The 144,179-nt window shown below is 46.4% G+C and overlaps 1 protein-coding gene and 1 long non-coding RNA gene across 2 annotated transcripts; both read right to left on the minus strand.

Annotated features, from left to right (window-relative positions):
* Positions 1-20,319: 20,319 nt before the first annotated feature.
* Positions 20,320-21,023, minus strand: LOC132836029 (nanos homolog 2-like). Its single transcript, XM_060855231.1, has one exon. The coding sequence runs from the start codon at positions 20,949-20,951 to the stop codon at positions 20,394-20,396; it is 558 nt and encodes a 185-aa protein (XP_060711214.1). The 5' UTR covers positions 20,952-21,023; the 3' UTR covers positions 20,320-20,393.
* Positions 21,024-49,038: 28,015 nt separating this feature from the next.
* Positions 49,039-112,944, minus strand: LOC132835823 (uncharacterized). The gene is made up of 3 exons (XR_009647311.1): positions 112,865-112,944; positions 67,074-67,187; positions 49,039-49,210 (listed from the first exon to the last, which is right to left on the minus strand). It is a non-coding gene; the product is annotated as an uncharacterized LOC132835823 (long non-coding RNA).
* Between the last annotated feature and the right edge of the window lie 31,235 nt (positions 112,945-144,179).

Here is a 144,179-nt window from a genome sequence, read left to right on the forward strand (position 1 = left end):
TTCGGTGGAAATGAAAGATTTCATTGTGCAATTTCAAACGATGTGCATTATCCTGAACAACATTCCATCCCAATCAACATCATGTATGTAAAATACATTTTTGTTGTTTCATTACTGTTTGTAGGGCCTTTTTGTAACAAATGATTGTTGTGTTTACTTTTAAACTATCCTAGTATAATTTGTTGCTCAAGCGTTGTTCTCATTTGCTTTACTGAATGGAGCTTTTAGTCATTGGAACATCCTTAATAAAAGAGACTGTTTTACCTGTCTTCCTTTAATTTATCTGCCCCAGACATTGTTACAAAATAGTTATTGTCAGCATGTACTGCCAAGTATTAACAGTGATCAATAAACATAATACCCCTATCATGTTTTTTGAAATTTCTCTTAACTTTTGGATCTTTTGTTTTAGGTACTAACCAAACTCAGTCCTGACAAGGTACAACCAGGTAATTAAACATGAAATGTATTCAATAACGCAGACAAGGTAGAAAGACTATTATACACCTTTTTTAAATGAAGTAGTATTGTTTTATTTATTTATCTTTTTTAGTTACTTTACTTTCTTTTTATCTTTCCCCTTTGGAATATTCCATCATTCTTGAAAGAACACACAAGGTTGGAGGCTTCTCAAAAGTTGGTGAGGTTAGCCCAGAGTGACCGACTGCCTTCATTTCACATTCTCTTTCAATGGTTAGATCCTGAGCTGCTCCACAGGAGTGAGCCACAGATCAGGAATAGGATTGCAGGAAGAAATCTTGTAGTAGTTGGTACAACACACTGCAACTTCTTTAGCAACTCGCTTTTAAGCTCATTTGTTTCTTTCCTACTTAATAAATCAATCCCTCTGCACTGCTTACACTTTGGGAATCAGCCAACCGGTTTCAAGGCTTCTGTCAGTGATCAGTTGGAATTTGTTGTTGGAGATGTTTAAGAGTATGGCAGGATGTTTCTTCCTGACTTTCCATCTTTTTTTCCTCTAACCTGAAATCATTTCAATACTAGTTGGATTTTTACTCTGACAGTGTTGTCAAGATTGAGGATTTGCTGTAAAGAATTTTAGGCACAAGTTCCACTCACTGTTATGCAACCTGTTGAAGTGTTATCTTAAAAAAAACACAATTTTCCCCAACAATTAAGTCAAAAATCACATGACACCAGGTTATATTCCAACAGGTTTATTTGAAATCAGAAGCTGTCGGAGTGACGGTCCCTTGTCAGGTGCGGTGACAGAGGGCATGCACTGCACCTGACAAAGGAACATCAGTCTGAAGGCTTATGATTTCAAATAAACCTGTTGGACTAAACCTGGTGTTGTGTACTTTTTGACCTTGTCCAGCCCAGTCCAACATCAGCACCTCCACATCATGGTCAACAATTAAAGAAGAGGGAACACTTCCTTCCATGGATTATTCTTGGAACTTGTTTCCATAAAGTCACAGCAACCATTAGAGTGAAGCATCATTCCTGTGTTGGTGTATAAATTTTGGATGTTATTTAACAAATTTGCATGTAACTGGCATCTGCCAACAAAACTAAGATAGATATCCAAAGAGATTACACCATAGAGGTTTAGGCAGATGTACTGTGACACGATTAACACAAGGAGGATTTTAGCATAAGTTCATCCGAGACTTCAACTCAATCATGGGCTCTTTTTCCTGTCTGCTGTGAAGATCATGAAGCTTTGTGAATCAAATATATGTCTTACCATAGTGATACTTATTGTTATTTTGACAGAATGCATGCAGTGATAATTTGATCAAAAATACAATTTTAAGATATCAATTTATCAAGAATTATTCAGTCATATAGAACATGTGTATTGCTAGAAAACGTATTGCATTTGTCAAACTTTTTCATCTTGCTTAGATCAGGATGATTCCAAGAATACCAGGCTAAATGGAAAACCAACATTTATACCACATGAGATGACTATGCCAATTAGTTGGCAAATGGGCTCTAATCAGTCGAGGTGTTATTAAAGGGAATGCACCAGTTAAAGATGATTGTCAACTAACAGTCAGGCTTTTACTTATTTGATAACCAATCAGAACTCTCCTCCTTTAAAGTGTAAGTGTTGGGTTTCCCCTTGATTTGGAATTGGTGTGAATTGACCTGATCAATGCAAGATTGAAAAGCAATGCTCAAGAATCATTGATTATTATTTTTCTGGTATTTCAATGAATTTGTAATCTCAGCTATCCTGTTCGAGGGAAATGTGACCATAATTTATGTGCTTCCTTACAAAGGAGGGGGCGGGGGGAGGTGAGGTGAGAAAGTAACTTAGTAAGAGTTTACTCTGGGCCTTTCGCAATACATAACGGTATAGACAGAAGCCTGAGTAGGAAGGTAGCTGTAGTACTTTATATAACTATCATATTGAAGCAAGGAAAACAGATTTTAATATTGAAAACCTATTTGAAAATCCAAGGGTCATAATCAGGGCATCAGCAAAGCTGACATGGAGAAAGATCAAAATTAATCAAGGAATTGATTGGGTGATATAGATCTTAATTACCTGCAGATTTTATAAAGAAGGGAATGCTGAGAACGGACTCAGTAACTATGTTTGGGAATTTTGACATCCAGTAAGCACACAGTCTCTACTGCATTCAGCTACCTGCCATACAATTTAGTGACCAGTGATTGTGATTTGGTTTCTAAAATGACTTTGAAGGTTTTGATGAATAATATTTAGCCAACACTTGAGAGAAAAAGGACTCCTGTAATAGTGCTGACCTGGAAGGTGCTGGAAAAGGGAGATCCTCACACCATGGTGACAGGAAACCCATGCTTCTTCTGCCCTACACAGGTCGGCATGGACAGGTTGGACCGAAGGGTCTGTTTCCATGCTGTACATCTCTATGGCTCTATGAGAGTGCTGTAAGGTTGAGATTAAAATATGAAGCCTGACACGGGGAAGTGCTATGGATATTGTATATTTGGACTTTCAGAAAGCATTTGTTGTGGCATGCTGGTTAGCAAATTAGAAGTATTTGGGATTGATGTGACCTCAGCAACATGGATTAGAACTTGGCTGAAAGATAAGAAACAGAGGGTACTATAGATGGGCATCTCTCAGATTGGAGACAAGTTGAAAGTGAGAGATCAGTGTTGGGACCTTGCTTTTTCTGAGTTGTATAAATGATTTAGAGGTGGATATTGACATCAAAATCTCTAAATTTGCAGATGATACTAAGCTAGGGAGAGTAATGAATTGTGAGGAATCTGATTAAAGTGATTGGGCTTATTCTCCTTGAGCAGAGAAAATTAAGAGATGACCTTACGGAGGAGTAAAAAAATTATGAACAATTTTGATAGGGTAAAGATGGATATCCTTTCTCCACTACTTGGAATGTCAATAACTAGGGGTCAAAAATTCAAGATTATCAACAAGAGCACTAAGAATGAAATGCGGAGAAATTTCTTCACTCAAAGTTTTGAGAATTTGGACTGCGCTGCCTGGGAGAGTGGTGGATATAGATTCCACAAGAGATTTCAAAGAGAGCTGGATATATGTTTGAAAGCGATAAATTTAGAGGGCTATGGAGGTAGAGCAAAAAAAAACAGGATTAGCTGGGTAGCTCTTTCAGGAGTTGGTACAGACATGATGGGAAGAATGGCCTCCTTCTGTATTATAAATTCTGGAATTCTACAGGTCTGATAGAAAGTCAAAAGGAGGCAAAAATTAATAAGGGATAGTCAACATGGCTTTGCAAGGAAAATCGTGTCTCTCAAACTTGACTGAGTTTTTTTGAGAAAGTCATCAGAAACATTGTTGACGGCAGGGCAACAGATGTTGCTTATTTGGACTTTAGTAAAGCCTTTGACAAGGTTCCACATGGCAGACTAATTAGGAAAGTTAAGTCACATGGGATTCAGGGTGAGCTTGCCAATTGGATACAGAATTGGCTTGACAGCGTGAGACAGAGAGTAATAGTGGAAGGTTGCTTTTCAGACTGGAGGCCTGTGATCAGCGGTGTTCCACAGACATTGGAGGTTCTGGAGTCCTTTTTTGTTTGTCATTTATACAAATGGTTTGGATAGGAATATAGAAGGCATGGTTAGTAAGTTTGCGAATGACACCAAAATTGGTGGCTTAATCGACAGTGATGAAGGTTATCTAAGATTACAAAAGGACTTTGATCAAATAGGTCAATGGGCCGAAAAATGGCAGATGGAGTTCAGTCTGGATAAATGCGAGGTATTGCGCTTCGATATTACAACCAAGAGTAGGGCTTCTGCAATTATTGGTAGGGCCTTGGGTAAAGTTGTAGAACAGAGGGACCTAGCGGCGCAGGTACATAATTTTTTAAAGTTTGCACCACATATAGTGATTAAAAAGAAGTTTGGCACGCTTGCCTTCATTGCTCAGTCCTTTGAGTATAGGAGTTGGGATGTTATGTTGAGGTTGTACAGGACATTGGTGAGACCGCTTCTGGAATACAGTATCCAGTTCTGGTTGCCCAGTTATAGAAAGAATATTATCAAGCTGGAGGGGGTTGAGAAGAGATTTACTAGGATGTTGCCAGGTATGGAAGGTATGAGTTATAAAGAAAGGCTTGATAGACTGGGCCATTTTTCACTGGAGTATAGGAGGTTGAGAGACGACCTGATAGAACGTTATAAAATAATGATGGTAGTTGTGTTTTCCCTAAGATGGGGAATTTCAAGACTAGGGGGACACATTTTTAAGGTGAGAGGGGAGAGATGTAAAAAAGACATAAGAAGCTTTTTTTCTACACAGGGAGGTTCGTGTTTGGAATAAATTTCCTCAGGAAATGGTGGGTGCAGGTACAATTACAATGTTTACAAGACATTTGGATAGATACATGAATAGGAAAGGTTTTGGAGGGACATGGGCAAGGAGCAGGCAAGTGGGACTGGTTTAGTTTGGTCTTATGTTTGGCATGGACTGGTTGAATTGAATGGTCTGTTTCCAGGCTGCATGACTGAATGAAAGGAAAGACAATCATCAGACTTGAGATTTTCTGGACTCATAAGGATCCTTCAAAAATAAATGTTAAGAAGGTCACTGAATTGGCAGAACTTTGTACTACTTACCTATATTAAAACATCCTCAGAATTATACAGTTGTTTCTGACTGCATTCTGTGATAGTTGCTAATGAAACAAAATTAGCAAAGACTTTGAGTCATTGTGATCTATAAAATTGTAAATTGATGGAGAACTATTGTAATCAATGATTTAAACCAAAGAAGTGGTTGTCTCTTTCTTGCAGATGTTCAAGATTACAAATTACCACTCATTGAACCAACATTAGAAAGCAGGGCACTGATGGATCTTTCACAACTTGATGCCCCTCAAGAAGATAATGCTAATTTGTCTGAGCTGGAAGATCTGCACTTAAGGTTAAATACTAACCATCTTTTTTAATGATTAAATGTGATTTGGACATTAGATCCTGGATGAAAAGGGATCATCTTTGATTTGGAAAGAAAGGATCTATTGTCCAATGAGTTTGAGGTGTTTTCAAAACAATTTCTACTTGACGTTAATTCTTACTCAATCTGTGCCTTAATCTAGATTAGTTGGTAGAAACAGAAATACAGAAACTAAGGCCATCCAACCCATTGAGCCTACACTTCTATTCAGTATGATCATGGCTGATCTTCTATCCCCACTTCATACTCCTGTGCTCTCCCTATGTCCCTTGATGTCTTTAATGTTTAGAAATATATTTATTTATTTCTTATGAATACTCAGTAACTTGGCCTTCACCGCCTTTTGTGATGAAGAATTCTATCATCCTCATCCCCATCCTCTGAGTGACGACATTTTTCCTTGTCTCAGTTAAATGACTGGCCCAGTATCCTGAGATCATGCCGGCTTGTTCAAGATCCGTCTCTCCCTCCAAAACAGCCATACACATCATTCCTACATGCAGTCTGTCCAGCCCTGTACAGTTCAATGAGATCTGTTCTCATTCTTCTTAAGACCAGAGAATACAAGGCTAGACGATCAATTCCCTCTTCATCTGATATATTTACATGCATTTGAAAAGACAGGGTTTGATCAGGAGCACTTAGCACGGCTTTGTGCTTGGGAGGTCATGCCTCACAAATTTGTTAGAGTTCTTTGATGAAGTGAACAGGAAGGTTGATGAGGGCAGGACGTAGTCTGTAACAGATTTCAGTAAGGTCTTTGATAAGATTTCAAATGGTCGGTTGTTCTGGAAGTTTAGATCACATGGAATCCAGGGGGAGCTGGCAAACAGGATACACAATTGGCTAGATGGTAGGAACCAGAGGGTAATAATGGAAGGATGCTTGTCGGACTAGTGGCCTGCAACTCATGGAATGTCTTATGTCGGTGCTGGGCCCATTGCTGTTTGTTATCTATGTCAATGATTTGGATGAGAATGTACAAGGCATGATTAGTAAGTTTGCAGATGACACTAAAATATTGTGGACAGTGAGAAAGGTTATCAGAGATTGCAGAAGCAGCATGATCAGCTGGGGAAGTGGACTGAGAAATGGCAAATGGAGTTTAATATACATAAGGGTGAGGTCTTGCACTTTGGAAAGTCAAATCAAGATAGGAGTTTCTTGGTGAATGGTAGGGCCTTAAGGAGTGTAGTAGAACTGAGAGACCTTGGAGTTCAGGTGCATGATTCTCTGAGGGTGGAGTCACAGGTAGACAGGGCAGTGAAGAAGGCTTTTGGCGCACTGGCCGTCATCAGTCGGGGCATTGAGTATAGAAGTTGGGAAGCTATGTTACAATTGTACAGGACGGTGGTGAGGCCGTGCCTGGAGTATTGTGTTCAGTTTTGGTCACCTTCCTATAGGAAGGATATTATTAAACTGGAGAAAATGCAGAAAAAATTTACAAGGATGTTGCCAGGACTCGAGGGAGGGTCTGAGTTATAGGGAGAGGTGGGACAAGCGAGGACTTTTCTCTTTAGAGCATAGTAGACCGAGGGGGAACCATATAGAAGTGTACAAGATCATGACAGACATGGATGGGGGAGAGTGCACTCGGTCTTTTTCCCAGGGAAATCCGGATGGCGGACTAGAGGGCAACCGTTTAAGGTTAGAGGGGAATGAAGAAAAGGGAAACTGAGGGGCAACTTTTTTTTTAACCCAGACGGTGGTACGCATGTGGAGTGAGCTGCCAGTGGAAGTTATTCAGGCGGGTACGTTAACAACATTTAAAAGGCATTTAGACAAATACATGGATAGGAAAGGTTTAGAAGGCCAGGTGCAGGGAAGTGGTGTTAGCGTCTGTGGACATTTTGGTCGGCATGGACCATTTAGGGCAAGTCTCTACGCTGGAGGACTCTATGACTCTGTGACTAATTCTGCTATCCCAGGAATCAATCTGGTACTAACCTGACAAGCTTATCAATTGATCCAACTGGACAGCTGGTGGATGTGGAAACAGGAGAAATGTCATCGTGGAAAAGCACAGCTTTTTGATTTTAGTTTGAGCCTGCCTTAACTGTGACCTGCCTTAACTGTGAGTGCTTAGTGATGATATTGGGGTTAGAGGTAGAAAGCTGCCGTATTACAGATACAAGACACTTATTGAAGAGAACGCGATATTTCCCATTCTTGTATAAACCTCAAACGATCTCAAACTCTGGATTTTTAGAGAATTTGAAGTTATGCCCTGTTTTGATAATACTTAACATCTAAACAAGTGAGGGGGGTAAGGGTCTATGGGTCTTAAAAATCCAAAATTATATCTTTGGCTTCAATCTTAGATGATTCTTGAACTGATCCTGGTTAAAATCTGGATCCACAGATGACGTTCAGACAGGAAATAGACAGTCTGTGTTGAACGTGTAGCCTTGAGAATCCTTCTTAGGTATGGTTTTGTGCTAGCTGTTTGACTGCTTCCATAATGATATAACCTTGACCTTGATCTGTTTACAGTGAATCTGATTGGCAGGCCTTTACACCTTCTGTGGAAGAAGAAGATGCTACACATGTTGTCTGTGGACTCATTAATGAGCTTTCGAAGATCAAGTAAGTAATCTTCAGAAACCCCGAATCATTTGTGCCCTGTTATGATTTCCTGCATTTTTGACATTTTATAAACACTAAAGGAAAAGCAACAATAGAAGTGCTAACGTTAGATTAGTTATTTTGATCTGAATCATTGATTACTGTGTGGATCTGTTGAGTTGTGACATTTAATGCAGTAATTACTGCTGACTACCTCACATGTGATTGACAAGTTATGTTCAGACACATCATTTGCACTAAAATGTGAGTCATTAGAGACCTGTTTGTCGTCATCGTAATCATTTCACAGAAGGTCAATGCTACAGGGAATATTTGGGTATTCAGTCTCAAAGCAGCTAAGTAGTGATAAGTGTGAACCAAGACATTCCATTAAAGAGAGACATCTGTAAACTCAGTATTCATACTGGTAGATATTCTAGAGCGGACTCGAATAGAGCACTAAGACATGGCCAATTGATGTACCAGGTTCATAGGCTCAGAAAATGCCAGGAAAACCATCACCAATGCTCTGTAACAGTCGATCATACCATCTACAAGATGCACTTATGCTCTTTGTACAGTTTGATCTGCCTGTACTGCACACAGAACAAACTTTTCACTGTACCTAGGTAAATGTGACAATAATCAATCAAATCAAATGAAATCATTGCAACAAATCATCAAGGCTTCTTAAACAGCACCTACCAAACTTTAAAACCACTACCATCAAGAAGGATAAGGGCATGTGAAGATACATGGGAGCACCACCAGCTGCAAGTTCTCCTCCAAGCCACTCACCATTTTGTCTCAGAACTATATTGCATTCTCTCAGTGTCACTGGGTCACAATCCTGGGATTGTCTCCCTAAGGGCATATTGGGTCTACCGACAGCATACGGACTGCAGCGGTTCAGGAAGACAGCTCACGCCCACCTTCTCAAAGGGCAAGTTAGGATGAGCAATAAATGCTGCAAAACGCACACCCATGAATGATAAGAAAAAAAATTCAGCTAGACAGGATGCTTTTAGCCAGTACTGTGAGGAAGACTTACAAGGTTTAACTGCAGGAACTAGGCCTTGCACCATTCATACACCAAAGTTAGCAAGGAACAGCAAGCGAAATAGTGAGGTGGGTGGAGAAGGGGCAATGGTGAATGGGGCAGTAACTGAGAGGCTGCAACAATAGGTACATAACTTCAGTACAGGCTGACAATGATAACATCGATGTGGAAGTGCCGGTGTTGGACTGGGGTGGACAAAGTTAACAATCACACAAGACCAGGTTATAGTCCAACAGGTTTATTTGGAAGTACTAGCTCTCAGAGAGCTGCTCCTTCATCAGCAGCTCTGGCTTCCTGTTTCAGTCATCAGCAGGAGGTATAGAATTTGTGGCCATATTTTCTGTCCAAGCAGAATAAGCTCTGCTGTTTCGTGTACAGCCAATTAATTTATTGTTCGCAGGTCTGTCCCCTTTCCACATCAAGGTGGAGAAATAGCTGAAGTTTAGGATTCACATAGCAAGTTTGAGCAAAGAACAAACATTTTAGCATACAGTAAATTATGTGAAAGTGCAGAGACTTCTTAAAAAGCAAACATTCCATGAACAATAAGAGCAATGAGATGGCCAACTGACAACTTTTGTGAAGTGTTTGATCGCTGAGAGGACTACACCCTTTATGAGCAGCTCTGGATCCTTAGTTCACAAATCCCTGCTGACAGTGCAGTACTCCTTCTGTACTGCACTGAAGTATCAGTTTTATCTACACTGACCCTATCATGGGATCTGAGCTGCAGTTGTCTGACTGAGATGAGAACTCTGCAAATTAAGTCAAGCTGGCATAATGAAACACTGATTATGTTAATCTATAGCATACCTGTTCATGCATAATGTCATAATTGTGTCCGTTTGATGATCTTCTTAGTCGTGTCATTATGATCACTCATCGAGAACTGGAGAGCATGAGACGACACAAAAACAGGAGAGTGAGACCGGTCAGCAGACACCCACATGTCTCCAAAGGAATAACAAATGTAACATATTCGATGAAGAGGAAAGATCCATGAGACGAATTACAGCTTGCAACCTGATAAAAAGGTTCATGATTTACATAACGTTACAAAGTATTTACAACTCAGAAATAGGCTATTCAGCCTAACAGGCCCATGTCCATTTTTATGCTATACACAAACCTCACTTTCTTACCATAACTCCATCAACATATCCTTTTTATTCTTTTCTCCCTCGTGTACTTATCTATCTTCTCCTCAAATGCAGCTGCCTCGCCTACTTGCCCTAGCAAGGTTTACCACCCTCTGAGTGACACTTCCTCCTGAATTTCTAATCGGATTTGTTAATGATTGTTTTCCCTTTTTGGTCGTGCCTGCAAGTGGGAACATCTCTTTGCATAATCTATTGGCCAGTTTCATTTTCTTAAATACCGTAAATCCTCGCTTAAAGTTGTTGTACTTTGAAGCGTGTGCCTTTAAACAAAAGCAGTGTTAAGTGAATCAGGTGTTCCCATTAAAATCAGTGTAAAAGCAGTAGTTAGGTTCCACGGGAGTTTTCTCATCAGAAAGATAGAATATCAAACCTTTATGCCCTGTGAGGTGAAATACTTTGTTAAATTCCACTAAAATGTCTGCTAACCTAAAAGACATCTAAAATGTAAAATAAAAATAGTAGCTTTCTACTCAGTTCCATTTACCTCTGACCCTGCTCTTGAGGTCTCTGCTTGCAGTACATCAGAGTCCCTGGCTCTTCTTATTTCTGCCTACCCTCTGAACTCTCACCCTCTGTCCCTTACCCTGACCCTCCCGATGCTGCAGAGTCTCTTGTGAGCCCTGCCACTCCCTGACCTTTGCAATTGTTGTAGAGCCTCAGGTCATGGACTCTGCTGCTCCTTTCCTGTCACCAACCTTTCCCCTTCCCAACTCTCCGGCTCCCTGCCTGTCCTTACCACTTTGCCCTCCTGAGCCCTTGCTTGCCATATGCAGTGAGAGCCAGGAAGAGCAGCAACAACAGGAATCCGGAGGGTCAGGGAGTGACAGAGGCTGCGAGCCAGTGAGAGGGAGGACAAGAAGCAGCAGAGTTTGCTCCAAAATGATGGGTTCATAAGGCCCACTGTTAGATCTGGCTCAAGAATACTTAAATGAAATTTGCCTTGCGGAAATGAGAATAAGGATCTTGTAAACTGATCGACATGAAAGCAAACAACTTTAACAGGGAAACTTTTACCAGGTCACACCTTGTGCCTCCTATTTCCTAGTCAAAGTAGCTGTTCATCCTTTCCTGACAGGTGTGATCTTTCAGTTGTGGTAGTGACTTAGCTACTTTTCTTTTTTGCACCTTCACCAGTGCCTCTATATCTTTTTGTTCAATATCAAGATCATAATTTCTCTGCCTTTCAACTCTTGCCTTCCAGAAATGAATCCTGATATTTTTGTTCTATGACTCTATTAGATTAGATTCCCTAAAGATAGCCTTATCAACGTGTATCACTACTTATAATTATTCATGTATCTCCACCCTCAAAATCTCTCCCTTCTCTAATCCATAGAAATGTTATTTCGAAGGTATGTGGGCTCTTTTATTTCCACAGGATTACATGACCTTGCACTTGACTAAATGCAGTTCATATGAAAATTAAATGCCAATTGTGAGTAGTTTATTATTAATTGCTTCCAGTATTTTGTTGCAATCCTCCTCTGTATTTGCAATAACCCACCTCTGTGGCACCCTCCCCCCACCAAGGTTGGCATCATCTGCAAATTTTGAAATGCACTTTCAATTGCAAAATACAATTGCTCAAGGAAGTGATAAATAAAAATGCTTCCTTTTTCAGTCCTGTGCAATGTCACTTCCCATCTATTACCAGTCTAAGCTACTACCTTTATCTTTTTATGCTCAGTTTAAGGGTATTATTCAAAACAGAAACAATCAGCAAAGCTTGTTGTCTTTGGTTCAGCTATTAGATAGGAGGGGGAGAGAAATACAGGAAGAGCAGCAGAAACTAAAAGGTCACCTTCAGCAAGCTGATTTACATCAGCACATAGCCAAGGATACTGTGAGATGGTTATCTGCAAGATAAGCAAGTGTGGAATGATATCTTCTAGTCAGTATTTTTCTTTAAGTCAGTAAATCCAATGCCTGGAGAAAATTATCCCCTCAGGATTAAAAGAACAATCAGGGTTTGTTAGTTAAATGATGTATGCTGGACTATGCTCCTGCATGAATGACTGTTCAGTCAGTAAGTGTGCCACCAGTTCACATATTAACAAATATCGTTGTTGTTGCACTATGTTCAAGTGTTTGTAAACTATACATGAAATAAAGTTTCCTCAATCATACTTGAACAAGGTTATTGTTCTTGCAGCACATGGTTGTTGAGTCAGAAGCATTTACTGTTTATAAAAATTCATCTGTTTGCTGTTTCTGATTAGTTTAGGCACAGACAGAGCAGAGGAATTCTTGCTCCCAGTAAACATTCTGGGAAAAGAACACAAAGTGATATTTAGTAGTAATTCCATATCTGCAGAGTTAACACATCCACGCCCCTTCACAAAAGTCCCGTGCTTTTCACTGCTCGTAAAATGTCATGACGATTCTCAGATTTATTTTCTTGGATCCCCCTTTAACCTTCCTACTTATTAATAGGATACCCCAATTAAAAAAATAAACAAGATGAACTTTAATTTGTATTATACATTACATGTCTTCCATACCCTCACTCTCATCATTGGTGGCTGTTTGTCTGCAGCTGTATTCTCTTTACAGTTGGAAGGAGTAAAATTATTCTGTTACCTAATCAGAACCTCAAGACAGTTTATTTCCTTTCTCCAATAGCTTTGTAAGAAGTGAACAAAAATATTTGAAAGACATGAAATACAATTTTTAATGCCCCTGTGATTCTCCCTCCTTCCTGATCCCACGATGCTCACGTCAGTGTCCTGGAGATAATTCTTTAATTCATTGGGATTCCAGAATTATCCTGGCCAGCTATAAATTCTAAATGGAGCAATTTACTTAAATGGGGAGGTGGGGGAAAGCAACTGACATCCTGCAACAGTCAAGCTGAAAGTCCACAAGAGAGACTGCTATGGTAGTGGGAACATTCATTACGGCCCTTCTATTGGTGAAGGTCTAAAAGCAAACATGAAGTGAGATAAATATCAATCAAGCCCTGGACTTAGTGGCACCCTTTGTTGAACTTCACAGCATCAGCTATAACTTTACTATGTGTCACCTCTGTCACATCACTGTATCTATCTGAGAAGGGGATTGTTAAATTCTTTCTGTGAAAGACTTTATGTCTCTTTGTTTTTATACACCTAATCTTGGCATATGGAGGATTAACTCTGAAAGTCTACAAAGTGGTTTTAACCACGCTGTCACTGCAGTGATTGATGGAGTGTGTTTTGCTGCAGTCAAACCTCATTCATAGCCAGTGCAGAATGGAAATCCAAGTTGGGTGTCTTGGCTGCATATGAACCCACTCTGGCAGACTAGACTTTGCCGAATCGACCAACACAGTAGTTTACAGTGGGGTAGGCAGAAGTCATATGTTTTGAAAACAGACATTGCTGTCAAATGACAGCAGATCTGGCAGCATCTGCGGGGATAAAGTTAATGTTTTTGAGTCTGGTGACTTTTCATCAGAACTCACCTGACTCGCAATATTAACTCTGCTTTCTCAGCACAGATGCTGCCAGACCAGCTGAGTGATTTCTGTTTCAGATAGAGTCATAGAGGTGTACAGCATGGAAACAGACCCTTCGGTCCAACCCATCCATGCCGACCAGATATCCCAACCCAATCTAGTCCCACCTGCCAGCACCCAGTCCATATCCCTCCAAACCTTTCCTATTCATATACCCATCCAGATGCCTTTTAAATGTTGCAATTGTACCAGCCTCCACCACTTCCTCTGGCAGCTCATTCCATACATGTACCACCCTCTGTGTGAAAATGTTGCCCCTTAGGTCTTCTTTTATGTCTTTCCCCTCTCACCCAAGCCTGTGTCCTCTAGTTCTGGAGTCCCCCACCCCAGGGAAAATACTTTGTCTATTTATCCTATCCATGCCCCTCATGATTTTGTAAACCTCTATAAGGTCACCCTTCAGCCTCCAACGCTCCAGGGAAAACAGCCCCAGCCTGTTCAACGTCCCTGTCTCTGTGAGGCAACAGTGCTAACGGGTGAGTCAACATGTCACACTCCACCCCTCCCCTGACCCCCATCATCCAATGACAGTACCACTACACCATTAGATTCCCTAGAAAAGCATTTTCTTAATATGTTTTATTTTCAAAGTCTCATGGCCAGTATCTTTCCAAGTCTAACCAGCTGGGGCAGAACTGGGACAAGATTTTCACCAACAACTGGGAACTTCTGACTTTGCTGTCAGAATCCATTATCACTCCACTCCTTGCATTAAAGCACTGCATCTCAAAGGCTATCAAAATCGTGGAACCGCAAAGTCTGAATTTCTCTGAAGACAGAGAACCTCACCTTTTTATTAAATTAGTTGTGGAGACCTAGAATCCAAAGTCCTGTACAATGACACCTACCATTTTGTGGGTATGGAGGAATATTCTAAATCGCCCATAGAATCATACAGCGCAGAAACAGTCCCTTCAGTCCATGCTGACCATAATCCCAAACTAAACTAGTCCCACCTGCCTGCTCCTGGCCCATATCCCTGTAAACCTTTCCTATTCATGTACTTAACCAAATGTCTTTTAAATGTTGTAATTGTCCCCATCATCTGTGGGTTACAGAGGTAACTGCTTGGGTTAAAGTGCAGCTGTCTCATTCTAGTCATGCTGATTTTTGCTAGTCAGATATCCACAACATGACTTGTGCACGTTAGAACAGGTAAGAGAAGTTGTAAAGCTTCCAGACACCTCTGGAGAGACGGGATACCCTTTTGGATATATTCCCAAGCCACCTAAAGGTGCTGCCAGAGTTTCCACCAACATTGTCAGACTTGCTGAGTTTCTCCAGTTTATCTTCCAGATCCCCAGTGTCCACAGTACATTGTGTTTTATTTGTACATTCGGAAGAGGTTAGATGCCCTCTGGGAGGGCTAAACAGCCCTTTTGGAAAGGTAAAGTGCTCTTTGGCAGTGTTAAAAATCGACAGGAATATGCCCAAAAGTGCATAGATTCATTAGAACAATCATTCTCATTGGAGCTGGCAAAAAGAGTTGTCAACCTATCAGGACCCTTGCAATAAAAATAATTTGCGTTTAAACAATCAATACTTTCTGATTCACTCTGTTGCCTGTGTGTTTTGTTATAGGAATGGTGCTGCACAACTGATTTTGTAACTTTTCATTTTCAAAGTGGGATGTTGTTTTAGTATAACTGGCAGCTCCAAGTAATTTGAGTAAAAAGTGAGGTCTGCAGATGCTGGAGATCAGAGCTGAAAATGTGTTGCTGGTTAAAGCACACCAGGTTAGGCAGCATCTAAGGAACAGGAAATTCGACGTTTTGGGTCAGAGCCCTTTCCTGATGAAGGGCTCTGGCCCGAAACGTCGAATTTCCTGTTCCTTGGATGCTGCCTAACCTGCTGTGCTTTAACCAGCAACACATTTTCAGCTCCAAGTAATTATAAACTCCAAAGTGAAATATTTGAATTTTTATAAACTTGTTCACTGGGATGGAGGCACGACCAGCATCTTGCCTTTTATAAGATCGTGATATGCTGTCACCTTGAATACTGTGGTGCATGTGGTGCAAATATAGTACACCCACAGAGCTATTGGGGGGGGAACTTACAGGAGTTTGACCCAGCAACTGTGAATGATCAGCAATGTAGTTCCAAGTTAGGGTGGTAATAAAAACAAAATACTGTGGTTGCTCGAAATCTGAAATAAAAATAGAAAATTCTGGAGAAAATCAGTAAGTCTAACAGCAGCTGTGGAGAGAAAAACAGTTAATATTTTGACTGGGCGAAAGTGAGGACTGCCAATGCTGGAGATCAGAGTCAAGATCAGTGTGGTGCTGGAAAAGCACAACAGGTCAGGCAACATCCGAGGAGCAGGAAAATCGGCATTTCGGGCAAAAGCCCTTCATCAGGAATAACATTTTGAGTCCAGTATGACTTCTGAATCGGAAGGAGCAAGAAAGACTTAGGCTGGTTTGTTGCGGAATTGCATGTTATTGCAATATCCATGTTACACAAGTACAGCCAATGAGCATTTCCAACGAGAAGATACAGTAGTGATAGTGCCATTGAATGAGAAGTTGGTTGAATCAAGTAGGCAAGATAAGTTTAAGTCAAAGGATGGTGTGTGGGATGTTGGCATGACTTGGCATTTGGCCCAATGGCTATAGACTTCTCATAAAGAGGAATAACAGAGGGTTGGAGGGGGGAAAGTAGTTTATGTGGTGTACATGGACCTCAAAAAAACAATCAAATACCATACCACAGAACAGATGTGTGAGAAAAACAATAGCACGTGGAATAGAGGAGTAATAGTAATGTGGATACAAAATTGGGAGAAAGAGTGTTAGTTAATGGTACTTTTTGGGCTGGAGGAAAGTTTGTAGCAGACTTCCTCAGGCATGTTTTCCTCAGATTTGTAAATGATCTAGATCTTGGAGTACAAGAGACGATTCCAAATTTTACATGTGTGAATCCAGTGAGAGCTGTATTTGTTGTTTAATTCCCATATCTTTCCCATATTCCATGGTGGTTTAATGGGTAGCACAGCTGCCCCATTGCACTAAGGACCTGGGTTTGATACCACCCTCGGGTAACTGTAGTTTGCACATTTTCCCTATGTCTATATGGGTTTCCTTACAGTTTAAGATGTGCAGGTTAGGTGGATTGGCCATGCTAAATTGTCCAGGGATGCGCAGGCTGGGTGAATTAGCTGTGGGAAATGTTGGGATAGGGTAGAAGTGTGGGTCTGGATGGGATACTCTTCAAAGGATCAGTGTGAACCTGATGGGCTGAATGGCCTGCTTCTGCACTGTAGGGATTCTATGATCTTTGACCAAGTGCCATTGTACAAAGGCTAACTTCCCTTACTGGCCCCACTTTGACACCCAGCAGCCTCTGCACTCATTCAGGAGCCCAGTTTTGGGGGAGGGGCAGAATTCTGGTTCAAAGATAATGGGAGAAGGGAAGAAGGTGGAAAGTGTATTTTCAGTCTGTGTGTCCCCTGTTACAGACCATGGGAGAATGGAGGTGAACCTGAATGATCACATGTAGCACTTCTTTCCATCTGTTCTTAGCTGTGGTCACGCCAACAGATCTGAACTGACTAAATTGCTGCCTACACAAGATAAATACTGGCCAAATCATTGGTGAGAAAACTTTTGAGTTCATTATAAAATAAGACCATAAGACATAGGAGTGGAAGTAAGGCCATTCGGCCCATCGAGTCCACTCCGCCATTCAATCATGGCTGATGGGCATTTCAACTCCACTTACCAGCATTCTCCCCATAGCCCTTAATTCCTCGAGACAACAAGAATCTATCAATCTCTGCCTTGAAGACATTTAGCGTCCCGGCTTCCACTGCACCCTGTGGCAATGAATTCCACAGGCCCACCACTCTGGCTGAAGAAATGTCTCCGCATTTCTGTTCTGGATTGACCACCTCTAATTCTAAGGCTGTGTCCACGGGTCCTAGTCTCCTCGTCTAATGGAAACAATTTACTAGCGTCCACCCTTTCCAAGCCATGTATTATCTTGTACATCTCTATTAAGTCTCCCCTTAATCTTCTAAACTCCAATGAATACAATCCCAGGATCCTCCGCCGTTCCTCATATGTTAGACCTACCATTCCAGGGATCATCCGTGTGAATCTCCGCTGGACACGTTCCAGTGCCAGTATGTCCTTCCTGAGGTGTGGGGACCAAAACTGGACACAGTACTCCAAATGGGGCCTAACCAGAGCTTTATAAAGTCTCAGTAGCACATCGCTGCTTTTATATTCCAACCCTCTTGAGATAAGTGACAACATTGCATTCGCTTTCTTAATCACGGATTCAACCTGCATGTTTACCTTTAGAGAATCCTTGACTAGCACTCCCAGATCCCTTTGTACTTTGGCTTTACGAATTTTCTCACCGTTTAGAAAGTAGTCTATGCTTTTATTCTTTTTGCCAAAGTGCAAGACCTCGCATTTGCTCACGTTGAATTCCACCAGCCATTTCCTGGACCACTCTCCCAAACTGTCTAGATCCTTCTGCAGCCTCCCTACTTGGGTCAAACAAAACGCTGAGGTGACCCTTCATAAAGTGGCAGAAAGGAAATTTGTGAGTGTCAAAGGGAAGCTCCTCAGACAGCACATCCCAAACCTCATGATCACTTCCACCTAGACATACAAGGCAGACACATGGGAACGCCATTTCCTGCAAATTCTCTGAGTCACTCAATCCTGACTTGGAAATATATCGCCGTTCCTTCCTTGTTCGGTCAGAATCCTGGGACTCTCTCCCTAAGGACATTGTGGGGTCTCAACACCAAATGACCTTCAAGAAGGCACCTCACCACCACCTTCTCAGGAGCAACTGGGGACGGCAATAAAAGGCCCCATGTGGTATATAAATTAATTTTTATTGTTTGGTGGCGATTGTTGTTATTTGTCCTGCATTTATAATTGTCGTGTCATTCTGCACATCCTCCAGTCCCTGAGGTTTTGAGATTTATGTTACTTATAGTTTGGAGAAACAGGTTCAGGAACACTGGGATTTGTTAAGCTTGAGAAAATTACCCGTGCAGAAAGGGACAGGATCATGAATAATGATGATTTAAGAAAGAGTTGGGTAGAGCTCTCAACGATAGTGGAATCGAGGGTTATGGAGATAAGGCAGGAAGAGGATACTAATTAGGAATGATCAGCCATGATCATATTGAATGGCGGTGCAGGCTTGAAGGGCTGAATGGCCTACTCCTGCACCTATTGCCTATTGATTGGTTAGACCCTGGGAAGCACTGAGAATCAGGTGAACCGTGGTGTGCAAGTCCACCGATCTGTTAAAGGAGCAGGACAGTTAGGCAAAGTGGTTAACAAGGCAGATGGGATGCTTGCATTTTAAGAGCAGGGAGGTTAAGCTGGACTTGCACAAAGCATTGGTTAGGCCATGTACTCAGTTCTGGAATCTACATAATAGGAGGAATATGATAGTACCGGAAAGGGTGTAGAGGAGATTTACCAGGATGCTGCCTGAAGAGAGATTGGACTGACTGGAATTGTTTTCCTGAGGATAGAGGAGGTTGGGAGCGGACATGATTGAGATATTTAACCGTGGGTGGTACGGTGGTTAGCACTGCTGCCTCACAGGATCTGGGTTCAATTCCTGCCTCGGGGTACCTGTCTGTGTGGAGTTTGCACATTCTCCCTGTGTCTGTGTGGGTTTCCTCCCACAGTCCAAAGGTGTGTAGGTTAGGGTGAATTGGCTGTGCTAAATTGCCCTTAGTGTTAGGTGCATTAGTCAGGGGGGAATACAGGGTAGGGGAATGGGTGCGGGTGGGTTAGTCTGCAGAGGGTCAGTGTGGACTTGTTGGGCTGAAGGGCCTGTTTTCGTACTGTAGGTAGTCTAATCTTAACAGTAAGGCAGACAGAGGTTTAAGGCTTGGGGCGGGAGGTTTCCAGGGGATGTGAGGAAAAAGCTTTTTCACTCAGAGGCTGGTGGGATCTGCAACTCACAGTCTGTAAGGGTGGGAGAGGCAGAAGTACTCATAACATTCAAGAAGTATTGAGATATGGCCAAGGCATACAGGGCTATGGGCTGGGGAATGGGATTAGAATAGTTAGATGATTGTTTCAGACTAGAGTTGTACAACACAGCGCAAAGTCTACAGGTCCTTTGCTGTACTCTTGGATGTAATTGACAAAAAAAAACGGCTGTAGTCACCACGCTGCTCTAATGTTTGTACTTGGAAACGCGAAACCCTTTTGTTTTATTTAACTAAGTTATTCACTCAGGTGCGTTAATTTCAGCCTCAAGTTTCCTTCCATAGGAAGGTCTACCACAGTTGGTTAGTGACATGGCATGTTTGACAGGTGGGATTTGGTGGGACATGCCTTGCCTTGTGGGGAGGGAGTGGATCAGGGATGTTCGCGATCGAGGTGTACTTTCCCCGAGGCTTATTCCGGGAAGTTGCCTGGAATTTGGGGGGGGGGGGGGGGGGAACCAATTGGTGAGTACACGCCCCCTCCCCTCCCCTCCCAGCCCGGACTGGATTTATGCAGGATCAGGGAGATCTCTGCAAATGATGTCTGGATTTCAAACACAACTCTCTATTTCCATGAAGTCTTTTATTCAAAAAACAGTAAACAGAGACCTACAGCATTTATTCAGCGCTGGTAACAGCTGACTTCCCAAATAAACTACCGCCTGTCACAAATATTTACCCACACACCCCAAATCAAAGCTTACTGAATGCCAGATGCATGCAACAGACTATTTCTTAAATAGTTTCTGCATCTTATTGGTGTCCCTTGATGTTTTGTTGTAAGTTGACCTGTAGTTTTCTCGAAGCGACTGACAGAAGCGTTTGGTGTGTGCGCTGTCCCCAGTTGCCCTACACACAGGACAGGTGTACCTGCGCAGGATCGGGCACACTGTCCTGCCATTCTTGTCTTTAAGAACATGCGAGGCGTAGATCTTCCTGGACTCCCCGTTTTGCTTACAGAAGGTGCAGATGGGTAAAGCCTGGCCGGTCACTCCAGGTCTCCTGGTTTCTCCCTGGGCAGGTGGGGAGCTGCCCTCAAGGCCGGGTCCTGTTGGAAACTCGACTCGACTTCCAGGGTCGGCTGGACCAAGAGCTTCCAGCATGCCTGCCTGGGCCAGCCTCCTGGGACTGGGCTGCCTCTCCATGCTTGCAAGGCCAGTGGTGAGAGCAGCTGGGTGCTGAGATTGGACAGGAACAGCTAGCTGTCTGCCTGTTTCACCTCCGCAGGACCTGTCTTCAATGTCTTTGACGTTTATCGTCAAGAAAAGCCCAGTCCCGAGTTCCATGGTTAAGCTGCGATTCCTCAGACCCTCTGGCTTGTGTTGTATCTGAGCCTTCAGACCACCTCCCACCGTCTCCCCGGTTTCCAACCGTCTCTCGTCCGGCTCCAGGCGCCGCGATTGTACGATGCTCTCCATGACCTTACTCAATCCTAGATAGTCACTCCAAATGTCAAAGGCCCTGTCTGCCATTTCTCCAAATTGTGCTTCCCTTTTTTTTTGCTAGTGCCTGCTCTCCAAAACATAACACAAAGCTGCCCTTTATTCATAAAAGTTGTACATTGCGAAATGATGACAAGTTGAATTGTTCAATCGAATTCAACTTCTCCTGTATATGGTGCCTTGGTTTTTAACAAGTGTAAGAAACTATTGGGCTCTTTAAAAGGTCGGGAGGCTGGTTGTTTGCATACTTATCAATTGAAGGACATAGCCTTTGGATTGGTTGAAGATTGTTACCTGCGGGTATGTTGTCAAGGGAGAATAATTGAAGTGAACACGGTTTAAAGTGGTCTGGCCAACTTTGGTCAGATGTATCACAGAAAGTAGAGGCTGTTCGAATCGAAATCAAATGTTTATAAATAGTCAAAACTCTTCGCCTGCAAGGTGAATTTTATCTTGTACTTTCACTGCACCAATCACATTCTGCATGGGGTTGGACAGCATTTTCGGCCAATAAAGCGAGAGCTGAGGGATGAGCAAAATTCCAGGTTTCTGGAATCTGGTGCCAATTCAGAAAGTGAACCCTTCCCCACCCCCATTCTGCCCTCCCAAGGTCTCAGTCCTCAGGTCACCACCGGATTATCTCAGGCTTGCACCACCCAATGTTCCTGCCTGTGGATTATGGCAAACCCACCGACCTCTCCAGTGGTTAGCACTGCTGTCTCACAGCGCCAGAGACCCGGGTTCAATTCCCGACTCAGGCGACTGACTGTGTGGAGTTTGCACGTTCTCCCCGTGACTGCATGGGTTTCCTCCAGGTGCTCCGGTTTCCTCCCACAGTCCAAAGATGTGCGGGTCAGGTGAATTGGCCATGCTAAATTGCCCGTAGTGTTAGGTAAGGGGTAAATGTAGGGGTATGGGTGGGTTGCGCTTCGGCGGGTAGGTGTGGACTTGTTGGGCCGAAGGGCCTGTTTCCACACTGTAACTAATCTAATCTAAAAATTACCAGCAAGTAACACCCTCTACCTTTACCCAAATTGCTGGGTGTTTATCCTTGCCTGATCTTCTATTTAACACCAGATATCTCCTTCATCCCACAACTTGTGCCCTAGAGTATTTAGTCAGCATTTGGAGCGACTCACAATGAGGGGTGGTAATGGGATTGTCCTACTTGACACCATGATGGACTGGATGTTTCATATCATGCATTACATGACAAGGGAGTGATGTTGAATTTGATTTGATCTATTATTGTCACTTCCCTAGGTACAGTGAAAGGTTTTGTTTTGTGCGCTGTACAGGCAGGTCCTACCCTACAAAGTGCAATAGGGTGATAGAACGAAGTGAGGAATGCATTTATACAGCTGCAGAGAAGGTGCACAGAGAGCGAGACCAACATTAGATTTGAAATTTTAGAAGTCCATTCAGAAGTCTAATAACAGTCGGGAAGAAGCTGTTCTTGAATCTGATGTTATGTGTGCTTCAGCTTTTGTATCTTCTGCCTCTGGGAAGAGATTGAAAGAGATTATAACTGGGATGGGAGAGGTCTTGGATTACACTGGCTGCCTTTCCTGAGGCAGTGGGATGTACAGATGGAAAGCTGGTTTGTGTGAGGGACACAACTCTCCGTAGTTTTTTTATGCCGCTGGGCAGAGTAGTTGCTATAACAAGCCGTGATGCGTCCACTTGGAATGTTTTCTATGGTGCATCTAGAAAATTGCTGGGTGTTTATGCACATGCCGAATTTCCTTTGCTTCCTGAGGAAATAGAGGCATTGTGCTTTCTTGACCATCTCATCAACGTGGGTGGACCAGGACAGATTATTGGTGATCATCACCTCAGCACCAGGACTATGCCCTCCACCTCACTTCCTGAAGTCAGTGACTGGCTCTTTCACTTCTAATGACAGGGTGACAAAACAAGGGATGGGTAGATGATTTAGTTTGAATTTGCTGTTCTCCGATGAAACCCCCCTCTCTCCCTTGCCTCCTACAAGATTTTGTTTCTGCCTTCTGAAGGTGCTGTCACTCGCTGAGGTCAAGTTCCAGAATATATGTAGTGAGTGTAAAAATTCTATGGTGGCTTCTTCGCAAACCATTCCCTTGAGACCAACTAATTCTGGCAGCACAGTGGCTCAGTGGTTAGCACTGCTGCCCTCACAGCGCCAGGGAACCGGGATCGATTACAGCCTCAAGCGACTGTGTGGTGTTTGCACATTCTCCCTGTGTCTGCATGAGATTCCTCCCACAATCCAAACATGTGCAGGTTAGGGTGGATTGACCACACTAAATTGCCCATAGTATTCAGGGATGTGTAGGTTAGGGTGGATTGGCCATGCTAAATTGCCCATAGTGTTCAGGAATGTGTAGGTTAGGGTGGATTGACCATGCTAAATTGCCTCATAGTGTTCAGGGATGTGTAGGTTAGGGTGAATTGGCCATGCTAAATTGCCCATAGTGTTCAGGGATGTGTAGGTTAGGGTGGATTGGCCATGCTAAATTGCCCATAGTGTTCAGGGATGTGTAGGTTAGGGTGAATTGACCATGCTAAATTGCCCCATAGTGTTCAGGGATGTGTAGGTTAGGGTGAAGTGGCCATGCTAAATTGCCCATGGTGTTTAGGGATGTGTAGGTTAGGGTGGATTGGCCATGCTAAATTGCCCATAGTGTTCAGGGATGTGCAGGTTAGGGTGGATTGACCATGCTAAATTGCCCCATAGTGTTCAGGGATGTGTAGGTTAGGGTGGATTGACCATGCTAAATTGCCCATAATGTTCAGGGATGTGCAGGTTAGGGTGGATTGACCATGCTAAATTGCCCCATAGTGTTCAGGGATGTGTAGGTTAGGGTGGATTGGCCATGCTAAATTGCCCATAGTGTTCAGGGATGTGCAGGTTAGGGTGGATTGACCATGCTAAATTGCCCCATAGTGTTCAGGGATGTGTAGGTTAGGGTGAATTGGCCATGCTAAATTGCCCAGAGTGTTCAGGGATGTGTAGGTTAGGGTGAATTGGCCATGCTAAATTACCCATAGTGCCCAGGGATGTGTAGGTTAGGGTGGATTGACCATGCTAAATTGCCCATAGTGTTCAGGGATGTGCAGGTTAGGGTGGATTGACCATGCTAAATTGCCCATAGTGTTCAGGGATGTGCAGGTTAGGGTGGATTGACCATGCTAAATTGCCCAGAGTGCTCAGGGATGTGTAGGTTAGGGTGAATTGGCCATGCTAAATTGCCCAGAGTATCCAGGGATGTGTAGATTAGATGCATTAGTCAGGAGAAATGTAAAGTAATAGGGTAGAGGAATGGGTCTGGGTGGGATATTCTTCCAAAGGTCAGTGTAGACTTGTTGGGCCAAAATAGACTGTTTCCACGCTGTAGGGATTCTATGATCCATGACAACAAGTCTAAGAGTTTTTGGTCTTGTACATGTATTTGGTTTAGTCGTGCATTGGGAATGTTTTGCTGGTATAATCCCAAGTATAGGACAAAGCCTTTGGAAGGCAGGTTAAACCGAGACTATGATTTAGGTGGACGGAAAAAAATTCCATAGTAATTGGGAATATTTATCCCTGAATCTAATGATAATGAAGTCAAATCAAATTTGGTTATTCAGTTCTGAGCAATTTGTGAAATCCCATGGATTTATCTTGGCTGCCATGCTTGCCTACAGAACAATGGAGACTGGACTTCAAAGGTCTTTCGTTGGCTGCATTGGTCACCAGGTATCGTGTGCTATCTACTCTGTTGTGTCGATGATGGTGGTTCTGAGTCTCGAATAAGTCAATGAGGAAAGCTCACCAAAGACCCCTTCCACCCCGGTTATAATCTCTTCCAACCTCGTGACTCAGTGGGTAGTGTCCCTCCCTATGAACCAGAAGCACTGTGTTTCAGTCCCACTCAAGGACTTGATGGCTACAGTGGGTGTTTTTATAACAGTTTGAGTATCAATATGTAATGCTCCCAGCATATGCCAATGGGAGGCAGTAAATACAAGAGACCTTCCTTGTCAGCCATGTGATTAAAAAAAAACTGGCTGAGCTTCTGCCATAGCTTCTGACGAGAACAGGCAGGTATAGTGTGATTGTAGGGACTGAAATGCTCTGAGTGAACTGTTAGCACAGCACCACCACTGATGAAACAAGTTCTCATTATGAGCAAGGTAAATGGTAACCTTTTCATAAAACTGACCTTCGGGTTATTGGACCCAGGGCTTTTTTTTGTTGAGATAGCAGAGAAGAGCAGCTAGACAGAAACACTGCATTATTAATTCAGCTCTTCTCCTATTGAGCCAGTCAGATTAGGACAGTCTTAGATTGACATACTAGTCTGTGCTGAGTTCGCTGAACTCACCCATCCTGTAGAAAACAAATCATTTGGGGCTCATGCTCCCAATAACAGTCTAAAATCACACAACACCAGGTTATGGTCCAACAGGTTTATTTGGAAGCACTAGGTTTTAATGCTGCACCTTCGTCAGGTGGTTGTGATGAAGGAGCGCCGCTCCGAAAGCTAGTGCTTCCAAATAAATCTGTTGGACTCTAACCTGGTGTTGTGTGATTTTTAACTAATGGAGAATATAATTGTCAACATCAAAGAGAAAAGGATAAGGTACGTTTGCAGCAATGTTTGTGGCTGGATTTGATTTGATTTATTATTGTTGCCTGTACCTCGGTACAGTGAAAAGTTGCGTGCAGTACAGGCAGATCCTATCACACAAAGTGCATTAGGGTAACAGGACAGAGTGAGGAATACACTGTTGCAGCTACAGAGAAGATGTACAAAGAGCGAGGTTAGATTTGAAATTTGAGAGGTCCATTCAGAAGTTTAGTAACAGCAGGAATGAAGCTGTTCCCGAATCTGTTGGTACATGTGCTTCAGCTTTTGTATCATCTGTCTGATGGAAGAGATTATAACCGGGGTGGAAGGGGTCTTTGATGATGTTGGTTGCCTTCCCAAGCCGTGACGCATTCGGATAGAATGCTTTCTATGGTCCGTCTATCAAAATTGGTCAGAGTCTTTACGGACTTGCCAAATGTCGCTGCCTGTGCTCAAAGAGGAAACGGCCACTACTGGGTCAGAGACAGAATGCTCAGCAGTGAGGGGTCTGTACACCCAGCAAAATGTCAGTGTCCTCAGAAGGGGAAGGACTTATTTTCTTTTATGAATCCTGGGAGGGTGGAGGATGGCACTGGGGGCCCCAGTTATTCCCTAGCCCTTGATGCCCTGATTCTTCAGTCATGCCAGCTCTTGTGCTGATAGCATTCTGGTGGTGAAATTATTCTTGTGAAATTTGTGGAGTCTGACCTAGCACCAATTTTAAAAGTGAAACACTGCAGAAGAATCTTTTAATTATAAGGCAGGAGGAGGAAGTGTAACCTGTGCTGCAGTTGGAGCAAATGAGAAAGCTCACTCGTTGTAAAGTCTTTGGTTTCAAGTCCCTGTCAGTGCCCACTACTGCCATTTAAAGAGACAAACATACAGATTAGGAGTGGGAGTGAGTAGGGCACTTCAATTCTGTTCCAATGCAGTGCGGACCTCATGATTCGATAGCAGCTTTCACAATGGAATTGAATACTTCGGGTAGAGCTGGGGAGTGGGATGAATTCGATAGCTCTTTGAGAGAGTTAGCCCATGCACGATTACCTGAACTGCCCTCTTCTGTACACACTTGCGTCAACATTTTCTGATATCTTCAGAGATGTCCAAAGATGTGCAGGTTTGGTGAATTGGCTGTGCCAAATTGCCCATTGTGGCCAGGCATGTGTAGGTTAGTCATGGGAAATGCAGGATTACAGGGAATAAGTTTAGGAGGTGATAGGTCTGGGTGGGATGCTCTTCAGATGGTAGGGTAGGTGGATTAGTCATGGGAAATGCAGAATTATAGAGAATACGTTTAGGAGGCGATAGGTCTGGCTGGGATGCTCTTCAGAGGGTTGGTGTGGGCTTGGTGGGCTGAATGGCCTGATTCTACAATGTAGGGATTGTATGATTCTGACTTAACTGAGGCACTTCAGAATTAGGAACAGGAGTAGCCCCTCAAACTCGCTCTGCCATTCATTTGCCTCATGTCAACCCTTTCATTTCAGCTTTTACATTCTCCAACTTTGCAGAGTAGCTGGAATTGTTCTCCTCAGAGTGGAGAAAGTTAAGGGGAGATTTAATGGAGAGGTTCAAAGTCATGATGAACATTCAAGAGTAGTCAGGGAGAAATGTCCATGAGCAGGCATGTTGGTACCCACTGGGCACAGATTTAAGGGAATCAGCAAAAATGAAGGAAGATCTTAAGATATTTGATCAGACAATCTGTTATCAAACTGCCTGAAAGGGTCATGGAAGCAAAAGCAATAATAACATATAAAATACAGGTTGGTGAGTGGACATTTTAACAGCTATTCCAACAAGATGGACATGAAGAGGTGACAAAGAAGACTGATGAAGGCAGAGTGGTAGACGTTGTCTTCATGAATTTCAGTAAAGCGTTCTACAAGGTTCTGCTTGGTAGACTGGCTGGTAACGTTAGATCACATGGGATTCGGAGGAGCTAGCTGATTGGATTCAGAATTGGTTTGAAGGTGGGAGATAGAGAATGCTGGTGGCGGGTTGCTTTTTATTCTGGAGGCCTGTGACCAGTGGAGTGCCATGAGATTCAATGCTGGGTCCACTGCTTTTCATCATATATAGAAATGTTTTGGATGTGGATCTAGGAGGTGTGGTTAGTGCATTTGCAGATAACACCAAACTAGGAGATGTAGTAGACAGTGAAGAAGGTTATCTCAGAGCTTAATGACACCTTGATCAGATGGTCCAATGGGCTGAGGAGTGGCAGATGGAGTTTAATTTAAATAAATGTGAAGTGTTGCATTGTGGTCCATAATTTGAGGGCACATGTTTAAGGTGAGAGAGGAAAGATTTAAAAGGGACCTGAGGGTTAACTTTTTCACACAGAGGGTGGTGTGTGTATGGAATGAGCTGCCAGAGGGAGTGGTGGAGGCTGGTACAATTCCAACATTTAAAAGGCATCTGGATGGGAATACGATAGAAATTTATTGTTACGTGTGTTTGTGAAAATACAGTAAAATGTGCATAAATCGCCACCGAAAAAGTACCAGTTAATTACATAAATTATATATTATAAAAGTGAGTTGTAAAGTTCAGCACTGAAAAAGCACAGCAGGTCACCAGCATCCGAGGATCAGGAGAATCGATGTTTCGGACGTAAGCCCTTCATCAGGAATCAGCTTATGCCCAAAACCTCAACTGTCCGGCTCCTTGGATGCTGCCTGACTGGCTGAGCTTTTCCAGCACCACACGTTGTGACTCTGACTCTCCAACATCTGCATCCTCACTTTCTCCCTGTATAAAAGTGAAACAAAGGTAAGACAACTACAATTTTTTATTAATTCCACCAATTCTTGGTTTCACAAACCAGTCACTGCCTGTTCAACTGCTGAGGACTGCGGGTGTCTCGAAACTGCCAAGAACTGGGGGCCCGTTGAAACCACTGAGGACAAAGGTCCATTGAAACTACTGAGGACCAGGGCACACCGAAACCGCTGAGGACCAGGGCACATTGAAACTACTGAGGACCAGGGCACATTGAAACTACTGAGGACCAGGGCACACCGAAACCACTGAGGACCAGGGCACATTGAAACCGCTGAGGACCAGGGCACATTGAAACTACTGAGGACCAGGGCACACCGAAACTACTGAGGACCAGGGCACACCGAAACCGCTGAGGACCAGGGCACATTGAAACTACTGAGGACCAGGGCACACCGAAACTACTCAGAACCAGGGCACATTGAAACCGCTGAGGAGTGGGGACTGTTGAAATTGCCAAGAATTGGGATCATATAATTTATGAATATATATGTATATATGATGAGGAAGGGTTTATAGAAAAGGAGACAGTGAGCACTGGAGATGCTGATCAGAGTTAAAAGGTGTGGTGCTGGAAAAGCACAGCCCGTCAGGCAGCATCCGAGGAGCAGGAGAGTCGATGTTTTGATTGTAAGTTTTTCATCAGGAATGAGGGCATGGCCCAAGGGGGCTGAGAGATAAATGGGAGGGGGTGGGGCTGGGGGAAAGTAGCTGCAAATGTGATAGGTAGATGGATGTGGGGGGAGATGGTGATAGGTTGGAGTGGAGGGTTGAGCGGATAGGTGGGAAGGAAGATGGACACGTAGGACATGTCATGAGGGTGGTGTTGAGTTGGAGGGTTGGATCTGGGATAGGTTCAGGGGAGGGGGGGGAGATCGGGAAACTGGTGAAATCAACATTAATCCGTGTGGCTGGAGGGTCCCGAGGCAGAAGATGAGGCGTTTTTCCTCCAGGCATCAAGTGGCTAGAGTTTGGCAGTGGAGGAGGCCCAAGACTTGCATGTCCTTGGCAGAGTGGGAGGGGGATTTGAAGAGGAATATGGACCGACCAACTGCTGGCAAATGGGGCTAGATCAGATTGGGATGTCTGGTTAGTGCAGATGACTTGGACCAAAGGGTTTATTTCCATGCTGCCTGACTATGACTGGCTGGATAGTATCCTTCCCTCTGTGATTTTAAATACCTCAGAGTCTCCAGAAATTAAATTACAAACCCTTGGCCATTGCTGTGGAGGAACAGCAGTGGTGACATTAAAATAAATGCACTGGACAACAGTGCAGTAATTGGACAGTTTGGGGGAGCAGGGAGAGTTGGGTAGGAGTAGTAATCTGAAACTTGTGGCATTCAGCAATTCTTAGAGGAAATCAAGAGAAGATGGAGGTATTTGAAAACCTCGCCTTTCCCCCTTTCTTTAAACATCATCTGAGATAACCTGTTTGATTAACAGGACTGTACTCTTTGCTGCTACCCACCCACTCTCCTGTAATATTCATTAGGGTGTTCTCCTTTAAACAGTGAAAAGATCACGCTGCTACCTCAACACCCCACCCAGCCCTTCTCAGGATCACTTTCTGCCCCAAGTGTAACAGAGCCTGTGGATCCCACATCAGTCTGTGCAGCCACTCACAGACTGAGTGGGAGAGAGTCATCCTTGTCTACAAGGGACCACCAATGAATGAATGTTCTCCTTTACCCCTCATGAAGTTCCACTCTCCATAAGAATTACTATGATGCCTTGTAAATGATTCTCAAGGGAATAGGGTGCAGAAACCAGTCATTCAGCCCAACTATTGCATGCTGGTGTTTAGGCAGGTATATGGAATTAGACGACAGATCACCCATGATCTCATTGAATGGTGGAATGGGCTCAGAGGGCTGAATGGCCTATGCCCGAGTGAAACATAAACACCAGCACAGTTTGCTTAACAAAAATTAACTTATCGCAGACCTGAAAGTAGCAACTGATCCAGGAGACATGACCATTTGTGGAAGACACCCTTTGTGTACCAGACTGCTTCCTCACACCTCTCTGGAATGGTCCAGCCCTAATTCTCAGACTCTGTCCCAAGATCCCGAATCCCCAACCGGTTGAAATAGTTCATCTTTATCTACCCTGTCGATATCTTGGAGACTTCAGTCAGATCACCCCTTAATGTTGTCTCCCATAGATGTTTTCGGGTGGTGAAAACAATGACTGCAGACGCTGGAAACCAGATTCTGGATCATTGGTGCTGGAAGAGCACAGCAGTTCAGGCAGCATCCAACGAGCAGCGAAATCGACGTTACGAACAGATGTTTTCAGTCAACTTGGGTCTGAATTCCACCACAACAGATGGTGGAATTTGAATTCAATTTTTAAAAATCTGAAGTAAGAGTCTAATGATGACCACGAATCTGCTGTCGATTATTGGAAAAACCCATCGGGTTCATTAATGTCCTTTAGGGAAGGAATCTGCCATCCTTACCTGGTCTGACCTGTACGTCACTCCAGACCCACAGCAATATGATTGATTCTTAACTGCCCTCTGGGCAATTAGGGATGGGCAATAAATGCTGGCCCAGTCAGTGACACCCTCACCCCATGAATGAATTTAAAAAATAACCTGTCCAGACATGTTCTGACAAACCTCTGCAGCACTGGGACTTGAGCTGGGGCCTTCTCTCCCAGACATGGGGACACTGCCTTTGCACTCCATCCTCCCCCTCCCAGTTTTCCCTGAGAGAAATCAAAACTATTCACTCAACACCCCCTGCAGGAGTGAATTCCGGGTCCACTCCCTTCTGAGTAAAGAATTCTTCTGAATCTTTGGTGACTGTCTTAAACGGAGAATAGTTTCAGAAAGTGCGGCAATAATTTTAATGATCTTGCTGTTTTTTGGGGAGGGGGAGAAAAATCAACTCTAACATTCATCAGGTCCTTCCATGATGGTGCTCTCTTTAGCTTTTATGACTTGTATTGTTGAGTGTCTTAGCTCAGCACAATTCTGTTTCACTGTGGTGTTTTTTTAAAAAATAATTTAACCTATTTTTCTAATCAACCTGTTTAATTATGTGTGCTCTGGAGCAGACAGGACTTGAACCCCAACCTCCCACTCCAGGGGTTGGGTCTCTACTTCTGCACCACAAGACAGCCCCTTACTGTGACAAGAAGAGAAACCTTTATTCTTAACAATAAACATCAAAGCATTGTGTCCAATGTTGTGGGCAGTCAGTTAGCGGCATTGACTAAAACCAAATCAGCTGTAAAATGGAGTCATGTTCCAGTGGGTGTGAATGGAATTTGACACGTAGCTGACAGTGATTCTCAGAGATTGAAGGTCCAATCTTAATGAAAAAATAAACACAATAATAGCTTTGATCTTTCCAACAGCTGCTGCTGCTGCTGCACAGGTGATTCTGAGATCTGCCTCACTCTGCTTTTCATTTTCATTCCCTCTCCGGTCTCACACAAACCTCCTCTCCACCAAGGAGAACAATCCAGCCTTTCTTGACATTTACTGATGTAACTGAAGCTGATCATCCACAAACCAGCATCAAACATCCATCCTTTCAAGCCTTTTGTAAAAACCTGCACCCAGATTTGGCCTTGAAACTCCAGATGTTAGCGGACTTTTCAATAACATTCCACGAGAACTTTTTTTTTTGCTTTTGTGCTTTGTCCCTCTGTTTACTAAGTGAGGGATCCCATATTCTCTTCCAACCACTTTTCCAATCTACCCTGTCACCTTCTACAATTTGTGCACATGTACTCACAGATCTCCCTCTGTTCCTGCACCCCTTTTACACATTTTCTAATCAACCTGTTCAGAAATCGTTATGATGCACCTCTGAAGCAGATGTGACTGGAACCTGGCTGTCTTTGCCCTAGACCCTACCACTGTGCCACAGCAACTCCTAATTGGCAATGCCAGTGTTTTTTGTCCATTGCTGAGCACCTTTAAATTAAGTTTCAGTGGTAGGTATAGGACAGATGTTAGGGGTAGATTCTTTACTCAGCGAGTCATGAGTTCATGGAATGGAATGCCCTGCCAGTAGCGGTGGTGGACACTCCCTCTTTATGGGCATTTAAACGGGCATTGGATAGGCATATGGAGGATAGTGGGCTAGTGTAGGTTAGGTAGGCTTGGGTCGGCGCAACATCGAGGGCCGAAGGGCCTGTACTGCGCTGTATTTTTCTATGTTCTGTGTTCTTTAAATGCAAGGTTTCTTGGGCTATTTTAGAGGGTAGTTGCTGTGAGTCACATGTTTGTCTGACCTAGCAAGGACAGCAGAGCATTGGAGAACCAGATAGGGTTTTTTTTTCCCTGATAACTCTCAACTTCACTTTGAAATTTCATTCATTCAATTTAGGTTCCACCAACATCTGGGGTGAGACTTGAACCCACGTCCTGTGTAAATTAACACAAAACACAGAACTGAGGATGTTGAAGATCTGAAACAAAAACTGAAATTGCTGGAGAAACTCACTGAATCTGAAATGTTTACTCCATTTCGCTCTCCACAGATGCTGCCAGACCTGCTGAGTTTCTCCAGTACTTTCTGCTTTTGTTCCCTAGGATATTACTTAGCTTGGGGTACTGGATTACTTGTCCAGGGACGCTCCTGCTACATCACCGACTCTCCCTAGTTCGTAATGCAGGCTAACATTTTCTGAAATAAATCTCTGACTTGCTTTTGAATGAATCAGTAATTGCTCTTGTCTCCTTTACTAGGGTGCCTGTTCAGTATTTTTTAAACAGTTCTCAACTTGGACAGTTACAGAGATTGATAAATTCTTAATCTCGCAAGAAATTAAGGGATGCAGGGAGCGTGTGGCTAAGTGGTGTTGAAATACCCATCAGCCATGATTGAATGGTGGAGTGGACTCGATGGGCTGAATGGCCTTACTTCCACTCCTACGTCTTATGGTCTTAGTACTACTTGCGTCTTCTATAGTGGACAATGCATTAGTGCAGTGAAATATGAGTGTAGATTCAATGATAAATACCTGGATAAAGCCTGAATCTTCTAAGTGCATCCAGTTCTGGTCACCCTGTGATAGGAAGGACATTATTTAAACGGGAGAGGTTTCAGAAAAAACTTCCCAGGATATTGCAGGGAACGGAGGACTTGAGTTATAAAGAAAGGCTGGACAGGTTGGGACGTATTTTACTGGAGGACACCTCATCGTGGTTTATAAAATCAAGAGGGGCTACATTGAATGGCAGGTATCTTTTCTTCCTGACCTCTCCGCCCCCACCCCACTCCGGCCTATCACCCTCACCTTGACCTCCTTCCACCTATCACATCTCCATCGTCCCTCCTCCCTACCTTTTATCTTAGCCTGCCTGGCACACTCTCCTCATTCCTGATGAAGGGCTCTGGCCCGAAATGTCGACTCTCCTGTTCCTTGGATGCTGCCTGACCTGCTGTGCTTTAACCAGCAACACATTTTCAGCTCTGATCTCCAGCATCTGCAGACTTCACTTTTTACTGGCAGGTATCTTTTCCCTATACTGGGGGATTTCAAGACTAGGGAGCATATTTTTTTAGGTGAGAGGAGAAAGATTTAAAGAAGACATGTGAGGCATTTTTTGTTTACACAGACAGCAGTTCACATGTGGATTTAACTTCCAAGGAAGTTAAACAGTTACAATGTTTAAAAGACATTTAGATAAGTAAATGAATAAGAAATGTTTGGAGAAATATGAGCCATGTGCAGGCAGATGGGACTGTTTCAATTTGGGGTTATGGTTGGCATGGACTAGTTGGACCAAGGGGTCCATTTCCATGCCATGTGACTCTTAATTCTGTAACTCAAGAGTGCCAATGATGACACATTACCACACGGTGGTGAAGGGGTGGTGAAGGGGTGGTGAAGGGGTGGTGAGAACTTTGCACTTTTGAAGTGAATTCTAGGAAACAAAAGCAGAAGGTCATTAGGTCCATTATACCTACTCTACCATTCAAACAGACCATCACTGATTTTCAACCTCAACGCTATCTTCCCACAGTACCCCCAAAAGCCTTGATATCTTTAATGTGTGGAATACATGGATAAATATTTGAGACAGGAAGGTATTGGGAGAACATCAAGGTTAGGTTAGGTCTGCCCTGGCGAAGAATCATCAGGAGTCTCTGAACAGATCGTCCGCTTCCTGCTGCGGCGTTTCCTCTTGAGGTGGCGACATTTGGCCGGGTCACATCTGCAGAAACCGGTTGCTTCCTCACGAGTAAGCGACGTTCAATCCGACCGCAGTTCCACTCATTGGTCAGTGAGTTTCCCATAATTCACAACCCACCGACAGCAATGAATGTTGATTGTGGCCTTTACCGAGGCAAGATGGCTGCCTCAACCAGACAACAATTTCCTTTCTTCGACGGGAATGAAAAATACCAGGACCCTTCACATAATGGATAATCACCCAAGGCATTTGATCAAAGTGATAGGTACTAAGCAGCATCCTCAGGGAGAGGGAGGGACGGGGTTAAAGAAGTTGAGGGAAAGAAAACAGAGGTTAGTTCTCAGTAGAATCACCAATAATAATGAAATGAAAATGAGTAAATGGGTTCAGTGCTATTGCACATTATAGCCCTAAGCTATCTGGGGGATAATGATCCCCCTTCCACACACACACACACAGACACATCACTGCCAATATATCTGAGGGCAGATTAAATAAAGCAAGTGACCAATTCACCATCTACCCTCAACCTGCATTCCTCCACCGATATGACAGGGGGCAGTACATTGTCAGACAGCAAGTTCACACTTCGGCCCAATGAATATCTCACTGAGTAATTAGCTGTCACTTATTCCACCCCCCATGTGTGTGATTAGGGAGAGCAGAACAAAGCTACCTGTTCCACAGTTCAGGGTTCAAAGGGTTGGGGGGAAATAGGTAGCTCCTTTAGGGGGCAGGGGTACAATGGTTCCACTGGGGGCACCTCATCCCCAAATATTATATGTCCCTTTTTTGTGCTTCTCCCCGGGTGTCTAAAACCTGACTTTCCCTGCCAACTCTCTTGGTTGGGTCATGAAACGTTGCTGACCTCAAGTCTGATATCCATATTCTTGACACTTCTTGTCGTGGCCGTTGTGGCACTGCTGAGATGATGGAGCCATTGGGCGGCAATTGGCCAATGGGCAGCACTCCCTTTCTCCAAGGGGAGAAGATCCTTCCCTCGGCCTCCCTTTAACTGATTAAGGCCAATCCCAGCATATTATCACCATGGGGCAGCCAAGTTTAAAGCCAGCGAAGTGCCTGCTAACATTTGAGTTGACTCCTCCCCCAAAAATCCACCCTGTAGGATAGAAACCTATATATATGGGCAAGCCATCCCCATGCAGACTACAGCCTAGCAGGGAAATCGTTGCTCTCCTCTCGAATGTTTACCAACCATTTTAATTGGAGTGAACTCTTCGACTTCCTCACTGTCCTTTTCCGATTACCTCCTGCCTACTTTGGTGGCTATTTCCTCCTGCCACATCAGACTCCCACTGTCCTCCCCTGATAAAGGGCCCTTTTGCCTTAAGGCACCTTAACTTTCAGTCACAAAAGGGAAATCCCTTCACTATTTCCCTGGGGGGAATAAAGGCAACTTGTACACAGGGTCTTGTTGATAGGGGTGCAGCCATACTGCAATGCAACTAAACCATTTTCCCGTAATTTTCACTTAACTATTATATCATGCAATCACAGACTCCTGCAGCACAAAGCAGGCCATTCAGCATGTGTGTGTGAGAGAGTGTGTGTGTGTGTTTGTGTGTGTGTGAGAGAGAGAGAGAGTGTGTGTGTGTGTGTGTGTGTGTGTATGTGTGAGTGTGTGTGTGTGTGTGAGTGAGTTAGTGTGTGTGAGTGAGTTAGTGTGTGAGTGAGTTAGTGTGTGTGTGTGTGTGTGAGTGAGTTAGTGTGTGAGTGAGTTAGTGTGTGTGTGTGTGTGTGTGTATGTGTGAGTGTGTGTGTGTGTGTGTGAGTGAGTTAGTGTGTGAGTGAGTTAGTGTGTGTGTGTGTGTGTGAGTGAGTTAGTGTGTGAGTGAGTTAGTGTGTGTGTGTGTGTGTGTGTATGTGTGTGTGTGTGTGTGTGTGTGTGTGTGTGTGTATACACTATCTAAGTGAGTCTTGTTTTTTCCTGCACCTTTTCTCCCACGGCCCTGCAAAATGCTTCTTTCAAGAACTTATTCCATTCCCTGTTGAAAATTGCTATTAAATCTGCTTCCATCAGCCTTCAGGAAGTGTCTTGCAGGTCATAACCCAAAAAGAGCTTCTTCTCCCCATCCCCCTGATCTTTATCCTATCCCAATGTTCTCTTGTCTCTGAACATCCTGCCAGCAGAAGAACATTTGGATTTAACACCAAGAGGAACATGCTTTCTCTCCCCTCCCCCTGGTCTAACTGGGAGCAGTTAGCCCACTGCCATGTAGCCACTTCCCCCACTGCACACTTGAGTCTTTCCCTCTCACGAATGACCTTTAATTGGTATGCGATATTACGTTGTTGGGACCCAGAAGCTTTGGGTAAGTCCATTGTTACCAATTCTTCTTTCTGGTAATAATCTAAGCTGCTAAGACCATGCGGGGAAAGATTCCCACTGGAAGTCTTCGGCAGATGGTGAACAGTTTGAAATATTACTTAATAGATACTTACATCTGAGATACATAATGGTCTCCAGTAAGACATCAGGCTTGACTTTAAGAGTGAGTTCACCTTATTGCTCCTGGAATGCAATGTTCATCACAAACACAGAACTGGTTAGTTTAGGGGTGGGATGAATGGGGGGATTGTTGGGGAGGTGTAATGAGGAATTGTTGGGGGGGTGGGGTGGAGGGGGGGGCAAGTGTAGAATGGGGGGATTGTTGAGGGGTGGAATGGGGCTGTAGGGGGTAGAGTGGGGGGGATTGTGGGGGTGGAGTGGGGGGGGTACTGTTGGGGGGTGGATGAGTGGGAATTGTTGGGGGTTGGATGAGTAGGAATAGTTGGGTGTGGAATGGGAGGAGGTTGGGGGGGTGGAATGAGAGGGGTTGTTGGCAGTGGAATGGGGGCATCAGGGGGATTGTTGAGGCTGGAATGGGGCAATTGTTGGGGAGAATGAGGGGGGACTGTTGAGGGTGGAATGGGGGAACATTGTTGTGGGTGGAATGGGGCAATTGTTGGGGAGAATGAGGGGGGGAATTCTTGGGAGTGAAATGGGGCAGTTGAGGGTGGAATGAGGGACTGTTGGGGGGTTGGATGAGTGAGAATTGTTGGGGGTGGAATTGTTAGGGGTGGAGTGTTGCGGGGCAGGATGGGAGGGTTGGTGCAGGGGCTGAGGGATGTGTTGGTGAGAGTGTGGGTGTTACGAGGTGAGTGGCTATGGGAAGGGCAGAGTTGTGTAGGAAGAGGTCGCTTATGGACGCACAAGTCCTGGAAAGGAGGCAGCAAATCCCAGATGCCAGCTGCCCCTTTATCCCCTGAAGGATCTACGGTCCACAGGGTTGAACTCACCAGCCTACACTGTAGGCCCAGGTCATGCTGCTCGTTACAGCCAGTTAGTGACAGGAAGAAGCCTTCACTTGGCCGTTAGTTATCCAGCTGGGGGCCACAGTCTGGGGAACTACCCAACATCTCCCTAGCCAACAGTAAAATTAAGACCCTGCGCCCATCACCCTGCCTTTGAGTAATCCATGAAATCCCATCTTGGTTTCACATCCATAAATCTCTCATTGTTTTGGAATCTGTGTGAAGTCTCCCTTAACCTTTTCTGCTTCCAGCAGTCTCTTAATGAAGTGAGGAGGGTTGTCAATGAAGTCCAGTCCTCCATGTTCCCTCAGCCTCTCTCTGTGTCACTCCGTGGAGATGGGGCTGGGTTTGTACAGCTGCTTAGCTATTCTGTGCAACAGCCCTGTGCCTCAGCGTACGCTGGATTTTAATATTCATATTGTTGCAGCAAAGATGGCCCGTGTTCATTGTGAAGCACTGTTGCTCCAGGGATAAACAGGTTCAAATCCCACAGGCACCAAGATGGAAGTCAGCTCCATCAGGATACGTTGTCAGGTCATGATGCCTGTCACCTTTCAAGAACGCTCGTGTTTTGGCACACAGAATATACAGCAAAGGAACAGGCCATTCAGCCCCACAGCTCTCCACAAGTATTTGAGCCCCATACTCGCCCTGTCCCACACCTCTTCACCGAACCCTGTCAGGTTCAGTTTCTTCCTCCTTCGTGTGTTTATGGAGCTCCCCACAGCAACGGGCCTAGTACTCCTCTCGACCTCCCCTTGTCGCCGCCCTGCCCAGCAGACAGCGTCCCAGCCACAGGGTACAGTCAACGGTCGATGGTTTATCTCACTTTCCAAACTCACCGACAGCGTTGAATGTTCACTGGAGCTGTCAAGGATCCAGAGCGGAGGTTCCACTGGATAGTTTCTCACTCCCGCTCGACTTCCATCTTGATCCGTCCTTCCGTGGCACACCCTTGTTGTTGTTCTGTTGCATTGACACCCCACTCCCCCCATCCCCGGTCCCCACGACCTCTGCAGCCCTCTCTAACCCTGTGACCCTTTTGGAACTCTGCGTTTCTCCATCTCTGTCCTCTTGGTATCCCACCCTCAGCAGCCATGCCATCAGCAGAGCAGCTCCCAACCTCTGGTAATCATTCCCAAACCTCTCTGCCTTTAAACTCTTCCTTATGGCCACGGCTTGATCCAGTAGAATCATAGAATCCCCACAGTGTGGAAACAGGCCATTCGGCCCAACAAGTCCACACCAACCTCCAAAGAGCAATCCACCCAGTTCCATTCCCCTACCCTATTATTTTACATTTACCCCTGACTAAAGCACCTAACCTACACATCCCTGAACACTGTGGGCAATTTCCCATGGCCAATCCACACTAACCTACACATCCCTGGGCTCTATGGGCAATTTAGCATGGCCAATCCACCCTAACCTGCATATCCCTGGGCTCTATGGGTAACTTAGCATGGCCAATCCACGCTAACCTGCACATCCCTGAACACTATGGGGCAATTTAGCATCGCCAATCTACCCTAACCTGCACATCCCCGGGCACTATGGGCAATTTCCCATGGAAAATCTACCCTAACCTGCACATCCCTGGGCACTACAGGCAATTTCCCATGGCCAATCTACCCTAACCTGCACATCCCTGAGCACTATGGGCAATTTCCCATGGCCATTCCATCCTAACCTGAACATCTTTTAGATAGTGGGAGGAAACTGGACCATCCAGAGGAAACCCACACAGACACAGGGAGAATGTGCAAACTCCACACTGACAGTCACCTGAGGCTGGAATCAAAGCTGGGTCCCTGGCGCTGTGAGGCAGCAGTGCTAACCACTGAGCCACATTTGCCTCTTATTGCTCCTTGGGGTGTATACTTAGATTGAAGGTACTACATAAAGATAAGTTGTTGGTAAGTGATAGCTGATAAAGATAAAGTCACCATAGTCCTACCTCTCCTGTTAGACAGAGAGAGAGAGAAAGAACTGGTGGCTTAATCAGAGGGTCACCACGCCTTAGCAGATGGGTGAGGTGGAGAATGAGAGTCCTTTATGGGGACCTCAGCCGGTGGGGAAATTGAACTCATGCTGATGGCATCATTCTGCATTGCAACCAACCAACTGCAAGATACGACAAGATGCACCACAGAAATTCGCCAAAGATCCTCAGACAGCACCTTCCAAACCCATGACCACTTCCATCTAGAATGACAAGGGCAGCAGCTACATGGGAACACCATCACCGTCAAGTTCCCCTCCAAGCCATTCACCATCCTGATTTGGAAATACATCAGGATGTGGATGAGACGGTGTTGGACTGGGGTTGAAAATCACACAACACCAGGTCATGGTCCAGCAGGTTTATTTGGAAGTACTAGCTTTCGGATCACTGCTCCTTCATCACAACCATCTGATGAAGGAGCAGCGCTCTGAAAGCTAGTGCTTCCAAATAAACCTGCTGGACCATGACCTGGTGTTGTGTAATTTGTAACTGTGGAACTATATCACCATTCCTTTACTGTCGTTGGGTCAAAATCCTGGAATTCCCTCCCTCAGGGCATTGTGAGTCGATCTACAGCACATGGACTGCAACTGTTCAAGAAGGCAGCTCCCCTTCTCAGGGGACAACGAGGGACGGGGCAATAAATACTGGACCCAGCCAGCAACCCCGCACCCCACAAAAATGAATAGAAAAAAAACTGAGCTAACCAACCTCTTTGGCTTTTTATGATAGGGCAGAGTTCAATTAATCTTATTTTTTCCACCATGGCTACCCTCAACTACTGTAGCAGAGGTGTGGGGGTAGGACCCCTTCAATTAGTCTCGTTGTCCTTTAAAAGGGGGAAGGGTGGAAGGACCCAAGGTTGGCCAGGCTTGGACCCCTCCAAGTAATCTCCACCAAGTTTCAAAGTCAGGTGTGCCCGCCTGGCCAATAGGAACTGAGGGAGGGACTAGACTCAACCGAACGCTTGGCTCAAGGACTAAAGTGAAGTATTCACCTGAGATAAATGTGGTTTTAATACATTCATTCATTCACAGATGGAAGTGCTGCTGGCCAGGCCAGCATTTATTACCCACACCGAATTGCCCAGAGGAGAGTTAAGAATCGTAGAATCCCTACAATGTTGAAGCAGACCATTCAGCCCATCAAGTCCACACCTACCCTTTGAAGAGCATCCCACCCCGCTCCCCTAAACCTATCACCATGTATTTCCCATGACTAACCCCTCCTCTCCATAGCCTGCATATTCCTGGACCCTATGGGCAATTTAGCACGGTCAATCCACCCTTAACTGCACATCTTTGGATTGTGGGAGGAAACTGGAGCACTCGGAGGAAACCCACACAGACACGGGGAGAATGTACAAACTCCACACGGACAGATGCCCGAGACTGGAATCGACCCGGGGTCCCTGGACTGTTAATCCAGAGACCCAGGTAACATTCTGGGGACCTGGGTTTGAAACCTGCCATGGCAGAGGGTGGAATTTCAATTCAATAAATATCTGGAATTAAGACTCTAATGATGACCATGAATCCATTGTCAGGAAAAACCCCATCCAGTTCACTTTCGAGAAGGAAACTGCCATCCTTACCTGGTCTGGTCTTTACGTGATTCCAATCCTGCAGCAAGGAGTGACCCAAACGGGGTTTCCCTGACAATTGGCAACCCTCATTTCATGGTCTTAATTTCAGATATTCTGGTTCCTTTGACACCATGAACCCAGCTCGAGTCAGCACCTCAGGCAAAGGGAGGAGACAGCATAGGTGGGGGACAGAAGAGGTCCATCCAGGTTCCTGATGTGAACTAAATAAACTGCTGTGTCATCTGTGCAAGAGCAGACTAGCACTGGCCAAGGGAAACTGATAGACAGAGTCATCATTACAGCCACACAGTATCATTGCAATCGACAAATGAGTTATAGTTCTGACAGGAGGACTTGCTAGCAGTCATTCCAAACAAAAAGATTACTTCCAAAATAAAGATAATTTACAAGAATCACATGCAAAGATGGGGTTGCTGCAGCAACACGATGCTAAATCCCCCCCCACCCAAGAAACCTGAGCCATGGAGGTGTGGGGAGACAGTGAGATATGGGAGCCGAATCAGAAACACTCACATCGACAGACACTCTGTCCCACCCAGCAGCACTGTTGTTCAGACAACTTTCCAAATGTGTTCCTTCAGCACAAGTATCAATGGTCACCTCACCCTAACGTTAAACAGCGGTGTATCTGAACACCAGGAAATCGACCCTCGACCCTTCCAAGGTTGAGATATTTGTCTCTCTGCAAGACTTGAAGGGCTGACATTTGCTGAAGCAACGGCAATATTGGAGGTTGGGGGGGGGGGGGGGGGGGGGCTCCAAACTCTGTCCAGAGATAGCTGGAATCGGCTGTCGCTGTATTGGAAGGACCTGCCCCTGGGGCTTCAGTTTGTTGGGCTCCTCTGACGGCGGGTGAGCAGCATAATCAGTAAAAACATGAAAGTCAAAAGATGAGCAACCTCTTCTCAAGGGAGAAACTACGACAGTAAGGGGTTACTAGATCTAGTACAGTGCATCGACAATACTGCTAAATCACATGTAACTGGAACCCGAGGGAAAAAGGTTCTAATGGGCACAAGAGGCTGGAGAAACTCAGCAAGTCTGGCAGCAGCCTGCCCTGCCATTCACAATCACAGCTGATTGTCCAACTCAATAGCCTAGTCCCGCTTTCTCCCATAACCTTTGACCCCATTTGTCCCAACTGGTATATCCAGCTGCATTCAATGTTTTGGCATCAGCTCCTTCCGGTGGGAACGAATCCCACAGGCTCCCCACTGTTTGGGTGAAGAAATGTCTCCTCATCTCCATCCCAATCTGTCCACCCAAATCCTCAGACTGTGACGCCCCTGGTTCTGGATACACCCACCATCGGGAGCATCCTCCCTGCATCTACCCCGTCTAGTCCCGTTAGAATTTTACAAATCTCTATGAGACCCACCTCCATCTGCCTGAACTCCAGCGAAAACAATCCTGACCTGGTCAATCTCTCCTCAGCCCCACCGTTCCCGAAATCAGCCCGGTAAACTTTTGTTTGATTTTGCTTGTCCAATCAGCATGGAGCATGGATCAAGAGGGCACTTTCACTCGGAGACTGTACTGGCATGATGGGCCGAACGCTCTGCACTTGGTACTATCTGGGGCCTGGGAATTTGAGTAGAATTGGTTGTCCTTTTACTGTACTGCAACAGTACTCTCCACTCACCACCAGGTGGCAGATCTGTAGCACTCTCAGCAACGTTGGCTTTATAAATAAATGTGAAGATACAGAGCAAAATTTTAAAATGTTATAGGTGTAGTAAGCTCGTCCAGAAATATCCTGAATCTCTCTCCTCGCCCCTCTTCCTAAATGGTTACAGAATTTTGTCCTCCATTTCATACGGTGCTCCCATCTTTGTTTCAAAATCCTATACTTCACGACTTGAAATCATTTACCATTTTGTTCTTCTTCATCTGATTTATCCTCGATTATTTTGGATGCCTCTGGAAATTCAACTGCCAGACACCTCTGCTCCAGACGGAGTCTCTTCCTTGTCAGTCGTGCCCCAGACACGAGGAAGCCCCTCATCGTCTCTCCTTTACCTTTCACTGCGATGCATGGATTCCCAATCCCCTCGAGAACAAGGTGACTGCAGCCCTCCCTATCTGGATGGGGCTCAGACGATATACCCCCCCGTACTGTAAATTCCACTTGCTGTTATAAATTTAGCATCACAGTGCTATCACTCAAAGCCACCCAATTCTTCTGCTAATATAGTCACTCAATCTTTTTGTTCAAGGAATATTGCTAACCACTCCCCCCACCTACAGTTAATTGAGAATCCACATGAACAAAGCTCCGTAAATTCCTGGCAGTGCCCGGGAGTATGGTTAAAGAGGGATTTGATTATTCCAGCACTTTAGAATCAGAGAACAATTACAGCACATGCAGGATGGGCACTAGGGCCATTGTGTCCATGTCAGTCCCCTCCCGCAGTGCACTGCCCTTTCCCTGTAACCATGGACAGTTTCTCATTTCAGGTGTTTCTCGAATTCTCTGTTGTAAAGTGATGGAACTGCCCCCTTTGCTACACTGTCGGGCATTACAGTACAGTACACTTCTGAACGTCTGGGTAAATTTAAAAAAAGTTATTCCTTCTTGGTTCTTTTGTTAAACACTAAAACTGGGGTTCTGCACATCCAGATCCCCCTGTCAATGGCAGCCCAGTCTACCTTATCTACATTGACGACCACAAAACCCTCTGCTACACCTTTTGTCCAATCTATCCACCTTATCAAGTCCCACATCCCTGCAACCATTCTCATTAACCTTTGGAGGAATACAGAGCAGAGAGCAGGCCAGTCACTCTCAGACTGCAGAATACAGAGCAGAAAGTAGGCCAGTCACTCTCAGACCGCAGAATACAGAGCAGAAAGTAGGCCAATCACTCTCAGACCGGAGAATACAGAACAGAAAGTAGGCCAGTCACTCTCAGACCACAGAATACAGAGCAGAAAGTAGGCCAGTCACTCTCAGACCACAGAATACAGAGCAGAAAGCAGGCCAGTCACTCTCAGACCACAGAATACAGAACAGAAAGTAGGCCAGCTACTCTCAGACCAGAGAATACAGAGCAGAAAGCAGGCCAGTCACTCTCAGACCAGAGAATACAGAGCAGAAAGTAGGTCAGCCACTCTCAGACCACAGAATACAGAGCAGAAAGCAGGCCAGTCACTCTCAGACCACAGAATACAGAGCAGAAAGCAGGCCAGTCACTCTCAGACCAGAGAATACAGAGCAGAAAGTAAGCCAGCCACTCTCAGACCACAGAATACAGGGCAGAAAGCAGGCCAGTCACTCTCAGACCAGAGAATACAGAGCAGAAAGCAGGCCAGTCACTCTCAGACCGCAGCGTGGGCTGGAACAGGAGTTTTAACAGGAAAATTAAGAAAGGCAATGGTGATGTAAATTAATAAAGTTACAATGTAATGCAATTCAGTGCAATGCTTAGAATCACAGAACTCCTACAGTGTGGAAGCAGCCATTTGGCCCATCAAGTCCACACCACCCCTCCAGACCCATCTCCCTACTCTACCCTTGTCAACCTGTATTTGCCAAGTCTGATCCACCTAGCCTACACATCCCTGGACACTATGGGCAATTTAAACATGGCCCATCCACCCTAACCTGCACATCTTTGGACTGTCGGAGGAAACCCACGCAGAATGTGTGAACTCCACACAGAGGGCAGAATTGAACCCGGGTCCCTGGCGCTGTGAGGCAGCAGTGCTAGCCATTGTGCCACTTCTTAAACTGGTGTCTCTAGGCCGTTGGGGAGATTGTAGACAAGTGTGAAAGTGCTGTCGTGAAGAAGAAACAAATGGCTGGTGGACTCCTGTGTTGCCTCCTCTCCTGTTCTTGCTCAGCGTTGCTTCGTCTCTGTCGTTCACGGGGTATTACTGGTTAGGACAGCATTTAGTACTCATTGCAAAATGCCCTTGAAATGGCAGCGGTGAGCTGGTAGAGAAGGCACATGGCATGTTTGCCTTCATCGATCGAGGCATTGAATATAAAACTTAGCAAGTTGTGTTGTCGCTGTATAAAACTTCAGTCGGGCCTCACGTGGAGTGTTGTGTGAACCACAGTATTCCCTGTGGTGTCCGTACACCCTCAGTGTTACTTGCAAGGGATTCCAGGATTTTGACCCAGTGACAGTGAAAGAACAAAATATATTTCCAAGTCAGGATGGTGTGGGTCTTGGACTGGAATTTACAACAACGAGGTGTTCCCATGTATCTGTGTAGCCCTTGTCCACCTCAATGATAGAGTACACCCTCAAGCATTTGATATTTCCACCCTGGGGGAAATAAAAAAGACTCTGACTATTCATCCTATCCATGCCTTTTATAATTTTATATACTCCTGTCAGGTTGCCTGTCAGTCTATGATGCTTTAGCGAAAACCATCCAAGTTTGTTCAACTTCTCCTTATAGCTCATCCACTCCAATCCAGGCACATCCTAGTAAACCTCTTCTGATCCCTCTCCAAAGCCTGCACATCCCTCCTATAGTGTGGCGATCAGAACTTCACACAACACTCCATGTGAGGCCCGACTGAAGTCTTATACAGCGACAACACAACTTGCTAAGTTTTATATTCAATGCCTCGATCGATGAAGGCAAACATGCCATGTGCCTTCTCTACCACCTCATCCACTTATGATGCCACTTTCAGGGAGCTATGGATTTGCCCCATAGCTGTAGATCGATGCTCCGAAGGGTCCTGCCATTTACTGTATACTTTCCCCTTGCAGTTGACCTCCCAAAATGCATCACCTCACACTTGTCCAGATTAAACTCCATCTGTTATTTCTGTGTCCTTATTCACTCCACCAATTTTTGTGTCATCTGCAAACATTAAATAAGACCACCTACATTTTGATCCAAATCGTTTACTTATATTTCAAACAAGAGATCCAGCACTGAACCTTGTTGAACACCACAGGTCACAGGCCTCCAGTCAGAAAACACCTCCACAACCGCCCTCTGTCTTCAATGACCAAGCCCATTTTGCATCCAACTTACTCACTCACCGTGGATTCCCTGTGACTAAAGCTTCTGGACCAGCCTACCATGAGGGACCTTGTCAAATTGGTTAGTAAAGTCCACATAGACAATACCTAATGCCCTACCCTCAATCACCTTTGTCATTTCATCCAAAAACTCAAACAAGTTTGTGAAACAAGACTTCCCCTGCATTAAGTATACCGACTATCCCAAATAAATCCATACTTTTCCAAATGAGAGTAAATCCTGTCCCTAAGAACCTCTTCCAATAATTTCCCTTCTGTCAAGGTGAATTGGTTTATAATCTCTTGGATTATCCTTGTTTCTCTTCTTAAACAAAGAAGCATTGGTTATTCACCAGATGTCTGGGACCTTGCCTGTGCCTCAGAGATCTCTCCCAAAGCTAAAAGCAATCTCCTCTCTCAGAATCCCAAGATAGGTCACATCAGGCCCTGGGGATTTATTTACCTTGATGTTTTTAAGATACCAAACACTTCCTGTTTCTTAATATTGAGAATGTCAACATACCCCTGCCTAATCTTCTCATCACCCACGTCCCTCTCCTTGGTGAATTCCAATACAAAGTATTCATTAAGGACCTCACTCACTTCCTCATGGAGAAAGGATGTTCTTCGCTAGTTCCCTGTCCATTGGCACCAAACCATCACCATGTCCAACAACAGTAGGGGCTGGGGGGCTGCACATCCCAATTCCATTCCGGTTGGAACGTGGAATCGAATGGTGCTGTTGGCACTAATCTAATCCACACCAGCCGTCCCCGAAAAATCCAAGTTGCTATGGCGACAATTTGTAGGCCTGGAGCTCTGGATAGTGATGGTAGAGCTCCCAATGCCTTTCCACCACACAGCTGAGCAGGAATCTCTCCCGCCCTTTACCACATGCCACCGGCATGTGTCGGAAGAAATTGCAGGTTGACACTCGACCTGTTTGACCCCATGATGAATGTACCTTCCTTGGCCATCAAGGCGTCAAGTGGGCCTTGAATCTGAAGCTTCTGACTCAGGGACAGTGGTGCCTGACATGACCTCCCGCTGAGAAGGTAAACAGATCTGCAAAAAAGGATCTTCTCTGCCCTGGCTCCCATAAAAGCAGGTTATTGACTCATAGAATTTGTTGAAGAGATACTGGTGAGTGTTGGGTAGATTCAACAATCTCGTTAGTTATAGTTAGGGCGATGGGCAGGCTCACCAATTTCAATTTGAATTACGCCTGGAGGTTGATGGCATCGGTGGTTTGCAAATATGCTAATGGCTGCCTTCTCGTTAGATCTTTCACGCTCTCATTCCATGTCAGTGAACTTGCTTTTCCCCACATTCTCAAATGAGAGGATAAATTCAGCACTGAGTGCGATTTCCCTCACTGGATTACATCTCTAACTGGAAAAGCCACAAAAGCAGAGCTCCTTACTCTGCCATCTTTGTCCCTGCAATCGACAGGCTTTTAAAACCTACGTTTGGCAGTAGCAATCCTCAGACCTCCCTCCCCTTCTCTCAAAGATCTGATGGCGTCCTACAGAGTTGTGAACACAGCCCAGTCCCTCACGAAAGCCAAGCCCCCATCCATTGACTCCATCTACGCTACCCAGTGCCCCGGGAAGGCAGCCAGCGTTATCAAAGACCCCTCCCACCCCGGTTATAATCTCTTCCCAACCTCTTCCCTCGGGCAGAAGGTATAAAAGCTGAAACACACGCACCAACAAGTTCAAGAACAGTTTCTTCCAGGCTGAACGGAGTTCTCAAATTTCAAATCTAACACTGATCTCGCTTTTTGTGTACCTTCTCCGTAGCCATAACTTTGTATTTCTCACTCTGTTCTATGTATGGTATGATCAGCATGCAAAACAAAAAATTTCTCACTGGACCTTTCAGGTATACGTGATAATAATAAATCAAATCAAAAACTCTGGGACTTAATCCTCACAAGAAAGATTGTGTGGGTCTCACCCTCACTCTCTCCTAGGGGGAGGTTTCTGTCCTTAGGATATTCCTTTTACAGATTATTGACGAACCCAGTTCTCTATAAGGGTGGTTGTGAATACCTGAACATAATTGTTAAAGCAGAGATAGATGCACCCGGCATGAATTGCATTGGTCTGTTTTATTTCCACTTGTTCCCGTCTCCAAACGCTGCAGTCGAGAGCACATATGTTTAAAGGGGTCTGGAATTGTGGTGAACCGTCATCTCAAAGTACAGAGGTGCCTGGAAGATCGATAAACTCAACTTCCAGTGATGCCCTTCAACTTTTGCAGGGTGCCCTCAATGTGCCAATGCACGACTATGCATTGCGCCTTAATTCCTTGTAGCATCTTTTATAAGAAGGTAGCCTAGAAATGTCCCATCCGTTTCATGCACCAGTTGTCAAGACATCATTTTAATCTTATAAAGATAGACAATTACAGACCTTACAAGTGCACTTGCCTAAGGTGCACTATGTATTTAAATGCAAACAAGCAGCACTTTCAATGAGATTCAAGTGTCCACTGACCTGGAAGGGCACGATCCCAAGGCAGTGCCACGGGCTCAGCTCATCCGATGCTTCTCAACTGGCTCATGAGATTCCCGTCTCCTTGGAAACCGTATGAATCACTGCAGCTCATCTCATCGCTCCCAGAGATGTCTCTCCGGAGTCTGTTAACATCCAACACTCATCGGTCAACAAAGTTCTTCAGCAGTCTGACAAGAATGCCACTTCATCGCAGTCTGCTTCCTCCGAGAGAATCTCTACAGTGTGGCAGCAGGCCATTTGGCCCATTGAGTCCACACCGACCCACCCAAACCCAACTCCCCCCCCCACCCTACCCTATCCCTGTAACCCTGCGCTTCCCGTGGCCAATCCACCCTAACCTGCACTTGGGCTTGTAAGAGGAAACCCGAGCACCCAGAGGAAACCCACGCTGACACGGGGAGGATGTGGAAACTCCACACAGACTGTCACCCGAGGGTGGAATCGAACCCCAGGTCCTTGGTGCTCTAAGGCAGCAGTGCTCATCACTGAGCCGCCATCAAAAGAGAGAGCTTCACCAATTCAGCTGTGTGCTAAGTCAGGAAAAGACAGCACACAGTTGAATTCCAGATCAAGTGTGGCGAGAATGTGATGCAAAGTGAAAGTCTATGCTTGTTATTTACAATCTCAAGTAAATAAGTACTCCAACCACACAGAGGGGAGATGATGGTCTACTGGTATTATTAATCCAGAGACCCTAGTGGTTAGATTACTTACAGTGTGGAAACAGGCCCTTCGGCCCAACAAGTCCACACCGACCCGCCGAAGCGCAACCCACCCATACCCCTACATTTACTCCTGACCTAACACTACGGGCAATTTAGCATGGCCAATTCACCTGACCCGCACATCTTAGGACTGTGGGAGGAAACCGGAGCACCCGGAGGAAACCCACGCAGACACAGGGAGAATGTGCAAACTCCACACAGTCAGTCGCCTGAGGCGGGAATTGAACCCAGGTCTCTGGCGCTGTGAGGCAGCAGTGCTAACCACTGTGCCACCATGCCACCAACCGTGATGTTCTGGGCACCCAGGTTCTAATCCCACCATATCAGATGGTGGACTTTGAATTCAAGGACTATTTGGAATTAAGAGTTGAACAATGGCCATGAAACCATTGGGGGAAGTGTCTTGAACAGTACTTAATGGAACCGACAAGGGAGCAAGCTATCCTAGATCTGGTCCTGTGTAACGAGACAGGAATGATTAATGACTTCATAGTTAGGGATGCTCTTGGGAAGAGTGATCATGGTATGGTTGAATTTAGAACACAAATGGAGAGTGTGAAGATGAAATCCAATACCAGGGTCCTGTGCTTGAACAAGGGGGACTACAATAGAAGGATGGCGGACTTGGCTAAAGCAGACTGGAAATAAAGATTTAATGGTGGGACAGTTGACGAGCAGTGGAGGACTTTCAAAGCAATTTTTCAAAGTACTGAGCAAATGTATATTCCAGTGAAAAGGAAGTGCTGTAAGAAAAGGGGTAGTCTGCAGTGTGTGTCTAAGGAAATAAAGGAGGCTATCAAATTGAAGGAGAAGGCATACAAAGTGGCCAAAAACAGTATGGAACTGGAAAATTGGGAAAACTTTAAAGGTCAACAAAAAGCCACAAAAAGAGCTAGAATTATGACTCTCTGAGAAAAAAATGAGCCCAGAATATACAGACAGATAGCAAAGGTCTCTAAGTATATAAAACAACAAAAAGTGGCTAAAGTAAACGTTGGTTTTTCAGAGGATGAGAAGGGGTATTTAGTAATAGGATATGAGGAAATGGCCAAGGCATTCACCAGGCATTTTGTGTCAGTCTTCACAGTGGAGGACACAAATAACATGCCAGTAGTTGTCAAAGAGACAAAGGTAGGTGAGGACCTGGAATAATCTATCTCAAAAGAGGTAGTGTTGGGCAAGCTATGGAGTTAAGGGTAGGCAGGTCTCCTGGCCCTGATGGAATGCATCCCAGGGGGCTCAAAGAGATGGTGGGAGAAATAACAGGCGCACTGGCAGTAATTTTCCAAACTTCGCTGGACTCTGGAACAGCAGTTTGGAAAATATCAAATGGGACACTTCTGTTTAAAAAGGGAGGTTGACAAAGGATGGGTGATTATAGACCAGTGAGCTTAACCTCTGTAGTGGGGAAGATGCTGGAGTCTATTATCAAGGAAGAAATAGCAAGGCATCTCAATAGAAATTGTCCCGTTGAGCAGACACAGCATGGGGTCATGAAGGGCAGATCATGCTTGACAAATCTTTCAGAATTCTATGAAGACATTACGAAACAGTGGGGATCCAGTAGATATGGTGTCCCTAGATTTCCAAAAGGCCTTTGACAATGTACCGCACAAGACGCTACTACATAAGATAAAGGTGTGTGGTGTTATGGGTAAACTATGAGCATGAATAGAGGACTGGTTGATTAACAGTAAGCAAAGAGTGGGGATAAATGAGTGCTATTCTGGCTGTCAATTAGTAACTAGTGCTGCGCCTCATGGATTGGTGTTGGGACTGCAGTTATTCACAATTTATATAGATGATTTTGAGTTGGGGGCCATGTGTCAAAGTTTGCTGATGACACTAAGATGAGTGGCAGAGCAAAGTGTGCAGAGGACTGTGAGACTTTGCAGAGGAACATGGATACATTGAGTGAGTGGGCAAAGGTCTGGCAGATGGAATACAGTGTTAGTAAACGTGAAGTCATCCATTTTGGTCAAAGTAACAGTAAAAAGGATCATGACTTGAATGGTAAAAAGTTGCAGCATGAGGCTATGCAGAGGGACCTGGGTGTCCTTGTGCATGTGTCACAGAGGGTTGGTCTGTGTACAACAGGTAATTAGGTAGGCAAGTGGAATTGTGTCCTTCATTATAAAGGTGTTGAGTTGAAAAGCAAAGAGGTTATGTTGCAGCTGTACAAGGTGCTGGTGAGGCCACCCCTGGAGTACTGTGGGCAGTTTTGGTCTCCTTACTTGAGAAAGGATGGACTAGCGCCGGAGGGGGTGCACAGGAGGTTCACCAGGTTGATTCCAGAGTTGAAGGGTTTGGGTTAGGAGTAGAGACTGAGTAGACTGGGATTATATTCATTGGAATGTAGAAGAATGAGGGGGGGATCTTATAGAAATATATAAAATTATGAAGGGAATAGATAAGACAGAAGTAGAGAGGATGTTTCCAGTGGCGGGTGAAACCAGGACAAGAGGGTATCACCTCAAGATTAGAAGGAGCAGATTTAGGATGGAATTGAGAAAGAAATTCTTCACCCAGAGGTTTGTAAATCTATGGAACTCCTTGCCTAATGAAGTAGTTGACGCTACTTCAGTAAATGTTTTAAAATCTAAGATAGATTTTTTTTGAACAATAAAGGAATTAAGGGATACAGTGAGAGGGCGGGTAAGTGGTGCTGAGTCTATGAAAAGATCAGCCATGATCTTATTGAATGGGGGAGCAAGTGAAGGGGACAGATAGCCTGCTCCTGCTCCTAGTTCTGATGTTCTAAAACCCATCTGGTTCACTAAGAAATCCTTTAGGGAAACTGCCATCCTACACAGGACTCGAGACCTACAGTAATGTGGTCGATGCTTAACTGCCCCCTGGACAATTAGGGATGGACAATAAGTGTTGGCTTACAATTAAATAAAAAGAAACACGTTTACTACACATCTCCTTACTATAACACAAATTTCCAGTTACAGTCTCATCTGAAACATTGCATGGCACTATATATCAATGAGGATATCTTAGCCTTAGAGGGGGAGTGCACACAGTACACCAGAGCGGTACTGCGCCTATTAAGTTACGGTTAAGTTCTGTGGATGTGTTACATCGACTAGGTTTCGAGTCACCAGTAGCGTGGGTTCAATGCCCGCACCAGCTGAGATTACCATGAGGGATTCTCCTTCTCAACTTCTCCCCTGCCTGAGGCATGGTGACCCTCAGGTTAAACCACCAGCACTCACCTTTCTCTCCATAGAGAGAGCAGCCCCTATAGTCAGGTAGGACTATCATGATTTATAATTGTATTCCCTTGATTTTTGAAGATTGAAGGGCAGTCTACTCAAGGGGCTGAAAACTGGTTGAAGGATTCCATTGAAGGGATAAAGGGAAACTAGCTCCTATAGTTGGTAGGGAAATCTATAACAAGGGTCCATAACCTTCTAAATCCAAATGTTCAGCGGTGATGCCCAGAAGCAGTCCTTAATGCAAAAGGGAGTGGCAACCTCCAACTCTCTCTCCTTCAAACAAAAAACAACATTTTCAGGACGGAGTGGGGATGTGGGCAGAAATCTAATGAAAATTCCGGAACAGAGACCATTGGAATTTTGTCTGGGAAGGAGGTCACCCCACGGGGAAAGGCTCTCTAGGGGCTTATCAAATTTACTATCGTGGTTTGACAGGGCGGAGTGGGCTTGCGGGACTATTTCTGACGGATGGGGGTCACACATAGATATGACAGGAAAGCATCTGTGAACCAGATGGGCCTTTACTGACAGTTCAGTGTTTGTAAGGTTACTGCTAACAAGGTGATTTTTTTTTAAAACTGAATTTAAATGTGCCCAGCTTCCACAGTAGGATTTGAACAGGCTCGAACTCTCTGGCTTCTGAGCCCAGTAACATTATGCTACTGACCCCTTTCGGTCAAATAAGACAGTAAGATAGGATCAGAATTAGGCCATTCAGCCCCTCTGCTGTTCCACCATTCCATCATGGCTGATGTGTTTGTCAACCCCATTCTCCAGCCCTCTCCCAGTAACACTTGCTTCCCTTACTAATCAAGAACCCCCGTCTTTCTTATACACATTCAATGACTTGGCCTCCACAGCTCTCTGCAGTAAATTAATTACACAGATTAACCACCTTTCTGATTGAAGAAATTCTTCCTCATCTCAATTCTAAAGGGTCTCCTGTTTACTCTGAGGCTGTTCCCTCAGGGCCTAGTCTTTCCTACAAGTGGAAACATCCTGTTCCCATCTACTCTATCCAGGCCTTGCGATAGTCTGGAAGTTTCAATCATTGTTTATTGAATCACACAAGTCTGCAAGTTTCTAAACTCCACTTAGTACAGACCCAGCGACCTCACCCATTCCTCAAATGGCAGCCCCTTCATCTCCAGGATCATTCCTGTAGACCTGTTCTGGATGTCCTTCAACACCAGCCCATCCTTCCTTAGGTACGGGGCCCAAACCTATTCATAACATTCCAAATGCAATCTGACCAGAGCCTTATACAGCCTCAGTGGTACATCTCTGCTTTTGTATTCTAACCCTCTGGAAATGGACACTAACTTTGCATCTGCCTTTCTAACCATCAACTGCACGTAAACCTTAGAAGAATCCTGAGCTAGGACTCCTATATCCCTTTGTCCTTCAGATTTCGGAAGCCTTTCCCCCTTTAGAAATTTGTCTATGCTTCTATTCTTCCAACGAAAGTACACAACCTCTCACTTTCTGACGGCGTATTCGATCGGACACTTTTTTGCCCACCCTCCCAGTCTGCCCAAGGCCTTCTGCAACCTCCCTGCCTCATCACCAGGAATGAGCTGGAGGCTGTACAATTACAACATTTAAAGGTCATCTGGATGGCAATATGAGTAGAGGGATATGGGCCAAGCGCTGGCAAATGGGATGCGATTCATTTAGGATAGGTGGTCAACATGGATGTGTTGGACGGAAAGATCTGTTTCCATGTGTACAGCCGTATCATTCTGTGTGTCATGCAAACGTAGCAACAATGGCCTTAGTTCCTTGGTCAGATCGTTAATGTATAGTGAGAGTAGTTGGGGTCGCAACACCAGCTCCTGAGGAACTCCATTGGTCACCAGCTGCCTCCTGAAAAACACCCCTTTATCCCAACTCTCTGCCAGTCAGCTAATCTTCGATCTTTGCCAGTGACCTTACCCCTAACAGCATGGGCTGTTGTTTTATTTAGCAGCCTCCTGTGCAGCACCTTGTCAAAATCTTCTGGAAAACAAAATAGATCATGTCCGCTGGCTCTCCTTTGTCGAGTTTGCTCGTTACCTCCTCAAAGAATTCCAACAGTGTCGTCAGGCAGGACGTCCCACTGCAGTCCCAAAGGTCAGTCTAACGGAGGTTGCCATCTTAAGGTAGTTAAGTGCTCGACGTGGATTTGATTCAGGGCGGGGGGGGGGTTGTCATGAGTTTGTGCGGGCCCTTTCTCCATTTATTATGGCCCACCATCCAGCCCTCGATCTGATTTGACCATGAAGGACGCAGAACAAGATGAGGACGTGAATCCACAGGGAGGGCAGCACAATGCACACATGTCTGAGACAGTGAAGATATCACGGACAAGGTTGGTCCTTCAGCTTGGCATCCAAATCTACCCACTTTCCAAATGGCAGCCGATAGATAGTGGTCAGGTTAACACCACACACGAGCAAAATGAATAGGAGGAGAGACCAGGCAGCACCACAGCTTGCCACGTGGAGGGGGGAGAGCCGAGGAGTGGCAGATGGAGCTCAATTTGAATAAATGGGAGCTATTGCATTTTGATAAAACAAACAAGACTTCTACAATGAAAAGTAGGGCCTTTGAAGAACAGAGAGACCCAGGAGGTCAGGTACGTAATTCTTTGCAGTTTGCGTCACATACAGACAGGGTAGATAAGAAGGTGTTTGCCTCATTGCTCAGACTTTTGAGTGTAGACGTTGGGACGTCATGTTGAGGTTGTCGAGGACGTTGATGAGGCCTCTTCTGGAACACTGGGTCCATGTCTAGTCGCCCTATTACAGGAAAGATGTTATTAAAGCTGGAGAGGGTTCAGAAAAGCTTCACCAGGATGATGCTGGGAATGCAGGGTGTGAGTTACCCCAGGGAGAGGCTGGATAGGTTGGGACTTTTTTTCACTGACGGTTGAGGCATGACCTTATTGAGGGGTATGACATCATGAGGGGTGCATAGCAGGTGAATGGCAGGTATTTTTTCTCCAGGGTGGGGGAATTGCAAGACTTGGGGCCATATTTTTAAGGTGAGTGGAAAATATTTAGAAAAGACACAAGGGGCAATGTTTTCATGTGTGGATTGAATTTCCAGGAAATGTGCTTGATGCAGGTACAATTACAACATTTAAAAGACATTTGGATAAATACATAAGTATGAAATATTTGGAGGGATCTGAGCCAGGAACAGGGAGGTGGGACTAGCTTAGTTTGGGATTATGTTCAGCATGGACCAATGAGTCCGTTTCCATGTTGTGTAACTCTGTGATACTCTACTTGGTGACTTTGGTTCTCATTATATTGTAGCTCAGATAATTTTAGTCTAAACGCAAAAGGGAGTTTAATGCAGATTGATCCTCATGCCATATCACCCTTTCCTGTCTCATACCTGTCTGGACCTTAATATTACAGTGTGTTTTGATTGGTATAACCATGAAGATGTTGTAAAACTTGAGAGGGTTCAGAAAAGGTTTACAAGGATGTTGCCAGGGTTGGAGGATCTGAGCTACAGGGAGAGGCTGAACAGGCTGGGGCTGTTTTCTCTGGAGCGTCAGAGGCTGAGGGGTGACCTTATAGAGGTTTACAAAATTAGGAGGGTCATGGATAGGATAAATAGGCAAAGTCTTTTTTCCCTGCGGTCGGGGAGTCCAGAACTAGAGGGCATAGGTTTAGGGTGAGAGGGGAAAGGTATAAAAGAGACCTAAGGGGCAACGTTTTCACACAGAGGGTGGTGTGTGTATGGAATGAGCTGCCAGAGGAAGTGGTGGAGGCTGGTACAATTGCAACATTTAAGAGGCATTTGGATGGGTATATGAATAGGAAGGGTTTGGCAGGATATGGGCCACGTGCTGGCAGGTGGGACTAGATTGGGTTGGGATATCTGGTCGGCATGGACGGGTTGGACCGAAGGGTCTGTTTCCGTGCTGTACGTCTCTATTACTGTGACTCTATACCAGTGCACAGAGCATGTTAAAATGGATTTCTTAATTATGTTTACATCGCCTGGGTTTCTAGTTCCATGCAAGTATGTTTGGATCAGACAACTTCACCTTTTGTCACAATCTCTCAAGAGCTAAATAGGAGACAACACCCTATGGGGGGAGATGCAAAAGAGCTCACGCCAGGTTGGTCATGGAGTCCAACACGGGGCAAAATCAAAGGAATTCTGCTTCCCTTTCCCATATTTATACTGAACAGTGTTCGGCTTCACTGGCTGATCATATTGTCACTTTTTAAATACAGTAGAGTGACAAGGTTTTGTTCAAGCTAAAGGGATAATTCACCAGAACCCCAAAACCCCCAAATTAAAAGCTGCTGACAGCTAGGGTCCCTTGACTCATCCTTATATAACTACTCCGCCACCCCCCCTCCCAAATGGATGGAGAGTTTGACTACAGGCTGGCCTCATTGTTTCAAATTAAGAAGAGGAGAGATGACCGCAGGCCTGTGCAAAGACACCGTCATCTGTAGTCGAGCTCAAAGTGATGATCAGACTGAACATGACAGCAGGAGAGAACAGAAACTGCACATTCTAACCCAGAGCTCTCATGTATGCAAATCCAGTCAATTCCACTTCAATGCATCCCTGTTAACTCATTCACCGCTGGTCGCTCTTGATCACTGGAAGTTGCAACTCGCATGTTGCCCTGATTCCTTGTAATAACATAGGAAACCTGACTGGGAAGAAATGTCATTCCAGGTTGTAAAAAGAGCCACTAATCGTGGTGTACCAGCCTGGGACTGACAGTTCTGTAGACCCATCTCTGCGTCTATTTTACCTTTTATTTGATGTCTGAGAAACACAATGCTAATTTACCCACAGTTATAGATTTGCTAACTTACCTGTTCAGACGTTATAACACACCTCTGGAGCAAGTGGGATTTGTACTGGGTCTCCTGGTCCAGAGATAGGGACAGTATCACTGCACCTCAAGACTCATCTGGGTCTGCTTTTGTTTTCTATACCCGTATCACAGACAACTGAACAGCTTTCCCACCACCAAATCACCATGTCATTGTTTTTTTCCCTTGTTTGTAACCACCAGTAAATCACCCAATTGGAGGTTTACATATAAAGCCTGTTATGGACAATATGAACCATCAAAAGTGGTAGGGAAATGGGGAGAATGGACTTGGAGGTGGAAATAAAGCACTGTATCCCCCATGGTGCCCACCTCTCTCTCTAAAGGCACTGACAGCATTGATGCTCCCTCTCCAAGGATACCCAGGCATGAGTGTAACTGCAGAAGAGGGATAGACAGTTGGCAGGTATGACCCCTTGCACAGCCCACTGCCCGGACCGGTTTATAGCCACCTCTGATCTGCCCAAAGCACTCCACACTGCCTGGAGGTGCTTTATAAAGGACTCAGGTGATGAGTCCTAGCTGGGTGGCCATTGCCGGTCACCATGGCAACTCAGTCAAGGAGCTCCACAGGGAAATTAATCTGTGATTTCCCATGGCCCTTGGAGGGGTTATCACATCCCTAAACAAACAGCACTGGAACACCCGGTTAGGTCATTGCGGAATGGTTTTCCAACATCCTCCGAGTGTGCTTTCTACGATCCCGACCCAGTCACTGTGTGGGCTGACAGAGCAGCCAACAGTTAAAAAGTAAAGAAAACTACCTCAGCACATCCCAGCACGATTTCCAGCCAATAATACATTTTCAAACTGTAGTCACGACCAAAATTGGAGTGAATATGGCAGCCAATTTACATGGAGAAAGGTCTCACAAACAGCAGTGTGATGGTGACAAGATCATTCCTTTTCACTGATGTTGGTTAGGGGTAAACTTTGGCCAGAATAGAGAAGAGATTGCCCCTGATCTTTGCAGGAGATGATGTGACATTGGGATCGCTTACTTTTACCTGAGAGGGCAGTTGAAAGGACATCTTGTTCAAAATGTTCTTGCCCCTGATAGTGCAGCCCTTCCTCAGTCCTGCACAGGCGTTCCAGGCTTGGATCCTGAGCCTGAGGATCACCTGTGGGCCTTGACCCCCACAACCTCCCGACTCCGGCGAAAGGTCAAACAACCGAGCCCTCTGACAAAATCGCACAGTCGGGTTTCAGCTACCTCTGGAAGCTATGCACTAAAATGAGTCAACATCTTTTGCGAAGGTCTTCAAATCCCACTGCGTGGAACCAGCACAGAGAGTCCTGGAGAAACTCAGCAGCATAGAGTCAGAGTCATAGAGATGTACAGCATGGAAACAGACTCTTAGGTCCAACCTGTCCATGGCAGCTCATTCCATATACGCATCACCCTCTGCTTAAAGAAAATGCCCCTTAAGTTTCTTTTATATCTTTCCCCTCTCACCCTAAACTTATGCCCTCTAGTTCTGGACACCCCCACTCCAGGAAAGGGTCCAATCCACGTCCCTCATGATTTTATAGACCTCCATAAGGACACCCCTCAGCCTCCAACACTCCAGGGACTGTCTGCGGACAGAGAAACAGAATTAGTGTTTCAAATCCGATATGACCCTTCATCAGAACTCGGAGCCGTTCTGAAAGAGACTTGCACTGGACTTGAAACATTAAATCTGCTTCACTCTCCACAGAGGCTGCCGGACGTGCTGGCTTTCTCCGGCATACCGTGTTTGAGTTGGATTTCCAACAACCACGATATTTTGATTTATTCTATTATTCGGAGTCAGATGAAGACTCGCTAATCTGCATTTGGACATTAACACACCAGCAGCGAGCTCCATCTCCCCCACTTCACCACAAGCACATGAGCACTCCCCAAAAATACATAAAAAAGGAGGTTTTCACTAAAGCTGTGCAGGGCTTTCAAGTTTAATCTATTTTAAGTTATTTTAAGAGGAAGAGCTGACGCATTTGAATAAATAGTTAAAAATAACGCGGCTCGTGAATATTTTACAACAGAATAAAAATAACAACCTAAAAAGTTGTGTCCTGGGAGATAATCTACGCACAGATGAACAACTGTTTCAAATGCGTGGTGACCCAGTTCTGCTGGAGGGAGAAGCTGCCAGCTGGAAAATGCACAGAACCTCATGCACGCACGTTTGCTCTAATCCGCCTCGGATCAGCAATGTGCACACTCGGAAAGGGGGGAGACCATCAATTCGACTTATTAAGTCACTCACCGCAATCTAAGCGCATCTGTTCTGTCCAGTTTCCATCCCGTCTCCTGATTTCTTCCCCGCACCCCCCCACTTTGAAAAATGCCAACACAGACTCAACCTCACACCTGTCCCGGTTGAAGGGAAACCGCATTAATTTCTTTTGGAGAAGCTGAGGTTGCGGGGCGGGGGGGGGGGGCAGAATGTCAAAGTGAACTCTTTGGAAATATTTTAAAGGGAAGGGGCAGAGCTGCTCGATGCCAATGGCGTGCTGCAGTCAGGGGTTTGAATGCCGGGGGCCAACATTGAGAGAATTTGGGAGCACCCGTTTTCATGGACAGGGTAATAAAGTTGAAACATCCCAAACCACTTCGACAGTTGCTGGCTGTCAGAATCCAAGAGCGATCGTTGTAAATCACAGAGACATAGAGACATGCAGCACGGAAACAAACCCTTCGGTCCAACTCGTCCATGCCGACCAGTTATCCTAAATTAATCTCGTCCCATTTGCCAGCATTTGGCCCATATCTCTCTACACCCTTCCAAATAATGTACCCATCCAGATGGCTTTTAAATGTTGTAACTGTACCAGCCTCCACCACTTCCTCTGGCAGCTCATTCCATACACGTACCACCCTCTGCGTGAAAAAGTTGCCTCTCGGGTTCCTTATAAATCTTAAACCTACACCCTCTAGGTTTGGACTCTGCTACCCTGGGGAAAAGACTGTGAGTATTCACCCTCATGATTTTATAAATCTCTATAACATCACCCCTCAGCCTGCAACGCTCCAGGGAAAATAGCCCCAGCCTATTCAGCCTCTCCCTATAGCTCAAACCAACAATATTCTTGTAATTCTTTCCTGTACCCTTTCAAGTTTAACAACATCTTTCCTATAAGAGGGAGATTATATCAATTGACTATAACTGTATGCAATTGGATGGAATTAATTGAGGTTTCACTTGAGCACATATAGAGGCAACACAGCTATTGAGTTAGGAGGTGCGTGCTTATGTTGTATCACTCTGTAACTAAATGTGAGATTGGGTAAAGATTGTGACCAGTACTACTCCCCACCGACTGGCTTTCCAGACGGGAACAAGGGGATTGGAATGGGGGTGGTTCAGCTTCTCCTCTGTCCATGCTTGTTACAGTGAGCTACAAATGTGTGTCTTTGCACAAGCCCAGCAGAGGACAATGTACTTGACCAATGTTGAAATGTTCTTATGAAATAACTTTCCTGGCTTTTTCACTGGGGTCGCCAGCCCACCTGGACAGAGTGTGAGGAAAGTCCTGTGTGCATTCGGACTTCTTCAAAAGGGAAGAAGACTTTCTTCGTGCACAATTTAATCAAAACCTTTCTCGGTATTTGTTAAAGTTTTATTTTACCAGAGACTTTTTAATGAATGTGTTTTTTCAGCAAAGTTTATTTGCATTGGAAGCAGTTCTGCCGATACTGACCGTCTCAGCATTTGGACTTAATGCCGATCTCTATCCTTGCACAAGGTAACCCTGCACATGTTCCTGTTTAAGGAATTCTCTAATGCCTCTAGAATGCCTCAATTAAATTTGCTTCCAGCACACTTCCAGGCAGTGCATTCCAGATCCTAACCACTTGCTGAGTGAAAATAGTTTCTCCTCACTTGACATGTACTTCCCCTTGCAGGATGCCCTCCGGTTCCCCAGCCTTTTATAAGCGGCAACAGTTTCTCCATCGCCACGCCATCCAGAGCTCTCTGGTTTCGAGCATGTATAACCGTGAGAGCTGGTTAAGACCAAACTACAAGCTTCTCTCTCTCTCTGAGCCAAGTGGATCTAAAGACAAGACAAGACTTGAGCAGAACAGGGACAGCTGAGCAATATGAGACATGCCTGTGAGCTCTGAGGTGGACAGGAACATAGAGCTTGGGAGTAGGCCATTCGGATCTTGGAGCCAGCTTCCAGCCCATTAGATCTTGGCCAATCTGGCTGTGATCTTAATTTTGCATTCTTGTCTGCCCTTCACCCATGGTACGCCCCCTTCCTTCGAGCCTACAGCACAGTGTTCAGAAATTGGAAAGAAAATGTATTGATGGGGAGTGGTTTTAAAGTAGCCTAAGTGTTGTACTTCATTGACAAAATGGTTTAAAGAAGCCAGGTGAGGAGCAGCAGTCACATCATTCCTAGCTGCCAGCATACCAGCCAGTGTACCACCCAGCATGGCGACATTACAGTGGGAAAACCAGACACCACTTTCTCATTGTAGACCCTACTGCCTGTCCAAACGTTGCCGTGACAACGATCTTGTTTTAAACTGTGGGCAGCACGGTGGCACAGTGGTTAGCACTGCTGCCTCACAGCGCCCGAGACCCGGGTTCAATTCCCGACTCAGGCGACTGACTGTGTGGAGTTTGCACGTTCTCCCCATGTCTGCGTGGGTTTCCTCCGGGTGCTCCGGTTTCCTCCCACAGTCCAAAGATGTGCGGGTCAGGTGAATTGGCCATGCTAAATTGCCCGTAGTGTTAGGTAAGGGGTAAATGTAGGGGTATGGGTGGGTTGCGCTTCGGCGGGTCGGTGTGGACTTGTTGGGCCGAAGGGCCTGTTTCCACACTGTAAGTAATCTAAACTGCTTACAGACTGTCCTCAGCCTCCTCTCAGCCACCCACTGTCAATGCAATCGCTGTGGAACGATCCAAACCAGGGGTCAGGGTGAGCAGACCGTTCCCCAACTAAACCTGGCGGTGGGCTGAAAGTTCTCCAGCCGGCCACTGGATGAGGCGATTGCCCGTCTCTACACACACACCAGGAACTCCTGTGAGCGAGAGGAGCCAGCTCTCAGGTTGACAGGGTCAGCCTCAGTGTCACGCTGCTGTAAGGTCATGTCGAGAGTGCCTGGAAATGGAGCAGATCAAGGAACGTGAGGGATTGGGCAAGAAAGTGAGGTGAAAGGTCAGCGGTGACCGGACTGAACGGTGGTGCATACTCCAGGAGCTGGTTCCCCCTACTCCCAAGGGTCAGTTTGACTGAATGATTGACTTGCAATACAGAGTGACACCAATAGGATGGGTTCAATCCCTCCACCGACTGGAGATGACCATGAGGGACTCTCCTTCTCATCCTTCCCCTCCCCCACCTGAGGTGTGATGACCTTCACGTTAAACCAGCCCCAGCTGTCTCTGTAATGAGAAAGCAGCCCAGTGATCTGGTGTGATGACTCCACCTTGTTTCTATGGATAAGCCTGTCACCACCAGCAGTAGTTCAGGTCTCAGGTAAACTACCCCTTTTGCAGTATTTAGGAAATGGGGGGGCCAGATTTTGATCAAACAGCGAACTGATGCAGTGAACAACAACACAATCTTCACCTCTTTTCCCACTGCACAACAAAAACAATGTAACTGGGTTCCATCTTGTCCACAAACTACAACATTACATCAAATTAGACAGGGTCAGGGTCAAGGGTCAAGGTCAAAAAGTGCTGAAAAAACAGCCAGTCAGGCAGCATCCGAGGAGCAGGAGAGTCAATGTTTCAACATTTTCACATTCCTGATGAAGAGCTTATGCTCAAAACATTGACTCTCCTGCTTCTCAGATGCTGCCTGACCTGCTGTGCTATTTCAATCCCACCTTGATCTCCAGTATCTGCAGTCCTCACTTTCTCCTAGTCAAGGGTCAATGATCAGGCTAACCCTAATGATGCTCAGGATGTCTCAGACTATAACCTACCTGCCTGTGAGTCAGAACAAGTTCCACTCCCAGGACCTGGGTACACACTGAGTTGGCACTCCCGATACAGTGCAATGGATTACCATATTATCAGGGTACTGGCCTTTGAATGTGATGTCAACTGAGACCCTACCTGCTCTCTGAATGTTAAAGAATGCTATTTAACAGACCAATATATATCCATGTTTGGAATTAAGCAGCAAAAGGCTTTTGGAGATTTACAGGGGCTCTGTTATAAATCTGTCATTTAACACAAACACCCAGTTCCACCTTTACCATCTGAACCCTTTCCCAATCCAGAAATCCCGACCCACCACATTTGGGAAGAACCTGGCCTCCTGAAAACCCACGACCAAGATCATAAATTAAACAAATTACAAGCTCCGCCCACCGGGATGGTACAACAGCAACCACAAAACTAAAGGGAAAGACCAAATTAAAATCATGTTGGATGGTGACACAGAGTCATGGAGATGTGCAACGCGGAAACAGACCCTTCAGTCCAACCCGTCCATGCCGACAAGATATCGTAACATAATCTAATCCCACCTGCCAGCACTTGGCCCATAGCCCTTCAAACCCTTCCTATTCATATACCCATCCTGATGCCTTTTAAATGCTGTAATTGTACCAGCCTCCACCACTTCCTCTGGCAGCTCATTCCATACACTCACCACCTCTGTGTGAAAAGTTTACCCCTTCAGTCCCTTTTGCATTTTCCCCTCTCACCCTAAACCTATGCCCTCTAGTTCTGGACTCCCCCAACCCAGAGGAAAGACTTTGTCTATTTACCCTATCCGTGCCCCTCATAATTTTGTAAACTTCTATAAGGTCACCCTTCAGCCCCTGAAGAGGGTGGTGCTGGAAAAGCGCTCCAGGGAAAACAGCCCCAGCCTGTTCAGCCTCTCCCTGTAGCTCAAATCCTCCAACCCTGGCAACATCCTTGTCAATCTTTTCTGAACCCTTACAAGTTTCACAACATCTTTCCGATAGGAAGGAGACCAGAAATGCACGCAATATTCCAACAGTGGCCTAACCAATGTCCTGTACAGCCGCAACATGACCTCCCAACTCCCGTACTCAATACTCTGACCAATAAAGGAAAGCATACCAAGAGCCTTCTTCACTATCCTATCTACCTGGCGACTCCATTTTCAAGGAGCTATGAACCTGCACTCCAAGGTCTCTTTGTTCAGCAACACTCCCCAGCACCTTATTAAAACTTTGGTCAGACCGCACTTGGAATACTGTGTCCAGTTCTGGTTACCCTATTATAGGAAAGATGTGGATTCTTTGGAGAGGGTTCAGAGGAGGTTTACCAGGATGCTGCCTGGACTGGAGGGCTTACCTTATGAAGAGAGGTTGACTGAGCTCGGACTTTTCTCATTGGAGAAAAGGAGGAGGAGAGGGGACCTAATTGAGGTATACAAGATAATGAGAGGCATAGATAGAGTCGATAGCCAGAGACTTTTTCCCAGGGCAGAAATTGTTAACACGAGGGGTCATAGTTTTAAGCTGGTTGGAGGAAAGTATAGAGGGGATGTCAGAGGCAGGTTCTTTACACAGAGAGTTGTGAGAGCATGGAATGCCTTGCCAGCAGCAGTTGTGGGAGCAAGGTCATTGGGGATATTTAAGAGACTGCGGGACATGCATATGGTCACAGAAATTTGAGGGTTCGTACATTAGGTTTACCTCACATGAGGGTCAGTGTTCGGCACAACATCGTGGGCTGAAGGGCCTGTTCTGTGCTGTACTGTTCTATGTTCTATTAAGTGTACAAGTCCTGCCCTGATTTACCTTTCCAAAACGCATCACCTCGCATTTATCTAAATTAAACTCCATCTGCCACACCTCGGCCCTTTGGCCCATTTGATCAAGATCCTGTTGTACTTGGGAGGTAACCTTCATCGCTGCCCACTACACCTCCAATTTTGATGTCATCTGCACACTTCCTAAGTATACCTTCTATGTCTGCACCCGAATCATTCATATAAATGATGTAAAGCAGTGGACCCAGCACTGATCCTTGTGGCACTCTACTGGTCCCAGGCCACATAGCGCACTCCAAGTTCTACATAACCTACCCCTTTAATAGTTTCTAATCAACCTGCTCAGTGGCATTACTGCAAACCTCAGAGGTAGGTAGGGCTTGAACCAGGACACACTGCTCACGGGCAGGAAACTCCCACAGTGCCACAGGCCCAGTAGACAGAACCAGCTCACAATCAACTCTAGAGCGCTGGCTCAGTCTGAAAGAGGCCTACACTTCTCTAACACCAACAATTTAATGAAGAGCTGGAGAGGTCTCCCCTCCAGGCAATCTCAATGGCCAAACCGACATGACTGAAACAGAGTTTCTGGTCACTATCACATTGCCCTTAGCTGTGAAAATTGGTGCTTGAGCTTTCTGAATTGGAAAGGTGACTATTTGGAATTGAATTGAATAGTGTGGCGCTGGAAAAGCGCAGCAGGCCAGGCAGCATCCAAGGAGCAGGAGAATCGATGTTTTGGGCATAAGCCCTTCTTCAGGAATGAGGCTAGTGTGCCAAGTGGGCTGAGATAAAAGGTGGGGGGGGAATTTGGGGGAGGGGGCTGGGAATACGCCCAGGTGGAAGGAGATGAGGGTGAGGGTGATAGGCCAGAGAGGGGGTGGGGCGGAGAGGTAAGGAAGAAGATTGCAGGTCAAGAGGACAGTGCTGAATCTGGGGATTGGGACTGAGATAAGGTGGGGGGAGGGGAAATGAGGAAGCTGGAGAAATCTACATTCATCCCGTGTGGTTGGAGGGTTCCTAGGCGGAAGATGAGGAGCTTTTCCTCCAGGCATCATGTGGCCGGGGTCTGGCAATGGAGGAAGCCAAGGACCTGCATGTCTTTGGCAGAGTTAAAGTGTTCAGCCACGGGGCGGTTGGGTTGGTTGGTGCGGGTGTCCCAGAGGGGTTCCCTGAAACGTTCCGCAAGTAGGTGGCCTGTCTCCCCAAAGTAGAGGAGACCACATCGGGTGCAGCAGATACAGTAAATGTAGCTGCGTGTCAAACTCATTGATCCGGGGGCGTAGGGGGATGAAGATGAAGACTCTGCTGAGGATTCTGTTCATCCTCAGAGAGGGGGAGGGATGGAGGGATGGTGAAAGTATTTGGAATTGAATGCAAGACACACCTGGAGATCCTGAAAGCTCCTAAAGTCCCACCTTTGGAATCAGCTCTGCTCCATCACCTCCCACTTCTCATCTCTCTGTGCTTTCTGACTTACCTTTGTAATTTCTGAAGCTCATTGCTGCTATCCCCCACAATGCAGACATGAGACATCAGTGAGCAGCTGTGATAAGGTCCTGCACTGTTATTGTTGGCATGCTCCTGACCAGACCTATTGTGACAGAAAAATAAGACACTTTTAGTCGGCTGGCTCCAAGGCCCATTGCCAGACAGCCACAAGGGGACCTCAGGTGAGGACAGAATCGTGGTGGTCTTTTATATCTGTCACAAGAGCAGAAAATCTGAAATGCAACAAACCCACATGATGCCCAGTGAGGAATGCTGTTTTCTGGGTGGAAGGGTGAAGTAAAGCGAGGGGTGAATGGAATCCTGTAGCAGGATAGCAAAGTCCTGATTGAAAATAATAGACTTTCCAAAGTCTTTATAAAAATGCTGCATTGATCATGTTATTCTCCAACCTTAACTGAAAACCTTTGTGGAAGATTCATGGTTATGGGCTGGGTTTGAGACATGGTAGGAGGTAGGGATGTGTGTGAGTGAGATTGAGTGAGTGAGTGAGTCTGTGTGTGTGTGTGCGCGAGAGAGAGCGAGAGAGTTTGTGTGAGTGTGTGAGTGAGTGTGTGAGTGTGTGTGTGTGTGAGGTTAGGGTTTGAACCTGATGTGTCTGAGAGCGGGTGCTCACATGTGTTCATGTGCATGTGTATGTGTGTGTGTGTGTGGCTGGGGGGGGGGGGGGGGGGAGAAGGGGAGTACACGTGAGAGTGTGTATAACTCTCTACTCCACCAAGGACAGAAAATCAGAATTAAAATCATGCTCCTTTAAATTAAAATGCTGACTTTGGGACTAACATAAACATTGAACATTGCAGAACGATAAATGCCATTGAATTGGTTGTCTGTTCAATGCCCTGTCCGGTTTGTCTCCTGATCAGCTTTACGGAATAGGAAAATGGACCATTCTGCTGATAGCTAATTTTGTGCCCTCCCCAGATTAAAATTGAACAACATCCATTGTATTGAATATCCTCTCAGATGCAGCCATCTGAACGCTGAGGGCATCACAGCCCAAGGTATGACTCTGTATGACAGAGCTCCACTTTACATTGATCTTTTCCTCATCATGAAAATGTCGTAGCCTTCGATAATGGTCAGCGTTCTGCTCAACGCTCTTAGGTCCTCGATTCGATGTGGCGGGGAATAGTGGGCGAGGGTTCTGTGCTGCAATAGGGCACAGAGTGCTCAAAGGCTTTGTCTCCTGCTCTTCCACCCTGAACTGAAGACAGCTAAGACGCAGCTGTCATGAGTACTGAACTTTACAATCTGCGCTGTGCACAGCCAACTAGCAGCCGGAGGGTTGCCAGTCCTCCAGAAATACCCTGGACGTCTCCAGGAATGAAACAAAACTAACTGCCTGGTCACTGCTGAAAGCAAAAACCTGGAGAAAATTCACAGTGGCATGTCAACAGAGAATTGTGTCAATTTTCCTTTCAATGTTTGTTCGCCAATTAACAAAAGATTTGTGAAAACATCTGTTTGACAAAGCAATCCAAATGGGGAACAATATCTGTACTGGCAAGGCAAGTCTCAAACAGGCTTAGCCAAAGAAATAGGAACAGTAGGCCACTCAGCCCCTCTGTCCTGTCCCACCATTCAATAGGATCATGGCTGATCCAATATTCCTCACCTCCACTTTCCTGTCCTTTCCCTGGAACCCTTGATCCCCTGACTGACCAAGAATCTATCAAAACTCTCTGTGGCAAGGAGTTCCAAATACTCACATCCCTCCGAGAGAAGAGATTCCCCCTCCCCCCCCCCCCAGTTATACCTCTCTATTGTGAGACTATGCTCTCTGGTCCTAGACTCTCCCACTTCCCATTTGGCACTGGGTAATGAGTTGATCAAGCGTGCAGCAGGTTGAGTGAAGATGAGAGGTCAAAGGTGAAACCACCAAGAGGTTGTCCTGAATTGGGGTACCCTACAAAGGCTCTTGCTGCCAACAGACATCTTTCATCATTTGCCCTGGTGTTATGATGCCCCACTGTAAAGTGAATCATGGTGTCAAGCCCCTCACCTTGAGGAGAAAGGAGAGGAGGAACTATCCACCATGGGCTGGCAGGACATTTTGGGGAGAATAGCCTCAGGCGAATCATAGAGTCACACAGCACAGAAACAGACCCTTTGGTCCAACTCGTCCATGCTGACCAGACATCCCAACCCAATCCAGTCCCACATGCCAGCATTTGGCCCATATCCCTCTAAACTTTTCCTATTCATATACCCATTCAGATGCCTTTTAAATGTTTAATTGTACCAGCCTCCACCATTTCCTCTGGCAGTTCATTCCATACACGCACCACCCTCTGTATGAAAACGTTGCCCCTCAGGTCCCTTTTAAATCTTGCCCCTCTCACCTTAAACCTATATCCTCTAGTCCTGGATGCCCCTACCCTTGGAAAAAGGCCATGGCTATCACACTATCCATGCCCCTCATGATTTTATAAGCCTCTATAAGGTCACCCCTCAGCCTCTGACGCTCCAGGGAAAACAGCCCCAGCCTGTTCAGCCTCTCCCTATAGCTCAAACCCTCCAGCCCTGGCAACATCCTTGTCAATCTTTTCTGAACCCTTACAAGTTTCACACTATCCTTCTTACAGGAGGTAGACCAGAATTGCACACAATATTCCAAAAGTGGCCTAACCAATGTCCTGCACAGATGCAACATGCCCTTCCAAACCCTATACAGACAGTTCTGCTAGAAAGTGGTAGTTCCATTCTCATTCCATCCTGTGTTTTAACAAAATCGCTTAATAGCAGCACCATTTAAACTAATGGAGCTGGAATCACATCATAACCAATACACGCTTTCAATGTTTGCCCTACAGAAACAGTGTCCCCCCAATTTGTCAATTGTGTTATAGCGAATTTGCGTTAATGAAACACGCATTACAGCAGAATGTCCTGTACTCAATGCACTGACCAATAAAGTAAGGCATACCAAACGCCTTCTTCACCATCCTGTCCATCTGCGACTCCACTTTCAAGGAATTATGCACCAGCACCCCTAGGTCTCTATGTTCAGCTTCAACCCCCATCTCCCCACTCCTTGGGAGTTACTGGGGGCTGGTGGTCATAGCTAAGACTTGATACACAGGGCACAACATGTCCCTCTTCCCCTGACCAATCTTCTACACCCGTTTTCTGAAATGGCATTGATACAAGGTTGCTTGTATCCATGGGTCCATTGCTGATTTTAGAGCCCGGGTTATGCGGGAGGAAGTACACAGCAACAAGGGCTCTCAAGCCTACTCCACCATTTATTAAGATCATGGTCAATATGAGCGTATCATCAAATTCCTGACCACCTCGAACAAATGCCCTTGCTTTACGTTGCCTTACACATTTTTCAAAGTCTCTGTTCCGAAGCCTTTTCATAACGGGTCGCAAAGATTCAACGACTCAGAGATGGGGGGAGTAATTGCCCCATCTGTTTTAAATGGAGACCCTGGATTTTTAAACAGTCACCCTTCGTTCTAGGCTTTTCCATCATCTCCACATCCACCCTGAAAAGAAGACCCCTTCAGGATCTTAAACTTTTCAGTCAAGCCAAAGATTAACTGCACAGAAGCGCTGCCAATGAGTTGAATTGAATTTATTGTCCCATGTACCGAGGCACAGTGAAAAGCTTTGTTTTGTGAGCAATACAGGCAGATCACAGAGTTAAGTAACATAGATCAGTAAATAATAGGGAAACAGCAGCAAAAACAAAAACACAGGTACAGGTGAATGTTAAGAGTTTGTGAGTCCATTCAGTATCTAACAACAGTAGGGTAGAAACTGTTTTGAAACCGGCTGGTGTGTGTGTTCAGGCTTCTGTACCTTCTCCCCGATGGTAGAGGTTGTAGAAAAACACAGCCAGGGTGGGATGGAGCTTTGAGAATGCTGGCAGCCTTTCCCTGACAGCGGGAATAGTAGAATGTGGCCTAAATGGAGTTTTCTTCAAATGATTTTTCCCAGGCAATAGACAACCAACCCCACACTCTCTCCTGCTTTCATATGCCAGTTGGACAGCCAAAAGACTTCTTAGCAATTGGATACTGCTCGATGGTCAGATAAAACAACACTTCCCCCCCCCCCCATGTTCAATACTTTTATATCCGGTAAAGAGAGTAAGTGACCTATTTTAATGGCCCTGCAATGTTTCTCCAGGGTTACACACAGCAGTGATCCGGAGGTTGGATCGTCGATTGCTGGCAACTCTATTCTGATGGGTTGGCGGGTCTGCAGCAAAAGCCCACAGTACTGTTCACACTAACCACCCATATCGTTCACTGCCTGGCACAGACCACCTAGTTAGCAATAAGGAGCCAGACTTGGAGAAGAAATGGAAGTGAGGCTGTAAGTGCAGAGAAGTAGAACTAATTGGAAAGCTCTTTCAGAGAACAAGCATTTACAGGCTGGAGTGAACGGTCTCCTATATAAATAACAAAGAACTGTGGAAAAAGCAAATCTGAACTCTGATTTCTCTCCACAGACACTGCCAGACCTGCTGAAATTTTCCAACAAATTCTGTTTTTTGTCATGGAGTCACAGTATCATACAGCATGGAAACAGACCCTTCAATCCACCAGCCCATGCCAACCGCAATCCCAAACTAAACTAGTCCCACCTGCCTGCACTTGATCTAGATCCCTTCAAACGTCTCTTATTCATGAACATATCCAAATGTCTGTTAAATGTTGTAACTGTACCCACATCCACCACATCCTTTGGATGTTCATTCCACACATGAACCACTTTCGATGTAAAACAAGATACCCCTCATTTCTTTTTAAAATCTTTCTCCTCTCACCTTAAGAAGTATGTCCCCTAGTCTTAAAGATCCCCCCCCCCCCCCCGCTAGGGAAAGGATACTTGCCATTCACCTCGTCTGTGCCCATCATGCCTTTCAAAATCTCGATCAGGTCACTCCTCAATCTCCTGCACTCCAGTGAAAAGAATCCCAGCCTATCCTTACAACTCAAACCTTCCACACCACAACATACCATCATATCCTTCCGATTGGGCAGCAAGAAGGGGACACAGCAATCCAGAACAGGCCTCACCAACATCCTGTACAACCTCAACATGACATCCCAACTCCAATACTCAGCAGGTCTGAGCAGTGCAGATAAGAGTGCGGAACACCTTCTTAACCACCCCATCTATATGTGACGCAAATTTCAAAGAATGATGGACCTGACTCCCTCAGTCCCTCTGTTCTACAATGCTACCTAAGGCCCTACTTTTAATTGCTTAAACCTTGTCTTTGTTTTACCAAAATGCAATACCCCACATTTATCAAAATTAAACTCCATCTGCCACTCTTCAGCCCATTGACCTGATTGGTCCATCTAGAGTCATAGACATGTACAGCACAGAAACAGACCCTTCGGTTCAATCCGTCCGTGCCAACTAGATATCCCAACCCAATCTAGTCCCACCTGCCAGCACCCGGACCATATCCCTCCAAACCCTTCCTATTCATATACCCATCCAAATGCCTCTTAAATGTTGCAATTGTACCAGCCTCCACCACTTCCTCTGGCAGCTCATTCCATACATGTACCACCCTCTGTGTGAGAAAGTTGCCCCGTAGGTCTCTTTGATATCTTTTCCCTCTCACCCTAAACCCATGCCCTCTAGTTCTGGACTCCCTGACCCCAGGGAAAAGACTTTGCCTATTTATCCTATCCATGCACCTCATAATTTTGTAAACCTCTATAAGGTCACCCCTCAGCCTCCGACGGTCCAGGGAAAACAGCCCCAACCTGTTCAGCCTCTCCCTGTAGCTCAAATCCTCCAACCCTGGCAACATCCTTGTAAATCTTTTCTGAACCCTTTCAAGTTTCACAACATCTTTCCGATAGGAAGGAGACCAGAATTGCATGCAATATTCCAACAGTGGCCTAACCAATGTCCTGTACAGCCGCAACATGACCTCCTGTACTCAATGCTCTGACCAATAAAGGAAAGCATACCAAACACCTTCTTCACTATCCTATCTACCTGCGACTCCATTTTCAAGGAGCTATGAATCTGCACTCCAAGGTCTCTTTGTTCAGCAAATTTGTTATATGATTCTATAATTCTGCAAGCACAGTCCTTTGTCAAGCCCATTCCTTACAAACTTGTATTAATAATTTGGCATTCAGAGAAGCACATATAATGAAAGAGTAGTCAGAATCAGTGTTAAACTTAATTTGCCACGTGACTATTCAGTTGAAGAATTGATTTAAATCCTGTATTAATACCGTGGCCAGTGTAGCTGTACAGCTGTGTAGACCTTCCCCTGTATCCGAAGGATGCGTTCATGGAAAAAAGGAAGTGATCTACAAGCGTGCTTCCTGAAAGCATGTTCAAAACCCTGGCTCATAGCCAAGATGTTCATTGAGTGCCTCTACCACTCTGCTTTCTCAGGGACATGGAGTGTTTGGCTGGTGGTTCACAGCGTTGAGTTCTTCTCAGGAATGTTTGCTTTCACCTACTCAGTTTTTTGGCACCAGTTCCACCCTCGTTGAGAGGCCATGCCTGTGCTCTCTGGGAGGACCATGAAAAGACCCCCCCCCCCCCTCATTGCTCTTTTGGCAGTGGGGGCGAGGGTGGGTGGGTAATGAAGGAGGAGAGCTCTCCCTGTGAGAGGGGAAAGATTCCCAAGGGACCAGAGGGGCAACCTTTTCCACACAGAGGGTGGTTCTTATGCGGAATGAACTGCCAGAGAAAGTGGTAGATGCAGGTACAGTTGCAACATTTAGATAGACACGTGAACAGGGAAGTGGAGAGGGATGTGGGCCAAATGCAGGCAAGTCGGACTAAAATTATTTTGGGAAACTTGCTCAGCATGGACTGATTGGACTGAAGGGTCTGCATCCGTGCAGTACGGCTCACGGAAAGTGATCATTCATCCGGCCATTGTCTCGCTGCTGCTAATGGGAGTTTGCTGTGCGCAAGTTGTTGGCGATTCCAACAAGACAGCCAGTCGTGCAGGCCTTCACGGGTGGGCGGTGGGCGTGCAGGTTTGGCTGGAGGGAGGTCGCACCAGGCGCTATGCGGATGCAACTCTTTCTCCTTGCATTCAAAATCGAACACGGCGCATTGATCTCGGAATTAACCACTGACCACAACCAATTTTCACACAGAGGGTGGTGACTGCATGGACTGAGCTGCCAGAGGAAGTGGTGGAGGCTGGTACAATGACAACATTTAAAATCTGGATGGGTATGTGAATAGGAAGGGTTTGGAGCCGGGTGCTGGCAGGTGGGAATAGATTGGGTTGGGATATCTGATCGGCCTGGACGAAGGGTCTCTTTCCGTGCTGTACATCTCTCTGACTAAACCACACACAGCGAGCGGTGCCCTCCCGGGAGAGGATTAAAGGGGCACAGATCAAAAGAGGTGGTTATGAGACTGTGCCCCTCTGAGCTCATACACAGCTGAGTAACTCCAGCAATGTGGGGGATGTGAGGGGATGTATTTTTTTTGCACAGTTGGCTCACGCACTCACTCGAGTGGGTAGAGATTCGTACATTTCCCCACCCCCACCCCCGCCAGGAGCAGGCACATTACGCTGGCTAGTGGCCAAGTTGGAGATCAAGGTTTGGGAGGTGGGTGTGCTGATGCTCTCCGTGAAATCAATAATGACTCCAGCTCTAAACGCTCTCTGCTTCAAAGCAGCACATTCCCAGGCACCTAGCCGTTACCCTCAGGGAAATACTCAACCATTCATGATGCTGCTGGCACACACACACACACACTCACAGTGGGGTTGTTTTAATTATCCTCGCTGTGTTAATTAGCGTAGACATTAACAGCTCTGAAAAGGACGGAGACCTATTGCCAGTCATAACCTACTTTTCTTTCTCCGCCCGAGTCTTTGCGCTGTTAAGTTAAATCAGAGCTCCTTCAAAACGCTGCTTACATGTAGGGGGTGGGAGGGGTTGGTACAACTTGAAAGGCATGAGTGATTTAACCAGGAGAGAGAGAGACTGAAAGCAACATCCACATCAAAACGCGGTGTTTGTTGGTAAGTCAACATCTATCCTGTTGGGAGCGAATTTGGCAGAGTAAACGTCACGAAGCAAATTCTCTGAAGAAGGGTCATCTGGACTCGAAACGTTAGCTCGCTCTCTCTCCATGGATGCTGCCTGACCTGCTGTGACCTCCAGCATTTGTTGATTTCCGATCGGATTCCAGCATCTGCGGTAATTTGTTCCTACAGTGCAAATTGGAATCCTCTAATGTTCCAATTCCAACATTTGCCAGCTTTGTTTTCCAACCTTTTCGTGGCCTCAGCCACTCCTATCCTCCAGTCAGGCATCACTCAAAGAGGATGAGGGATGACCTTACAGAGGGTTATAACACCAGGAGGGACATGGATAGGGCGAATAGCCACGGTCCTTTCTCCTAGGGTAAGGGAGTCCAAAACTAGAGGGCACAGGTTCAAGGTGAGAGGGGAAAGATTTAAAAGGGACCTAAGGGGCAACGTTTTCACGTAGAGAGTGGTGTGTGTACGGAAGGGCTTATGCTCGAAACGTCGAATTCTCTATTCCTGAGATGCTGCCTAACCTGCTGTGCTTTGACCAGCAACACATTTGCAGCTGTGATCTCCAGCATCTGCAGACCTCATTTTTTACTTAAAGCAAGTGATGGAGGCTGGTACAATTACAACATTTAAAAGGCATTTGGATGGGTACATGAATAGCCAGTGATATCCACATCCTGTGAATGAATTGTTTTTTTAAATGAACTATCAATATTCATTTGACTTTCGAGATGGTTTTCCAAAGGACATTAAAATGGCTGCTGTGATCACCTGACAAGCCCAGGCAACCTACACTCAGTGCTCACTCTCCACCAGGGACAGGGGCATGGATCACCACCAAAACACACATACCTTCTCCTATGAATAGGAAGGGTTGAGAAGGATGTGGGCCAAATACTGGTAAATGGAACTCTATTAATTTAGGATATCTGTTCGGCATGGGCGTGTTAGACTGAAGGGTCTGCTTCCATGCTGTACGACTCTGACTCTAAATGGGACAAGATTAATTTAGGATATCTGGTTGGCATGGATGAGTTGGACCAAAGGGTTGGTTTCCGTGCTGTACATCTCTGTAGCTCTACACTTGTGCACCTCCTGCAATTCTGACACCTGGAGCATTGCCATATTCAAATCAATGCACCACCACTTTCTGGCATCTGATCTCCTACTTTCTTCCTTAACTCTCTTCACTGTATCATCCAGATTTTAATGGTCTCTTTGACCGAGTTTAGAATCTCAAGTCCTTATACGGCATTAAGTGGCTGGGGGTTGGGGGGGGGGGGGGAAAGAGGAGGGGGGGTGGTTACGTTCTGTCTGATAATGCTCGTGCGCAGGGCTTTGGGGTGGCTCAGCAGATAAAGAATGCGATACAAATGCAGTTCGCGTTGTTGACTTCAGTCAATGAAAATTCACAGAGGCAACCAGCTGTAAAACAGACAGTGGATTCACTGTGTTCAAAGGGAAATAGGAAATTCGATCAAGGTCCATCTAGCTGGTCTATGGGCTTAATTAGTACATCATATGACAACGTCAATTAATCGCAGACTTCAGTCTCTAGTCATTAACTCATAGTCAATCCAGATCTTGCCTCTGAGGCAAGGAAAGTGCTTCATTTCAGGGTTCAAATTCAAATTCAATTATATTAGACTGTAATCCTGTTGTCTCCTGGGGAGGTGATGGTATTATTGCTAACCTATTCACCTATGGAACCTGGTAATGTTTGGGGGCCTGGCAGGATTTCAATTAAAAATCTGACAGGACCAGGTTAATGATGACGATGTCAGGGAAAACCCATCTGGTTCACTCATACCCTTCAGAGAAGGAAATCTGCCAACCCTAACTGATCTGGTCTACATATGACTCCAAATGCACAGCTACATGGTTGACCCTTAACTGCCCGCTGGGCAGTAAATACTGGTCTAGCCAGTGATAGCCACATCCTGTGAATGAATTGTTTTTTTAAATGGACTATCAATATTCATTTGACTTTCGAGATGGTTTTCCAAAGGACATTAAAATGGCTGTTGTGATCACCTGACAAGCCCAGGCAACCTACACTCAGTGCCCACTCTCCACCAGGGACAGGGGCACAGACCTTCCATGGATCACCACAAAAACACACATACCTTCCCCTATTTACAACAAAGGGCCACACTATCGATTTACCGAGAACAGGATAGGGACAAAAACAAAAGGGGTCTGGGGCCTCGTGATGACTGTACATTTCTCATGGCTAATCCGCCAAGCTTTCACATCCCTGAACACTATGGGCAATTCACCATGGTCACGCCACCTAAACTTGCACATCTTCAGATTGTGGGAGGATACCCACGCAGACGTGGGACAATGTGCAAACTCCACACCTGAGTCACCTGAGGCTGGAATCGAACCCGGGTCCCTGACGCTGTGAGGTAGCAATGCAAACCGTTTGAGTTTTCAGCGAATGGATCAATCCATGGGGGGCTGAGTGCACCGCATCAGGATTTACCATTTTAATTAAGAAGCAGTAAAACTCAGTGTGGGGTCAATGTGGTACACTTACATAATGATCGCACAGATTGGAGGTGAATGGTTATGTACAACTATCCAGCTTAGAATTAAACAATAATGCATCTGCCAAGAAACAGGATATCGACAGCAACCTTTCAACAGCCAAATAGTGAGTACCCAACATGCACTGATAACAGGAAAGATGATGTTAGCCCTTCTCTCAGTGCTCTTCTCTCATCAGCCTCAGAAGTCTGTTTCCAGTGAAGACGCAACTTGGAACAACCACCATTCACTGAAAACTCAAATGGTTCGCACAGCTGCCTCACAGCTTCAGGGACCTGGGTTCAAGTCCAGCCTCTGATGACTGTCTGCGTGGAGTTTGCTTCGGGTGCTCCGGTTTCCTCCCACAGTCTAAAGATGTGCAGGTTAGGGTGAATGGGACATGCTACATTACCCATAGTGTTAGCTGCAATAATCATGGTCATAATGATGACCCTGACATCGTCATCATTAACCTGGGGGGTCATGTCAGATTTTTAATTGAAATCATGCCATATAGTGTTAGCTGCAAATGTAGGGTTGGGGAATGGGTCTGGGTGGGTTACGCCTCAGAGGGTCGGTGTGGATTTGTTGGGCCGAAGGGCCTGTTTCCATACTGTCGGGAATCTAATCTGATTTAAAATGTGCAGATATAGATGGATTGACCATCGTAAATTAGCCCATAACGTTCAGGGATATGCAAGCTTGGTGGATTAGCGATGAGAAAAGTAGATGTACAGAAGAGGGTCAGGGTGGACTCAGCGGGCTGCTAACACACTGTAGGGATTCTATGATTTGCAAACTTTTCCATGACGCAAGAAACAAAACAACAGTCAGAATTCAGGTAATTCTCATAACGAAGAGACTCCATGACTTTTAAACCTCAATTGCCTGAACCTTGCTGACTGTTCAGGTCACCCCTTCTTTGTAAGCGGTGTTTGTGTGTGTGCACTTGATGTTGCATTTGTTACTGCTGTTCAGAGAACTAAACCATAAAACGCCCCTTCCTTCCAGTAATGAAAACCTTGTAGTTATTTGGTGCCTTTGTCTTGATCTAATTAATTAGAAGTTGAAGTGTGATAGCGGTGCACTAAAGAAAGGAATTTATTGTAATGGACCGAAAGGGGTTTAAAAAAGGGGGAGAGGCCAATCTCCCCTCTTCACCTGGTTCTAAATATCAGGACAAAAGGAGTTGGGAACATCTTAAAAGAAGCAGAACATGGTGAAGGGCTTTGGCGAAGGACGGTCACCGTTCAGGGCCAAGGCACACTCACTCGTGTTGTAACAATAAAAGGTGGACTGAGCAAGGAGACCGGAACTAGAGGAACGCGGAGGTCTCAGAGGGCCCCAGGGCTTGAGGAAGTTACAGAGATAGGGAGGAGGGAGAATATTCTCAATCACCGATCCCAGGAACCCATCCAGGTCAGCGGGTACTGCGGTTAGTCATGTGGCCACTCACTCCGAAGGTGGCCGATCTTTGGAATCCTCTGCTCCAGAAGGCAATGGATGCTTCGTCATCGAGTTTGTTCATTCAATAGATTTCTACATGGCATTCCCACCCAGGGGTAGTGCAGGTGCTGAAGTTAAAAGTCAGCCATTGCCTCAGTGAATGGCGACAGGTCTTGACTGGATTACTCCAATTTCCTCTATTTTCATGTGCATTCTTAACATGATTCCAGGATGAAAGGGCTGTTGTTATGAGGGAGCGGTTTAACAGCTTGGGCTTCTACACAGTGGAGTTCACAAGAATGGGGGTGGGGGGAATCTGATTGAGGGATATAAAATGCTAAAGGGGATTGATAAGGTGGATGTTGGACAGTCTCTAACAAGACGACACAGATATAACGCGAGAGGAGATAGGCTCCATGTGTGCCTGTGGACAGCAGTGTGGACCCCAGAGTGCGGTGCAGGCAGAATCAATTAACACGTTCAAGAAAGAAAGCGATACGTTTCTGATGGGAAGTGGGATGAAGGGAAGAGGCTGGAGATGAGACCAGGAGAAGATTATCCATGATCATGTTAAATGGCAGGAGGGATTTGAAGGGCTGAATTGCCTACTCATGCTCCTAATTCCAATGTTTCAATGACTTGGTGCAAGTTGGGTGTTCTTATAGAGGTGGGAGACCGCTCGGGGTGAGAACACAACAAGGGAGGAACAACTCAACGAAGGCAAGCTGCAGACCAACATACGGCGAAAGACAAATATCTCCAAACTCTCCTGCATAGAATCACATGTTATCCAAACCAGCCTTCTGACAGAACTACCACACACAGCTCAGCGGCATCTCCTCATTCCACAGCCAATGAGGAAACAATTTCAACTTTACCTCACTGCAAAATAATGTTCCCTAACCACTTATTACACACTGTGATGTTCTGTGAATCCTGCTTTCAGTGCTATTTTGGTTAACTCGATGTTGGCAGTCACCAGACTCGCATGTTTTTCTGTGAATTTTGGTTCACATTTGGACCCCAGGACTGATACAGATGGCAGCACAGCAGGAGCCAGCAACATCCCATCCTTTGAGTTGCTCAAAATTGATTTCTCACTGGCTCCCGGTGATGCAGGAGGAGGAATAGAAATGCCGAGTGAGCTATATCTGGTTGCTTATTCAAGAGTCCAGATGCAACCATATCTGAAAATGAAATGGTCCACTTCCTTAAAGTTTACTCAGTCTGATATTCCAGGGCAGGAGTGGAACATCACCAACTGTCTATACACGTGCACAGTTTCCTTCTCGATTAGCATATCAGAAGGGGCTCTTGTGACACAGTGGCAGTGCCCTTTCCTCTGAGCTAGGAGGGCCAGCTACAAGTGTCCACCTGCTCCAGAGGTGCATCACAACATGTCCCTTTTGAAAAGGATTGGAGGCAGAGCAGAGGTGATTCACTGGGACTGATAGGAGGTTAGACTAGTTTTATTTCCATTGCGGTTCAGTAGAGTCTTGGGTTCATGTCACATTACAGGTGACCACCATTGCACTATACACACACACACACACACACCCACACACACACATTCCCACACTCCCACATGCACCCCCTCACAGACTTAAGACCCTCTGCACTCACTATATACACACACACACACACACACTTTCTCACACTCACGACCCCCAACCCAGACAGACACGCACAGACAGACAGACAAAGGCCCACATATATTTTGTTGGGTGAATTTGTACTTGCAGAGTTACATTGCACTTTGCTCAAACACTGCATACATTCATGTCGAACTCTGAGCTCAAAAACTGCATGAATTTATGTAAAACTCTGTTATCTCACTTTTTAGATTAGAATCAATCTAAACATCAGGTCATAGACAGAGAACACAGGGGGCTAACACCTTCAACATATTGTCTAGCTATCACCATTGTTAACAGCTAACCTGAGAATGCAACTTTTTTAAAAAAGGGTTTTGTGATTTACACATGAAAGAAGTGAAACTGTCACCGTATTCTAACAGATGAAAGACTCAACAATCAGTTTTTTTAATGTATAATTTCAGTTACATCACACTGTAAATTTTTGCTATAAATTCTGTGTTACGATCAAGCCCTCCACAACCACCTGATGAAGGAGCGACGTTCCAAAAGCTAGTGTGCTTCCAATTAAACCTGTTGGACTATAACCTGGTGTTGTGTGATTTTCAACTTTGTACACCCCAGTCCAACACCGGCATCTCCAAATCATGATTGAAGTATGTAAGATACTGAATGCGCTTGGCAAGGTGAATTACATTTCATCTTGTGGGCTAAGTCCACAACTGAGGGATGGAGCGGGGGGGTCACTATTCTAACAGTAAGGATCACCCTTCAGACAGGAGCTGGAGAAGGTTTATTCCCTCTCTCAGAGGGTTGAGTTTAAACTCTGTGTTTCATAAGGTAGTGAAGTTGGGGGCGAGGGGGGGTGGGGGAAATCATTGAAGCTGGAGGTGGGTAGATTCTTAAGCTCTGGGATCTGAAAGGTTAACTTACGTTTCTCTCTCCGCCGATGCTGACAGACCTGCTGAGTTTTTCCAGCAAATTTCAGCTTTTGTTTCTGATGTCCACCATCCGCAGTTCTTTGTGTCTGTGTGCGTGTGTGTGTATACGTATATTCTTGTTAGAATTGGGAATCAGAGGTTCCGGGGCGGGTGGGTACGTGGAATTCACACTCACAAACAGAGCTTATTGGAGGGGTGGGGCAGGCCGGAGGGGGCTGAATGGTCTAAGGCAGTGACCATTGCCACATCCCAATCTTTCTCCTGAGATGCCCTCTCAGGGGGAATGGAAAAGGTCTGGTTCAGAGTTGGGTGGGGGCTTAACCAAGATCACGAGAACAGATTAACTAACACAGTGGCTCAGTGGTTAGCACTGCTGCCTCACAACGTCAGGGACCCAGGTTCGATTCCAGCCTTGGGCAGACTGTCTGTGTGGAGTTTGCACATTCTCTGCGTGGGTTTCCTCCGGGTGTTCTGGTTTCCTCCCACAATCACAAAGATGTGCTGGTCAGGTGAATTGGCCATGCGAAATTGCCCATAGTGTTAGCTGCATTAGTCAGAGGGTAAATATAGGGTAGGGTGGGTTACTCCTTGGAGGGTCAGTGTGGACTTGTTGGGCTGAAGGGCCTGTTTCCATACTGTAGGGAATCTAATCTAATAAAGTGCCCATTGTGTCCAGTGATGTGCAGGCCTCAGCGGGTTAGCCATGGGCAATACAAGGTTAGAGGGATAAAGGTAGGGACGTGGTCTGGGTGGGATGCTCTCTGGAAGGGTCGGTGTGTAGCCGATGGGCTGAATGGCCTGTTTCCACATTGCAAGGGGTCTGTGAGCACACGGTCTGGCCTTTCTCCCTACCGCTGCCCGTGGGATCTTGCTGCGCTGCGCTGGAGCCTGTGAAAAGGTGGGCCGGGCCCCTCTCTCTCTCCCCCTTCATGCCTGCAGAGCAGAGCCCCCACATCAGGGGCACAGGGATCTCTCTTACCCCCTCCCCCCAGCTTCCACCCCCAACCTCCAGTCGGTTGGAAAAGAGCTAGATACGGTCGGAATCTGTCTGGAGCTAATCGAACGCGGGGGGAATGAACTGAATTCAAAGCGACCTTGGAGTGGAGGGGGTCATTGTTGAACATTCTCCCCGTGTCTGCGTGGGTTTCCTCCGGGTGCTCTGGTTTCCTCCCGCAATCACAAAGATGTGCGGGTCAGGATGGATTGACTAAAGGGCCCAGGGTCAATTAGTCATTGTTGGGCTGAGGCTGGGGAGGGGGCAAACTTGCAGAGAGAGAGAGAGAGAGAGAGAGAGAGAGAGAGAGAGGAGGGCGGGGGCTGAGCCAGACTATTTGAGGATTTGAAAACAAAAGGTGACAACTCCTAAACAAAAAAAAATTATTTTTAAAAAAATCGCGTTGTCAGATGAGCTGGCAGAATATGCCAGGGGGACACAGATGGGCAAGGCTTGGGTGGGTTGGGACATGGCAAAACAGATCAATTTGTCAACGGTGCCACTAAGTGTTTCATTTTATTGGATGTGGAGACATTGGCGGCAGAGATAAAGCCCAGAGCTCCATCAATAGACTGTTTTTGGAGACTAGACAGATTAATGAGAACTTACTGACTGTAGGATTCTTTTAATATGCAGCATGCAACGTTCTGGACTGTTCCTTCCCCCTCCCCCCACCCCCCCTGCCACTTCTCAGTCTGCTCGCTCACAGGGACTGGGGGAAGAGAGCAGGAGAGAAATCGTCACATTGCGCTGAATGAGCAGAGTATTTAAATCTTCGCCATGGCGGTGACAAAGGGCCCCATTGTGCCAGCGATAGGAGGGAGTGATGTGATTCCCCCTTTTGGTCATCTGGGTCTTCCTGCTGGGTCAAAGCACCAGCAGCACTTGCTGTTGTAGGTGGTGGGGGCTGGAGGAAAGGGGGAGGTTAAAGGTCAATCCTCAGCAACATTACTGGATAATAAGGCATTAAAAATGTCTAGACAGCTCCTTGGGGATTATTTGCCCTGACACCTGTTCATTCTCTCTCTCAGTGCCTCTCCCAATTATTTTTCTTCCTCTTTCTCCCTCTCTCAGCCCCTCTCTTTCCCCTGGTTTGTCAAGCGCTACCTTTTTTCCCCGTTGTGTGGGTTTGACTGCTCCCAGAGTGTTTGCACCCCCACCTCTCTCGCTCTCTCGGCTGTCCCTCGTTTCCCTCCCTGCCTGTCTGTATCTTGCTCCCTATCCATCAACACCAAGTTGAAAAAAAAGCTCCCCCCCACAATTCGCAGGATCGTTGTCTCGCAGACTAACTCTCTCTCTCTCCACTCTCTGCCTTCTGTCATTCTCACTCAGAATCAGAGAGCTCTCACTCTATCTCTCCCTTTGACTTAATGCCTGTCACTCATGATCTCTCACAGCCTCTCTCTCTCTCTCTGTGCTGTCTGAATGCTCATGTGGACATAAAAGCTCCTATAGATCTTTTTTTGACCATCCGACAAAGGAGCAAATGTAGGCCATTCAGCCCATTGAATGTGTTCTGCCATTCTGGCTGATCTAATAATCCTCGACTCCACTTTCCTGTCCTTTCCCCATTACCCTCGATTCCCTTTCAGATTAAAAACCTGTCTTACCTCAGCCAAGGGTGACACAGCGGTTGGCACTGCTGCCTCACAGTGCCAGGGATCGATTCTACCCTCGGGTTACTGTCTGCGTGGAGTTTGCACACTCTCTGAGTGGGTTTCCTCCCACAGTCCACAAAGATGGGCAGGTTGGGGTGGATTGGCCATGGGAAATTGTCCCATTAGTCAGGGGTAAAATGTAGGGGAGTGGGTCTGGGTGGGTTACTCTTCAGAGGGTCAGTGTGGACTTGTTGGGCCGAAGGGCCTGTTTCCACACGGTCGGGAATCTAGTCTGGAAGGTGGTTAAGTATTCGGTCTCGGCAGCCCTCTGCAGTAAAGAATCCCACAGATCCACTCCCCCCAGGAAGAAGAAATGCCTTCTTATCTAAACTCCTCACCATACACGTCGCAAAATCTAAATAAAAACATCTAAATACAGACAAATCACAGGGCAGCAATGAACCAGACTGGGAGATGTGCTCACACTCTGAAGAGAGAGAGAGAGAGAGAGAGAGAGAGAACAGTTTGAGATGTCCAACAGCAATAAAAGGCAATATGCAGATTTTGCTTTTTTCTCTCATTTCCTCAGGAAATTCCAAAGTGCCCAAATCCAATTAAATGCTCTCCAAATGTAGTCATTATCGCAATGTGGACGTCACTGCAACCACTCAACATAGGGGAAGGCAGGGGACCAAAGACTTGCATTCCCATAGCGCCTTTCAGGACTTCAGTCTGTTACCCCAAGTGCTATATTGCCAATTAAGTCCTTTCGGAGTGCAGTCGCTATTGTGGTGCAGGAAATGCAGCAGCCAGTTCCCACACAGCAAGATCCCATGTGTGGCAAAGAGATAATCCCAGGCACAGGCTTTAAGTGTTGACTGAGGGATAAATACTCACCCAGATATTAGGTAGAACTCCCCCCTGCTGATCTTTGAAAATGTGCCAGAGATCGTTTACAGAGTCACAAAACAGCACAGAAAAAGGCCATTTGGCCCGTTGGCTCTGTGCTAGCTCTTAGCAACAGGAACTCACTGGTCACACTCCACCCTTTTCTCAATAACCCTGCAATTTTTACTTAAAATCTAAATGTCCTCAGTCTAATTCCTTCTGGAAACCACGATTGCCGCTGCCTCCACCGTTATCTCAGACACTGCACTCCCGGTCTGAGGGAAAGGCTGTTTAAAATGTTTTCTTACATCGTCTCAGGTTGTTTGACCTGACAGTCCACCTCTCGGTGATGTAGGTTGAAGGATAAAGATTGGCCTGTTGCTAGTTTCCCCAAATCATTGCTCACCAGATCATGCTCCTTCCGGAGAGGGTAGACAACTTACTGCAGTACCACACGCGATGGACGGCATCTTCCCCCTGTTGAGTTGGGTGCTTCGCTGGCATCATTTCAAGATTGAGGTATACACAGCAAAACATGGAATTAAAGGTACTAATCCATCAAAATATATAGGAGCAGAATTAGGCCATTCAATACCATCCTCCTGCCTTCTCTCTGTAACCCTCGAACCCCTCACCAATCAAGGGTCTATCTATCTCGGTCTTAAATACACTGAATGACCTGGCCTCCAGGTGACAGTGAGTTCCACAGAGGTCCCACACTCTGGCTGAAGAAAGTCTTCCTCAACTCAGTTCTAAAGGGTAATCCCTTCACTGAGTCTGGGTCCAGGTCTCTCCTAGTCATGACCCAGACTCTCCACATCCACTCCATTCAGGCCTCACATCATTTTAGATTAGATTCCCTACAATATGGAAACAGGCCCAACAAGTCCACACTGACCCTTCGAAGAGTAACCCACCTAGACCCATTCCCCTATCCCTGACTAACGTCTCCGAACATTCTGGGCAATTTAGCAAGGGCAATTCACCCTAACCTGCACACCTTTGGTCTGGTTTGCTCCCACAATCCACAGACACGGGGAGAATGTGCAAACTCCACGCACACAGTTGCCCGAGGTGGAAATCGAACCCGGGTCACTGGCGCTGTGAGGCAGCAGTGCTAACCATTGCGCTACCATGCCACCCTATTCTGTAAATTGCAATGAGAGTTTCCATGTCCTCATCATTCCAGACTCCAGAGTCCTCCATTGCTCCTCGTATGTCAAGCCCTTTAGTATTTTAAGATGGTGCTGGAAAATGGCGACTTTGTACACTTTTCTCTCGACTCATGTGTTGCTGTACTTGAGTACCTGTGACAATAAAATCTAATTCCAAAATTCCTCCAGGGCAGTACATTCTTTCCTAGATACAGGGCTCACAATATTCATACACCAAGTCTGATTGAAAAATGCAGAAGAGGGGCTGAATGGCCTCCGATGCTCATCAGTTGCCAGGATTGAGGCTCTTTTTTCAAAGTCTGCTTGTGAGGACAGCAGATCTCAGTCTAACGCCTCACCCACAATCGTCGACGCAGCGCTCCCCAAGACTTTCACTGGAATCACAGCCTGAATTGGGCTCAGATTTCTGGAGTGGGACAAACAACGTGCTGACTCTGGGGCGAGAGTGACATTCGCCAAAGCTGGCTTTGCGCCACAAACCCCAGGATTTGTAGCCAAGACCCGCAAGCATAAAGATGTGACCAAAGTGGACTCATGAAGGGGAGTAGGTGAGGCTCCTAGAAGTGGTAACTTGACAAAATTAAATGGTAAGTGGAAGAGGAAAGTAGGATTGGTGTGAAATTGAAGCAAAAACTTCTGTAGACGCTGGGCATCTGAAATAAAGCATTGCACTGGACAGATGCAAAGTTGACATCTCTAGTCTGGTAATGATTCTTTGTTGGAACTGAAACGTTACATCTGTTTCTCTCTCCACAGACCTGCTGAGCTTCTCCAACACTTTGTCTCTATTCAAGATTCACATGGCCCTGTTTAATTGTGTAACACTCTTATGTTGTAAACCATGAGAAATTTTATCCTAGAGAGGGAAGTATTTACAGGGCTACGCATGGCCAAGTGGGACTAACTGGATTGGTTTCTCAAAGAGGTGGAAGTGGGTACCGCAGATGCTGGAGATCCGAGTCTAGATTAGAGTGGCGCTGGAAAAGCACAGCAGGTCAGGCAGCATCCGAGGAGCAGGAAAATCGACGTTTCGGGCAAGAGCCCATCATCAGGAATTGATTCACCCATTCCTGATGAAGGGCTCTTGCCCCGAAATGTCGATTCTCCTGCTCCTCGGATGCTGCCTGGCCTGCTGTGCTTTTCCAGCACCATTCTAATCTTTTCAAAGAGGTGCATACAGGCATCTTAAACTGAGCAGCCCACTCCACTCCTATAAGATTCAATTATTCCATTCTCCCAACTGGTTACATTTGACGGAGAATTCACAGCAGCAAGACAACTCATTCAGAAAACATTTTCTCTGGGATATCCTTTTTGTTCCTACAGTCATATTGGACTTGAAACGTTAACTTTGTTTCTTCCTCCACAGATGTTGCCCAGACCTGCAGAGTTTCTCCAGTACTCTTAGATTTTATTTCAGATTTGGGACTAATTCGATTTGGGAAAAATTGTCGGCATAGACAGGTTGGGCCAAAGGGACTGTTTCCATGCTGTATGATTCTATTTCCAGTATCCACAGTCTTCAACTTTTCAGCTCTAGGATATCTCCTTGTGTCAGTCATCATTTAAAATGCACTGCATCCCAAAATATCCCAGTCAAAACATTCCAACTCGTTTCTGGCTGATGGTTTCAGAACAGCACCTTAAGGTGAGTGGGACACATCACTCAGTGACTGTACAAGGTGGGGGTGATATGGGAGAGGAAGGCACAAGGGAGAGCTGTGAAATTAATCAGGAATACCAAGTGATGAAAGTTGCTGTGCTCTTTTGATGCTGCTGCAAACAATGTGAGCACAATTATGCAGCAGGAAAGTATTGCAGAGCACGAAACCACTCATCCCCGAACCACAAGGAGCTCCGAATTTCCTCTGTAAAAGTGGCTGATCCAAATCTTACAGAATTGGGTTGCGTCACATTCTAAATGAAAGTTTTGATGTCTTGTTCTCAATGTACTCGGAGGTCTACAGAACAGAAAAAGGCCCTTCGAGTCTGTCTCAGTCTCAAACAAATTCTAATCTCGTTTTCTAACACTTGGCCCATAGTTCTGTATGCCATTGCAAGGGCACTTCTAAACTTTCTTCAATGTGATGAGGGTTTCTGCCTCTCCCCCTTTACAGGCAGTGCATTCCAGATTCCCACCAGGTTCTGGGTGAAAACATTTTCCTCAGATCCCTTCCAAACCTCCTGCCTCTTACCTTAAATCTATGTCGCCTAGTCACTGGTTCCTCCACCAAGCTCCCTCCTGTTTACACTGTCACTGCACACATGGTTCCATCCATCTCAATCATGTTCCCTTTCAACCTCCTCAGCTCTAAGGAAAGCAACACCGGTCTGTCCATGTTCTCTCCATTGCTACAAACTCTCCAGCCCAGGCAACATCCTGGCAAATCTCCCTCTGCACCCTCTCCAGTGCTGTCATATCCCTCCTATAATGTGGATTCCAGAACTCCACACAATACTCCAGCTGTGGCCTAACCAGAGTTTGATATAGTTCAGTAAACCAAAGGCTAGGGGCTGCCCATCCCAACAGAAAGTAGACGGGCAGGAGGCTGGAAGAACACAGCAAGGCGGGCAGCATCAGGAGGTGGAGAAGTCAATGTTTCAGGTATAACCTTTCTTCAGGAGAGGTGGCACAAGGCACCCAGGCATGGAGCCCATACATTTACTCAAGTGAGTTAATGGCCTCCGTCAGCAAAGTCAGTGTGAAACAAAATGGCAGCATAAATTAATCTGCACATCAAAAACATTACTTCCTTTGGGAAATAACGTTCCCAACGCAAATTATGAAGAATTTGCTGTAAGAAAGCTGGATAACACTAAGCAGGTCTGACAGCATCAGTGGAGGGATGAATAGAGTTAAGGTTCCTGAGTCTGATATGACCCTTCTTAAAAAGGTCATCAGTTTCTCTCTCCATAAATACTGCCTGACCTGCCAAGTTTCTCCAACATTTTGTTTTTATTTCCCATTTCCAGAATCCATAGTATTTTATCTCAATTTAATTCAACCAACTGTGCAGTGTATGTTATTCTCTCAATAGCCACAATCTGCTTTTTTTTAAGATTAGATTACTTACAGTGTGGAAACAGGCACTTCGGCCCAACAAGTCCACACCGACTCTCGGAAGAGCAACCCACTCAGACCCATTCCCCTACATTTAACCCTTCACCTAACACTACGGGCAATTTAGCATGGCCAATTCACCTGACCTGCACATCTTTGGACTGTGGGAGGAAACAGGAGCACCCGGAGGAAACCCACGCAGACACGGGGAGAATGTGCAAACTCCACACAGTCAGTCGCCTGAGGCGGGAATTGAACCCAGGTCTCTGGCGCTGTGAGGCAGCAGTGCTAACCACTGTGCCACCCTTTTATAGGTGTTCAATTTGTGGAGTTCTCACGGAAAGCCCATTTGTAAAGAAAACCCAAGTCTGGATCAGGATTATATGCAGATTGTGATTTCCACAAGCCCTGAGTGAAACCAATTCAAGTCCAGATTGATCCTGCTGCCTATTTAATCATGCAAAGAAAGCCTTTTTTTACACAGCGAGTTGCTGATGGCCTGAACTCACAGCTTACGGGTGTTGGGAGAGCAATTTGGATGGGCACTTAAGGGACATTAACTTATTGAAAAGGAGTGGAAAATATTGCAAGAGGTGGGAGTGCATAGGAAAGTGCTTGGCTCATTAGGTGCACTGGGTATGAGAAGTGATGGATTTGGTTGACTAGAATTTTTCACACAGCGGGTGGTTTATTATGGAATGAACTGTTAGAGGAAGTGGTGGAGGCTGGGACAATTACAACATTGAAAAGGCTTGAAGAGGAAGGGTTTAGAGGGACATGGACCAAATGCTGGCAAATTGGGCTAGATTAATTCAGGATATCTGGTCAGCGCGAATGACCAAAGGGTTTGTCAATGCTGTATAGACTCAGTGACATGAATAGGAAAGATTTAGAGAGTGGTACGGGTCAAATGCAGGTAAATGAGACGAGTTTGGTTTTGGAAACCTGATTGGCACGGATGAGTTGGACGCAAGGGTCTGTTTCCGTGCTGTGTGACTATGATTGACATAACATCTGACAAAGATGGAGTTTGGTTTAGTGGGATTCTATAATGTATCTGAATGATAAAGAATGTTGGCTATTTCACATTCTGTTTGTTGATCTTGGTCCTGTTGGATGGACATTTGGGTCTATATGGTAGTTGCCAGTAATGCTTTCTTGCGCTCATTGAAGCAACTGGAGTGTTTGGAGAAATTTTTACAATACTTACATTGATTATAGCTCAATCTGGTATCGTACCTTGGTTTTTTAGAGTTGACTTAATATAAACTGAGAGACAGCAATTCCAACGTAAACAGACTTACCCCGGAGAGGTTTTCAAGTCCATCTCAAAGAAAAACTGCCTTTTTCATTTGTTTCCACAGCCACTCACACCATTGTAGCCAAATGTCTGACTTGTTATTCTTAGCTGGTAGCAAAATCTCCTCTGGATCACGATGTTCTAGATCCAAGTCCCAGCTCAATGCTTCAGCGCAAAAGCCTGGGCCCAAACTCCCACAGGGTACTGAGCGAGTGCTGCACTGTCAAAGGTGCCATCTTTCAGATGAGACGTTAAAGATCCCCAGTGCCTGCTCGGGTCCAGGTAAAATCCACTGGGGAGATATTCTGGAGAAGAACAGGGGGGTTCTCCACAGTTTCCTGGTCGGTATTTATCCCTCAATCAACCCAAAATAAAAATCACCTGGACGTGAACACATTGCTGTTCGTTTGACCTTGCTGTGAATAAATTTGTTTCTGCATTCCCGACATGACATCAGTGAGTGTACTTCAGAAAGAATTGCATTGATTGTAAAGTACTTTGAGGTGCCTGGCTGGTAGTAGGAAGTGTAATAGAAATTGTTCAATGTATAAAATGAAACGAAATTTCTTCTTTATGACCTTTAATTCAGGTCGTATCCTCTGTTTTTCCTCATCCGTTACTAATTGCAAATTAGGATGATTTTCTACAAGATTAGTGGGAGGTAGTGATGGGAATTTGTGATTTGGAGATGCCAGTGTTAGACTGGGATGTACAAAGTTAAAAATCACTGCTTCAGCAGCAGTGCTCCGAAAACTAGTGCTCCCAAATAAACCTGGACTATAGCCTGGTGTTGTGTGCTTTTTAACCATGGGATTTTATGATAGTAATGTTAGGACTTTATACATAAAAAGTTTTGATATTATTGGCCCCTTTCAGTTGCAAATGGGAATGTACTGAAAATACCGGAACCCTGGAAGGTTCACAAATAAATGTTGTATTTATTGGCTAAGCAGGCAGTTTTCCCAGATTGGGGTTGGGTTCAAAATATCTATTCTCAGAATGGCATAACATTAGAAACATAGAATCTCTACATGTGGAAGCAGACCATGTGGCCCATCAAGTCCATACACACCCTCTGAACAGCATCCAGCCCAAACCCATCCCACCTTCCCTATTCCTGTAACCCTGAATTTCCCATGGCTAATCCACCTAGCCTGCACATTCCTGGCCACTCGGGGCAATTTCAGCATGGCCAATCTTCCCAACATGCACGTAGAGTCATACAGCACGGAAACAGACCCTTCGGTCCAACTCATCCATGCAGACCAGATATCCCAACCTAACCTAGTCCCATTTGCCAGCATTGACTGATATCCCTCCAACCCCTTCCTATTCATATACCCATCCCGATGCCTTTTAAATGCTGTAATTGTACCAGCCTCCACCACTTCCTCTGGCAGCTCATTCCATACACGTACCACCCTCTGTGTGAAAAAGTTGCCCCTTAGGTCCCTTTCATATCTTTCCCCTCTCACCCTAAACCTATGCCCTCTAGTTCTGGACTCCCCCACCCCAGGGAAAAGACCTTGTCTATTGACCTTACCCATGCCCCCTCATGATTTTGTAAACCTCTATAAGGTTACCCCTCAGCCTCCGACGCTCCAGGGAAAACAGCCCCAGCCTGTTCAGCCTCTCCCTGTAGCTCAAACCCTCCGACCCTGGCAACATCCTTGTAAATCTTTTCTGAACCCTTTCAAGTTTTACAACATCCTACACATCTTTAGACTGTGAGAGGAAACCAGAGCACTCCGAGGAAACACATGCAGAGACGGGGAGAACGTGCGAACTCCACACAGACACAGTCGCCCAAGGGTGGTATCATACCCGGGATCCTTGTGCCGTGAGGCAGTGGTGCTAACCACTGAACCAGCCCACATCATCTGCATGGACCCTTCCAAGCAGAACTGAGGGAGCACTGCACTGCACTGCTGGCGATATTACCCTCCCAGGTCGATGCAAAAGATACTTTTAGGTGCAGCTTTGAGGTAAAGTGGCTAAGCCCCCTCACGGCACCTTGGCAATTACCTCATCATTATTACACTGCTCCCACGTTATAACTGTAACCATCTGTCAAAATGTGCCTCAATGGGCTATAAAATGCTTTGGGGCTTCCCAAGGCCATGAAAGACGCTACGTAAACACAGTTCTGTCTTGAAATCCATCCCCCCGCCCTCGCCCTCCACCTCCTCCTTTCTGCAGCTCCTCTTGTCACAGAGCCCTGTCTTTCCCACTTGTTCTGTGCCAGGGTCAGCGCTCAGCGGAGTCGATTCCAACATGAATAAAGCTCGCCACAAAATGGGACAAGCCCGGGCCACAAAAGGGCTTTACAAACGGAGGTTGGAGCAGTTCTGCAGTGGAACACAGGGTGGAATTGTTATACATGCTGATTGCCTTCATTCGCTCGTTACAATTCCTAACGCTTGTAACGGACAAAGACTCTGGACAAAGGCTGGAGATTGATAGCGGTTGGCTCCTGATGTGATGTCAGCACTTTAACTGGCTCTTATTTGCCATTCTAACCCCCAAACACTCAGATTTTAACCAGACTGAAATAATAAGCAAACTTATGTGGTTGGCAGAGGGTTAGATTTAATTAAAACTAAACAGTTTATGATGCCTTCAATTCTTCCTATGTTATTAAATGTTTAACAGCAACCGTCCTTTAACTTACTTGGTCTCAGGATTGAAAATCTTTGTGCTATTTAAGAGAACCCGCTGATTGTGAACACTGGTTGGTATATTTTTCTCCTTGGTTTCTCCCAAGTTCCTAGCTCATTCAGAGAGAGAGATATGTTTATCCACTACAATGCACACCCTTCATACCATGTTCTCTGGACCTCACACCTTGCACCCTTAATCAAAAGAATAAAGATTAGATTCCCTACAGTGTGGAAACAGGCCCTTCGGCCCAACAAGTCCATTCCGACCCACCAATGAGTAACCCACCCAGACCTATATGCCTACCCTATATTTTACCCCTAACTAATACTCCGAACACTAGGGGTAATTTAACATGGCCAATTCGCCTGACCTGCACATCTTTGGACTGTGGGAGGAAACCGGAGCACACCCACGCAGACACAGGGAGAACGTGCAAACTCCACACAGGCAGAGGCCCAAGGCAGGAATCAAACCCGGGTCCCTGGCACTGTGAGGCTGCAGTATTAACCACTGAGCCATCGTGCCACCCTGACTCGCACCCTCCTATTTACCCAACACCCCCTGAGCTCACTCATCTACTTGCATCCCTCTCCAATACTTGGTATTGGTCCTGTTTTGTTTAACCCCCTTCACCTGTCCCTAATTCTGTAACTGCCTGCAACCTTGTAAAGAGAGGGTCAGACTGATGTACAGCACAGAAACAGACCCTTCGGCCCAACCCATCCATGCCGACCAGATATCCTAACCTAATTGAGTCCCATTTGCCAGCATTTGACCCATCTCCCTTCCTGTTCATGTCCCCATCCAGATGCCTTTTAAATGCTGTAATTGTACCAGCCTCCACCACTTCCTCTGGCAGCTCATTGCACACATGCACCACCCTCTGTGTGAAACATTTACCCCTTTGGTCCCTTTTATATCTTTCCCCTCTCAGCCTAAACCTATGCCCCCTAGTTTTGGAACCTACTCTGGAAAAAGACCTTGTCTATTCACCCTATCCATGATTTATAAACCTCTGTAAGGTCACCCCCTCAGCCTCTGACACTCCAGGGAAAATAGTCCCAGCCTGTTCAGCCTCTCCCTGTAGCTCAAACCCCCCAACCTTGTACATTGTTAAACTTGAAAGGGTTCAGAAACAATGTCCTTCCTATAGCCGGGAGACCAGAATTCAATGCAATAAGTAGCCTCATCAGTGTATAGATCTCAGTAAAACATTTTTTCAAAAATCCTCACGTTACTTGCTATTAAAGATTTACAAAATAAAATCATATTAACGTACAAGTCTTAAATCAGCTCTGCACTCAGAGTTATGGAGGTGACTCCTGCACAGTACAAGGCCCTTCAGCCCATTGAGTCTGTACTAACCAAAGAAAAAGCCACCAAACTCATCCCTCCAGCGCTGCTCCCTGAATCTCACTATTCCTCAATTATCTGTTTCCTTACAGCCTGAAACCTCTCCCAAAACTGTTCTGGCTGACGCCATTGTACATTTCCTACAGTGGGGAAAGGGGCCATTACGCCCATTAAATGTGTGCTGACCCTTCAAAGATCATCCCATCCATAGCCCTGTAATCCCACATTTGCCCTGGCTGATCCAGCTAGCCTGCACGCTATGGCAATTTAGCATGGCCAATCCACCCTAACCAGCACATCCCTGAACACTGCGGGCAATTTAGCACGGCCAATCCACCCTAACCAGCACATCCTTGGACTGTGGGAGGAAATCCAGGCAGACACGGGGAGAACGTACAAACTCCACACAGACAGGCAGTCACCTGAAGGTGGAATCAGACTGGTGCCTGGTATGGTGAGGCAGCAGTGCTAATTACTGTGCTGCCCCTTGAAGGCACTCCTTAAAATCTCATCTCTGCTCACTGTCAGATCATAGGGCTCTGGTGTTTTTCATCTTTGGCACCATGCCAAGGTGCTCAACCACCACTGCTGCCAAAGTGCTGTTTTCTGGTTTAGGTCAATGTCACCAATTCTCCTATCGCTGTGTTGAGTCTAGGACTTGCCTCATTACCAGTGGTCGAGGATAGACCACGAGTGAGTCTAAATGGAAGGGACACTTGCCATTTAGAACAAGGTGGCTTATTGCACCAAAAGCAATAGGTAGAGTTTACACTAATTAATCAGACATCATTACGAAGCACACTCAGAAGCTGCAGAAGTACATCAGCTCCCTTCAGAACACTGGCTACACTCAAAGACTGTGTGGTATCAGCGGGTTGGGGGAAGCTTAATATAATATGACCTTTAATTCCTTCAGAATGCAGCAGAAACTAATCCGAATTACTTTTTATGTGGCTTCGTTTTGGTTTGGTAACAGTCCGGTGAAGAAAGCCCTTTTGACATTTGACTGTGTTAAAGGAATTTCAGAGAAGCAAGTGATAGCTATTATTGGGGAGAAGTGTGAGCGGTTCACATCCTCATGTTAGTTCAGAGCTAATAAACATGAATAATGGAGCAATCTGGGACATTAAGTCAGTAAGGAATAAAAGGTAATCAACAAGTTTCTCCTGACGCAGATGATAGTCATAAAATCCCTACTGTGTGTAAACAGGTCCCTCGGCCCAACCAGTCCACACCGACCCTGCAAAGAGTATCCCACCCAGACCCATTCCACTACCCTACTATTCCACATTTCCCCTGACTAATACACCTAACCTACATATCCCTGAACGCTATGGGCAATTTAGCGTGGCCAATTCACCCTAACCTGCACATGTTTGGACTGTGGGAGGAAACCGGAGCACCTGGAGGAAACCCACACAGAGAGTCACCCGAGGGTGGAATCGAACCTGGATCCCTGAGGCAGCAGTGCTAACCACTGAGCCACTGTGCCATCCTGGTGGTGGATACTCATAGAATTCCTAGAGTGTGGAAGAGGGCCATTCAGCCCATACCGCTGCTCTGAACAGCATCCCACCCAGACCTGTACCCTATATTTCTGATGGCTAATCCGCGGGGCAATTTAACATGGCCAATCCACCGAACCTGTACATCTTTAGACTGAGAGGGGAAACCTGCACAAATGCAGGGAGAATGTGCAATCTCCACACAGTCACCCGAGGGGGGGAAATCAAACCCGGGTCCGTAGTGCTGGGAGGCAGCAGTGCTAACCACTGAAGCACCGTGCTACCCTTTATATCCATCATGCTAATGGGGAACCCTTTAACTTTATTCCTGATGAACCAGCTCAGAGGTGTTTCTACAAACCTCTACAACAAGTGGAGCTTGATATTTCAAACAAGACGGTTCCTGGCAGGTGGTTCCGAGAAACTAGTTGTAGAGTGTTCCATCCAAATGGAAGCCGAATGTCAAGTTCTCTCTTTATTTTAAGCCTTTACAGTGAGCTGGGATGTTTGTTTCTTGGGTGCTCCTGTTAATTCCAGCTGTGATCAGCTGACAAACATCTTTATAATTTTCATAGCTGTCGACTCATGGCTGTTCTATGTTCGAGATGAAATGATTTGGATGAAAATAGAGATAGCATTGTTATCAAGTTTGTGGATGTCACCAAATTGGTGGTACAGAGGACAGTGAAGAAGATTATCTCAGAGTACAACAGGATCTGGATCAACTGGGCCAGTGGGCTGCTGAATGGTAAATGGGAGGCATCGCATCTTGGTAAGGCAAGCCAGGGGAAGGACTTGGGGAGAGCCCTGGGGGAGTGTTGTCGAACAGAGAGACCTAGGGTTGCAGGTACATAGTTCCTTGAAAGTGGCATCGCAGGTAGACAGGGTGGTGAAAGAGGCCTTTGACATGCTTGCCTTCTTCAGTCAGAGCATTGAGTATAGGAGTTGGGATGTCATGTGACAGCTGCACAAGACATTGGTGAGGCCACATTTGGCGTACTGCGTCCAATTCTGGGCGCCCTGCTATAGGAAGGACGTTATTAAACTGGAAAGGGTGCAAAAAAGATTGACAAGGATGTTCCTGAGACTGGAAGGTTTAATTATAAGGAGAGGCTGGGACTTCTTTCTCTGGGGCGTTGGAGGCTGAGGAGTGACCCTAGACAGGTTTTTAAAATCACGAGGGGCATGGGTACGGTGAATAGTCAAGATTTTTTTCCAAGAGTAAGTGAGCCCACAACTAGAAGGCGTAGGTTTAAGGTGACAGGAGAAAGATTTTAAAACCACCTGAGGGTCAACGTTTTCCACACAGAGGGTGGTGTGCATATGGAATGAACTACCAGGGGGAGTGGCAGAGGCAAATACAGTTACAACATTGAAAAGATATTTGGACTGGTACATGGATAGGAATGATTTAAAGGGATATGAGCCCAATGCAGGCCAATGGGCCTAGTTCAGTTTGGGAAGCTGGGTTGGCGTGGACTGGTTTGACTGAAGTGTCTTTGTGTTGGACGACTCTATGGCTGATTGCTCAGTGATGCACTTGCAGCTTTCTTATCAAAGGGAACACAAAGTTACAAATCACACAACACCAGGTTAGAGTCCAACAGGTTTAACTGGAAGCACTAGCTTTCAGAGCGACGCTCCTTCATCAGGTGGCTGTCTGGAGCGTCGCTCCGAAAGCTAGTACTTCCAATTAAACCTGTTGGACTCTAACCTGGTGTTGTGTGATTTTTAACTTTGTCCACCCCAGTCCAACACCGGCATCTCCACATCATGAACACAAAGATATACTTCCAATCGGTGAAACACAGGTTACAACTTCTCAAAGCCTAAAACTGCATGCAGCTGTAACCCAAGACATCAAATGATCATCTTTGAACTTCCATCAGTCTTGAGTGACATATACCACTATCTCAACACTTTGAACTCTTCCCCAGGTCATTAGGGATGAGGGGTTAAAGTGTACAGCAACTGGGACTGTTCTCCTTAGACCACAGAAGGTTAAGGATGTGTTCAAAGAGTTTTGATGGTAGAGATAGGTATTTCTTCGGTGGGAGAGCCAGAGTCAAATAGTGAACCAATCAGGAGTGAGATGGTGAGAATTCATTTACAGCAGGAAGTTGTTCAGACCCGGGGTGGAGCAGACCTGGGACAGCATGAGGGGTGGAGGTGACAGATTCAACTGTCCTTTTCAAAGGGGTGTTAGATAACTCGTTCAAAGAGCTGGCACAGACATGGTGGGCCGAATGACCACCTTCGGTGCTCTATGAAACACATTGACCCTTAGGTGGTTTTTTTTTAAATCGTTCTCCTGTCACCTTAAACCTACACGTTCTAGTTTTGGACTCCCTTACCCTGGGAAAAAAATCTTGACTATTCACCGTACCCATGCCTCTCATGATTTTAAAAACCTGTCTAGGGTCACTCCTCAGCCTCCAACGCCCCAGAGAAAAAACAGTCCCAGCCTCTCCTTACAGAAAGTCCAAAATCAGCTATCCTGACTCGAGTAAGAACTTGGGAACGTAGTAAATATTAGGAAGGGACCATTCAGTCCCTGCTGTGCAAATCATTAAATCATGGCCAACCTTGTATCTCAACATCATTTTCCCATATCAGCCCTCAATATCTGGAAATCTAGCAATCATTATCTTGATCGTATTGAATGTCTGAGCCTCCACAGTTCTCAGGGATAGAGAATTCTAAAGACTCTTCGCTGCAAGAGATAAAAATCCCTCCTTGTCACACAGTCCTCATTGGATTGCCCTTTATTCAGAGTCTGAGTCTCGGGACACATCCTTCCTGCATCTACCCTATCAAATCCTGTAACAATTTCGAATGCTTCAGTGTGTCACCCGTCACTGTTGTTGTATAGAAATATACGACCAGTCCCAAGGAATATGCAGTCAGAGAGATGTACAGCACAGAAACAGTCCTTTCAGTCCAACTCATCCACGCCGATCAGATATCCTCCACTAATCCAGTCCCATTTGCCAGGATGTGGTCCACATCCCTCTAAACCCTTCCTATTCATACACCCATCCAGATCCCTTTTAAACGTTGCAATTGTACCAGCCTCCACCACTTCCTCTGGCAGCTCATTCCATACACGTACCACCCTCTGTGTGAAAAAAGGTTGCCCCTTAGGTTCATTTTAAATCTTTCCTCTCTCTCCTTAAACCTAGCTTTGGACTCCCTTGAAAAAATTTGAATATTCACCCTATGGTGCGGGCAAGGTGTCCCCTCAGACAGAGGGGATTGTTACTGGCAGAGCGTCCCCTCGGACAGAGGGGATTGTTACTGACAGGGTGTCCCTTCGGACAAAGGGGATTGTTACTGGCAGAGGGGATTGTTACTGGCAGAGCGTCCCCTCGGACAGAGGGGATTGTTACTGACAGGGTGTCCCTTCGGACAAAGGGGATTGTTACTGGCAGAGGGGATTGTTACTGGCAGAGCGTCCCCTCGGACAGAGGGGATTGTTACTGACAGAGGGGATTGTTACTGGCAAAGCGTCCCCTCGGACAGAGGGGATTGTTACTGGCAGAGCGTCCCCTCGGACAGAGGGGATTGTTACTGGCAGAGCGTCCCCTCGGACAGAGGGGATTGTTACTGGCAGAGGGGATTGTTACTGGCAGAGCGTCCTCTCGGACAGAGGGTATTGTTACTGACAGAGGGGATTGTTACTGGCAGAGCGTCCCCTCGGACAGAGGGGATTGTTACTGACAGAGCGTCCCCTCGGACAGAGGGGATTGTTACTGGCAGAGCGTCCCCTCGGACAGAGGGGATTGTTACTGACAGAGGGGATTGTTACTGGCAAAGCGTCCCCTCGGACAGAGGGGATTGTTACTGACAGAGGGGATTGTTACTGGCAGAGCGTCCTCTCGGACAGAGGGGATTGTTACTGACAGAGGGGATTGTTACTGGCAGAGCGTCCCCTCGGACAGAGGGGATTGTTACTGGCAGAGCGTCCCCTTGGACAGAGGGGATTGTTACTGACAGAGGGGATTGTTACTGGCAGAGCGTCCCCTCGGACAGAGGGGATTGTTACTGACAGAGGGGATTGTTACTGGCAAAGCGTCCCCTCGGACAGAGGGGATTGTTACTTACAGAGGGGATTGTTACTGGCAGAGCGTCCTCTCGGACAGAGGGGATTGTTACTGACAGAGGGGATTGTTACTGGCAAAGCGTCCCCTCGGACAGAGGGGATTGTTACTTACAGAGGGGATTGTTACTGGCAGAGCGTCCTCTCGGACAGAGGGGATTGTTACTGACAGAGGGGATTGTTACTGACAGAGCGTCCCCTCGGACAGAGGGGATTGTTACTGGCAGAGCGTGCCCTCGGACAGAGGGGATTGTTACTGGCAGAGCGTGCCCTCGGACAGAGGGGATTGTTACTGGCAGAGCGTGCCCTCGGACAGAGGGGATTGTTACTGGCAGGGCGTTCCCTCGGACAGAGGGGATTGTTACTGGCAGAGCGTCCCCTCGGACAGAGGGGATTGTTACTGGCAGGGCGTCCCCTCGGACAGAGGGGATTGTTACTGGCAGGGCGTTCCCTCGGACAGAGGGGATTGTTACTGGCAGGGCGTTCCCTCGGACAGAGGGGATTGTTGTGCAGTTTAGGAGGACAGCTGTGTTCCTGTGGTTTTGGAGTTACACACAGGCCAGACTGCATAAGGATGGGACACATTTCAATACCAAACTTTAAATTAATTTGACTTGGACCATGTACTCAGAGTGCCAGTCTGTGACCCCTGTATTATTAGTTCAGCAACACTACCATGACAAACCTTCTAATACAGATTTATCGGGCAGTTTGAATATAAGTAAGTGAATGGATTAATTGGGGAGTGAATGACTATATTCACTTTGAGGGTGTGTCACTTATTAAGTTGGTTTAATTGGCATTGAAAAGATGGAGTGCACCATGGGTCTCGTTGTCCCATTATGTAAAGTGGCATCGCCATTAGCAATGCTTCCTCACAGCGCCAGGGACCTGGGTTCGATTCCACCGTCGGGCAACTGTCTGCAAACTGGAGTTTGCATATTCTCCCCATGTCTGTGTGGGTTTCCTCTGGGTGCTCTGATGACTGCGCCCCCCCCCCCCCCCGCCACAGTGCAAGATGTGTGGGTTAGGGTGGATTGGCGATGGGAAATTGCCCCGTAGTCAAAGAGATGTACAGCAATGAAACAGACCGTTCAGTCCCACCCGTCCATGCTGACCAGATATCGTAACCTAATCTAGTCCCATTTGCTGTTCAGGGATGTGTAGGCTCGGTGGAATAGCTGTGGTTAATGCGGGGATATGGGATAAGATGGGATGCTGTACAGAGGGCTGGCACAGATCTGATACGCCAAATGTTTTATATCTGCACTGCAGGGATTCTATGACAGTGTTGAGAGGGTGGTGCTGGAAAAGCACAGCAGGTCAGACAGCATCCGAGGAGCAGGAGAATCGATGTTTCGGGCATAAGCCCTTTATCAGGAATTCCTGATGAAGGGCTCATGCCCGAAACGTCGATTCTCCTGCTCTTTGGATGCTGCCTGACCTGCTGCGCTTTTCCAGCACCACACTCTCGACTCTGATCTCCAGCATCTGCAGTCCTCACTTTCTCCTGTCCTGTGACACACCAGTCAGGCAAGGTGGGGAGTGTCTGGGCTTGAAGCTTTTTGGGTTCAATCCCATCTCAGGACATGATTATTGACCGGTCAATTTCTTCCGGTCAGCCTGGGGTGGCCAGGACGAGTGGCAAGCAGGGTCAGGTGACAGCTCAACCGTAACAAACCTCTCCAAGCCGATGGGTATCACTAACCATGAGTTAGCAGCATCACCATTCCCAGGGACTTTTACCACAGGCCAAGACTGTACGATAAAGGATACCGTCTCAATGGGAGGGGGCGGAGGGGCATTTGAACAGAGGGCAGTCATTTCCCATGCCTGTGTGGAAAACAACATCCATCCCACACATGAGGGGGAAGGGAATGCTGATTTGTTTTCCTAAAATGTATTCCTTATTCCCAATTCCAAAGGCAAAAGCAATGAGCTGACCTCCCTTCCGGACACCCCTCATTTGACAGACAATGGCGGTTGAGTCGTCTACCTCAGGCGGTTTTCTTAACACCTTGGGTTCACCCATGCCCCCAGCACAGTGACCCTTCACAGTCTGCAACCTTTGACCCCTCAACTTGGCACCGATCCTGGGCTTTGTTATGAAGGGACGTGTTCCTTCGGGAATACTTTGAGGTATAAATCGGGGTGTGGGTGCAGTTCAACACTGAGCTAAGCAGCAGACGTTAGAGGAAGTTATATGCAACGCTACATCAGTTGAGGGAGAGTGATACCGTGATAGAGGGCCATTAAATTAACATCAAATGAAATGGAAGAGATTTTTCATTTGAATAAGAAGGAAATGATTAAAATGCAAGTTTAATATGAGTGCGCAGAATTCCAGCTCCTATTCCCTCGACATTCCCCATTCTTCACAGTCCATTTAAAGCTCACAGTCCCAGTAATTCCACAGATTCACAAGAGTAGCAGTGCCCTGTGCTGGGAGTTGGAGTTAGGAAATGGTACACTGACACTCAGGAGTACCCTGAGAATGGGACTAATTCAGCCACTGTCTCAATGGGGAAAGAATAATCGGGAAGAGACCAGAACACTGCTTCCCAACACTTTTCCCCAGGAGGGGTCTGCTTTGAGGCTTGTGTGATGTTATTGTGGCCCCTCAGTGAGCACCATTGGGTGTGGGGGAAGAGGGGGGGACGATAACGAGTGGTGAGCTGGGGAGGGAGGGATGGTTTGGCCAGTGATGCCTCAGTGAGTGCCACCCAAAATGCCCCATTTTGGGTAGTCCTAGGGGTTGGAGGTCACTCTGAACATCAATCTAACCTTCCTACTCTGAGTCAGGAACAAAGACAAAGACAAAGGACTTGCATTTATCGAGAAACGAGGAGCAGGAGCTGACCTTTCAGCCCTCTAACCTGCTCACCACGCAATACAATCATGGCTGATCCTGCACCCCAACTCCCCCTTGCCTACCAATACCTTTAAAATCTCAATAAAAATCAATGCCTTGCTTGAATATACTCAGTGACTTGGCCTCCTATGATAGAGAATCCCACAGGTTCACTACCTTTTGAGTGGAGGAATCGTTCCTGATCTGTCCTAGATAGTCTACCCCACATCCCGAGACTGGGTCCCCTGGTTATAGACTTCCCAACCACGGGAAACATCCTCCCTGGAATAGGATTGTATACCATTCTTCTACACCAGAGAACGTACAGTGCCTATCATGACCTTACCCCAAAAGGCTACACTGCCAACCAAATATTGGAACAGTTAGAAAAAAGAAACCAAACCAGCCAGTTTGTACTCACAGCTCCCCACCCCCCCCCCCCACACACAGCACTATGATAGTCACCACACCCTCTCTTACCTAGGGGGTGATGCTGGTTGGAGGACACTGGGGGAGGAGCTCTTATGATTCTTCTTCCAAACAATGCCAGGTCCATCTACTGTCCCCACCAGAGAGGGCAGGATGAATGTTGACCATCCAGGAAACAAAAAGACCACCTCCAACAGCACAACACTGCCTCAGCTCTGCATTTCACTGGTAGCCTAGTCTTCATGTCCCAAGGTATGGGGACTTGAACCCGCCACTTTGAGCGGACATTCAAAAAAAAGGGGAAAGAAAATTGGGGGAATGCAGTTAAAGGTAATGCAAGCTGGGGCTGCTCCCTGCTCATTTCTGTTCAATCGCTCCCCTTCTCCAAAACGAGCTAAATTGGCCTCGACGAGGGCGTGGAGTTACTCATTCAGCAATGTGGCTGTTATCGCCCAATAGTAGTCTGGTGCTGGGAGGAGGGAATAATCAGTCCGTATTCACCTTCGTCAGGGGTGTTAGGGCCAGACTTACATCTCAGGTCAATGACCTTTCACGAGAACCAAGAGCATTGACTTGAGATGTTAACTCTCCAGTCTCTCCACTCACTCTATCCTGCTGTGTTCTCTTCTGGAGAGAGGGGGTGTTTTTATCCAGCCTTTTACTTTTCCTGTTGAAACTTTAGATCAGACTAGGCTCCTGTGCCTCTGACACAGAGAGGCTCTGACCGTCAGTGTTCAGACTGAGAGTTATCTCAGAGACAGGAAACTGAAAGGCATCCAGTCCACACGGCACAAGACTTAGGAAGTGAGAGGATACAAATGGGTTGAAAGAGATAATCTCAAAATTGACTTTTGACGTAAAGGTCTGAAGCAGGATTAAGGAATCTCTCAGTTCTTACTCACTCTGGTCCACTAACCATTTAGGATGGGGTTGGGACCCTCTGGTTAAATCTCGTCACCCAGTCACCCCACAAATGACTGACTTTTCTACACAATTGAAGGAGACTAGAAATTGACAGGTCTGGGATTCAGCAATTGACAGCTGGCCTGGGACTGACATGGAGGCAAAATGTGCATGGACGTAGATTTCAGAACCTTATAACGAATGGTTGTAGGTGGGATATTCAAGGATATGAGGAGTGAGCCTCATAAACAGAATCATTCTTTTCCGGCTCATTCCAATATTTAGTGTAGCATTAATGTCCCTCCTAGGCAGATGTGGGTATTGCAGATGCTGGAGATTAAAGTCAAAATTAGAGTGGTGCTGGAAAAGCGCAGTATCCAAGGGGCAGGAAAATTGACGTTTCAGGCAAAAGCCCTTCATCAAAAGCCCTCACTGTCCCTCCTGTCAATGTGAGACGTACATATAAGATGCAGATCTGTCATTATCTCCACTTCCTTTACTCTCCATTCCAAATCATGTATTATAAACTTTATTAAGATCACTACTCATCAACAACAACTAAACTGTCCAATTTTCAGCTGTGAATATCTAGATCTGTTTAAATTAGTTGGAGATTCAGTGCTATAATTAGTCAGCAACTCAGCCACCGTTGCGTTGTGTAACTACCAGAATGGTGGTTAACTACATAAGTCTTGGGCCTTTTAGCTGTAATAAATATGAATCCACACTCTGCCCCTAGTTTTTTAGTTTTCAGGTGTCAGCAGTGATTCAGCAATAAATGGGTCTGGGTTCGCATCTCATTTGGCTCAGAGTTTGCTTCACGTGTCATTCCAGAACTGAAGGAGTTTCTCGACGGATTCCAGATGACCCACCAAACCACGTGCCTGAACACTGACTGTGAAAGATCCCACGGCTGTGATTCAGAGAAAGACAGCAGGGTTCTCCCCGGTGCCTTGGCCAACATTCACCCCTTAACCAACGGCACAGCACCACATCAGCTCGTCAGGACCACGGTGTTGTGCCTGGCAGATTATGGTGGCTACATTTCCTGGCTCAACAATGACATGACACAACACGCTGTACTGGATGTGGAGTACCGTGAGAGACTCTGAAAGGCACTACACAAATGCAAGTCTTTTTTTTCTTTCAACTCTGGCGTAATTTAAATGTTAGCATCATTACTAAATTGACCACCGGCTGCTTTAATTGTGCATTTACTAAATTGTTTCTTAAGGCCATACACATGGACAACTGATAGGTTGCCTGACTGAGTTGGGGGAGGGGTACAGGGGAACAGAAGAGATATCAGGAGTGGGCGGGGGGGGGGGGGATATAGAGAGAGGGAGGGAAGGGGGAAAGCAGAGATAGAATCCCTACAGTGTGGAAACAGGCCCTTCGGCCCAACCAGTCCACACCGACCCTCCGAAGAGGAACCCACCCAGACCCATTCCCCTACCCTATTACTCTACATTTACCCCTGACTAATGCACCTAACCTACACATCCCTGAACACTATGGGCAATTTAGCGTGGCCAATTCACCCTAGCCTGCACATCTTTGGACTGTGAGAGGAAACTAGAGCTAACCCACACAGACACAGGGAGAATGTGCAAACTCCACATAGAAAGTTGCCCCAGGCTGGAATTGAACCTGGGACCCTGGCGCTGTGAGGCAGCAGTACTAACCACTGAACCACTGTATCACCCAGATAGAGAGAGGAAAGATAGTGAGAGGGGAGATAGAGGGAGTCAGGGCAGGTGGAGAGAAGGTGATAGATGAGAGATAAAGGGGGGGAGGGGAAGGAGAGGAGAGATGGACAGACAGAAGGAGGGAAGGGGAAGAGGAAAGATAGAGGGAGGAGAATAGGAGGGGGAGAAGGGAGGGAAGGGGAGAACACAGGTAGAGGGAGAAGAGAGATGGAGGGAGGGAGAGGGACAGAAGAGTTGAGCAGTGGGAGAGAGGAGATTTGGGGCAGGGGGGTGAGACAGCAAAGATTGGAGGAGGAAGAGGAGAGATGGAGGGAGGGGGTGAAGAGGAGATATAGAGGGAAGTGCGTGGAGTGGAAGAGATGGAGCAGGGAAGGTAACGGAAGGGGATTAATAACATTGAGCAGGAAAGACACCCATGGGGACCCTGGTGTTAAATCAGTCCCCAATCAGCTTCCTGCCTGATTGACAGGCCAGGTTTGTGAACATTAAAATCAGGCTGGAATGTGATGCCTCACACAGCAGCAGATCCCACCAACTCTGACTGCGTTATCCATGCCTGACAAATGACAGTTTGGCCTCCAGTACTGAGTGATTCCTGAATCAGTGTCAGAGAGAGCGAGAATCAGTGGTGACCGAGACATACTCGCACGACTCTGAGGTGGGCCACAAGTTGCCTTTGTCTTTAGGCTCTCAGGATATGTTTTAGCAGCTGAGGGTCCAACTCAGAAGCAATGGTGAGCTTCCTCAGTTACTGACAGAGGGTGTCAGAAGTTACTATCAGTGTGAGAAACAATGGGAGAGATGGCAGCCATTTGCAGTAATGAATCTTACACTCAAACAGCATCTTCCTCCAGGAAAACAATTTGAGATGCCTCACGCTAGTTACTTTGACAGGAAGGAGTCTTTATTTAACTACAACAGTGACATTACTACAGAACTGCTTCTTTCACTGTAAAGCACTTTAGGATATTAGAAGGTGCTATATAACTGCAAGTCTTTGTTTTAGACTTCATAATAATCAGATTTTTCAAATTGTGCGTATCAATTTGAAATAATGCATGATTCATAGAATATCTACAATCTGTATTTAGTGCTGAGTCTATATTTTTAAATTCCCCATTCAGGTTTAATCCAATCTATAATAATCCAAGTTGAACCCTGAATCTATATTGAACCCACAGTCCAGAGTAAAGTCAGCAACTAGGAGTTGACCCACGCTGACTAGACTGGCAGACATCAACACCGCTGTTAACACGCACCTTGCAGAGAGAAGAAAAAATGGCAATCACATTCCTCAGATCAAAGTGCTTTGTAAGTCACAGATTGCAAGTTCCCCCAGCCCAGTTAAATCCACACTGGGTCGTCATCTGCAGGGATCTGCTCTCAGTCCACTTTCCTTTCTGTGTATCATCAGTCTGGCCTTAAATCATTCCCATTGATGGAACATGAGATACTCCCCCCCAGTCTGGTCTGAGCTCACATCGCAGAAGATGGGGGGCTTTCGAACTCGGTAAACAAAAGCTTGAAATTGGCCTGGGGCACTACTTTTGATTGCAGAGCAGTGGCTTCTTGTGTGTGCCTGTCGGTTTGTCTGTGTTGTGTGCCTGCTCGTCTGTGCGTGTCAGTGTTGTGTGCCTGTCTGTTTGTCTGTGTTGTGTGCTTGCTTGTCTGTGTGTGTCAGTGTTGTGCACCTGTCTGTTTGTCTGTGTTGTGTGCTTGCTTGTCTGTGTGCGTCAGTGTTGTGCACCTGTCTGTTTGTCTGTGTTGTGTGTCTGTGTTGTGCATCTGTCTGTTTGTCTTTGTGTGTCTGCTTGTCTGTGTGTGTCAGTGTTGTGTGCCTGTCTGTTTGTCTGTGTTGTGTGCCTGCTCGTCTGTGCGTGTCAGTGTTGTGTGCCTGTCGGTTTGTCTGTGTTGCATGTCTGTTTGTCTGTGTGTCAGTGTTGTGTGCCTGTCTGTTTGTCTGTGTTGTGTGCCTGTCTGTTTGTCTGTGTTGTGTGCCTGCTCATCTGTGTGTGTCAGTGTTGTGTACCTGTCTGTTTGTCTGTGTTGTGTGTCAGTGTTGTGCACCTGTCTGTTTGTCTGTGTTGTTTGTCTGTGTGTGTCAGTGTTGTTTGAATGTTGTTTTTGATTTGATTAATTATTGTCACATGTACCTAGCTACAGTGAAAGGTTTTGTTTTGCATGCAGTACACGCAAATCACAGCCGTACAAAGTGTTAGGGTAATGGGACAGAGTGAGGAATACAATGTAACAGCTACAGAGAAACAGTGAGATCACCATTAAACGTGAGAGGTCCATTCGGAAGTCTAACGACAGTGGGGAAGAAGCTGTTCCTGACCCTGATGATATGTGCGTTTACGCCTCTGTATCTTCTGCCTGATGGAAGAGGGTGGAAGCAATTATAAGCAGAGTGGGAGGGGTCTTTGATGATGCTGGTTGCTTTCCCAAGGCAGGGAGAAGTATAGATGGAGTCAATGGATGGAAGGCTGGTTTGTGAGATGGACTCTGTACTGAGAAGAACACTATGGTGCACCTGTAAAAATGGTGTGCCTATCTGTGTGTGTGTGTGTGTTGTGTGCATGTGGAATATGTACGTGCGCATGTACAGGTGTGTGCGTGCACATGTCCAGATAAACGGGAGACCAGAGTTCAGCTGGCAGACCGATAGGAAGAATTACCCCTTAATGAAACACCAACGAATGCAAAACCTCTGGGGAAACAATTGCCTTAAAATAATATAAAGGGTGCTACCTTTAACCAGTATGACCTTTGAAATAAGTTCTTAAAAATATGAAAGATGCCAGAGGAGTGAGCCCCGGTGTTCCACCTAAAACCTCAAATCAATCTCCCTGCTAACTGATCAGCTGGTCTGGTTATTGCTATTTGTGAGAGTTTGCTGTACACAAACTGGCTGTCGCCTATTCCATCATTACAACACTTCAAACGTGCCCCACTGACTCTCAAGTGTCCCTGGAGACGGGCGCTATGTAAATGCAAGTCCTTCCCTGCTTTTCACAGAGCGGTGACCATCTCCAGAACTGATGACCATGATTCAAAAGGCAACATCTCACCGGGAAGCCTCTCCCCTTAAGTTTCGGAATTCCCAAACACTCTTAAGAACGCGTGACAGTCACATTCTTCAAAAGGAGCAAAACCATCAGAAATGTCTTTGCATTTTGACTGGGGTTAACCCCAGAATCTATTTCCCCCACCCCAGTGCGCCAAGTTAATTCTAAAATAAAAAGGATGGTGGTGGGAGGCACTTTTTGCAGCCTGGATCTCAGATTAATGGGCACACTGCCCCCACCACCCTTGCAATTGTTCACTGTTTCCCTGAATTACCCACCGCCATGAGCTGGTGCTGCCAAACACCCCCATCAATTCACAACCACACTTCATCTTCAAACAGAAAAGAGAGCAAATCTGAATAAACCAGCAACCACACAAAAACACAACAAAGGACCCAGCAGCACCAAAAACCCCAGGGTTTAATCAACACCAAAAACCCCAGGATTTAATCAACACCAAAAACCCCAGGATTTAATCAACACCAAAACCCCCAGGATTTAATCAGCACCAAAACCCTAGGGTTAATCAGCACCAAAACCCCAGGGTTTGGGATTAATCAGCACCAAAACCCCAGGATTTAATCAGCATCAAAACCCCCGGGTTTAATCAGCACCAAAAACCCAAAGTTTAATCAGCACCAAAACCCCAGGGTTAATCAGCACCAAAACCCCAGGGTTAATCAGCACCAAAACCCCAGGATTTAATCAGCATCAAAACCCCAGGGTTTAATCAGCACCAAAACCCCAGGGTTTAATCAGCACCAAAACCCCAGGGTTTGGGATTAATCAGCACCAAAACTCCCGGGTTTAATCAGCACCAAAACCCCCGGGTTTGGGATTAATCAGCACCAAAACCCCCGGGTTTGGGTTTAATCAGCACCAAAACCCCCGGGTTAATCAGCACCAAAACCTTAGGGTTTAATCAACACCAAAACCCTAGGGTTAATCAGCACCAAAACCCCAGGGTGACGTTCACCCTGAACTGCAGCAGCCCCTGTTCACCATCATTTCCTCATTCAAGTTCACAGTCACAAGTTATGGTCATTTGTTTGAAACACAGGGCTGGGAGGCGGTGAGGGGGAGCTGTAAATGTGACAGACGGTCTCACATTGGATCACACACCCTTACCCCTGTGGAGGATGTCCCGCTCCACCCCCACCGTGCTTTCGGGGTGGCTCGGCTGCAGCTAGCGGCCCTGCCTTCCCTTTCTTTGTGCGGTTTGCTGGCACGTCGGCAACTCGGGGTGGGGATCCCGTGGAAACGTGCAAGGGTGCGGGGTTCCCCGTTACACCGCACACCACCTCAGCCCACTCATGGGGGGGGGGGGAGAGCACAGAGGGCACCAGCCGGTGTCCCGAAAGGGGCCGGGGAGCAGCTCCATTTTGTGTGTGTGTGTGTGTGTGGGGGGGGGGGGGGAAGCTCTGTACTTTCCCTGAGTCAGTGTGCTGCACCACAGCAGACAGGCTAGGCAAATACAGCTCTCAGACACACACACTGCACACAGTCTACCTCAGACACACACACTGCACAGTGTGGTCAGCTTTCAAATACTGGGAGAGAGGGGAGACACACAGGGTGGATATCTGCTGGGGGAGACAGAGGGGACACACACAGGGTGGATATCTGCTGGGGGAGACAGAGGGGACACACACAGGGTGGATACCTGCTGGGGGAGACAGAGGGGACACACACAGGGTGGATATCTGCTGGGGGAGACAGAGGGGACACACACAGGGTGGATACCTGCTGGGGGAGACAGAGGGGAGACACACAGGGTGGATATCTGCTGGGGGAGACAGAGGGGACACACACAGGGTGGATACCTGCTGGGGGAGACAGAGGGGACACACACAGGGTGGATACCTGCTGGGGGAGACAGAGGGGACACACACAGGGTGGATACCTGCTGGGGGAGACAGAGGGGGGACACACAGGGTGGATACCTGCTGGGGGAGACAGAGGGGGGACACACAGGGTGGATACCTGCTGGGGGAGACAGAGGGGGGACACACAGGGTGGATATCTGCAGGAGGAGAGAGAGGGGAGACACACAGGGTGGATACCTGCTGGGGGAGAGGGGGAACACACAGAGTGGATATTTGCTGGGGGAGACAGAGAGGGGATACACAGGGTGGATACCTGCTGGGGGAGATGGGAGACACACAGGGTGGATATCTGCTGGGGAAGATACATGGGGTGAATATCATCTGGTGTGAGACACACAGGGTAGACACCTGCTGGGGCATTCAGTGTGGATATCTGGGGGATGCACTGTCAACAAAAGAAATATATTCTGCTCACTGCTTTGTTTCCCACACCAAGATGAGAAAAAAAAACGATGTGAGGAAGGGGGGGGGGGGTGGAGGAGAAGAACAGGGACCGATGGAGAAGGTGGTGAGGGAGGAAGAGTATGAGTGGGAGAAATTGGCAAGGAAAGACATCCATGGGGACCCTGGTGTTAAATCAGTCCCCAATCAGCTTCCTGCCTGATTGACAGGCCAGGTTTGTGAACATTAAAATCAGGCTGAAATGTGATGCCTCACACAGCAGAAGATCCCACCAACTCTGACTGCGTTATCCATGCCTGACAAATGACAGTTTGGCCTCCAGTACTGAGTGATTCCTGAATCAGTGTCAGTGTCAGAGAGAGCAGGAATCAGTGGTGACCGAGACATACTCGCACAACTCTGAGGTGGGTCACAAGTCGCCTTTGTCTTTAGGCTCTCAGGATACATTTTAGCTGCTGAGGGTCCAGCTCTGAGACAATGGTGAGCTTCCTCAGTTAGTGACGGGGGGGGGGGGGGGGTGAGTTACACACTGACTGAAAGTGGGATAACACACACTCACACACAAAGTTTAAAAATGGAACTGTGGCAGACATGGGACCCACACACTGTGGCAGATTTTCACTGAAACCTCCCGCTTAATCATACTGTCACCGTTGTGGAATCCAGTGGGGAGACATATTGACATGTTTTAAACTATGTATATATTCCTTTGTTAAAGCAAAGGGAGCCGGATTCACACATAACAAGAAAAAAAAAATCACAGGATGATCTAAATCTGTGGGAGTGCATACAGTTTACCAGAAAAGTCTGAGCAGATGCCAAGACATTATAAATATAAGTATTTGTTTTTTACCCACATAGACATGCACGGATTGCCTTATTGTCACTCTTTATATGGGACTTGGTAATGTGCAGCACCAAACCAACATTGACATCACAGATATGGTTACAACCGTTCTGACTCTCTGCTTCCAAAACATAAAGCCTGGACATGCACAAAGTGACCCCCCCCCCCCCCCCATGTCAAAACAAAGCTTTCATTTTCAGAGGGGGACATTGATATTGTCGACTGAACTGAACTGGAGAGAAACTCAATTTCACCCAGGGTTCAATGTCACTGGCAATCCGGGTAAACTTCAAATATTTGCCAGGGACGGGATCAAAGTTTGCAGTAAAAAGGGGTCAGGCCGGTTTATATTGCTGGAATGCGAATGGTAATTCATGGTCGAGATTCAGGCTAGAGTCATGAAAGGGTGAAAATCAGCCAGCCCTCCTAGACTTTTAACAGAAAAAAAGACACAATGAAATAAACAATTCCAACAGAGAGCGATTGCATATGGAGTTTTTGTACTTACAGCTGGAGATTTTCCTCATCATTGATGCTGCTGCCTTCTTCTGCTCCCCCTCTCTTTTATTTTATTGCACTAAGAGGGGGGGAGCTTTTCTCTCTCTCTCTCCCTCTGTGTACTCAGAGGAAACCGAGCTGGCTGTCAGACATCTGAAAATAGTTCGGCTGAGGCAACGCTGGAGCACTCCCAGCTGAACCTGAAGCCCTGGGCTGCTTTATTCAGTCGCTGATGTGTGAGGAGGGGAAATAAGGGGCGGGAGGCGACAGGGGACAACCGCAGATTGGCTGCAGCAACAGCGCAGGCACAGAGTTAGGGGGAAGGGAGAGGAGGGAGGAAAGGGGCCCGGGGATAGAACCGTTTGGCTTTATTTAAATGTTGCTAGATGCCAGTGTGTGTTTTGGCAGTGTGCCATCTATTAACCCTCTGTGTAATCGAAGCAGGAGCTGCTGTGCACAGTCTGGATGTCTGACAGTGCAGACGCCATCCAGGAAGTAAGGCTGTTCAGACATGCAGACCCACGCTTCACAGTAATAATAATTAACTTTCCCAGCGGCAATTAATCACACTCCTCACTGTAACACCCTCATATACCACACACCTCACTGTAACACCCTCATATACCACACTCCTCACTGTAACACCCTCATACATCACATTCCTCACTGTAACACACTCATATACCACACTCCTCACTGTAACACCCTCATACACCACATTCCTCACTGTAACACCCTCATACACCACACACCTCACTGTAACACCCTCCTATACCACACTCCTCACTGTAACACCCTCATATACCACACTCCTCTCTGTAACTCTCTCATATACAACATTCCTCACTGTAACACACTCATATACCACACACCTCACTGTAACGCCCTCATACACCACACTCCTCACTGTAACACCCTCATATACCACACTCCTCACTGTAACTCTCTCATATACCACATTCCTCACTGTAACACACTCATACACCACACTCCTCACTGTTACACTCTCATATACCACATTCCACACTGTAACACCCTCATATAACACACACCTCTCTGTAACACTCTCATATACCACACCGCTCACTGTAACACCTTCTATATATCACATCCCACAATGTAGCACTCTCATATACCTCACTCCTCACTGTAATACCCTCATATACCCCACACCTCACTGTAACACACTCATATAGCACACACCTCACTGTAACACCCTCATATACCACACTCCTCACTGTAACACCCTCATATAGCACACACCTCACTGTAACACCCTCATATACCACACTCCGGACTGTAACGCTCTGATATACCACACTCCACACTGTAACACCCTCATATAACACACGCCTCTCTGCAACAGTCTCATATACCACACACCTCACTGTAACATTATCATATATCACACTCCTCACTGTAACTCCATCATATAGCACACACCTCACTGTAACACTCTCATATAACACACTCCTCACTGTAACACCCTCACATACCACATTCCTCACTGTAACACCCTCATATACCACACTCCTCACTGGAACACTCTCAAATACCACACATTGCACTGTTACACCCTCATTTACAGGCTCCTCACTGTTACACCCTCATATGCCACACACCTCACTGTAACACTCTCATATACCACACTGCTCACTGTAACACTCTCATAAACCGCACACCTCACTGTAACACTCTCATAAACCGCACACCTCACTGTAACACCCTCATACACCACACTCCTCACTGTAACACTCTCATATACCACACACCTCACTGTAACACTCTCATAAACCGCACACCTCACAGTAACACCCTCATACACCACACTCCTCACTGTAACACTCTCATATACCACACTGCTCACTGTAACACCCTCATATACCACAGTACTCACTGTAACATTCTCATATACCACACTCCTCACTGTAACACCCTCATATACAACACTCTTCAATGTAACACCCTCATATACCACACTCCTCACTGGAACACTCCCATATAGCCCACTCTCCTCATTGTAACACTCTCATATACCACACTCCTCACTGTATCACCCTCATATACCACATTCCTCACTGTAACACTCTCATATACCACACACCTCACTGTATCACCCTCATATACCACACTCCTCACGGTAACATCCTCATATACCACACTCCTTACTGTAACACTATCATATACCACACACCTCGCTCTCACATCCTTATATACCACAATTCTCATTGTAACACAATCATATACCACATACCTCACTGTAACACCCTCAAATACCACACACCACACTGTAACACCCTCATATAACGGACTCCTCACTGTTACACCCTCATATGCCACACACCTCAGTGTTTCACCCTCATGTACCACACACCTCACTGTAACACTCTCATATACCACACTCCTCAATGGAAATCCCTCACATACCACACTCCTCACTCTAACACCATCATATACCACAGTCCGCACTGCAACACCCTCATATACTACACTCCTCACTGTTAAACCCTCATATGGCACACTCCTCATTGGAACACTCTCAGATACCACACACCGCACTGTAACACCGTCATATAACACTTCTCACTGTTACACCCTCACATGCAACACATCTCAGTATTTCACCCTCATGTACCACACACCTCACTATAACACTCTCATATACCACACTCCTCACTAGAACACTCTCAGATACCACACTCCTCACTGTAACACCCTCATATACCACACACCTCACTGTAACACCCTCATATACCACACACCTCACTGTAACACCCTCATACACCACACTCCACACTGTAACACTCACATATAGCACACACTCCTCACTGTAACACCGTCATATACCACATACCTCACTGTAACACCGTCATATACCACAATCCTTACTGCGACACTCTCATATACCACATTCTTCACTGTACCACTGTCATACACCACACACCTCACTGTAAAACCCTCTTAAACGACACTCATCACTGTAACACCCTCATATACCACACTCCTCACTGTAACACCCTCATATCGCACACACCTCACTGTACCACCCTCATCTACCAAAATCCTCACTATAACACCCTCATATACCACACATCACAATGTAACACCCTCATAATACACACTCCTCACTGTTACACCCTCATATACCACACACCTGAATGTAACACCCTAATATACCACACTCCTCACTGAAACACTCTCATATACCACACTGCTCACTGTAACACCCTCATTTACACACTCCTCACTGTAACACTTCCATACACCACACTCCTCGCTGTAACACCCTCATATACCACACTCCTTACTGTAACACTCTGATATACGGCACTCCTCAATGGAAAACCCTCATATACCACACTCCGCACTGTAACACCCTCATATACTAAGGTCCGCACTGTAACTCTCTCATATACAACATTCCTCACTGTAACACACTCATACATCACACACCTCACTGTAACGCCCTCATACACCACACTCCTCACTGTAACACCCTCATATACCACACTCCTCACTGTAACTCTCTCATATACCACATTCCTCACTGTAACACACTCATACACCACACTCCTCACTGTTACACTCTCATATACCACATTCCACACTGTAACACCCTCATATAACACACTCCTCACTGTAACACTCTCATATACCACACCGCACACTGTAACACCTTCTATATATCACATCCCACAATGTAGCACTCTCATATACCTCACTCCTCACTGTAATACCCTCATATACCCCACACCTCACTGTAACACACTCATATAGCACACACCTCACTGTAACACCCTCATATACCACACTCCTCACTGTAACACCCTCATATAGCACACACCTCACTGTAACACCCTCATATACCACACTCCGGACTGTAACGCTCTGATATACCACACTCCACACTGTAACACCCTCATATAACACACACCTCTCTGCAACAGTCTCATATACCACACACCTCACTGTAACATTATCATATACCACACTCCTCACTGTAACTCCATCATATAGCACACACCTCACTGTAACACTCTCATATAACACACTCCTCACTGTAACACCCTCACATACCACATTCCTCACTGTAACACCCTCATATACCACACTCCTCACTGGAACACTCTCAAATACCACACATTGCACTGTAACACCCTCATATACCACACTCCTCACTGTAACTCCATCATATAGCACACACCTCACTGTAACACTCTCATATAACACACTCCTCACAGTAACACTCTCATAAACCGCACACCTCACTGTAACACCCTCATACACCACACTCCTCACTGTAACACTCTCATATACCACACACCTCACTGTAACACTCTCATAAACCGCACACCTCACTGTAACACCCTCATACACCACACTCCTCACTGTAACACTCTCATATACCACACACCTCACTGTAACACTCTCATAAACCGCACACCTCACAGTAACACCCTCATACACCACACTCCTCACTGTAACACTCTCATATACCACACTGCTCACTGTAACACCCTCATATACCACAGTACTCACTGTAACATTCTCATATACCACACTCCTCACTGTAACACCCTCATATACAACACTCTTCAATGTAACACCCTCACATACCACATTCCTCACTGTAACACCCTCATATACCACACTCCTCACTGGAACACTCTCAAATACCACACATTGCACTGTTACACCCTCATTTACAGGCTCCTCAATGTTACACCCTCATATGCCACACACCTCACTGTAACACTCTCATATACCACACTGCTCACTGTAACACTCTCATAAACCGCACACCTCACTGTAACACTCTCATAAACCGCACACCTCACTGTAACACCCTCATACACCACACTCCTCACTGTAACACTCTCATATACCACACACCTCACTGTAACACTCTCATAAACCGCACACCTCACAGTAACACCCTCATACACCACACTCCTCACTGTAACACTCTCATATACCACACTGCTCACTGTAACACCCTCATATACCACAGTACTCACTGTAACATTCTCATATACCACACTCCTCACTGTAACACCCTCATATACAACACTCTTCAATGTAACACCCTCATATACCACAGTACTCACTGTAACATTCTCATATACCACACTCCTCACTGTAACACCCTCATATACCACAGACCTCAATGTAACACTCACATATACCACACACCTCACTGTAACACTCTCATAAACTGCACACCTTACTGTAACACCCTCATATACCACACTCTTTACTGTAACACTCTCATATACCACACACCTCACAGTAACACTCTCATACACCACACTCCTTACTCTAACACTCTGTTACACCACACTCCTCAGTAACATTCTCATATATCACACTCCTCACTGTAACTCCATCATATACCATCACTGTAACACCCTCATATAGTACACACCTCACTGTAACACCCTCATATACCACTCTCCTCACTGTAACACCCTCATATAGTACACACCTCACTGTAACACACTCATATACCACACTCCTCACTGTAACACTCTCATATAACACAAACCTCACTGTAACACCCTCATATACCACACTCCACACTGTAACACCCTCATATGCCACACAACTCACTGTAACACCCTCATATACCGCACTCCTCACTGTAACACCCTCATATGCCACACACCTCACTGTAACACCCTCATATACCACACTCCTCACTGTAACACTCTCACATACCACACTGCTCACTGTAACACCTTCATATATCACATACCTCACGGTAACACCCTCATACACCACACTCCTCACTGTAACACTCTCATACACCACACTCCTCACTGTAACACTCTTATACACTACACTCCTCACTGTAACACGTTCATACACCACACTCCTTACTGTAACATTCTCATATGCCACACTGCTCACTGTTACACACTCATATACCACACACCTCACTGTAACACTCTCATATACCACACTGCTCACTGTAACACCCTCATACACCACACTACTTACTGTAATACTCTCATATACCACACTCCTCACTGTAACACTCTCATATACCACACTCCTCACTGTAACACCCTCATCTACCACACACCTCACTGTAACACCCTCATATACCACACACCTCTCTGTAACACTCTCATATACCACATACCTCACTGTAACACCCTCATATACCACACACCTCACTGTAACATTCTCACATACCACACTCCTCACTGTAACACCCTCATACACCACACACCTCACTGTAACACTCTCATACACCACACTCCTCACTGTAACACCCTCATACACCACACACTCCTCACTGTAACACTCTCATACACCACACTCCTTACTGTAACATTCTCATATGCCACACTGCTCACTGTTACACCCTCATATACAACACTCCTCACTGTAACACTCTCAGATACCACACCCCTCACTGTAAAACCCTCATATACCACATTCCACACTGTAACACTCTCATAGACAACACACCTCACTGTAACACCCTCATGTAGCGCACTCCTCACTGTAACACCCTCATCTACCTCATTCCTCACTGTAACACTCTCATATACCAAACACCTCACTGTAACATGCTCATATACCACACTCCGTACAGTAACACTCTGATATACCACACTCCACACTGTAACACCCTCATATAACACACACCTCTCTGTAACACTCTCATATACCACACTCCTCACTGTAACACTCTCATACACCACACCCCTCACTGTAACACCTCATATACCAAACTCCGTACTGTAACACTTTGATATACCACACCCCACACTGTAACGCCCTCATATACCACACAACTCTCTGTAACACTCTCATATACCACATACCTCACTGTAACATTCTCACATACCACACTCCTCACTGTAACACTCTCATACACAACACTCCTCACTGTAACACCCTCATATAGCACACACCTCACTGTAACACCCTCATATACCACACTCCATACAATAACACTCTGGTATACCACACTCCACACTGTAGCACCCTCATATACCACACTCCTCACTGTAACACTCTCATATACCACACACCTCATTGTAACATTCTCATATACCACACTCCTCACTGTAACACCCTCATAGAGCACACACCTCACTGTAACACTCTCATATAACACACTCCTCACTGTAACACCCTCATATACCACTCTCTTCACTGTAACACTCTCATATACCACACACCTCATTGTAACATTCTCATATACCACACTCCTCACTGTAACACCCTCATAGAGCACACACCTCACTGTAACACTCTCATATAACACACTCCTCACTGTAACACCCTCATATACCACTCTCTTCACTGTAACACACTCATATAGCACACACTTCACTGTAACACCCTCATATACCACACTCCTTACCGTACCACCCACTTCCTCACTGGAACACCTTCATATACCACACACCGCAATGTAACACCCTCATATAACACACTCCTCACTGTAACACCCTCATATACCACTCTCTTCACTGTAACACGCTCATATAGCACACACTTCACTGTAACACCCTCATATACCACACTCCTTACTGTACCACCCACTTCCTCACTGGAACACCTTCATATACCACACACCGCAATGTAACACCCTCATATAACACACTCCTCACTGTAACACCCTCATATACCACTCTCTTCACTGTAACACGCTCATATAGCACACACTTCACTGTAACACCCTCATATACCACACTCCTTACTGTACCACCCACTTCCTCACTGGAACACCTTCATATACCACACACCGCAATGTAACACCCTCATATAACACACTCCTCACTGTAACACTCTCATATACCACATTCCTCACTGCAACAGTCTCATATGCCACACACCACACTGTAACATTCCCATATACCACACACCTCACTGTAACACCCTCACATACCATACTCCTCACTGTAACACCATGCCACACACCTCACTGTAACATTCGCATATACCACACTCCTCCCTGTCACACCCTCATATAGAACACATCTCACTGTAACGCTCTCATATACCACACACCTCACTGTAACACCCTCACATACCACACTCCTTACTGTAACACCCTCATATACAACACTCCTCACTGTAACATCATCATATACCACACTCCTCACTGTAACTCCATCATATAGCACACTCCACACTGTAACACCCTCATATACCACATTCTTCACTGTAACGCTCGCATATACCATACTTCTCACTGTAACACCCTCCTATACCACACACCTCACTGTACCACCCGCATCCTCACTGGAACACCCTCATATACCACACTCCTCACTGTTACACACTCATATGCCACACACCTCACTTTAACATCCTCATATTCCACACTCCTTACTGTAACACTCTCATACACCGCTCTCCTCACTGTAATACCCTCATATACCACTCTCCTCACTTTAACACTGTCAAATACCACACTCCTTCCTGTAACACCCTCCTATACCACCCTCATAAGACCATAAGACCATCCGACATAGGAGTGGAAGTAAGGCCATTCGGCCCATGGAGTCCACTCCGCCATTCAATCATGGCTGATGGGCATTTCAACTCCACTTACCAGCGTTCTCCCCGTAGCCCTTAATTCCTTGTGACATCAAGAAGCTATCAATTTCTGCCTTGAAGACATTTAGCATCCCGGCCTCCACTGCACTCTGTGGCAATGAATTCCACAGGCCCACCACTCTCTGGCTGAAGAAATGTCTCTGCATTTCTCTCTGAATTGACCCCCTCTAATTCTAAGGCTGCGTCCACGGGTCCTAGTCTCCTCACCTAATGGAAATAATTTCCTAGCATCCACCCTTTCCAAGCCATGTATTATCTTGTACGTTTCTATTAAGTCTCCCCTTAATCTTCTAATCTCCAATGAATACAATCCCAGGATCCTCAGCCGTTCCTCGTATGTTAGACCAACCATTCCAGGGATCATTCGTGTGAATCTCCGCTGGACATGCTCCAGTGCCAGTATGTCCTTCCTGAGGTGTGGGGACCAAAACTGGACACAGTACTCCATATGGGGCCTAACCAGAGCTTTATAAAGTCTCAGTAGCACAACGGTGCTTTTATATTCCAACCCTCTCAAGATAAATGACGCTTTCTTAATCACGGACTCAACCTGTATGTTTTCCTTTAGAGAATCCTCGACTAGCACTCCCAGATCCCTTTGTACTTTGGCTTTACAAATTTTCTCACCATTTAGAAAGTAGTCTATGCTTTTATTCTTTTTCCAAAGTGCAAGACCTCGCATTTGCTCACATTGAATTCCATCAGCCATTTCCTGGACCACTCTCCCAAACTGTCTAGATCCTTCTGTAGCCTCCCCACTTCCTCAGTACTACCTGCCTGTCCACTTAACTTTGTATCATTGGCAAACTTCGCTAGAATGCCCCCAGTCCCTTCATCCAGATCATTAATATATAATGTGAACAGCTGCGGCCCCAACACTGAACCCTGCGGGACACCGCTTGTCACCGGCTGCCATTCCGAAAAAGAACCTTTTATCCCAACTCTCTGCCTTCTGTCAGACAGCCAATCCTCAATCCATCCTAGTAGCTCACCTCGAACGCCATGGGCCCTCACCTTGCTCAGCAGCCTCCCGTGTGGCACCTTATCAAAGGCCTTTAGGAAGTCTAGATAGACCACATCCACTGGGTTTCCCTGGTCTAACCTACTTGTTACCTCTTCAAAGAATTCCAACAGGTTTGTCAGGCACGACCTCCCTTAACTAAATCCATGTTGACTTGTTCTAATCAGACTCTGCTCTTCCAAGAATTTAGAAACCTCATCATTATTGATGGATTCCAGAATTTTACCAACAACCGAGGTTAGGCTAATTGGCCTATAATTTTCCATCTTTTGTCTTGATCCTTTCTTGAACAAGGGGGTTACAACAGCCATCTTCCAATCATCCGGGACTTTCCCTGACTCCAGTGACTTTTGAAAGATCTCAACCAATGCCTCCGCTATTTCCTCAGCCACCTCTCTCAGAACTCTAGGATTTATCCCATCGGGGCCAGGAGATTTATCAATTTTAAGACCTTTTAGCTTTTCTAGCACTTTCGCTTTTGTAATGGCAACCATATACAACTCAGCCCCCTGACTCCCTTTAATTGTTGGGATATTACTCATGTCTTCCACTGTGAAAACTGACGCAAAGTACTTGTTAAGTTCTCCTGCTATTTCCTTATCTCCCATCACTAGGCTTCCTGCATCAGTTTGAAGTGGCCCAATGTCTACTTTTGCCTGTCGTTTGTTTCTTATGTACTGAAAGAAACTTTTACTATCATTTCTAATATTACTGGCTAGCCTACCTTCATATTTGATCCTCTCCTTCCTTATTTCTCTCTTTGTTATCCTCACTGTACCACCCTCATAAACCACATTCCTCACTGTAACACTCTAATATACCAATTCCTCACTGTAACACCCTCATATACCACACTCCTCACTTTAACACTGTCACATACCACACACCTTACTGTAACACCCTCATATATCTCACTCCTCACTGTAACACTCTCATATACCACACACCTCACTGTAACACTCTCATATACCACACTCCTCACTGTAACACTCTCATATACCACACACCTCACTGTAACACTCTCATATACCACACACCTCACTGTAACACTCTCATATATCACACTCCTCACTGTAACACTCTCATATACCACACACCTCACTGTAACACTCTCATATACCACACTCCTCGCTGTAACACCCTCATATAGTACACACCTCACTGTAACAATCTCGAACATTACAGAATGCTTTCTCTCACATCCCCTCATGTACCAGTACCCATACTGCATCCTGCTCTCATATATCACGCCCATCACCGTAACTCTGTCACGGACTACACTCCTCACATCACCGGCCACATTTACAGCAAACATCAAGGCAATGGTCAGGTTGGGAGGAAATCTTGGAGGTAAAGGCCCACGTGGGTTCAACCATTTCCAACAAAATGTACAGTGGGTGGCACAGTGGCTCAGTGGTTCGCACCGCTGCCTCACAGTACCAGGGCCTAGGGTCGATTCCAGCCACGGGGGATTGACTGTGTGGAGTTTGCACACTGCCCACCACCCCCCACCCCCACGGTCCCCCCCCGCCCCCTCCCCCCACCCCTCCCCACCCCCGTGTCCTCTGGGTTATTTTTTTGGGACTGAGGCCTGTGACAAGTGGTGTGCCACAGGGTTTGGCGCTGGGACCTTTCGTATTTACATAAGTGACCTGGATGTGAACGTACGAGGCATGATTAGTAGGTTTGTGGATGATACAAAATTAGGAGCTATCATTGCTTGTGAGGGCCGTTATCAAAAACTACAGAGAGATGGAGAAAGTGGGCTGGGGATGGGCAAATGTAATTCCATACAGATAAGTCTGTGGTGTTGCACTTTGGAAAGTCAAACTAAGGTCTCACTTATACAGTAAACGGTAGGGTCTTGAGGAGTGTTATAGAACAGAGGGATTTCAGAGTACAGGAATATAGTTTTTTTGAAAGCGACATCACAGGTAGACAGGGTGGTGAAGAAGGCATTTCGAATGCTGGCCTTCATCATGTGAGGTATTGAGTATCGGAGTTGGGATCTCATGTCACAGTTCTACAACTTGTTGGTGAGGTTGTACTTGGAATATTGTCGACAGTTTTGGTCACCCTGTTACAGGAAAGACAAAGGTGAACTGGAAAAGGTGCAAAGGAGGTTTCACAGGGATGTTGCCAGGACCAGGAAGCCTGAGTTACAGGGAGGAGTTGGTCAGGATGGGACGTTATTCCTTGGAATGTCGGAGAATGAGGAATGACCTTATTGAGGTGTATAAAATCCTGAGGCACATTGATAGGATAAATGCATACAGTCTTTTCCCCAGGGATGGGGAACTGAAAACTAGAGGGCCTAGGTTAAAGGTGAGAGGGGAAAGATATAAGGAGGACCTGAGGGGCAACTTCTTCCCACAGAGGGTGGTGTGTGTATGGAATGGGCTCCAGAGGAAGTGGTGGAGGCTGGTACAACATTTGGACGGGTACATGGATGGGAAGGGTGCAGAGGGATAGGGACCAAATGTGGGCAGTTGGAACTGGCTGAGTGGGCACCGTGGTCAGCATGGACCTTCACCAGGCTGAAGGGCCTGTTGCCATGTTATAATATGCTATGACTCCGTGGTACAGTTTCCTCCCACAGTCCAAAGATGTAGGAGTCAGGTGGATTGGCCTTGGGAAATGCAGGGTAATAGGGTGGGGGAGGGAGGTGGATCCTGTTTTGAAGGGTGGAGTGGACTCAATGGGCTGAATGGCCTGCTACCGCACCTCAGGGATTCTATCAGCATTCTCAACATGGAAGCCGGAGTGGGTGCCTCCTAGCTCCAGCTGGCCGAATGGACCCACCCACCCCTCCCCACTCCCCACTCCCTCATGGCTGGTTTCTTCATGGATTGAGACAGAGGGTATGTATCACAGGAATGAGAGTGAGTGGCTCAGCTGTTAGCACAGAGCGATGGGGAGCATGTTCAGAGAAGGTTCATGAGAATGGTGCCAAGAGAGAAAGGCGTAACATCTGAGGAACGTTTGAGGACTCTGGGTTTATACTCAAGGGAGTTTAAAAGGATGAGGGGGGACCTAATTGAAACTGACAGAATATTGAATGGCCTGGACAGAGTAGATGTTGGGAAGATTAGTAGGAGAGACTAGTACCCAAGGGCATAGCCTTAGAGTCAAGGGAAGACCTTTTAGAATGGAGATAGGGGAAAACCTTTTTAGCCAGTGAGTGGGGAATCTATGGAATTCATTGCTGCCGAAGGCTGTGGAGGCCAGGTCACTGAGTATATTTAAGATGGAGGTATATAAGTGCTTGAGTATCAAGGGGATCCACGGTTACAGGGAGAGAGCTGGAGAATGTGGTTGAGAAACTTATCAGCCATGATTGAACGGTGGAGCAAACTCGATGGGCTGAATGGCCTAATTTCTGCTTCAGTGTACTATGGCCTTATAGAGTCCCTTTTGAGAGAGTAGGCAGGGTTCACGGTGTCAGTGGGTGAGACTACGTGAGGGAAGATGTTTCAGGGAGAGGGGTAGAGCGTGGTGGGAGGTGGGTGCACCAGCAGAGATGGAGTGCGTAGGAGGTATCAGAGAGACGATGGCAGAGATGCTGGGCAATCAGGACTGGGCACTGTCCCGGGTGGACTCTGGGAACAAGCTGGCATGGTCCATATCATTGCCTGTATTGCTGCTCCTGTGGGAAGGGGCCGAGGGCCCACTCCATCTAGCACGGCCTCCAGATCTCTGCTTGCCATGAGGGGGCTACAGTTTCCCCCTGCCTCCCACAAACAGAACAAGTGTCAGGAGCAGTGCTGGGCAGCTCCGGGCTGATGCTGCTTGCCCAGATGCACCATGGGATTTTTCAAAGATGGCTCCTGTGCCGGTGATGTGGGTCAAGTCTGGGATACGCCAGCAGCAGCTAGCTGTTCCAGGAACAGTGAGTGGGACTGTAACCAGACAAAGAGGGGCACCCGACGGGGATGCGGTCGGTATTTAATGAGGTGAGGATGAGAAAGATGCAGCGAAGAAACTCGCCAGGCCTCACCGAGAGAAACCCTCCGTGGGACCCAACAAAACTAACTCTGACTTCAGCCGATCAGTTCACCTCCAACTCTGTTGGAACACTTCAAACACTAATCCTACCCTCCCCCAGATTTCTCTCAGTGTCAAACATTATTCCAGATTCCTCTTGGATTCACCCATACTGTGGGATGCTTTCCATGGCTAGACTGTTCTTTAATTTTCCACAGCTTTCTTTGTGGTAATGTTAAGTTGCACCTTAATGTGGGGAGGTGGAGGGGAGGTGCCATGGGCCAGAGCAGACCACACCCCCCCTCAAAATATATGCAGAAAGTGGTCCAGACCTTCCCTTTTTCTTATTTTAATTGTAAATGTCAGGGTTTGTGTTGGTCAAACTCCGCAAGCAAAATACAATGTATTCAAACACTCCAGATAAGATGCTTAGAATAGTTTAACTCTATAGGAAAACTTTAGCAAATAATAGATGCAGTAATTATTACCATTTAATTAAAATCCTGGATAGGGTAAATAAATCCTGGGGTTGGGGAGTCCAGAACTAAAGGGCATAGGTTTAGGGTGAGAGGAGAAAGATATAAAAGAGACTTACGGGGCAACTTTTTCACACAGAGGGTGGTGTGTGTATGGAATGAGCTGTAAGAGGAAGTGGTGGAGGCTGGTACAATTGCAACATTTAAGAGGCATTTGGATGGGTATGTGAATAGGAAGGGTTTGGAGGGATATGGGCCGGGTGCTGGCAGATGGGACTAGATTGGGTTGAGATATCTGGTCGGCATGGACGGGTTAGACCAAAGGGTCTGTTTCCATGCTGTACATCTCAATGACTCTATAATAGCTGTTCCAACATCCCATAAACACATCACTTGGCGCAAAGGCAAATTCAGTAAACATGCAACCTAGAGAGGTGGGGGTTGGTGGTGGGGAAGAGAGAGAGAGGGGGGAGAGGGGTGAGGTGGAGAAAGAGAGGGAGGGGGGTGGAGAGAGAGAGAGTGAGGGGGGGGGGTGGAGAGAGAGAGAGGGAGAGAGAGGGAGAGAGAGTGTGTGTGTGTGTGTGTGTGTGTGTGTGTGTGTGTGTGTGTGAGAGAGAGGGAGAAAAAGGGGGGGGGGGGGGGGGGGGGGGGGGGAGAGAGAGAGTGAGAGAGAGAGAGAAAGAGAAAAAAAAATCAAGTGAAAACTCAGAGAGAGAGTAGCAGCTTCCAACAGCAATTGATGCAGAATCTCAAAGCTTAAAAAACTAAAAACGAAAAGCCCTGGCCACACCCATCAAGCTTGTTTCTATTGTTCCAACTATAAAAAAACACCCATAGGCCTCACAAGCTGTTTACTTTACTGGCATCCCAACTGGACAATTCAGTACATCTGTCTCAAAGCCTCTATTTGAAAGAAAATAACCTCTTCAGCTCCAGCCTTGTCACGGACGTAGTCTTACTCTATTTGCTTTATTGAAATTCAGAGTAACCTGAATATATCTCGATTAAATCTCTCCTTCACCTTCCCTGTGCCAATGGAGGTAGATTCAGTATCACATGTTATTCCTTACTACCTCCCACCTTTGCCATGATCTTGTTGAATCTAACTTTCTATGAATTAATGGTACTGCTTTCTATAATGGGGGAGCTTGACACTTTGAAAATGTGTTGCTGGTTAAAGCACAGCAGGTCAGGCAGCATCCAACGAACAGGAAATTCGACGTTTCGGGCATAAGCCCTTCATCAGGAATGAGGAGAGGGTGGCAGGCAGGCTAAGATAAAAGGTAGGGAGGAGGGACTTGGGGGAGGGGCGATGGAGATGTGATAGGTGGAAGGAGGTCAAGGTGAGGGTGATAGGCCGGAGTGGGGTGGGGGCGGAGAGGTCAGGAAGAAGATTGCAGGTTAGGAGGGCGGTGCTGAGTTGAGGGAACCGACTGAGACAAGGTGGGGGGGAGGGGAAATGAGGAAACTGGAGAAATCCGAGTTCATCCCTTGTGGTTGGAGGGTTCCCAGGCGGAAGATGAGGCGTTCTTCCTCCAACCGTCGTGTTGTTATGTTCTGCCGGTGGAGGAGTCCAAGGACCTGCATGTCCTCGGTGGAGTGGGAGGGAGAGTTAAAGTGTTGAGCCACGGGGTGGTTGGGTTGATTGGTCCGGGTGTCCCTGAGGTGTTCTCTGAAGCGTTCCGCAAGTAAGCGGCCCGTCTCCCCAATGTAGAGGAGGCCACATCGGGTGCAGCGGTTGCAATAGATGATGTGTGTGGAGGTACAGGTGAACTTGTGGCGGATATGGAAGGATCCCTTGGAGCCTTGGAGGGATGTGAGGGAGGAGGTGTGGGCGCAAGTTTTACATTTCCTGCGGTTGCAGGGGAAGGTGCCGGGGGTGGAGGTTGGGTTGGTGGGGGGTGTGGACCTGACGAGGGAGTCACGAAGGGAGTGGTCTTTGCGGAACGCTGATAGGGGAGGGGAGGGAAATATATCCCTGGTGGTGGGGTCCGTTTGGAGGTGGCGGAAATGACGGCGGATGATACGCTGTATACGGAGGTTGGTGGGGTGGTAGGTGAGGACCAGTGGGGTTCTGTCTTGGCGACCGATTCAACACAGAACTCCTCCCTCCCCTTCCTAGACCTTTCCATTTCTATCTCAGGCGACCGACTCAACACAGACATCTACTATAAACCGACTGACTCCCACAGCTATCTGGACTACACCTCCTCCCACCCTGCCCCCTGTAAAAACTCCATCCCATATTCCCAATTCCTTCGTCTCCGCCGCATCTGCTCCCAGGAGGACCAGTTCCAACACCGCACAGCCCAGATGGCCTCCTTCTTCAAGGACCGCAGATTCCCCCCACACGTGGTCGACGATGCCCTCCACCGCATCTCCTCCACTTCCCGCTCCTCCGCCCTTGAGCACCGCCCCTCCAACCGCCACCAAGACAGAACCCCACTGGTTCTCACCTACCACCCCACCAACCTCCGTATACAGCGTATCATCCGCTGCCATTTCCGCCAACTCCAAACGGACCCCACCACCAGGGATATATTTCCCTCCCCTCCCCTATCAGCGTTCCGCAAAGACCACTCCCTTCGTGACTCCCTCGTCAGGTCCACACCCCCCACCAACCCAACCTCCACCCCCGGCACCTTCCCCTGCAACCGCAGGAAATGTAAAACTTGCGCCCACACCTTCTCCCTCACATCCCTCCAAGGCTCCAAGGGATCCTTCCATATCCGCCACAAGTTCACCTGTACCTCCACACACATCATCTATTGCATCCGCTGCACCCGATGTGGCCTCCTCTACATTGGGGAGACGGGCCGCTTACTTGCGGAACGCTTCAGAGAACACCTCCGGGCCGCCCGAACCAACCAACCCAACCACCCCGTGGCTCAACACTTTAACTCTCCCCCCCACTCCACCGAGGACATGCAGGTCCTTGGACTCCTCCACCGGCAAAACATAACAACACGACGGTTGGAGGAAGAACGCCTCATCTTCCGCCTGGGAACCCTCCAACCACAAGGGATGAACTCGAATTTCTCCAGTTTCCTCATTTCCCCTCCCCCCCACCTTGTCTCAGTCGGTTCCCTCAACTCAGCACCGCCCTCCTAACCTGCAATCTCCTTCCTGACCTCTCCGCCCCCACCCCACTCCGGCCTATCACCCTCACCTTGACCTCCTTCCACCTATCACATCTCCATCGCCCCTCCCCCAAGTCCCTCCTCCCGACCTTTTATCTTAACCTGCCTGGCACCCTCTCCTCATTCCTGATGAAGGGCTTATGCCCGAAACGTCGAATTTCCTATTCCTTGGATGCTGCCTGACCTGCTGTGCTTTAACCAGCAACACATTTTCAACTGTGATCTCCAGCATCTGCAGACCTCACTTTTTACCCGAAGCTTGACACTTTGACCTATCACTGCATCCTATACCTTCTACAAGGGGAGGTGAGGGTGTTATTGCTAGTGTAGCAACCCAGCGGACCTGGATTCAAATCTTTTATTTTGAGTTGATTGGATTCATTGTTGTCACATGTACCGAGATACAGTGAAAAGTGTTGTTTTGCATGCTATCCAGACAGTTCGTCCACATAAAGTACACCAGGGGAGCAATGCAAAGTGAAGAATACAGTTTTACAGCCACAGAGAAGGTGCACAGAGAGAGGGAGAGAGAGAGAGAGAGAGAGACAGAGACAGAGACAGAGAGACAGAGACAGACAGACAGAGACAGAGAAGACAGAGAGAGAGAGAGAGAGACAGAGACAGAGAGAGAGAGACAGAGAGAGACAGAAAGGGACAGAGCGAGAGTGAGACAGAAAGAGAGACAGAGAGTGAGAGACAGTGAGAGACAGAGAGAGAGACAGAGAGACAGAGAGAGAGAGACCGAGAGAGAGAGAGACAGAGAGAGATACAGAGAGAGAGAGAGACAGAGAGAGAGAGAGACAGAGAAAGACAGAGAGAGAGAGAGATATATATCAGAATTAGCATTTTAAAGGTCTACTCTGGTAACAGCAGGGGAAAGCTGTTCCTGAAACTCTCGTACATGCCAAACTTTAATACCTTCTGCTCAATGGAAGAGGATGGGAGAGAGTATAACTGGGGTGGAAGGGGTCTTTGATTAAGTTGTTTGATTTTCTGAGGTAGCGGGAGGTGTAGATGGAGTCAGTGGATGGGAGGCTGGTTTGTGTGATGGACTGGGCTGTGTTCACCACTCTCCGTAGTTTCTTGCGGGTCTTGAGAGGAGCAGTTGCTGTACCACACGGTGATACATCTGGATCGAATACTTTCTGTGGTGCACCTCTAAACATCGGTAATAGTCCTCGTGGACATGCCGGGTTTCCTTAGCCTCCTGAGGGAGTAGAGATGTTGTTGTGTTTCTTAACCATCAATTTGATGTGAATGGACCAGGACAGATTGTTGGTGACCATCACTCCCAGGAACTTGACATGTTGGACCATCTCTGCCTCAGCACTGGTGACACATACAGGAGCCTGCCTTCACTCCACTTCCTGTAGTCAATGACCAGCTCCTCCATTTTGCTGACATTGATGGAGAGATTCTTGTTTTTACACCATGCTGCTAATCACTAAATCTCTTTCCTGTACTCTATCTTGTCGCTGTCAAGATCCGATCAACAACGGTAGTGTTGTCAGCAAACTTATAAATGGAAATGAGGCAGAATTTGACCACACAGTCGTGAGTGTGTCAGGAGCATAGTAAAGGGCTGAATACACAGCCTTCTGAGACTCCAGTGAGGATTATGGTGGAAGAGGTGTTATTGCCTAATCTGTAAGTCAGGAAGTCGAGGGTCCAGTTACAGAGGTCTCAGAGTTTAGGGAGGAATTAGTTTGTAATTATGGTGTTGCCGGTGGAAGTGTAGTCAATAAGTAGGAGCCTGACATAGGTATCCTCGTTATCCAGGCGTTCCAGGGATGAGGGTAGAACCAGGAAGATGGCGTCTGCTGTGCACCTGTTGCATGGGTGGGAGAATTGCAAAGGATCATGGGCCTTGACTACACTCCTGAAGCACTTCATAATGATGGAGTCACCAGGCAGTAATTATTGAGGCACGCTGCATGGATTTGCTTTGGCACTGGGATAATGGCTGTTTTCCCCCCAGATGGACCCCAGATGGTGTTTAAGGAGAGGTTAAAGACGTCTGCGAGTAATCCCACCAGCTGGTCCACACATGATCCAAGTGCATGACCAGTAACTCCGTCCTGGTCAGTCGTTTTCTGTGGCATCAGTCTCAAGCAGGCCAATCTAACGTCTGCAGCAGCGACCATGGGTACAGGTGCATCCGAGGCTGTCTGAATAGGTGACATCATCTCACTGACCTTCTCTTCAAGGCAAGCGTAGAATGCATTGAGCTTGTCGGGTACAGACGTATTGTTGCCCCTGGTTCTGTTAGACTTCACTTTGTAGCCAGTTATGTCACATAAGCCTTGCCACAAATGAGCGATGTCCATGTGATTAATCCTGCTGTGGTAGATGGCGAAATGTGAATTCAGTAAGAATTAAGTATCTAATGATGACCATGAAAATATTGCCACCTGTTAGAGGGAAACCCAATATGATTCACAGATGTCCCTTTAGGGAAGGGACCTGCCATCCTTATCTGGTCTGGCCTACATGTGACTCCAGACCCACAGTAATGTAGTTGACTCCTAACTGCCCTCTGGGTGGTAAGTGCTGGGCTAGGCAGTGAGACCCACCGCGTGTGAGTTAAAAGAAAGTTCAGCTTTTCTCATTCTGTATTTATGTACAATATTCAGAAGATCAATTGGTCTCTTTAATCTGTCTATCGCCCTGTTCTGATTCTTTCACAGATGTTTATAAGTACTCTGAGGTAATTGTGACTTTGTGAACGATAGAGTGAATCAGGATCCTGGTGTAATGTATCACAGTTACTGAACTATTCTGTCGCAGTGTATTGTCCACCTCCGTTAAACGTGCTAGCAAAGTTGTTACTGATTGGTCGTCCTTCAAGAGACAGGTGGTAGAGACTCCTTCCTGAAGCTGTGCGGCAAAGATGGTAATGTGACTGGGCTAGTCACCCAGGCTAGTTCCCTAGGGCCAGGCTTCCAATCCAGAACCAGGGGGCCTCACGGTCAGTGAATAGCAGGTAGGCCATCCAAGCCGGAGATGGGGAGAAATATCTTCACCCAGAGAGTGGGGGAGCCTGTGGAATCCTCTGCCACAGAGAGTGGGAGAGGCCACAACAACGAATGTTTTCAAGATGGAGTGAGGTATCATTCTTAGGGCTAAAGGGATCAAAGGGCAAGGGGGAGAAAGTGGGAAGAGGGGACCAAGTTGGATGGTCAGCCCTGACCACAGTCCGAAGGTATGCAGGTTAGGGTGGATTGGTCATGCTAAACTGCTCACAGTGTGCAGGTTAGGGTGGATTGGTCATGCTAAACTGCTCACAGTGTGCAGGTTAGGGTGGATTGGTCATGCTAAACTGCTCACAGTGTGCAGGTTAGGGTGGATTGGTCATGCTAAACTGCTCACAGTGTGCAGGTTAGGGTGGATTAGCCATGCTAAACTGCTCACAGTGTGCAGGTTAGGGTGGATTGGTCATGCTAAACCACTCACAGTGTGCAGGTTAGGGTGGATTAGCCATGCTAAACTGCTCACAGTGTGCAGGTTAGGGTGGATTGGCCGTGCTAAACTGCTCACAGTGTGCAGGTTAGGGTGGATTAGTCATGCTAAACCACTCACAGTGTGTAGGTTAGGGTGGATTGGTCATGCTAAACTACTCACAGTGTGCAGGTTAGGGTGGATTAGCCATGCTAAACCACTCACAGTGTGCAGGTTAGGGTGGATTGGCCATGCTAAACTACTCACAGTGTGCAGGTTAGGGTGGATTAGCCATGCTAAACCACTCACAGTGTCCAGGTTAGGGTGGATTAGTCATGCTAAACCACTCACAGTGTGTAGGTTAGGGTGGATTAGCCATGCTAAACTGCTCACAGTGTGCAGGTTAGGGTGGATTGGCCATGCTAAACTACTCACAGTGTGCAGGTTAGGGTGGATTAGCCATGCTAAACTGCTTACAGTGTGCGGGTTAGGGTGGATTGGCCATGCTAAACTGCTCACAGTGTGCAGGTTAAGATGGATTGGCCATGCTAAACTACTCACAGTGTGCGGGTTAGGGTGGATTGGTCATGGGAAATGCAGGGCGACAGGAATGGGATCGACGGGGTGGGTCTGGGTGGGATAAATCCTCAGAGGGTCAGTAAATGCCTCACTCCACACCGTAAACATTCTATAAATCCAGGAATGGTGAAACAGACTTGAAGGGCCAAATGGCCTTCCCCTGCTCCTATTTTCAATGTTTCTAAATCCCACCGTGGTGGAATTTACACTCAGATTAATAAAAACCATGATCTCGAAGCTAATCCAGGAAGTGCTGGCTATATAACTATTGACAGATTGTTGTACAAACACGTCTGGTCTAACCTACACGTGACTCCAGACAGGCAGTAATGTGGGTGGCTCTTAACTGGCCTAGTCCATTCAGTTGTAAAAGGCTCAAACCCTGATCAGGAGCAGTTAGCGATGGACCATAAACATTGGCTGAATTGACAGCGACATCCACATGCCAAGTTAAAGTGTTAAAAACCATCCCCATGTGTCAGACTTCGGTCTGGTTTTGGGCACCTCATTGGATAGCTTAGACCGTTCAAAGGAGGAATGTTTTTGGGAAGATAGGACTAAGAGACTGGCTCATTAAGAGTCAGTGCAGGCAAGATGCAGGGCTGAATGGCCTCTTTCTGCCCTGTAACCATCCCATGATCCTGTTTGATTGCAATATTCTGCTGTTCCCCATTCACGCTGTGACAAAATCCTGGCTCACTAGCGCCGTGTGGTGGGCACAGATATTAATTACAAGAGGTGTTACGAGTCCAGTGCCTTGAACAAAGCTCCTCCCTGAGCAGACCTAGAAGGACGGTTGTAATTTCAGGTACAGGACAAGTACCTTGAATCCAGGCGACCTGTTAAGCTGTTCAATGAGATCATGCCTGATTCGCGCATTCAATTTTTTTATCTGTGTTTCCACATTATCCCTAAATACCCCAACAATTTGTCCACGTCAAATGTTGACATTTTTAACAGAAACCCTTAAATCCCCCACTCCTCAGCAGCCTTTTCGGGGGGGGGGACGGAGTTATGCCCCTAATGTATTGCAGCACTGAATTAATTTTGAGTTTGAGAAGGTGAATAAGTGGAGAGTAATGTGCATTTATATGCCACCTTTAATTTGACTCATCGGCTTTCTCTGTTGTATAAGCCAGAAAGGGCGGTGGGGGGGGGGGGTGTTGATGACATAGTATATTATTGTTAGACAATTAATTGAGAAATACAGGTGATGTTCTGGGGACCTGGGTTCAAATCCCACCCACAGCAGTTGGATTCATGGAGATGTACAGCGTGGAAACAGACCCTTCGGTCCAACTCACCCGTGCTGACCAGATATCCTAAATTAATCTAGTGCCATTTGGCATATATCTCTCTAAACCCTTCTTATTCATGTACAATTCCACAAATCTTGTAGATGTGATTGTACCAGCTTCCACCGCTTCCTCTAGCAGCTCATTCTAAACACGCACCACCCTCTGTGTGAAAATGTTGCCCTTTAGGTCTCTTTTATATTTTCCTCTTGTCACTATAAACCTAAGCCTTCTAGGTTTTGGACTCCCCTACCATGAGGAAAAGACCTTGGCTATTCACCCTATCTATGCCTCCCGTGATTTTATAAACCTCTATACAGTCACCCCTCAGCCTCCGACGCTCCAGGGAAAACAGCCCTAGCCTCTTTAACCTCTCCCTATAGCTCAAACACTCCAGTCCCAGCACCATCCTTTTGTCAATCTTTTCTGAACCCTTTCAAGTTTAATAGCATCTTCCCTATAGTGGGGAGACCAGAATTCAACGCGGTATTCCTGACTTGGCCGAACCAATGTCCTGGACAGCCGCAACATGACCTCCCAACTCCTAAACTCAACGCACTGACCAATAAAGGCAAGTGTTACCAAATGCCTTCTTCACCACCCTGACTAGCCATGATTCCACTTCCAAGGAACTATGAACTTGTACCCCAAGGTGCCCCTGTTTGGTAACACTCCCTACCATTAACTGCATAGGTCCTGCCCTGATTTGCCTTACCAACATAGAACACCTCAAATTTATCTAACTTAAACTCCACCTGCCACTCCTGGGCCTATCAGCCCATTGGCCCATCTGACCAAAATCCTCGTGGTTAACCTTCTTCACAGTCCACTACACTTCTACCTTTGTTGTCATCTGAAAACTTGGATGTTGGAACGTGAATTTGATAAAAAGAAAATTCTGGAATTAAGAGTCTAATGATGGCCATGAAATAAACATTGGCAAAAAACTCATCCTATTCACTGATGGTCTTTAGGGAAGACCATCTGCCATTCCTACCTGGCCTGGTCTACATGTGGTTGATTCTTAACTGCCCTCAGGGTAATTGGGGACAGGTAGTGGACTAGCCAGGATGCCCACATCCTGTGAATGAATTTAAAGAAAACAAAGGGTTAACTGACACCACACGATAAGCCCTATCCCATCAGGATATGAAGGAACGTTCCTAGGAGCAGTAAACGTGGGTGGCACAGTGGCACAGTGGTTAGCACTGCTTCCTCACAGTGCTAGAGACCTGGGTTCAATTCCCGACTCAGGCTGTGTGGTGTTTGCACGTTCTCCCCGTGTCTGTGTGGGTTTACTCCGGGTGCTCTGGTTTCCTCCCACAGTCCAAAGATGTGCAGGTCAGGTGAATTGTCCATGCTAAATTGCCCATTGTGTTAGGTGAAGGGGTAAATGTAGGGGAATGGGTCTGGATGGGTTGCGCTTCGGTGGGTCTGTGTGGACGTGTTGGGCCGAAGGGCCTGTTTCCACACTGTAAGTAATCTAATCTAATGTGTTCACTGGAGTGGTGTAGTGTACACCATGATTGTTCCTCATATTAACAGTATCTTATTAAAGCTTGCAGGCTTACATTGTACTTTGCTCAAAAACTGCATACATTCATGTCGAACTCTGAGCTCAAAAACTGCATGAATTTATGTAAAACTCCGTTATCTCACTTTTTAGATTAGAATCAATCTAAACATCAGGTCATAGACAGAGAACGCAGGGGGCTAACACCTTCAACATATTATCTGGTTATCACCATTGTTAGCAGCTAACCTGAGAATGCAACTTTTTTAAAATAAGGTTTTGTGATTTACACATGAAAGAAGTGAAACTATCACTGTATTCTAACAGATGAAAGGCTTAACAGACAATCAATTTTTCAATGTATAATTTCAGTTACATCACACTGTAAATGTTTGCTATAAATTCTGTGTTAGGATCGAGCCCTCCACTATCACCTGGTGAAGGAGCGTCGCTCCGAAAGCTAGTGCTTCCAATTAAACCTGTTGGACTATAACCTGGTGTTGTGTGATTTTTAACTTTGTACACCCCAGTCCAACACCGGCATCTCCAAATCATTATTAAAGCTGGAGCGTGTATTCGATCTTACACTCAGCCTGATGTCCAGCAGGCGACAGTCATGTGCAGTAATGTGAAGTAATGCAGCTGGTTACTAACTGATGTATAATAAGCCTTTCAAAATTTAGTCAAGACCAGGAGTCTGTGCTGCCAAATATGCCAAAAGTGGACGTTGTTCTATTCGCATCCGTTGCTTGCTTCATGCCCATTTGAAGGATTGGTGGCAGTTAACCTTGTGACATTATTATATAAAAATTGACACAAACTGCAATCCTCATAGAACGTAGAACAGTCCGGCATAGGAATGGGCCCCTTGGCCCGGGGTGTTGACACCAGATTAAATGAATCCCTTCTGCCTGCCTTGGGTCCATATTCCCCCATTCCTTGTGTACCTATGGGCTTATCTAAAAGCCCCTTAAACACCCCTATCGAGTCTGCTTCCACCACCACCCCTGCCAGCGCATTCCAGACTCCTACCACTCTCTGTGTAAAAATCTTGCCCCTCACATCTCCTCTGAACTCTCCTTAGACACATGCCCTTAAATGGTTAATTGCAGAGCTCGGGCAGGGGACCAGAAACAGTCAGTTTTGTAAAGTAGCAAAGAGTGGTGGTGGGGTTTAGGGAGGGAAATGTGAAAGTGTAGGACACAGCAAAGCTATTGCAGAGGAGCAGGCAAGGTTAGGGATGTATGGGAGCTAGAGATCTCGGAGGGTGATAGGGCTGGAGGGAGATCACGGTGGGTCAAGGCTGGGGATTTGACAGAGACCTGGACACAGTTAAAAGAGGGCCGTTGATGTACTGGGAGATGGGGGAACTGGACAGGGTATAGTTAGGGGAGTGGGGGAAGGACTGTGCCTCAGATGAAGAACATGGAAAATGGCATGAAGCATGATTTGAACGTGTTCTCCGTCACAAGCTGATCTCAGACCTGCTGAAGGTCGCAGCAGAGGTAAAAGTCCGGTCTGTTTGGCTAATTTTTTATGGCTCTTACTTTAAGAGGCTGCCCCCTGTTGTTTGTGCTCAGAAATTACAGTCAATGTCATAGAGTCTGAGGGTGGTATGTATGGGGAACAGAGGAAGTGGTAGAGGCTGGTACAATTACAGCATTTAAAAGGCATCTGAATGGGTATATGAATAGGGAAGGGTTTGGAAGGGTGCTGGCAGGTGGGACTAGATTGGGTTGGGATATCTAGTCGGCATGGACGGGTTGGACTGAAGGGTCGGTTTCCATGCTGTATGACTCTATGGGCTGGTCAGGTGAATTAGCCATGCTAAATTGCCCATAGTGTTAGGTGCGATAGTCAGGAGCAAATATAGGATAGAGGACTGGGTCTGGGTGGGTTATTCTTCAGAGGGTCGGTGTGGAATTATTGGGCTGAAGGGCCTGTTTCCATACGATAGGGAATCTAAGCAAAAAAATGATTCTTTGGTCCATTGTGCCTGTGCTGGTCAAAAACAGGCCTTCTCATCCCATTTCCCAGCAACTCAGACCCTATCCCTTTGCATTGCAAGTGCACACCTAAATACTTCTTCAATGGGGAGAGGCTTTCTGTCTCTCGCCCCCCTTAGAAGGTGGTTGGTTCCAGATTCCCAGCAGCCTCTGAGAATGTTTTTCCTCAGAACCCCCATCCCTTACCTTAAATCTATCTCCCTCGGTCACTGGTCCCTCTAGCCAGGGGGAAACGTTCCTTCCTGTCCACACTGTGTTCCTCATAATCCTACACATCCGTCATATCTGTCTCAATCTCCAAGGAAAACAATCCCGGTCCGTCCAATTGCTCTTCATCACTGCCCCCCCCCCCCCACTGACAGGACAGAAATGGGGATTCTTGTGGGATTTGACATGCAGGGTCTTTATACATGACGTTCCCGTCTTAATGGTGGGGTGGGGGGGGGGGAGGGGTGGTTGAGGGTATGACTGAAGCTGGAGTCACGAGGGAGCTATTTGATTTCACGAAGGAAAGGACCAAGCTCAGAGCAATGGAAACAACAACTTGCCTTTGATGCTGCCCACTGCAGGAAACAAATCCCCTTCCCGCTTCTCAGGAGCGTAAATTATAAAACTCACTTGGGAGCCCCTTTCAAGGCCAAGTGCTTACTCAGAGAGATAGGTATTAATGACCATCTTAAAAGAGGATAGACAGTGATATAGAAGTTCACAGACCAAACTGTGGAGGTTTGAGCCCCAGCTGAAGGTACATGCATTAATGAATGGGGTCAACAAAACAATGGTAAAGATTAAAACGCACTGCTCAAGACTTGGCCGCTGTGGCCAGAGAGGGAGGTACGTGAAGGGGCTTCAAAGGTCCGTGGCCTTCAGCAATGTCTGGAACGTTTCAGCTATGAAGAGAACCTGGTTAGAGCTGGGGCTGTTTTTTCATAGAGCAGAGGGAACTGAGGTGGCGGAGTCTGACTGAGGTGTACACAATCATGAGGAGCATAGACCCGGTACGTAAGGAGAAACCTGACACAGTATGTAGACAGGCCAACAAGGGGCGAGGCCACATTGGATTTGACACTGGGTAATGAACCCAGCCAGGTGTTAGACTTGCCGGTAGGTGAGCACTTTGGTGATAGTGACCACAATTCGGTTATGTTTACTTTAGCAATGGAAAGGAATAGGTATATGCCACAGGGCAAGAGTTATAGCTGAGGGAAAGGCAATTATGATGTGATTAGGCAAGATTTAAGATGCATAGGATGGAGGAGGAAACTACAGGGAATAGGGACAATTGAAATGTGGAGTTTATTCAAGGAACAGCTATTGCGTGTCCTTGATAAGTATGTACCTGTCAGGCAGGGAGGAGGTTACTGTACGAGGGAGCCGTGGTTTACTAAAGAAGTTGAAGCTCTTGTCAAGAAGAAGAAGGAGACTTATGTTAGGATGAGACGTGAAGGCTCAGTTAGGGAGCTTGAGAGTTACAAGTTAGCCAGGAAAGACCTAAAGAGAGAGCTAAGAAGAGCCAGGAGAGGACATGAGAATTTGTTGGCGGATAGGATCAGGGTAAACCCTAAGACTTTCTAGAGGTATATCAGGAACAAAGGAATGACTAGAGTAAGATTAGGGCTAATCAAGTATAGTCGTGGCAAGTTGTGTGTGGAGTCAGAGGAGATGGGGAAGCGTTAAGTGAATACTTTTTGTTCGTATTCACACTGGAGAAAGACAATGTTGTCGAGGAGAATGCTGAGATACAGGCTGCTAGACTAAATGGGATTGAGGTTCACAAGGAGGAGGTGTTAGCAATTCTGGGAAATGTGAAAATAGACAAGTCCCCAGGGCTGGATGGGATTTACCCTCGGATTCTCTGGGAAGTCAAGGAGGAGATTACAGAGCCTTTGGTTTTGATCTTTATGTCGTCATTGTCTACAGGAATAGTGCCGGAAGACTGGAGGATTGCAAATGTTGTGCCCTTGTTCAAGAAGGGGAATAGAGACCACCCTGGTAATTATAGACCAGTGAGGCATACTTCGGTTGTGGGTAAAGTGTTGGAAAAGGTTATAAGAGAGAGGATTTATAATCACCTAGAAAGGAACATGATTTGGAGGTGTTGGTGTTGGACTGGGTGTACAAAGTTAAAAATCACACAACACCAGGTTATAGTCCAACAGATTTATTTGGAAGCACTAGCTTTCGGAACGCCGTTCCTTCATCAGGTGATTGTGGAGGACACAATTGTAAGGCACAGAATTTATAGCAAAAGTTTACATTGTGATGTAACGGAAATTATACATTGAAAAAGATCTTGATTGTCTGTTGAGTCTTTCATCTGTTCGAATACCATGATAGTTTCACTTCTTTCATGTGTAAATCACAAAACTGTTTTTTAAAAGTTGTATTCTCAGGTTAACTGTAACAATTGGTATTAGCCAGACAATATGTTGAAGGTGTTAGCCCCCTGTGTTCTCTGTCTGTACACCAAGAATTCCCCCGACCATGCTCCATTAATATTTCTGCTTCCCACGCTGACACAGTGCAGGGGCAGTGCTGCACAACTGCAGATGGTTTTTAGATTTAGATTTAGATTTAGATTAATTACAGTGTAGAAGCAGGCCCTTCAGCCCAACAAGTCCACACCGACCCGCCGAAGCGCAACCCATCCAGACCCTTTCCACTACAATTACCATTCACCTAACACTAGGGGCAATTTAGCCTGGCCAATTCACCTAACCTGCACATTTTTGGATTGTGGGAGGAAACCGGAGCACCCGGAGGAAACCCACGCAGACACGGGGAGAATGTGCAAATTCCACACAGTGATTTCTCTGCACTCTTCAGCTGTTCGGTTTCCTTGCTCACGGGTAAAGATGTGAGCAACCCAACATGGATGTATTCTGTTTCTGACAACCAGAGTCCCCAGGCAGAACCTCCAGGTCAGGAAAGTGACCGGGGAAGGTACAGGCAAAGTAATATGCAGAGGGACGGGCAGACAGAGAGAGAGAGAGAGAGACAGGCAGACAGAGAGGCAGACTCAGATAGATAGATTACTTACAGTGTGGAAACAGCAAGTCCACACCGACCCTTCAAAGAGCAACCCACCCAGACCCATTCCCCTACATTTACCCCTTCACCTAACACTACGGGCAATTTAGCATGGCCAATTCACCTGACCTGCACATTTTTGGATTGTGGGAGGAAACCGGAGCACCCGGAGGAAACCCACATAGACACAGGGAGAACATGCAAACTCCACACAGGGAGTCGTCTGAGCCAGGAATTGAACCTGGGTCTCAGGCGCTGTGAGGCAGCAGTGCTAGCCACTGTGCCACCGTTCTGCCCAAACAGACCAGGAGGGACAGGCAGACAGAGAGATAGAGCAGGAGGGACAGGCAGATAGAGAGAGAGAGAGGCAGACAGAGCAGGAGGGACAGGCAGACAGAGAGAGACAGACAGGCAAACAGACCAGGAGGACAGGCATATAGAGAGAGACAGACAGGCAAACAGACCAGGAGGGACAGATAGAGAGAGACAGGCAGACAGATATAGAGAGAGAGACAGGCAGACAGAGCAGGAAGGACAGGCAGAAAGTGAGAGGCAGACAGAGCGAGACAGACCGGCAAACACACACACACACACGCGCGCACACACACACACACACACACACACGTTTTTATAGGTCTTGGACATGAAACAGTTAAGTCATTTTTTTTCAAGAAGTGTAGGTTGTGGCTGATTAAATCGTGAATCTGAGTTGCCGTGTGAAATGTTTCTGAGGGATCATGCTGTAATATCAATAAAACACATTGACTGAATTCAGCGACAGCTGGCTGGGCTGGAGCTTAGAGTTATCATTTCCCACCTACAGTCACAGTCACAGACCAGCTCCCAGTGGCTGGGCGAGTGAGGGAGCAGGGTGCATCTGAACTGTCCAAGGCAGTCTCCAAGCCCCTCTTCAGGTGTGAAAGGTTTATCTCCAGGATGCTATCCTGAGTGATTGTCTGGACTGTGAGGGTGTTTAACATGGCACGGTGGCACAGTGGTTAGCACTGCTGCCTCACAGCGCCAAAGACCCAGGTTTAATTCCCGCCTCGGGTGACTGACTGTGTGGAGTTTGCACGTTCTCCCCGTGTCTGCGTGGGTTTCCTCCGGGTGCTCCGGTTTCCTCCCACAGTCCAAAGATGTGCGGGTCAGGTGAATTGGCCAGGCTAAATTGCCCGTAGTGTTAGGCGAAGGGGTAAATGTAGGGGGGTGGGTGCGCTTCGGTGGGTCGGTGTGGACTTGTTGGGCCGGAGGGCCTGTTTCCACACTGTAACTAATCTAATCCAAAAAAAACAGGGAGGGGGCTAAGTTGCTGAGCACAAACCTTACTTTATTGGCACTATTTCCTACAACAGCCGCTAACATGCCTCACACATAACACCCCTCTCCTTTACACCAAAGAATAAATTGTTTTTGGAGTTTGTTGAAAATATCACTGACGTGCCAGAAAGGGGGGAAAACAACAGTTCTAAAGTCACGAATTATTATCAGAATGTTCTAAGTGAGTAACTACTGAATTCCTCTTCTCTCTCTCTCTGTCTCTCTCTCTCTCTGTCGCTCTCTCTCTGTCTCTCTCTCTTTGTCTCTCTCTCTCTGTCTCTTGAGGGAAACACAGGGGAATTTTATTTCTTTACATGGTAACCACCCTGCACCTGAATCCACTTTTAGTGCCCCCCAGAGTCAAGGGACTTCAATCCATCATAGCTGATCAGCTTCCGTTCCCTTCATCCTTTCCACATGAGGTCCTCTGTCTATTCCCCTGAATCCAAGGACAGGGACAGCCCCCGATCAGCAGGAACTCAAAACAGAACAATGCACTTTGTTTTTAGTAAATGAAATGCCAGAGGTAACTGAAATCAAATCTTGGACAGTTGTGAGCCCACAAGGGCAGCCTGTTCTGGACGAAGGTCAGTGGCTCAGACTGAACTCTGTGACAATGGTCAGGCACAGCTCGAATCCTCTGAGGATCAGCCGAGAGCTACCACCTTCAGAAAAGAAACAGGCCCCAGCCTTTGGCTGTGCCTCAGTCAGCCGTACATGTACTCCCACCCCCCACCCCAGCCGTCCCCCCTCACCCTGGCACTGTAGCGCGCGCGAGGGACCCGGGTTCAATTCCAGCCTCGGGAGACTGTCCGTGTGAGTTTGCACGTTCTCCCCGTGTCTGCGTGGGTTTCCTCCCACAGTCCAAAGATATGCAGGTGAGGTGAATTGACCATGCTAAGATCGTGGTCAGGGTTGGGTGCATTAGTCAGGGGTAAATGTA

This window comes from Hemiscyllium ocellatum, chromosome 45, assembly GCF_020745735.1.
Source record: "Hemiscyllium ocellatum isolate sHemOce1 chromosome 45, sHemOce1.pat.X.cur, whole genome shotgun sequence".
Taxonomy (NCBI): domain Eukaryota; kingdom Metazoa; phylum Chordata; class Chondrichthyes; order Orectolobiformes; family Hemiscylliidae; genus Hemiscyllium; species Hemiscyllium ocellatum.

Coding starts and splice junctions, on each gene's coding strand:
- LOC132836029 (XM_060855231.1), bottom strand. CDS start 20,951: ATGGAACTCGGGACTGGGCTTTTCTTGACGATAAACGTCAAAGACATT.